Source organism: Corvus moneduloides, chromosome 13 (assembly GCF_009650955.1).
Source record: "Corvus moneduloides isolate bCorMon1 chromosome 13, bCorMon1.pri, whole genome shotgun sequence".
NCBI classification, from domain to species: domain Eukaryota; kingdom Metazoa; phylum Chordata; class Aves; order Passeriformes; family Corvidae; genus Corvus; species Corvus moneduloides.
Window position 1 is genome coordinate 4486439 of NC_045488.1, and position 121866 is coordinate 4608304.

General features: G+C 44.2%; 2 protein-coding genes and 1 pseudogene across 2 annotated transcripts in view; 1 reads left to right on the top strand and 2 right to left on the bottom strand.

Moving 5' to 3' along the window:
• MESD (mesoderm development LRP chaperone) overlaps nucleotides 1-5480 on the top strand; it is an 8620-nt gene extending 3140 nt beyond the window's left edge. The window contains exons 2-3 of the mRNA XM_032123479.1: nucleotides 1210-1442; nucleotides 2153-5480. Of these exons, the coding sequence (XP_031979370.1) occupies nucleotides 1210-1442; nucleotides 2153-2417 (498 nt within the window). The 3' untranslated portion in view covers nucleotides 2418-5480. The remainder of the gene's footprint in view (nucleotides 1-1209; nucleotides 1443-2152) is intronic.
• Nucleotides 5481-10344: 4864 nt separating this feature from the next.
• On the bottom strand, nucleotides 10345-115306 carry CEMIP (cell migration inducing hyaluronidase 1). The gene is made up of 29 exons (XM_032122379.1): nucleotides 112175-115306; nucleotides 60490-60597; nucleotides 57568-57720; nucleotides 56758-56896; nucleotides 55742-55978; nucleotides 55183-55362; nucleotides 51094-51164; nucleotides 50244-50339; nucleotides 49491-49612; nucleotides 47182-47323; nucleotides 46167-46358; nucleotides 38195-38370; nucleotides 37403-37612; nucleotides 31918-32123; nucleotides 29986-30055; nucleotides 29082-29210; nucleotides 28289-28374; nucleotides 25441-25572; nucleotides 23494-23529; nucleotides 23250-23405; nucleotides 21582-21762; nucleotides 20104-20319; nucleotides 18990-19201; nucleotides 18351-18536; nucleotides 17453-17657; nucleotides 16617-16703; nucleotides 16144-16301; nucleotides 14603-14703; nucleotides 10345-13970 (listed from the first exon to the last, which is right to left on the bottom strand). Exons 2-29 carry the CDS (start codon nucleotides 60563-60565, stop codon nucleotides 13843-13845), a joined length of 4083 nt encoding a protein of 1360 aa, XP_031978270.1. The 5' UTR covers nucleotides 60566-60597; nucleotides 112175-115306; the 3' UTR covers nucleotides 10345-13842.
• Nucleotides 67493-117182, bottom strand: LOC116450556 (annotated as a pseudogene).
• Nucleotides 117183-121866: the final 4684 nt, after the last annotated feature.

Here is a 121866-nt window from a genome sequence, read left to right on the forward strand (position 1 = left end):
AACTCTTGTCAGAAAGACAACAAACTGCAGGAATGAGATGGGGAAAGAACATGGGTCACCTGTGTGAAACCATAGCCTTTGAGGGGCATGGGATGCTCCGTGGGTGTTGTAGGAGGATGCTGCTGGGTTTGTGTATAAGCAAGCATGTGCAGAGATGTGAGGGTAATGCACTCTGAGCTCTGGAAATCGAGCTCTGCTCCTGATCTTTGAGGCCTCTGAAGGACACTGTGTACTGCTACAGTTCATGTTCTTAGTGGAGTGATGCCTTTTGAAGTCACGACAGCACCTAAAATTTCTGCCTTAATTCTGCTCATTCAGTAGTGCTTGGGTGGATGCCAGTATAAGACTTCTGGGGTTTTTTGTTCTGTTTCTTACTTTTTAATTCTATGATACAAACACTGTTTCAGAAATCAGGTTCTGGCTTAATGTAAGTTGTCACCATATTCACCTCACACTTGTAAGCTGTTTTAAGGGGCAGCAGTTTGAATTGTGCCTTTCCAAATATTTAAATGGCTGTCAGCCTCAGCAGAGGCTTCAAGAGGGTTTTTTTTTTTCTTTTTTGTAGGAGTGATTTTCTCTGGGTGATTATGTTGTCAGACTGAGCTGCATCTGTGCATTAGAAAAGACATGAAACCTTTAATCAAAGTCTTTCTATGGCATAAGCATTGAAAATCTGAATTCTTGTGGGTTACATTGTTTAAAGACACAAAGTAAGGAAACTTAAATTCTCAAGCAATCACATGATTCCCAGAAGTGAGTTTTGACCTCTGAAAGCAAGATCAGATGAATGTTTTTTTAATATATGTGTGTATGAAGCTTTTTATTGCAACTTTCCCATTTCATCTCGCATACATAATAAATTTTTGTGAAACTGTGAAGAAAGTAAAAGTATTATTTTATGAGTTTCCTAGGTGGAATTGTATTGAATTAGCCTTAAGGCTGAAATACTTCTCGGTATGTGATAAAATGAGATTCCACCTGTCAGTATGAAAATGTGCATCATTTTGAGGGGAGGGTTATAAATGGAAAGAGCACTCTTGGTGAAGTATCTTGAAATAATGGTCACTATTTCTTTTGGTTTCACAATCTCCATCATTCAGCTAAAAAATATTTTATCAAAGCACAGTTATTCTCTAAACAAAGAGAAATTTAAAAAAAAAAATTTGAGAAACAGCTGAGTTTAAAGCTTTCGTGTCCTTTTCAAAACAGAAAGATGATGACATTGAAGAGGGAGATCTCCCTGAACACAAGAGGCCTCCAGCACCAATAGATTTCTCAAAAATAGATCCAGGCAAACCTGAAAGCATCCTGAAACTGACAAAGAAGGGGAAGACTTTGATGATGTTTGTCACAGTGTCGGGAAATCCCACAGAAAAGGAGACAGAGGAAATCACCAGCTTGTGGCAGGGCAGTCTCTTCAACGCAAACTACGACGTGCAAAGGTGAGCTGTTGTGCTCGAGGATAAAGTTCTTGGCTTTGCAGAGCCCTTTCTTCCTGAAAACCTTTTCAACTGTTCATCCTCTGCTATTCCCCACCTCCATCATCCATTACTATTTCTCTGTTTCTGTGTCAGTTGTGACAAAACTTGTGGTGTGGTGCAGAAACCTCTTCAGTGTTTATGCACCATGTATGTATGTATAGCCCAGATTCTTTTTATCTCACTGTGGTTCAGCTGTTTATCAGTTCTAGCTGCACTAGTGTGCCTTTATATGCTTGATGGAAAACATCACACTCTGAAGACTTCTCACCACAAAAGGTTTTTTGTTCCCCTGCTAAAAAATGTGGCTCTTTCTCGCTGAGAGAGAGCATAATTTTGAAACAGAGGAATGTTGCACTCTTGTATTGAGGCTGAGAAGGGTTGCAGTAAATGTATAAAGCAAATTTAATGTTCGTTAGTGGATTTTATGTAGTGCCAAATTAGTTCTAAATTTGTTTCCTCGTTCTTACTTCATTGGTTATTTATTTATATACTTCATACATTTTATTCTTAAATGTCCTAGAAGATTGTTCTCTTGTCCCCATTCCCAGGCAACAACAAGACCAACTTCTTGCTTTTAAACATATGCCTCAGTCATGGAGGCTCTCTGAGCAAATGCTGGAGTGTTTGAAAAGCACAGAGTTAACTGAAAAAAATGTGGATTTTTCCTCTAGGTTTATTGTTGGCTCCAATCGGGCCATCTTTATGCTGCGGGATGGTGGCTACGCCTGGGAGATCAAAGACTTCCTGGTAAATCAGGAAAGGTGTGCAGATGTTACTCTGGAAGGTCAGGTTTATCCTGGCAAAGGAGCAGATGGAAATGAGAAAGTGAAAAACAAAACAAAACCTGAAAAATCAAAGAAGAAAAAAGATGCAGAGAAGAAATCTAACGGCGTCAAAGAGGACAACCGAGCAACCAGCCAGCGAGAGGAGCTATGACAGCCACGGCACCCAGACTGAATCCTGCTCTGCTGCTCCTTGAAGGGAATCTCCTGATAGGTCCTGGGCTTTCTGGGGGTGGGGAGGACGGAAACAGAGACTACTGAGGCTTGAATTTGTGTTGAAATTCACCAGTTTACTCATTGCTGTTGGCCATTTGTTTAGTTACAGGAAAGGTAACGCTTCATGCCAGCAATTGACTGCTTTAGTTCGCAATTTTTTTATGCTTTTGTTGTTGTTTAAAACTAGCATACAAACCTGTGTGTCTAACTTCACAAACTTTAGTGGAAAAGAAGAATTACGGTCTCAATACTCTGATATTCATCTGTAGTAGCTGTGTCCATCTTGGGTGTGCAAATCATGGATTCACAGCTGCTGTCAGAGAGCCAAGTGCAGTGTGAAAAGATTCTCTTGGAAGATGGTTTGATAGACACAGTTGGCACAAAATTGCCCAAAGTTGCAAAGAATAGTGGCCAGAGATGCCTGAAATTACAGGGTTTAGGACATGTTTGGTTAGACTGCCTGTTTCTTTAAAATAAACTCAACCCGTTGTGTCCCAGTAAATCTGTGGAAGTGCTTAGGAGCGTGATGGAAGCTAGGTAGGAACTCTGCTAATGCACTCCAGATCTGTATGGGAAGGACACTCTGTGTCCTTCAGAAGGGAATGGAATTATAGCACCTGCATGAGCAGTGTCAGGGTGAAAAGAGGAGTCCAGGGCATTCAGGTTGCTCCTGCTGCTAAAGGACCGTGCCTATGGAAGCAGATGTTCTGTGTGTCCCAGGCAGTGATGTCCCAGTTACCCAGGCAGTGAGCTGGAAGAAATAGCTTTAACTCTGAAGTTAATTTGGTTTACTGATTTAATCGTTTGTTTAAGTATTTGAAAAAGCACCAGTTACAGCACAGAGTTAAACTTTGAGTTAGACATATCACTGATGCTTAATAACCAGATTTTGGTGGGGTTTTCTTTCTTGGTACAGATTCCTGACTGACGTGGTTGATTGTAAATGATCACTTGATCCAAATGCTATGAAGTTGGATGTATGGGAGCCAATACTTTGTATAATTGGGGAGGTTTTATGATTATTCAGATTGTATTTAGTCAAATGCTTTGCTTAGAATTGTTTCCCTTCTGCCTTACTACCAGTTAGGGACTAAAGGCACCAAGTAGCGTGGTCCACATCATTTTGCAGAGGATGAGCACAGTATCAACTGTCTTCATTCAACACTAGTAAGGTGTTACTTTTTCTTTAAGGTGCTAAAATCCAAGTGTTTTGGATAAAAGTTCCTAATTGAACCATAATGGTTGATCTTGTGGAATACTTCAGTATCAAAAATATGAAACTGTGACTGAGTCCTTGTTCTAAAATAAAAGATGTCACTAAACGTACTGTTTTGCAGAGTAGTAAAACCTTTTAAATAGATCTGCATTTGGTTATGTATTCAAGAGGCAGACTAATTCATCTTTGGTTTCTGTATTTAAGGACTATATTTTGTTTGTGAAGGTTCCAGTTGATTCATTCTGTTTAATTTTAATTATATTTGTATGAATTTAGGATTAAAGAAAGCTGCACTTCGTTAAACAGGCCTGTACCTGTTTTGAGTGGAAAATTAAAATTTGTTTCTTCAGGATTAACTATTACTTTTTATGCTCTACTACTAATCCAGATGTGCAGTGGAGTTGAGAAGAGTCTCAGTAGATATTTGGATAGTTGAGATGTGCAGTCCAGTTCTTGTCCGTAACTAATTGATCATTTGGTCACATATTCTGGGTTTGCACCACCCTTTGTAAATAATATTGCTTCTCATCTCAAGGGAAGAACAGAGGTCAGATGAAACTACAAAAATGAAATATTAATGAGTTTTTGCTTTCTGAAGTTACGGTATAGAGATCACAATTCAGATTTTGATGAGAAACACATGGAAGTGCAGTTTTGTACTTCTCCTAATGTTATTATTTCTTTTTTGATCAAATTGGGTTTGAGACTGTTGGAGAAACAATTACTGCATTATAGCTATAGCCCAGCTTTCGAGTATAGCTACATCAGTCATTCATAAATCTACATTTACAGTAGGTTGGGTCTTTCCCCTTTGTAGTTAAAAGGAGTTTTGTTGAAATTCACCGGCCAACTGACCAGGTTTTTATTTGTTTGGTTGTTTCTGAGTCAGTTGGCCGTGTCAGGTGTACATATGGCTTTTGCCATGTCAAATTTCAAAGTGTTTGGGGTTTTTGTTTGTTTCTTTTTAGGTTTTTAATCTGTGTAATGACTTGGCAGTTGTTTTTTGACATAAAACAAAAAATGCTGCTTTCACGTAGGTTTCTTTTATTGTCTTTCATTTCTCTTCTCCCTTTTTCATGCTTTACACTCAACAAATGGTGAAATATACCAGTCAGTGTAATGTGGCAGTCTGGCAGGAGCTGCTTTACCCCAGCCAGTCTTTCTCTGCTGTCACAGTTCATTACTCAAGAATAACCTGAATTGCCTTTTAAAACTGATAAAGTCTTGGAGACAGTTGCACTTGTCCTGGGACAGTGCTACATAACCAAATGGCTGGTGATGATTTAAGAAGCCCAAACCCTATCACACACATAAATATGTGTATATATCAAAGTAAGTATCCTCAAAAATTACCTAAGGTCACTAATGTTCCATGAGCACCTCGGAAGATGGATTCTCCATTGGAGGCTTATCAGGCTTTCAGTAACAGGTTTTGGCTCCACATACAGGACATTCAGATACCTCCTTTAAAACTAATTTCAGCAAGTAGGGTGGTAATTATAGCTCTTACTATTTCCTTTTTTTTTTCAGTTCTATACAGAGGTACGTGGAAAATCGTCTGTTTTCATGACAACAAAACATCTGCTGCCTTTCTCCTCTCAGCATAGTGGTTTCTCTGTTCTAGTGCTATAACTAACTTTTCTGAGCTACTGTTAAATTTTTAACCCAGCTGTCCTACTCAGAAAAAACAGTTTGTCAGTGATACTACACAGGACGTGGTTGCACTTTGTGAAAAATTTCCAATGGACAATCAACTTTTTATGTAATAAAATATTGGAAAAAGTATTCAGGCTTTTGTTGATTTGGGGTTTTCCTTTAAACTGTTCTGACACAAACTACAACAGGATTTCTGATCTTAACTTAGAGTGGTGAAAGCATTTCTCTGAACAATCAGGTCAGCCTTGACTTCCAAGAGAATCTACTTTCCTGTCACTGTTCCTGAACTCTTGCAATTTTGTCCCAAAAATGAAATCATAAATTAAAGCACCATTTCGTAAAGATAAGGAACAACCTATTTTTATCTGATATTTGGCCACTGTTCTCAATGGGTTTATGGTAAGGCTTAGAAATTATTTCCATTCTTTTATCTGTGGCTCATTTCCTTTTTTATTCAAGGAGTAACACTGCTTTTTCCAGAGGTTTTTACTTTTAATTGCATCAGATATTTATAGAAATTCAAAGAACCTGTGCCTGAATAGAGAGCATGCCTCTGTGTTTAAAATGCCTTATTCATTGGTACTGTCATGTTTTTCTTTATTAAGATTGCCATGCTACTAGGTCCATTGATACCCTTCTATTTGATAATTCTTATTCTGGGATAAAATGAACTATTTGTGAACATCACCATTTTCTACTTCTATCACTGTTGAATATCACTGTTTTGTGTTTATGCTGTACCCTTTTAACAGGACAAACCCCACTGAATTCAGGTAGGATAAAATTGCCAGGAATGCTAGAACTGCTCAGATCCAAGAAGGAAAATCACTCCACTAGGATTTTTGGACGATGGTATTTTTTCTCCTGTAGTAGTCAGGTGGTGGAAGGGTTTGGCCACACCGTGGCTCTGGTGCAGAAGAGCTCTGTGCAGAGCAGTTTTTGATTAGCATTTAAAAAGCTGCTGTAACACACAACAATCAGGCATTGCACAGTGCCAGACCTTAGCCAGGGGCAGCTGGGAAATGCTTTGTTCCTTCCCCGTGTGCTGCTACTTAACAGAGCAGTGTTGGTACTGGCTGAGTTGTCAGTGGCATTATATCAATTGTTTCTGTGATAGGAAAACCAGATCTGTTAACCATCGTTTAAGTTAACTAATGATGGTTTTTAAATTGGTGTTATGTATTTTTTTATTATTATTATCTTATACACATTGGTATGTTGGGAGGGGAAAATGGAACAGTTAAAGGAGCTTCAGCCTCTTCCCCATCTTGTTGGCAAAGGCTTCAACTTCTCAGAAACAGAACCTTTTTTTCTTTCTTACTCCAGAATTGCTGTGTCTTTCTTGCTGTGGGACAGAAGACACCCTTGTTTTTTTTTTTTACAGAAGAGAGACTGGAATGCTCTAATTCATGAAGTTTATAACCAAAACGTTTTTTTTTTCCTTAGGTAATTTATTGATACCTCCAAAAAAACTGTGGGCCCATCTTTACTGCTTGTAACATCTGCTGCTTTTAAAGGTAATTATCAGTTGTGTCTAAAACAGAGGCTGGACTTCTGTTTTGGCACCCTGCCCACTAATTCTGTGGGAAGCACTGACCAGAGCATTGAGCACTCATTAAATCATTAATATTTAAATCAGTTCAGCTCCCTTAATTGGTGTCAGCGTTAAATGTCATCAGGGCTCTCTGTGCATTGGAAGGAGGTGAACAGCAAGGCCCTGGATTTGCTTGGAAGGTGCAAGGATTGAACAGCACCATCAAGTGACCTGGATCTTGCTGTAACTTACATAAAGTTTTCTCTGTAGTGAGGAAGACTGAATTATACAGGAATAATTGTAGTGCAAGGGTGTATTGGAAACAAGATCATGGGTGAGCACTTGCTGAGTCAATAAAGAAATAAGCAAAAAGTTTAACAGATGTATTTATGTGGCCATTGTTGTTGTTTCTGAGATTCATGCCTGCAGGCCTGGGGTTTTTTTTAACTTGTCCCTAGTGCAACTCCATTTCATTCAACTTCTTTTTGCAAAAAAATTAGAAACGAGTCAGTTTTCATCCCCTCAACTAAAATAATATTTCAGAAGTGTCCAAAATAGTGCATATTTGAAATTACACGGGACTTTTATATGAGTATTTTATTATTCATCCTGCCAGTTGTATCCACAGCCATACCCTGTGCCTTGCCAACCCGATAGTCAGCTGCTGTCTGTCAGGTGCTGTATAGCATGTTAATCACTGTGTGGACTTTAGATAATTGCACTTATAACAGGATGGAGTTGCCAGAAGCTTAATGGATGCACAGACATGCAAATGCTTTGGCATTTAAGACAGCAGTTGAGCACAAGATTTTGAAAAAACAACTTTCTTGCCTTTAATGTGGGTACCAGGTAGTTTGTTGTGAACTAATGAGCTGTGTAACCTAATGAGGGACAGACCACTTTCCATTTTAACACCGCTCCTCCCAACCTCTGTTCCCACATAACATCACCATTAGAGCCATATTGCTCAGCTCTCAGATAACACAACTAAGGCCTGAAATGTGTTTCAGCCACGTTGTTATTTCTGTTAGTAGTGATGAGCCAGGACAGGCTCGCTTTCTGGGGTGAGAAAATCAGAGTAGACCATGTTCAAGAGATGTAGCTGTACCACTTGAATACTGGAGCTGGTCTACAGGAAAGCAGAAATAAAAGTCAAATGAGCTGCATTAATTTCCTTAAGTGTTGCTATCAACTGTCAGGCCCTTTGCTTTCAGGTGAGGTGTCTGTGCTTTAAGAATCATTATCCTGTACTACTCATCCTACACTAACACAGTAGGAGGGGAGATGGGGTTATGGTGCTGCTGGTAATGTCATCGTGATCTCACATTACACCCTCTGACAAAGGAAGAGAGAGATTTATGTGTAGGGGACTTCCTCCCGAGCAATTTCCTCTTGAGTCCTGTCACTATTCCCTTATCACAGGCCTCTTACCGTGTCCTGACAGTGCTGAGACACCCCAGCTGAGATTTACACTCAGAAATCGCAAACCGATCTGTTTGCAGTGTGCTGGAGCCCTCCCTGGTGCTTTGTTTTTAAGGTTGTACAGCGAGTGTACGTGCCGGGTTCTGTGCCACGGACAGGGGTCACCAGAGGGAGGAGTTTCTGAAGGTGTTTCGTGAGGAAGCCATGCAAGAAGAAGGAAGGGTGTGGCTGCAGCGGTGGTTTGTGCACATCCCTCCCCCATCCTTCGGTCCCAAGGCGGTGTGGCAGAAGAGCCCCTGACACAGGTGCTGGCATCGCCCTTCCAGCGCCATCCAGCCCTTGCAGGCTGAAAGAGCCGGGACCCCTCCCGGCGGTTCAGCTACAGGCGGAGGTGATGGACGGGCTGCTCTGACAGCCTGCGGGGGCTGCATAAAAAGCGCTGCGGTGGGGGACACGGACAAACAGCGTTTCCTGCGGGCCAGAGGATGGGGGAGAGTCAAAGCTCCGTGAAGCAGCGGACGGAGCATCCCTACAGCTCGTAGGTGGGAGAGGAGCTGTCACCGCTCCGTTTGGCGCTTGCTGCCCGGGAGCGGCTGAGCAGGAATGTCCCTGCCGGGAGCGGAGCCCGGGCGCGGCCACGGGAGGGCGCGCGCGGCCAGGGAACGGCCTGGTCCGGATTAATTTAATATATACTGTACTATATTATAATATAATATAATAATTATATATTTTATTAGATATTATATATTATTATATATACATATAATATATATTTTATATATGTTATATATTATATGTGATATATTTTATTAGATATTATATATTATTATATATATTATATATGCATATAATATATATAATTTATATGTTATATGTTATATGTTATATGTTATATATTATATATTATATATTATATATATAAAAATATATATATAAATATATGCTTTGACTTTCAGAGCAACTGATCTAAACCAGTATCTGCCCAGCCTTTGGAATGACACACAGAATCCTTGCTTTTTAGTCTACCTTGCCACTGCAAGGTTGCATTTTTGATACTATGGGGAAAAAAATTACATAAATATATAATATATAATAATATGTAATATATATAATATATGTTATATATTCTATATTATATAGTGTATAATGATATATAATGTATCTAATAATATGTAATATATATTATATTATATTATAATATATGGTATTATATTATTAATATAATATTATATTAATATATCATTAATAATTATATTAACATATAATATATTATTAATATTTAATACTAATATATTATTAATATATTATATTACTATAATATTATTATATTATATTTACTTTATTGTATTATAACCTATTTGTTATATTTATTATATCATAAATATAAAATAAATCATAATATATTATAATGTAGCATTTCTGGACATGGCTTTATTGGTGGACTTGGGATTGCTTGGTTATGACTGTTGGACTCAATGACCTTAGAGGTCTTTTCCAAGAAAAACTATTCCATTCTAGTCTATAACACCCTTTTAAAAAATTGGTATTATCTTTATAATATAAAATATAAATATTAAAATACATTTTATTAAACATATTAGATTATGTTATAGTTTTATGCTTTTCAATCTTAGGTAAGACATCCACTCACCCCCTCTCTGGTCCCAGATACACAGACACACGTGCACACACACACACAGAGCAGCAGTGGCACAGCAGTGATGCCTGCCTGCATGCTGGCAGGACTGAGGTGTGGGGGAGCCCTCTTCACATCCCCCCTGAGCCCCTCAAGTAGGCAGGGTGCATTCCAGTTTCCCGGCCTGTCACCCAATAGTGCCCCACCTGCCCCAAGCACAGGCCTTTCCCATAGCTGTAATATCCCCTTGCCCATTCCCATCTCCTTCCCTTCCCTCTCTCAGATCCTGCAGCTGTGACCAGGCAGTGACATGTGCTGTGGTCTGTGTGGACCAGCCAACAAACTCACACAGGGGCTGCCTGGCCCCTTGGGTTTTGTCTTTTGAAATAAGCAGGGAGACAAAAATAAGAAATTTGCACTGAATATTTATTTTGATAAACATTGTGTACTCCAAACAACTACGTGTTATTTCAGTTGTAAGCCACAATCTTTTGGAAACAACGTCCCAAGAGCTCTTGTCATCGTAAACCCGACAGTCAATGCACCACCACGGTCTGTGGACATAGAGAGCTTTCAAGTGCAAAGCAGATTATCAGAAAAGACACATTGCCGACCTCCTTAACAACCTAGACAATGCTCAACTCCAGTAAAAATGCTTCATATGTCTGCAATTTAGTTGTCTTAGTGCCATTGTAATAAATTAATAGAAAATATATCTTTTTTCATTGGAAAGTCTATAAGAAAATGTACAAACATCTAACTCCGAAAAAGGACCAGCTGTTTCGGCGACAGGTAAAACAAGCATTTGAACAGAGGCAATAAAACCCAAACATCCAAACAAACAAAGAGACAAACAAACAAAATGCAATCAAAAAACCCCCACTCCACCAATGGCAACTGTGTAGGCAAACATGGAAACATCTGCAGTAACAGGACCTTCCAGGGAGGCTCACTGCACCTTGTGCAGGGACTCTACAGGGTGGGCAGAGGACAAGCACTCGGGCAATTCACCAACCACAGTGTGCACGTGCAGGTTCTAGAACAGTCAAAGATTAAACAGGAATCCTGTGGCACAAAGCTCGTGCTGCCTGGCGATGGCACCAGGCTCCATTCTGTCTCCAGAGCACACCCTGATGACTCCAGGCCGTGCAGGTTGGCAGGAGCCCTGGGCATTTCCCTGGCACACGGTGCTCTGCTCTCCCTCGGGCTGCAGTGAGTCCCTGCTCCGTATTCACAGTGGGAGACCCTCCCCAGCTCCAAAACAGGCCCCATGTGACAAGCTCGGCATGACAGGACAAGCTGCTTAGAAGTTTTCGTCTCTTAATAAGGGGAGATTTTTTTTAGGAAAGGAAAAGGAAAAGGTTTTTCCTAGAGCCAAGTCTTATGATTTCACCCTGAGAAGTCCCAAAACAGTAAAATCAGAAGCTGCACTTCAGCACAGAGGCAGCATGCTGCTAGAAGCTGAACAAAGCAGTCTAGGGGATAGACCAGCCTGGTGGGTTGCTCCTGGGAATTTTCACACTTGCAGAGAGCAGGAGAGGGGAAATGGCCGTGGCCAGTGGAGTACTGCAGAGGGCAAGCCCGGCACTGAGGCTTGTACAAAGCCAAATCCCACTCCAGGCACATTCCAAGCCCAGCTTTCCTGCCCACCATCTGCTGAGTGCTTGTGAAGGAAATACTCCTGCTTTGGAGCATCTCCTGGCAGCAAGGGTGTTCCACCAACACTGCTGCAATGGCATCAACAGCACTGGCTCAGGGCAGGGAAAAGGTTCAGACAACCCAAACTGACAGACCCAAGGGAATTCCTGTCACCCCCTAACTTCATGGATCTGGCCCTGTTTTGGCTATCACGGGATATCAGATAAACGTTTTGGATGATCATGGTTGAACCACCAGTGAGACTGACTCTTTCTTGGAATAATTTGTGAAATCCCCAAACTATCATAACAATTTGGGGGGAAAAAAACCCCACCTTACTTGCCTTTTACAAAGGTTGCCCATTCACTCTGTAAATGGCACAAATGCCTAAGGAGCATTCATTAACAGACTCTTGTTGGGAAGCTGGGAGGGAAAGCTTGGCTCTTCTTTTTTTTTTTTAATACAATACACATGACATTCAGTGAATTCAAAACAATTATGTAGTAAGTCTGAAAAGAACATTTCCAGTTTCAAAACCCAGGAGAGGCTTGAGGGGAATGTAACCTACAGTACTATCTCAATTTTGCTCATGCTTGCTTTGACTTTCAGAGCAACTGATCTAAACCAGTATCTGCCCAGCCTTTGGAATGACACACAGAATCCTTGCTTTTCAGTCTACCTTGCCACTGCAAGGTAGCATTTTTGATACTGTGGGGAAAAAAACTTAATTACACAAACAAAGTAGCCATCAGCAATTAGAATAATTTGGCAATGGGGACAGGCAGAGATAAAGTGGGGAAACAAACCCGAGTCCTACTGGCAAGGCTGACATTCCTGGAAAAGCTTGTCATGATGTCTTTCACACTTCCCCCCTGCCCCTAGATTTCTTAGAACAGCCACAGCCTCCAGAAACGCCTTTGTGGTATTTCTGGGCAACAGATAGAAATATCTCTGAATGCTAGAAATGCTTTCAGTGCTTTACGAGATAATGTTTAATTTCCCAGCTCCAAGAGATGCCCCTGTAAAGTCCTGATTCACTCTGGTCTGCCTTCATTACCCAGGTACTGGTTTGCAGCAGGGGGAAAGGAGATACAAGACATCCAACTAGTGCATTGGGATTCCCACTTTAGTTCTTTAGCCACCTGGAAAGACCTCATCCATGTCTCATGTAACTCTTACAGGAGGACTAAGACATAATGTCTTAAGCTTGAGGACAGGATCAGAAAGCAACACACAGCAGAGCAGTCTGATCCTGTTCCCTCTGGTGTCCCGGGAAAGGTGAGGACAGCTCACGCTCTTGGATGCTGAATAAGGTAAGTCCCAGGATTCCTACTTAAAAATTGGAAGCCTTGAATTGGGATGGCTTTAACTGGAAACCATAAAGTGATCCCGAACGTTGCTATACAGAGGGAAAGGCTGTATGGGAAAGGCTGAGAAAATACATGTGCTAATTGACATTGCTCTCCTTCTAGCCTGCAGCTGCTTGTTGAAGGGAAATTTCCTATTTGCACAACCGCCATTAAAAATCCTTGATCCATATGAAAAACACAGTTTTCTGAGAAAGCAGAAATAGGTGGTTTCATCAGTCTCTGCTGGCCTGTTTTGTCCACTCCTTCTGTCATCTCTTCCCCAGCTATGTGCCGTGGGTTGCATGTACAACATACACCCCAAAGAGCTTGATCAAACCTCACAGAAGCTTTAGGAGAAATGCTTACTGTCCAGTTATGCTTCCCAGCATCCAGGTAATCACTGAAACACGCTCTTTCTACCCCAGATTGTCAACCAGTCTTTGAACTGGCATCCCATGTCTATGTGAGCAGCTAGTTACACTATGGAAAAGAAAAATTCTTCAGACAACTTAGAGGCTGGTAAAAGCAATAATCCTCGATGGTCTTCAGACCAAGAACTCCCCTTTAAGAGGCAGCACTAAAGTCAGTCTGTCCCAGGGGTGCTGATAAAACCAGCACCTGGTGAAACAGCTCAGACCTTGCTCAGCACTGCGAGAGTCGGCCTCGGTGCCTGAGCCAGCCTGAGCTGGCGAGCACAGAACACACGCTGGTCACAGAGGAAGGCTTTTCTGTCACATGTGGCCACGCTAGCTACTTACAGTGAGATTTCTTTTCGAACAGCAACAACAACAACAAAATGCTACACTGGCAGCGCAGGCGGGCGAGGCCCACGCAGAGCGGTCAGTAGTCCGTCCGTCCGTCCGTCCGTCCCACAGGGCAGTGCTGGCGGCCAGGAAGCACAGCAGGGTGTCCTCACAACTTCATTTTCTTCACCACAGGAATTGGCAGTGCTTGGTAGATTTTAGCTGACTCCTCGTTAGTGACCAGCTTCACCCAGACGGGGCGGAAGCTGCCTTTGAAGCCGACAAAAGCCATTTTCTCTGCAAATCGGAGCAAATACATTCAGAGTGTGCCAGGACTGCAGCAGAAGCCCACCTGTGTGCGTGGCTACACCCCATGGCTGGAGGGGTGTGGGTGCACAAGAGCCAGTATAACACACACACCCCCAGATGGAACCATGCCCAAAGCTCACGGAGCTGAGGGCAGCGATGTGCACGGGGAGCTGCATTCTAATGCAATGTGTGATGCTCTGAAATCAGTGTTTTGTGCCATCTAATCAGAATGCTTCAAGAGAAAACCAGCTGAAAACAAGTTCAGACAAGTAAAAAATCCTGGTTTAGGGCATTTAGTGGGGGAAAAGGCTCAATGTTCCTATTATTAAAAGGAATAATAGTTAATTGTTTCTAGTTAAAATTAATCTGGAAAATCAAACTCCCTGAATTATTTACTTCTAAGAACAACTGCCAGAGTTCTTTTTCTATTTACAGTTTCAAACTGAGGTTGTTACCCAGAGCTCCAGTGGATACAACCTTCCTGAATAAATAAATTACTGGTCCCGGGATGTTTGAGCACATGCTGATAGAAACAAGCAAGACAAAGTTTAGAAGCAGAAAAAAGGCCCCTTTACTGGAATCATGGGAGGTTAGAACTGAGTTTTTAAAAAAGTGGTTACCTTTTAACCTAAAACCCTCTCCTGCTCCAAGTTTCTCCAGTATTTTAGTCCATGGTCCTCTTGAAATTAATCTTCCTTTAGATGTCACCAGCACTATGGAGCTGAAGGAAACAGAGATGAGTAAATGGATGGAGTCAGAACACATTCCTCATTTGTTTGTCCTGAGCACTGGTAACTCCTGCCTGTCTGTTCAGACACCCATGAACTACAGCAGCTTCAGCTTTAATGGCTTTCAATGCTTTCCAACAGTTTGGTCATAGATTATTTTTCCAGTCATGCAAAACACATTAGAAAGCAGACAGAAGCCACACTTTTTATTTTTAAACATGGTTTTCTAGGATGATTTAAATGTTTCCAACCTGCAGTTCCATCCTGCTTTGCTCAGAAAGACCCATCTTCTCCCTGAGATGCCCTTAGCAACTCTCAAATGATTTCTTGTTCTTTCATTAGCAGGTTAATCCTGAAGTAATTCACTTCTCTGAGACTTCTGTTGGCCTGATGCTTTTCCTTTCAGTGTGCTTCTGTTTAAAAAGTGTATTAATATTGTACCACTATTCCTGACCAGGACTGGATGTAGCCTGGATTGAGATTGGGTTTTTTCTAAAGCAGGATGATGGTCTCTCTGAAAAGACTTCTCATTTTTTGGATGAAAGAAAAGTGAGCAATTACCATGCTTCCCTGAAGTAACTACTGTGGTGTGATTTTTGGAACGTCTAGAATTATTTAAGACAATAGAAACACATCTGACTGCACCTGCATGGCACTCTGCTCAAGCTTCCCCCAAGTCTCTAGAGCAAATGCCAGAACAATATTGATCTGCCCACAGCTATTTCAGATGATTCGTCAACAAAGCACTCATATTTGCATTAAATGTTACATATCAGATTTCAAATCCAAACAGATTTAATAACATTTAAATGTATTCACTGCCCAGGAGCACTCCACAGGCTAATGTGGGAGCAACCCCTTTGGTTAATGGATTTCTGATGTGGTTCCAATTCTTCCAGCAGAAGAAGCCATTGTCCCCCAGGATGCAGGAACATTTTTTGGCTACTTACCACCCATTTCCAAAACTCTGCATTCCTGGCTGCCCATACTTAAAATATAAAAGAATCCAGCCTTTAGGTCTGTGCAGGGGAATGTGCAAAGAGGAATGTATTTTATTAGTGGAATTATCTGCAATTTGAGAGGACATACAGGCAGTAAAAATGTGCAAGCTGTGCACATCTGTATGGATCTGTGCTTTGTGAATTTAAGTCTGCAGTTTGTCTATAACCCACAACATAAATGTAGCTCTGCAGTTTACTAATCACATGCAGCTCTGCAAATTATCTGGGGCTCAATCAGTCTCTAAATCAAAGAGCTTGCATCCTGCTGCTGCCTGCATGTCCTGCTCACATTTGGGCTCTTTTGGAGTCATCAGGCACAAAACCACATTTTTGGGTGTCTGGCCTATGTTGAGTGATAAAATCCAGGAAGAAGATGAGTGTTATGCAGCATTTTGTACATTGCACCTGAGTGACAACAGATTATTTACTCACTGATCTTTGATGTTGTTGACATAATTTTCTATCTGTGCTGGGATTCCTTGTAGAATGGAGTTTTTGAATGTTACTCGATCAACAACTTTTCCATGGTGTCCATCAATCACAACCAGCTGGATACCCTCATCAGTGAGGAAAAACCTGACACCATCAACCTGTGCAGGGGCAAAAATATTCTTCATCTCTCACAGTAACACAGTTGCAAACAACCACCTGTAAGAAGCACTGATAGTCTTGAGTCATGGGACTGCTCTTTCCGTCAAAGGGCAGAGCTCCAGGTCTCTGAGGTCCAGCAGTCCTGCCTAATAGGAGAAGTTACAGACTCTTCTTTTTTTTTTTTCCCCAAAACACAAAGCAGAAATGACCTGAATTTGACTCTCCATGGTAACTTTGTAAAGAAGCTTTCTATGAAGATGAAGCAAGTATCTTAAAATTGCACCCCATTAAGGTGGTTGAGAGGATTTGCTCACCTCAATGTATGCAAAGTCATCCTTCAGGTGGAAATACTGTTTCTTATAAGTTTCTATTTTCACTTCTATTAGGTGGTCCTTGGTCTTCTGTTTGCAAAACGAAAAAAACAGATTTTCTAGTGAGAATGTCCATTACCTGAATGCTGCATTTTCAATGAAAACATTTCAAACCTTGAAATTCAATCAACAAGGAAGCAACCTGATAAGCACTGACTTGCCAAATTAAATTGCTGATGAAACTGGGCACAATGGTAACCTCTCTGCTCATCCTGTCACCAGTTAAATTGTTCCACCAAATGGCAGTGATTCTTACTTTGCAGAACTAACACATAGCTCTCCAAGGCTTTGCTGTGCATTCCTGTTTCAAGGGTGGTGAGTGAAAAAACCCAAATAACAGATTTGCTGCTTTCCCCCCCAAACCAGACTGGATACAGGAGACTGTGTTGTGCATTATACAAATGAGAAAAATTCAACTCAGCTATGCAGTCCCCTGTCTGTCACTGCTGTTCTTGCAGCCTGGAGGAGCTGGAGGCTCCAGAGTCACATTCCCTGGACCGACTTGTCTTCCAGATCATCAGTTTTCACCCTGTGCTTTCAAGCACAGCACATCACATCAGAGCCCCAAAAGACCAAGTATCCAGCTTCAACCCAAGCCTCATGTGCCTCTCTGCACATTGCAAGAATCTGTTTCATATTATTTCACATGCCTGAACCATTTCAGAAAATCAGGCACAGCATATACTGACCCTGGCCCAAAGTTTTTCTATGTCTGTGGGCACAATATGTGCCAGATTTACACGAGCAATGATTCTGTGATAAGAAATCAGCTGCTTTACCAGTTGTGCACTAGAGAGCTTCTTCGGCATTGGCACTTCCACTATTGGTGTCTCAATGTACTTGGGATAGGCTGTGGCTTCACAGTCGCTGACACCAGCTGTCTTTGGGATCACTGCTTTGATTCTTATTCGTTCACAGCCCTTTACAGAGCAGAAAGCAAATTTCTCCTTCTCATTCTGAGCTTTGAGCTTCAGAAACAGCAGCCTGCAGGCAGGAGAAAAAACCAAACAGCATGCTTCAAACCTTTTGTGCAAAAGAATACTGACCCCCAGTTTTGGTGGACTCCCTCCTACGCTTTGCAGTAATTTTCATTGCAGCCCTTGGCACCATGTTTTACAGTGCCCAACATCCCACATGCAAATAAAAGGGAACACTCATCTCAGAAATGCTTTAGGGAGCTCAGGGAAAGTAAAACAGAGAAATCAGATAGCACCTGAACACCCTGGGAGCTCTATTCTATAGTGATACGTATATGTAGAAATACATGCATTGTGTTTTAGGTCTTTCTTTCTTTCCCATTATTTTAATCCTTTAAAGTAACAGGTTTTACACTTAGTTCCTGTGCATCCCCCTCATGGTGTTTATAATAGTTGCTGTTCAAAACAACGAGGGCTGTGCATGTCTTCAGTTAAGTTTCATGGTCTGCACTTTGCTTTTGTCTTTCTTTTTTTCTTTTCTAATTTGTATTCACTTGGCAAAGCATTTCCCAGAGTAATTGGCAGTGCAGCAGAGGCTGTGAATGACTGGCAGCCATGGGAGTCCCAGGAAAATTAAACACTGGTCACATTCCCAGAAAACCTTTCTGGTTTTGTTGCGATCCCTGCATCAGCCAAGTGGCTCACAATTCCAGCAGCATTCCCAAAGCATTGTCCAAATCAGCAAGGCCTGCTAGCTTACCCAGTGTCCTCATCCCAGTAGTAGTATCCTTTGGTGGGATATCTGTGCTCCAATTTCTCCATTTGGGAGGTTCTGTAGAAAGTTCCAGTTTTGTATGTTTTCTTCAAGAGACGGTTGTGGATGTCTGAGAGAATGGAAAACGTCGTCCCTTTAGGATAGCAAAACCCTACTTGGATCCAGTCATTCCTAAAAATAGCAAAGACCTGCAATGTAACAAGCTATAACATAACTATTATTTTCCCGGGCGTGCTGGAAGCCAAACTAAATAATTCACAATAAGTTTTTTTCCTGTCCAGTTAAAATTTTCATGGTTTAGAATGGATCAACATAAATTAGACATAACAACCATGGGTTAGTTAAGCAATGCAGGGCAGATCTGCTCCTGACTTCTACACCTGTGACTTCCATGTCACCAGGAATGAATCAGCTCTGAACTTCCAAAAATGAACTGTGTTATCTTACAGGGCTTCCCAGGGGAGGAAACAGGAATCTGAGATGTCTCCTGAAAAGATGGTGAACTCAATGGACTTCCTGTAACAAGAATGTTCATTCTGGAAGAGCTCATGAGGTGATGACCTCACCCATTAAAAATGTGCAGTTACATTACTGGGCTGGAATGCTGGAACTCAGATCACTCACTTGTTGAAGTTGATGAGCCATATGGCCAGCTCTTCAGGGGCTGTCTTGTCCCAGTGGATGGTGTAGCCTTTCCTCAGAGTTATAACTGGCTGATACTGCTGGTAATGAGTGCTTTTGCTCAAAGCCCCTTCCAAGTAGAGTGGGTGATTGTGGTAGTCATTTTTTATTATTTTCATTTTCAGGTTGGCTGGCTTGTAGGCTTGGATGTATATCTAGATGGAAAAAAAAAAGAAAAGATCACCAAGGGTTTGATGAACTACACCGAAAGGTTCAGATACTCAATAGATGTGAGCTGGTGCAAGCCCTGCGTGCTGGGCAGGGACTTGTGTGCTGTGAACTTATGTTCAATTCCTTAGGCTTCTGTTTCAACAAAGCAAACTGTTTTCAGAAAAAAAAAAGGCTCATTTCCTCATCCACTGAGTTCAAGTGCATGTGCCAGAGGCTGCAGCAGGGCTGAGATATTCCACAGCATCCTGCAGCCCTCAGCAGCAGGACAGTATCTACCTCAGACATCTGACTTGTGCTGAACAAGGACCCTTCTGTCTGGATTTCAGAAGCCTGAAACCCAGCTCAGTGGTTAGAAATTGGCTGCAGTGGCACTACACAGAAAAACCCCAACTGTTGCAACACCCAAGACAAAACCAGGCACTCTCAGCAGAGGAAAGTGAGGGCTCTCATGGCAGTGGCACTCAGCACTCCTGTGGTGGGAGGAATGGTTTGGTGGTCACGCACGGGATGAAAGACCAGGAAAGCTGAAGTTTAATTTTGACTGATCAGCACATTTCCCATAACACTGTGGGCAACACTTCCCTCCATAAATCAGGGAAAAATAACTAGCTGACAGCCCATGGATTTATGAATATTAATCTGTGAATGGCCATGGAGCTCTCAGGAGGCTTCAGGCAGAAGCTGTTGGAGCTGTCGGCAGCCAAGGCCAAAGTTTCTGAAAATATACCACAGTATTTCTCATGTTCAAAGCCACCTGTGCAGACATGCTGATAAATAAACACTGAGCACCGTAAAGAAAGTCCATTTCTAAAGGTCCAGCTTTAAAGTGCCAAGAAATTTAAAATAAGCCAAAGTGATAATGATACTGCAAGGTAAGCAGCCTTACCTGAGCAAAGTGCCCACTGCAGATGGAACCTCTCCAGTCAGGCACATCAATGCAGTCAGGGTGCTTGATCAACCAGTTATCTTCTTTGATCAGGTATGAGCCTGGATATTCTGACACAGAACCATCTACATCATGAAAAACTGATGTTTTGTCACCATCCATATCCAGATCATTGAACCAGGGGCCAGGTTCTCCAAAGAAGACTCTTGAGGTAATCTAAACAAAGCAGTGAAACACATTTACATCTCCAGAAAGGAATCCATCACTTAGAGTACAAGCAAAGGATGCTTTTGGCCACTACAGCGGCTCAAATCACCGTTTTCTGACTTAAAAGGTGTGTTTGACTTGTCAGGCAGAGCAGACACACATTTCCCTGCTGACCATGGGGGAAAGGCTAAAATAACCAGAATTTCAGCCTCGGCAGTGGGAAGGTTTGTTTTAAAATTCTGGAGGAGGGTTCAAGAGACGGGACGATTTCACGAGAGCCACTTCACTCATTGTTGGCTAACACAGTTCTAAGGTTCCAAAGCCACATGAAGTCACACCAATGTGGGGAATAGTCAGCGACCTCCTCTGGGAAATGGCTGCTCAGGCAACTTCTGACTGATATTTTTATCCAGCATAAATAAATATCATGTCACCAGCCTGCCTCGTGCAATGTGAGAGTGACCAACCAACACTTTTAGGGGAATTTTGCCTTTCCCATCATGTTTGGCACCTAGTCAGCACTTTTCCTGACCTGTGAGCAAGCCTGCTAGTTTTTTTGAAAATTAGGCAACACACATAATTTCAGCCCAACCACTTTATTTATTTATTTGTTTGTAGTGTTTGGCAGTTGGATTCAACAGCTGCTAAAGGTGAACCTCAGCAAAGCAGTTAGCATGTATTTGTGCAGGCAAATACAAAAATAACTCAAAAGAACAGGCCCTAGGATGGGTTCAGACCAGCACCCAGAGGTTCATACTGTAATTCAAAGTTTGGCAAACCCTTTTTGGCTGGACTTTGCTCTCATTTACGTCTGCAGAACTGGAGTCTGGAATTACCCTGGTGTGCAGGGCTGCAGAATTACCCTGCATCAGCTCAGTTTCACTGGCTGTTCCCCAAAATCAGTATTTTCTGCTTCTAGGTCAGTCAGGCCTTTCAGAACAGACTTCCTTCTGCTGTTGCTTTTATATTATACCACTGTTGAAAATAAAGGGGGGCTGATTCTTCAGTTTCTGAGTTGTACAGAAAAGGAAATTATTCACTCCATTGTCACTATTTTTGGTTTGTTTTTTATTTTTACTGACACCTGCACCTCTTTTGCTGCAAACCTGACAGAGAATTGCATTTTCTTGCTATCGCACCCACCCAATTCCCTTTTTCCTGTTGTTGTTAAACTTCTGGCAAAGACAAACGCCAAGATCTTACGTTTTTCCCCATTTTGCCCACAACCCCATTTCCAAGGCTGAAAGGGCTTTCTGGGAAGGGTGACTCACGGGGACATCTTCGAAGTGGATGCCGGTGACGTTGTTGTTGGGGCAGCTCTGCCAGGCGTTGTTGAGGCGGAAGGCCAGGGCGCTCGTGTGCCGCCCGTCCAGCGCCGCGAACTTGCGGAACGTGCAGTTCTGGACGTTGATGGGTCCGTCGTAGAACTGAATGCCCCGGATGGGAAAATCCCTAAAATACATTTGGAGGAGACAGAGAGACTTGGTCATGACACGTTAGCATCAGCAGGAGGTGTATTCTAGACACGCACAGTCCCACAGCGCTTGTTTCTCAGCTGCATTCATTTCTTGCAGCCCATAGGATGCCTCCCAAGTTCCTGCTTTGGAAGAGAAGGGATTTCCCTCCTTTTCAGCTCTGTGAAGTCCTCTTATCCTTGCAAGTTCAGCTCACGTTCTCTTGTGTTGAACAGATCATCTTTATTTAGTCTGTGCTCCTCCAGGGAAGGAACTTACAGCAATGCCAAAGCACTGACCTAAAGATGAATAAATTCGTGTTTGCCATCAGAAATGAGTTCTGCAGCAGTGAAACCCGAAACTCAGCAGAGCTGTGCAGACTCCTTGGGCTGAGTAATTGCTGGGCTAAAAGAAGGCCCACCACATCTTTCAAAGGGATTTGGAGAGAAGCATTGCAAATCAACTGCAATAAAAAAAGTGGTTTTGAAAACAAGGAAAGGTCCTACAGTCTATAAAGCTAAGAAGAGTTGAAGGGGCAGATTAATTATTCTTTATCAGCCTTTTCTGATAGCATCTACAAGGTAAAGACGACACCAATTAAATGATCAAGATGCTTAAGCTCTTTAAGAGGCTAAGAAAAGACATTTCAAATTTCACTTATGATAAATAAATTTGATCCCTTCCTCATATGATCCCTTAGAGAATTCCTGCCTGCTCCAGTGCATTTGCTCTGAGTTTCTGCATACAACATCCAAGATGAGGTATGTCTATATATATGTGTGTGTGTGTAAAGGATGTTAGGAGAGTCATAGCAGATTGGGTTTTCATGATTGCTATGGTTTATAATAAGCCCCCAGCATCACTGCTGACAGCAAAATTGAGGCCTGCAATATGGCAGAAAAGCATCAGCTGAGCTGTTTGCTCACTGTGGGGCTACTGCTAGGATAACTGTGTTTTTAGGAAGCTAAAGCACTGCACTTCCAAACCAATCTGTAGGACTAAGGTCTAGGAAGAGGCCACACATGAAGTTCACTGGCCATTTCAAAACTACTTAACAAAGGCATCAAAGTCCTTTGCAGGAGCAACTGTAACAGCAGCACTGAGCACATCCATGACCACAGTCCAAGCCTAGGAAGGGGCTTCTAGGAGCCTTCCTGGCAGCTGATGGAGATTGTCGCATTGCTCAGCACTGCTGATCACACATACAGAGGTGCCCTGCTAGCACAGAGTCCTCTTGCTGTCCTCTCAAATCCTCTTGCAAAGGGGAGGGGGAAGGAAAGAGGAGCTTGATGTGTCTTGGCAGCCTGCAAGGATGTACCTGCCAGCAGCAGCTGCACAGTGAGGGCTCTGGGATTGGGAGACATGAAATGAACTCCTTTCTGTGAATGGTTATTAAACTGAGCAGCGCTGAGGAAACCACATTGGGCTGGAGTTTGTGCTGGGAGCAGGAACAGTGAGTGCTTTGATGTGCTGAGCTCAACTTACGGGCCGATGGGCAGGGTCCTTCCCCGGCGATCCAGACCTCCAGGCCCCCAGATCTCATTGTCTATTGTCTCCGTGCCCAGGTTTCCACTCTCACCAACAAACAGGCTGTTCTTGATTTCTTGCTTTGAGCCATCATCGTGAGGGAAGGTCCCACCACTAAGAAGAAAGGGCTGGAGGTGAAAGGGCTGCTCACACCCAGCCCCACCACTGTGCCCAGCTGCCACACAGCCTGTGCCACACTCACCTCGCCAAGGTCAGGCCAATGCCGTTGTCAGCAAACCTGCAACGAAAAGAGAGATGCTTCAGAAGAGATCGGGTTTGCTTTGGTTTATCATGTCAAACTACAACAAGCAAGCCAGTGGAGGACAGCAGGGATTAATTACTATAAGGGCTCAGAGGGAACTTGGGTTTTTCCAGACTTGCTCCCTGTTCAGTTTTAGAAGATCTCTTTCGGCCCATCTTGCAGTGTATGCAGATCACATGAAGCAGCAGACACGCACCTGATTGCTCCAGCTGGGGTTAAGATGGTGATTATTAGCCACAGTTTACTATGATAAACTTTATCAGTTGCCTGATAAAGCTTTATCCCTTTGTCTATGATCACACACTTTTCTCTGTTAGACAAAAAAATCATGCTTATTTCCCTCTCCAACTAGCTTTTATTATTTAATGGTGCTTTGCCTTACACGCTGTGCTTCCCTTTCTTCATGTTTCAAAAGGTGCTTCCATAAAAGAGCTTTGCAAGGAGATAAAAAGAGAGAAGCTTGGCTCCTCTTTCATCAACAGGAATACAGAGATCAGAGCTTCCTCATTAAAAATAAAAGCAAAAATTAGAATATCATTCCATTTTGTTGAAATTTCAAGATAAGATAAACCAAAGTTGTTGTTCCATGACTCCTGCTTAGAGAAAGGCTACAGAGAATTGATAGTTTGAGTCAGTCTTGATGGTGTCTTCACACCGGAGTCACTTCCCACGTCTGTCACTGATCCTGGCAGTGGTTTGGGAGCAGATCCCCTCACTGTGCTGCTGTCTGTAGGTGGCAGCCCTTCCCATCCTATCACCTCCTTGCTTCCCTTCAGGCCACATTAACGCTGGCCTCGTTAATGGGATACATAAGTCTTTTTGTGGCAATAGAAATGGAAATGACTCTGGCTATAAAGACAATTACAGTTTGATGGCTGCTTCCTCCAATTCACACACACTCGGAGATTTGCTGCTGGAAACTCATAAAGCACTCGGTGTTTTAGCACCCTCCACACGCTGCCTTTGCTCCATCAGCAATGCAAATGTCCCAGTGACCTGAGTGGGATCTGTGAGGACAACACTTGCTGGCCACAGAGCGGGCTGGATACTTGTGAGTCATAAGAAACACAAAATGTATTGCCCAATAAAACATTTCTGACTGTCCTGCTACAGACCCATTCTCACCAGGTCCCTATTGCCAGCTTATCCCACTGGTTGCTTTAAGAGGTTTGGGTCACATGAAGGTAAGGCAGCTCTGGGTGGGAATTGGACACCAGATATCAGCATGGCAGCCATTCCCACCAGGATTATCACAATATGCCTCCTAAAGGGCCTTTTTCCTTTTTCTCCTCCTCGCTGGGATTGATATCACAAGCCTGGCTCAGAAACAGAAACTGCAGCAGATCATCTGTTTTCAAGTGCAAAACAAATATCTGCTCTGGCCAGCACAGGAAATGGCCTTCAAAGAGCACAACACACACTTGCCCAGACTCTCTCCCGTGCTGCTGTGATGCATAGTTTTATGTCTGCTTCATCAGTACCTGCTTATTCAGCATAACACTGAACCACATAAAACTGATCTGTGACCAGGCTGAGCCAGGAAAGGTGGTGCATTTCGCTGTTTTCTTTGCAAAGCACCTCATTTTTCAAGTTAAAAAAAACAGGTTTTTTTTTTTAGTTTTTTGCATCTGTGTGTCTGTGTCTGTGTATTGTGACCATTTCTGAATGCTGGTCAGCATCACACAGAGAAACAATCTGAGGGATCCTCAGCTCAGACAAAGCAGGTTTTGTTTGTGTAAAATAATGCCTGTGCTGGCTTAACATTTCACCTTTATTCCAATCTTGGCCATATGAAAGGTGCAAAGCGATATAAATAGTCTGAACCACAGCTATGCTTGCCATAAACACCAGGCTGAACTCTGAGAGTTGAAATAAGGCAAAACTCACTGGCAGTTGTCCAGCCACACATCTCCACCTCGCAGCCAGGCCCCGTGATCCTGATTCTTGTAGGCAATAAAGCGCTCGATTATTGCAGGTTCCCTGGGCTTCAAAGGATCAGCGTCCTTGTGTGGGCTGTACCTGCAAGCAGAAGGAGAGAGGAAAGGTTGGTGAGGGAAGGTGGCCTTGCTCGCTGCATGGCCCTGCTAAACATCTGGTTTATGGTAACTCAGGAACAGCTTTGGGACCACAGTCCATCCACGTAGCATGTCTACTCAAGCTGTGATGGCCAGACCCAGCTGCCAAGGGAAGGAAGGTCCAGGCAAGGCAGTTGTAAAGACCTGCTCCAAGTTTCCTTTCACCTTTCCGGTATTGTATTGCTGATATATTGCTGAAAGCATGGAAAGTTTATTATTGCTCCCAAAAGTTTGTGATTTTTTTTTTTTTTAATCCCTTACTGCTATCCTTTAGCACATTCCTATTATTTAGATAAATATCCTTTTGTTTTCCCTTTTGAGCATTCTTATCTCCTAACTCTGGCTATACTGTGGCCATGAGTACCACTGCCAAATTTTTCTTGCTGTGGAAAGAAATTTAAAAATCTTGGAGAGGGGCTGAGAGTATGTCCTTCACTACTCCCACTACACAGGACACACGTACAAGATTTATTAACCCTGAAGTTCTCAGTGTGATGAAATATTGGCCTGATGTAGCAAAAAAAGCAGAAGTAGAAACTGCAGCGATGTGTGCCCTCAGCTGCTCCCTGACAGCCACTGCTTGGGCCACAGGATCAGAGCAGGGTGATGCTGAGCTTGGCTGTCATTTACCCCATCCCAAGGCACCACTCTCCTTTCTGCTGTTGGAGGAGCATCCTCCATCACACTACACAGCTTAGAAAACCTGACAGATGAGTATCCAACTCTGTGCCAGCAACGGATGGTCCAGAGATTAAAATTCATTCCTCACCAATGGATAGCGAGGCCAAGCTGTCAAATTGCTAACAGATATTCAATAGCACTTTGCTTTGCTTAATAAGCTATCATATCAATCTAAAACTGAGCATCAGGCTGATAGGGTTCCAGTAAATGAATATTGCTTTGGCAGTTTCATCACTGTGAATTTACGTTCAGAGAGAGATTTAGTATCAGCTCTTGTGAATTCCCCAGGCATTGTTAAGTACAGATATCTTGAGATGGATTCCAATTTCATTCACATCCATGATAACTGGAGGAACACTACAGGGTCCAGAATTTGACTTGGACATTTCATGCTCTAACTGAAGGCAGAATAATCTCTCCAACTCTGTCACTGTCCATCCCAGCTCACAGTTTGCCGCAGCCAGCCCAACTTTAGTCATTTATTCAGCGGCTCAGTCTTGACAGGTGAAAAGTGGAAAATGGAATAAATAACCTGAGCTGCAGCCTATGCTGGTGGGTAATCCCTGAGCACAACCATGACTTCATTATGAATTGTTTGGCTTCCAGGGGCCATTCCTGCCCTTGTATGGCAAGGGAGAAATTGCCTTTTGTAACCACTAACTGCGCCTGCGGCAGCAGGCAGTTCCCCAAGGCACGTGTGCATGGAAAAGCAGCATCAGGCTCCCAAGAGCAGGCTGCTCTTAAGTTATTTTTTTAGCAGCTACTTTTACCATTGAATTAATCAATTAAATTAAGTGAACATTAAAATAATGTAAATAACATTCACTTTTGAACATCTTGTTAGCACCAGCTGCTAGCCAGGGCACCGGGGTGGTGTGGATAACTGATATCTGAGCTCCTGGCTGGGCTCCCCTGGGGAGGAAGACTGATCTCACCCCTGTCATGCTTGCCCAGTGCATGACTACAGTAGTCTGGGTAACCCACACACCAGAGATGGGAAGGAGAAAAGGATAAAGTTGTCATTCTCCCCTGCTGAGCAGAGGCTTTCAGAAGGTTTCTCTTCCTTACATGGTTTCTTCTGTCAAGAAACGCATTCGTGGGGGAATGTAGGTTAGGGTGCAACTGGAGGCAATTGGTCTGTCAGGAAAGAAAACTATGAAATTTGAGAATATTTAAGTCCTTTTACATGTCTGGGGGTTGGTAACTAAGTTAAGAGCCAGACTCAACCTCTAATGAGATAGAAGGGTGCAAGTGCAGTCCTTTCATCAGCCTCCTCTGGGGCCACCTCTGGGGAAAAGAGTGGGAATTCTCAGAAGCCACCAGACCACCAGCCACCAGCAGTAGGTCTGCTGATATGATACAGTCTATAGAGAGGTTTCCAGTATTTCTAAATTACTCCATTACACCACACAGGGGCTGTGCACAGCAGCAGAAAGAAAGGATTGCTCTGCATGTTTAATTGTGAATATTATTGCAGGGTCAGACCTGGAACTAGACCGAAATCTGAAATCAAAGTGTGAGCCTATGCCATAAGCCCTTCCTGTTCAAGTGGGTTCTAAAAGAATGAACAAAAGCAATAGCATTCCCAAGAAATATTAATTTCTTATTCCTAAGAAACTCTTGCAGGAGGTTCTGCCCAGAGGGACTGCTGACCAGGCAGTGAATTTTCTTGCTTATCTAAAAAATTCAAAAGTCAATGGAACACCCTAGAGCAGATGTAACATCGACACCAGCTCAGCTCAGAGCTAAAGAACAAGCATGACTCCAGAGGGGTGTGGGTGTTGAGGGTCCCTTATAAAGGAGAATGGAGAGATGAAGTTAGAAATGGCAAAATGTATCTAAGTGAAGACCTTTCCTCAAAAAGAGCCACCCCAAAGGCATTGCAATGATTATTGTGAGCTTCCTTGGGGCAATATCATAGCTTTCAGTCAGTGTTTTAGAGAAGTCTTTTCCAAACCAAACCATGCAAAACACTTTACCTCCCAGAAATCAGCGTCAGGATAGGTCTTTTGTCCTTGGCAGAGGCTGGGGTGGTTTTAACGCCATTATCGATGATCATTCCAGCCTAAAGGGAAACAAATGCAATTATCTCAGTATATTTATAAATTTTACAGCTCTTTCCATCTCCAGACTCTACCTCCAATTGTTCTAAGCCAAAGTCACTCACATGATGCTAAGAACAGCTTCTGTTAATAGCATCTGAAACAGAGGGCTGCCAGGACTATCCAGACCTGCATATACCCCCCAAACTTGTGGCACATTTCAAAAGCTGCACTTTTCTCATAATTGCATGTATTCCCATACACATGAACCCTCTGCTGCAGTCTAAAGCCCTGAGCAACACACAGCCCCACACCATGGCACGCCAAGGGAGCAAATACGCAGAGAAGGCGATTAGACACAGCGGCCGTATTTATCCCTCTAGAAGCTGTTCAGTTAATTGCCAGCGTTGGCAGGGCAGGTGTATAATTAGACAAGCTGCCAACAGATGCTCCTGGAGGCAGTATTTTGGGAGCACAGAGGCAGGGAAGCAGCCTGAGCAGAGGGGAGAGCCGCTCTGGATGCCCAAGAGGCAAAGCGGAGCCGGTGCTGGTGGGCTCCGAGCGCTCCCACGCCAGCCCGCGAGCTGCCTTATCTGCAGACCCAAACAAGCGTGCAGGAGCTCTGAGAGAAACAGAAGGCACAGGCACTGACAGCTTGCAGGCCCCGGGAGCTGGAGCGAGGGGAGGGTGATTGTTCCGAGGGCAGCGTTCCCGTTGCGCGCAGACTCACCCGGTAGTTGGAATGCGCGCGGTTGTTGGAGAACGTCCCCATCGGCATGTGCTCGGAGTAGCCGGGGGAATACATGCCTGCCGAGGGGCCTGTCGGCACGTGGTGCAGGACAAACCAAAAGCCTGTTTCCTGAGAGAGAGAAGGGACATCTGAGACTTCGCTGGTCTGCACTAGCCCCAGGAGAGCTCAGCAAAGCCACAAGGCGTAAGCCAGAAGATTTCAGGGGAAATCACAGCTTTTGACCCATGTAACGCTCTGCAGCAAAGAGTTTAATGCACATGAACACTGACATTCACCCTTCTGATCTTCAGGGTGCCTTAGGTTAAGTTTTGGCATCCATATTGAAGCATAAGTGAGACTTTTGAAACTTAAAAATCAAATAATTTTTATTTAGTTACCTAAAGATTTATCAAGGAGTCCTAATCTAGGTACTCGAGATTTGGAAGCTTTGGAAAGACCACATCTCTCTGGTTTAGGCTTGGTTATCTTGTTTTTATGTCTTGTCAGGACAATAAGGGCTCCTGATGTGACCAAAAATGCCTGTGGAATTAGCATTAGGGCTGCCTGAAATTTCAGAGCACCATTATTGTACTGCAATCAACAATATCATTGCCAAAGGCTTCTCTGTGTCTCCACAGTCACATTTATTTAATTTATTCAGGCTGCACACTGTGAAATTTTGTTAAATCCAGCTCTAGAAATGGCAAGTGACAAGAAGTGTGGAATGAAAGGGAAAACATTATTTTTATTGGTGGCACCAGCCACATTAATGCATGTCTCGATCAAGAAGCTTCAAAGATATCTGTGTCACAAAAGCAGGTTTTATCCCAGTGAGAGCCTCCCTCAGCCTTGCAGGGCTGTCGCTGGCCTGAGCTGTTACCAAGTAAGAAACTTGTGCACTCACTTCAGATCCAGCAGCTGCACAGTTTATAAGGTTGTTGTGTGGGTTGGCTATCCAGAAGGTGGATACGGCACTGCAGGTCAGGAAAACAAAGAATAACGTGAAAATGACACTTCTGAGCACACACCAGAGTCACCATCAACTGCCCCAGCACGGGCAGGGCCGGTACCTCCCCAGATAAGGGGTCCTGCCTAGGGGCAAAAGGAATGTGTTTTTTCTTTATTTTCTCATACCTTGTGTCCTCTGTGGTTTGACAGAGAATATGGCCTTATCTTTTAAAACACCAAGTATTAAATGAGGAATTTCGACTGCAATTCCAAGCCTGCTATGAAGCTGTCAGATGTCAGTCATGTTTTATGATAAGGTAAATATGTTGTTGCACAAGTCACAGAAAAGAACTTTGCCCCCACATAAGCCCTCAGGTTCATTAGAGACTTGTTTAATCAAGGGACCCAATGAATTGCCTCTTAAGGGCTTTCCAAGTGTACCCCAGTGCCTTTCCCAAGAGCTGCTGTGATTCATTAACTTTATTTGCTCCCACCCTCCTGCACATTTCTTTTGGGACAAAAGCATTTCATTTGTCTAATGCACATAAAAGACTCTTAATTGAAAGATTCCCATCAAGGAGGACAGATCAATCCATCACTGTCCATCCTGTGACATACAGCATTCATTAACCAACAGGCAAGGGAAGCAAGCAGCACTCAGCCAGCAGACTGACCCCTAAATTTGCTGGGTGAGATATGCCCTTCTGCAGCATATGAATCTATGGGACCCTTATTTTAATCTTGCCATGAGGGACTTCGCAGCGGCTTTAGGCCAACAGATTTTGCTGATGCATTTCCGTTTGTCTGACTTTATCATGAAAACATAGCAAAATTTTACTATCTTGGGCGTGGGACTGGCCTAGAAATAAACAAATTTGGATTATTTATAGACCACCTCCTGCTGCGTAGGCAAGGGCAAGGACAGTGTATCTCCACAGTGACCTGTCTTCCAGCCTAATCCCATTCCTCAGAGCCACATGGATTGGGCAGGTTATGGTGTCATTTGGCACAATCCTATTGTTTTCATTCCTAGCAGCAACTCCCTGCCTGTCTCTCCCAAGCTGATGGAGCCACAGCTGGTGCTCATCCCCTGTCCCTGCACTGGCACTAGTGTTGGTGTACCCGTGCACTTCCAGGCTGGACGAGCCCAGTGCAAAACAAGCTGTTTTACTGATCAGACCTTGAATTCTTTTATAAAGGAAGACAGGGCAGATCAGAGTACCAAAACACCTTTCCATCAGAAAACACTCATTCATGTAACAGTCTTCAAAATGACACACAAAACATGTCCCTATGACTATTAAATGAATTATCAGTGGAAAATGAGCACAATGGCTGATTAACTCTTATTTTAAGAATGGGGACATTAGGTGTATTTTATAATACAGATGTGAAAAACAGCCTTGCATGAATCCCTCTCTTTCCCTTGCCAAACTAAAGAGTTAAAAATACCTTTGTTTGAACAAAACTGCAGTTTATTCTGAGGACAAAATGGATGATACTGAAATCTTTTCAAAATCAGCTGCCAGCTGAAATAAGCACGAATGTAAGAACACAGCCCATTCTGAACTCAGCAACTTTTTGCTGAGCCACTGGGTTCAAGACTCCACGAGGCACAAGGCAGGGCTGCACACTTTGAAAGAAAGGTCTCCAATATTTTGGGTGGGAACCACCTCAGTGGACTTTATGCAAAAAATTTAAAGTACACCCTAGGTCCGTAGGCATCTGAACAGCACAGGGATAAAGACCCCAAGGAAACTGCTCCCCCAGCTTTGGGGCAAACAGCCCAGACCCCTACAGACGACTACATAATCACATACACAGAATGGTGTCTGCTATGGCTAAGTGCTGCAAGGAGAAGGAAGAGAAAAGGAAGGCTCCCACTCACCTGCAGTCCTGCCTGGGCTTAGGGATGTACCCCGGGTAAGCTCCCTCTGTGATCAGCTTGCACATCCTGCTGTCGCGGTCGGAGGGGAGCAGAGTGCTGGGTTTAACCAGCAGCCCGAGGCAGTGGTCAAACGTGTTGCGCTCTTCTGGTCCATCCTCCGTAAAAAAGCAATGGCCCAGAGCATCGTACCCCACCACGTCCTTCACCTGCATGCACACAACAAAGGTCAGTGCTCAGGTTTTGTGCTTCAGCCACTGCATAATTAGAACAAGCTTTGCAGCGATGGCACATAGGAGCCTCAGTACCCTTTTGAACTCAGGGTCTATAACCAAAGCCAAGAGCAAGATCCCTCTCAGCCCTTAAGAGCTTATAGTCTAAGCAATAACTCTAACACTTAATTAGAATTTGTCATCACCTAGGAAATGCTCATTCCATTCTTTTGTTTGCCTGTGAAATCAGAGACTTTCTTAGCATGAGGCTGGAAAAAACACAGGGTGGGGGATGAAGAGAGGAATTAGATGTTCAAATCACATCCGGGCTCATTCATCTTCATGTGGAGTTACATGAGCAGCTACATAAAATGCAACTCAAAAATGCAGCTGAGATGAAAAAATATTTTTCCAGGCTATCAGAGAGGCAGAAAGTTGTTTTCCAGACAGGCTGGCTTGTTTTAAGTTTGACCTGATCTTTTTTTTTCAAGTTGTTGACAGAAGCTTTATGTGACCCTGAGACAAATCAGCTGGTGCTAATCAATGCTGCTCTGGTTTTGGTTTGGATGTTGTTAACATCAGGACACTGCTGGTTGGACACAACCACACCCCTCACACCACTGGAAGATCTGAGACCAGGAATGTGAGTTTGAAGCCTAAAAATACGGCTGGGTGGGAAGCAACAGCCCTTAGACACACAGCAAGTGTGTCCAGAAAGTCAGTTGTCAGTGGATGTATCTGGGATATGGAAACTTATTTCGGGCCTCCATTGAAGGTCTGGATCTCCTGGGCTCTTTCCTTGCTGCTCCCATCAGCCATCATCCATCAATCACCTTGGACTCAGGAAACATCCCTAGTGAAGGTTAACCTGCCACTGATGTGTTCTTCTAAATGCTTCTGATGAAACAGGAATTGTCTGGGCACAAAGGACTCTATTGACCTGGACAGAAGACCTGCTCATCTCACTGTCACTGAGACACCTGGGCATTCAAGTGCTTGAAGCATCTTTGTCACCTCAATGCCTCATTCCCAAGGCAAGGAGCACCAATTTCAAATAAAATCCCAGGATTAGTGTTGAAATGATTACAAATATGTTTTCACATGAGAAAAAACACTTTGCTTGCCAAATCTATTGCCAGCTTACAACCACACAGGCTTCCCTTACGTAGCATCTGTGCTCCAGTGTAAACACTCAAATCTCTGAGCACAACTCATCACAGTAAATTAAACACTGCTAAAACGACCTGAAAAATGCATTCCTTTAAGCTACCTCACTGAAATTTACTGCTGACTTCCCTGGTCTAATAAAATGATAGATTTTGCAGGTTTAGGCTTCTTTATTTAGTGTAAAACACGTGTACTAAACTGTCCCCCCTTGGAAGCATGAACTATCCCAGCCTTGTTCTGATAAAGGTTTACAGGACAGAACATTTCAGGAGAGGAAGCAACTTTCAGAAGAAGGTTTCCAACAGGTAGAGGAAGTCTTTTAACCACAGAGATGTCAGAATTCCACAGAAACTGCTGCCAAATCCTATTAGCTTTCTCTCACAGGACAGTAATACCAAAAAGACACACAAGCAATGGTGTTGGGACATTTAGATGATGGAAGCAGTTTCCCCAGAGAAATGTTAGCCATTCTGGCCATTTATCTTTCCAGCCAGCACAGCCCTGCTCCAGGACAGGCACATGGAAACCTGCAGTGACCAGACTCAGCTGGGAAAAAGCAGGGGAGTGCCATCCCAGGGGATCCCATCTCCCAGAACAGTGAGAGAGGACAGCAGCAGGGTGAGAGAGGCCTGTGCACTGGCAGAGAGGCTCAGAGCCAGCAAACACCCATTGTTCCCCTAACTCATCCTTGAAAACCCACAGAACAACGAGGAGAAATCAGCCAGGAATCTGGTCCCTAAGGCATTTATCACCCTCTCTTTGATTAATTATTTCCCCATAAGCCATCTGTCAGTCACCTCTGAACTTGTTTCCTGTGTGTGTTTTCATGCACAAGCCCACTACTGAAATGCTTGGATAGCAAATGAGATGCTTGTTCCAAAATCACTTTTCTAACGCATTTAATTTTTTCTTTGATTAAAACCTTGCTAATAGTCCATAATCTTACATTAACCATGAGTAATTTAGAGCCAGATAATGCCCTTCCTGGCAAAACAACTGCTGTGAAGTATAGCTGGATTAGTAAAAGCAGATAGCACTGAAGCTGTTAGACAGCACAACCTCTTATTCCATGAAGTGCAGGTCTCCCCTGGATCCTGCCAGACTATTTACTGACCCCCATTTAATTTCCTTCCCCAGTGGCTGTTTCTATTTTAGCTTGCACACTGGGATCCAAAGGAGAGAGTGGGAATCAGAGCAAAGTTTAATCCCTGGGATTGCAGTGGTGTGACTAGGTGGTTTTTTGGCCAATATAGTACAGAAAACATTGGGTAACTATTGCACTTTAAAACAATATTTGTGGTGAGAAACTAATTTCTACAGATTTGTTTCAGCTAATATGAATTTACAGACAAGAACAGAATAACCCACCAATGAGGTGAACTAATGTTGAGACAGCTACCTCTAACAGACTCTGCAGAGCCACAGAAAAATACCTGTCATCAGAAACAACTGGATACTCTTTTCTCCTAGACTTTTCACCATCTATGATTATCCCTGAAGTGATATGAGAAAAGTGACAGCAAAGCAAGCAGGAGAGCCTGTATGTGAATTACCAGCCTGCTTTAATGGCAGTAAAAAACAACTGATGCCCCTCTCCCATTTACTAAAACATTTGCACAGGTACTCTACAACACTGGTGCAAGAAGCAACTCTGAAATCAACAGCTGAATGTTAAGGACATCCTTAATGCTGTGCAATTTTGAGGTTTAATAGTCCAGCTAGAATTTTTATGGCTATTCTCAAAGTTGGTTTGTGCACACCATTAACGCAAATTTCCCTCAGCTAAGTACACTTCAGATCCAGGTGATGTCAGAGGGAATGAATGCTACCTGGGGAAAGACAGAGCTCACCTCTGTTTGCACAAATGGTGTTCTTGCATGTAGGAACAGGTGATGCTGCCCAAGTAAAAAGATAATAGGCAGCTGGGAAATGTTTATAACAACTACTGGAGTCATCAGAGACCCATGTGGGTGTCTGTGAACGTATCCAGAGAAGGAAGACAAACGGAAGGAAATTAGGGTCAGAAAGCAGATGAGGAGATTGTGGTGGGATCACCTGCTGAATCAAGGCATGGAGCTGCTGACTGCAGATGTGTATCAGAGCCATGAAACAACAACTAAGTGATGCAATGTTTGGAGCACGTTTGCTGTGATGCAACTGAACAAACTTGATTTGATTTCTTTAAGTCACTGGGGCTTTGTTTTCAGCCATCAGCAATAATGATGAGGTTAAAAAAAAAAAAAAAACAACAAGTATAAATAGAATTTTATATTCACACATTTTGATAAACTAAAATCAACAGGGATTATATTGGCTAACTAATGTCCTAAATTACAAGATTTCTCTTGAGTGCTTCGTCATGGAGGCAAAATGTGGTCATTTAGGGAATTGTGGTTGTTAATAACAGCAAGAGAATCAAGTTGCTTTCATCAGCTACATCAGCCTGTCTAAATTTCACCATGCCATCTTGGCTGGAAAATCTTAAACACAAGGATTCCTGTGCCAAGGATCTCCCATGGCACAGCTGTTGCCCAGAGAAAGCACGAGAGACAAAACTATTTCCAAGTTCTCTGCATGAACCCATCCATCCGACTGATAAGAAAAATGCCAGGCTCTGGGTTATTTGGTTTGGCAACAGGGAATGAAGATCTCACATTAGATCCAGAAGCAGCTGCAGCTCCTCAGCAGCTGTGCAGCCTCTGTGCAGCCAGAGGATGTGCTCACGGTGCCACTGGTGCCAGCCCATCACAGTGGGACAAATGAAACCTGCAATGCTGCCCTGCCACCCTGCACGTTGATTGTGTACTAAGCCCCTGTACTGGCAGCTGCAGATTGGGCAGACGCCACATGACCCTGAGTGATTTATATAATTTGTACAGTAGAATGTCTCTTTAACTGAGAAGCCACGTTCATTTGGTAGGTTTTCAAGGTCTTGTCATAAACTTAGAAGGACAGAGGTCAAACCCAAAACCTCAGATTCATAAATAGCAGATAAAAGCTGCTCTGCTTCTGGAACTGCAATTTTAGTGCCTTTTGTTCAACTTCTGTGCATTTTAATTATGCCTGGGACTCTCCCTTTCAACACTAGCACTTCTGGAGGTATGAACTCCTAATGCACAGTGACCATCCAGGTTACAACTGCCAATGATGTGTTTCCACTTAAAACTCTTATATATAGTAGCAGGGCTCTTGACAGTACAAATTCTCCTCTTCAGAGCTTGGATACACTTTTTTCCTTTTGGAATACACTGCCACTTCACTGAATGAGTGAGAGTCCTTTGCCTAGAGAAATCCCGCACCTTTGAGATTTCCTTCTTGAAGATCATCCAGTCCCCCTGGACTCTTCTGCCCTTCAGGAACTGCCTCCCAAGGGACTCTGTCAACCAGGCTCCCAAACAGGCCAAAGTCTGCCCTCTGGAAACCTAGGGCAGCTGTTCTGCTGACCCCACTCCTTACTTCTCCAAGAATAGAAAACTGCTATAATTTTGTGATCTCTATGCCCAAGACAGCCTCTAACCATCACATCACCCACAAGTCCTTCTCTGTTCACAAACAACAGGTCCAGAATCCCTACCTCAAAAACAAAGGCATCCCTAGATATGGGGAGATTCTGAACATGTTCTTGACATCTCTGGTGTGCTGTAACTTGTCTGGTAATCATCAGTCATTCTAGAGATTTATCCTAAAGGATTTCTTGTTATGGAGAGCAGCTCTAGCAAATCACAGCTCTGTGAGTGCTTAATGTTATGACTGGCATTGCAAACCCAAACCTTCATTACAGGAAAGATGAGGCACACTTAAAGCTTCTGATTATCCTCTTTAAATAGCAAGCTCTGTGTCTATAGAAAGATCCAACCACTCATTAGAGATGGGCTGGTCTGCAGACACTGCAGTACCCAGGCAAATGCTCTGTCTGCTCCGAGTCACACACAGCCCCCAGTGCCACCCTGGCAGGTTGAGATACTCCATGTACATTCAGAGTGGGAAGAGTCAGGCATTGGTTTTAACAATAAAACACATAATTCTGCAAAAGTTAAGCTGTATTCATGCTATGAGGAAGATTTTTTGCTGCTGCCTTTATCTCTAAGGCAGGCACTGGGACTTCTTACCAGTAAACCATTGGATCCATGGACAGTGACGCAGCGGGAGAAGGTGTTGTGGATGGAGGTATCCTTCACATACGTTGGAGGGTTGTAGCCTCCTTTCTCATCCACATCTCCAGCCATATGGAAATGAATTGGGTAATGCCCCATTGTCTGCTGGCCCATGTATTTCAGTTCTAGACCTTCAATGTGGGTGGCCTTAAAATCAAGACCAATCTGGAGAACAAAAGAACATCAGTGAAGAAACACAAAAGTCTGTCGAGGGCAAGGAGAGGGAACACAGGCAGAGGAAGGGTTGCACTGTATCTGCTGGAAAGATTTACTGTGTGGAGGGGAGTGTGTGGCTGCAGGGTGAGGGAGAGAGGGGCATGGTGGCTGAGGAGACCAGAGTCGCTCTTTGATTTCTCCACTGCTGCCATAGATACATTTAACTTAATTTTAGAAGGAGAGCAATTTATATTTATTGTTTTCCACGAGTTTCAGCCAGCTGGGTTCAAATCAAACTTCCTGGGCGAAGCACCACCAAAATCTAGGGAAAACTGGGACTGGGATGTGGAGACTGTGTCTCAGGTGTGTTGATCACCAGCCTTATTGGCTGAGCAATGTCTGCAGGGGCATGACAAGCACTTCAAAGCCGAAGGACAGGCAGCAGCAGGGGCATGGGTCTGCTGTTCTGTGGGGAGAGGTTGTTTGCTCAATGGCTGATGAGGAATTTTTCCCTCCCTGCGTCTTGGCTTCCTCGGTATGTGAAGGTGTGGCTGGAAGGAGGAAGGGGCAAGCAAAGGGCTTTGGCCTTACCTTGATGTGTCCCCCAAAGGTGTCGAAATCAAAGAAGGAGCACAGCTTGCTGCTGTACTCGTAGCACTGCTGCTCCATCTCGCCCATCACCACGATGTTGCGGCTCAGCAGCCCCACTTCCGCCCGCATGTCGACGCCGTCGACCACCTCGCCCATGTGCAGGTATGTGGCTTTCCCTAAAGGAACAAGATCCACTTTCAGGATTACCCTGCCAGTGCTGCTGGTCTCCCATGGGCTTCCTGTGGTGGGGTTGGTGTGGTAATGAAAGGAGAAACCAAGTCAGCACAAACTGTTGGCTGACACCTCAGAGGAGGGAAGGCCGGAGCACGGGTGACACCCAAGGTCTTGGTGAGATATTTGCAACAAAGGAAGTGGGATTTTCGGTCTTAGGTTGCTTCATTTAACCAGGGAGTTAAACCAACAGTCTGTTAGACAAAACACATTTCCTACCTTGGAAAGGAACTGCGTACTTTGGATTACAAATGGCTGTGTATGAACATCCGATGCAAAAAAAACCTGATGATGCAGCTACTGAGAAGCCTAATCACCAAGGTTAGCACAGCATTTCCTGTAGTAAGACACTGGGAGCTGCCCAGACCCTACAGCACTACCCCCAGGTGAACAGCAGTCAGATCCTGCTAACACCGTGGCTGTTGATGCGAGCAAGGAGCAGAGTGGGCAGAAAGCCTCGCAGGAATTGTGGCTTGGGACAGTCACAGCCCCTCACCAAGTGGGCTGTAAAACCTCCCACTCCCTGTCCTCTCAAACCTCTTCCTTTTAGATCTACCCTCACATCTCCAATTTGCTCCCAAGGCTTCCTCCTGCCCTGGTGCAGTCAGAGTCACTGGGATCTTCCATCTACCCCATGCCACACCTCCCTTTGCCAAGCCAAGTTAACTCATAACATCTTCCACACACACCCTCCTCCATGGAGGGGTTAAAAGCACAGAAAACTTTCCCTGGCCTGACCAGAAAAGGGGGAAATCCAGGCAGTGGGGATCTCTAGAAAGCAAACCATCTCTTTGTTGTAATTTCATTCAAACGTATTCCTATTACCTCTTTCCTTCCGCAGGTTTTTGCAGAGAAAAGTCAGTAGGGAAAAGGTTCATCTTACTGACTCCATTCTGTATTATTCCAGTAAAAATAAGTAATAAACTCTTTAAGTAAACACTGAACTTTAAGGAATGCTACACTTGCATGTATTTAATTTCCATGGAATCATTCAAATCCTTAAGTAGAAACAAATGGCAAGCCTGAAGCCCGGCTATTGCTGCAAAGCACTTTATGCTTAAGCAGAGGTGCCAAGTCAAGGGGAGGATTTTGAACACTGAAACAATATTATTTTTCACCAAAACATGATGCTTTGAGTGTACAAAAAAGATAAGCAAACACCATTCACTCCCCCTTCTGAAGCTAGAAGCAGTGCAGTTTGGGGGTAACACTGGGATTTGGGAAGGGTGAGTGCTCCGCCTTGCTCTGAGACTGATGTGTTGTGGGACAGGGCTCACGCCACAGCATGTGCCTTCTGCCTTGGCACCTCTGCCTTCAAAATAATCTGATCTTGTGAAAAACACTCTCTGTTAACTAAGGGAGTGGTGATTGCCAAAGAGCTGCATGCTCATCTCAGAAATGAGGGGCTGCAAGGGACCCTAGATTTGCCCCTCACCCACTTTTGCTATTGTCTCCCTACAAAGTCCTGGGCTTATCCATGCCCATGTTGTTGGCCTGCAGCCAGTGAGCCTCATCAGGTGTGTGGCCAAAACCAGACCCAATCCATCCAAAAACCAGCAGCTTTGCTTCCCTTATTCACATGCATGAAAAAAGCCACTGCAGTGGCACGGCTCCACATCAGGATACTCTGTGCTGGAGCCTTGAGTGAGTCTGTAAAGGAGCACAGCTTCTCCTTATGGAATTGTTTTTAAGCTGTTATTTTTCAGTTTTCCCCAGAGCTGACCTCTCCTTGATTTACTGAAATGCAGGAAGAATTTCAGATAATCACAAGAACATCCTATTTGAAGCCACATCTCCAGGATTTGTGGTGGTGAAATTAGATAGGCAGTTTTGTTATTCCTGTGCTGAGCTCTAGAATAATAAATGTCATGCTTGCATGTATTTAATTTAATTTAACACCAGTCCAGACATGCAAAACAGGCTAAACACTGACAGGAATGTTAAATATGGACTAACCAGTTTCTAAATATAACTTCTTGGGTGCATGTTTTTCACTCTATGCTTTTGCTGATTTGACATGTTTGGAGATAAAAGGAGAGACGGAAAGCAATCCCCTTCCAAAGTAAAAGCGGATTTTGAATAATAGCTCCTTTAATAGAGTTTTGAAAAACAAACCACTTCTCAAGGCAGATAGAAATTCAAGCTCCCTGCAAGCAACGAGGCTGAAAGAAGCTTGTGGGAGACAGAGCCTGGCACGGGAGCCCTCGTGTGCTGTAAATGACTGCTGGACACCAGCACTCCAACACCAGCACTTCCCATGGGACCAGGAGCACTGAGAGGGGCATTTACAGACACGTGGCACTGCCAGGGAGATGCCTGGGGCATGTTTAGTGGTGGGCATGAAGAAAACCCACAAGAGTCTGCTCTGTGGCAAGTTCAGGGAGTTCACACAAGGATGGGAGGGTCTCACTCTGAAAGTTTCAAGTTTGGCTGCTGCTCACTGCTGGCACATGGAACCTTCCCAGAGAGCAGCCAGGATATCTGAGACCCTGAGCTCTGACCATGGGTGAACCCCAGCCAGGGGTTTGCAAATGGGCACTGGTTTGATACTAAAAAGGCTGTGCTTTGAAAGTGGGAGGAATTTGTTGCTGCTTCAGCATCAAAGCCAGTGGCTGTGATTTCCCAACCACTAACAAGCCCTGGGGCCACTGATTCACCTTCTCCTCCTTTGGGCTTGGGTTTGCTTCATCCCTTATGGATAGAGACTGCCCTGCCAGTAAGCCAGGCTTGTGCCATGTTATAATCTAAACCAAGCACAGCCTCGCAGTGACGCGGACCACGTCTCCCCACAGCAGACAGATGGACTAGGAAAAGCTCCTGGGCTTTGCTGCTGTGTGTGTCACACCAGTGCCTCCAGTCAGCACAGAGTAAATTCACAGGGAAAACTTCCTTAATATGTGGGCTCGCCTGGTGGAAGCCTTGATTCAGCAAAATACGAGCATATTTCCTTGCTTATTACTCAAGACAGTGAGTATTGAAGTCACCTGTTGTTGGTAAGGACAAGGTAATTATTAAAAGGAAGTATGCATTAAAATAAACATAGATGATCCACTAGTCAAGGGCATGCTTATGTCAACAAAGCAATTCAAAGCAGAATTTCTCCAAATGGTACAAAGCTCCAGGAAAATCTGCCACTTGTGAACCCAGCCATAAAACCTGGGTCTTGGGCCTTATCAAACCTGGGAAGGGTGGGATTTTAAAACTATTTAAGCTGCTGCAGATGTGCTCAGCTCTGGTGACTTAGACAGATCTCTTGGAAAACCCTCCCAGGTACACTCATGCATTCCTAAATCCCTTGGCTCTAAATGGCCCAAACTCCTAAATCTCCCTTTGAGAAGTGGAACAGGCACTGGAAGGTCTGGGTTTGGTGAAGATAAAGTGAAGCTGAGATTCTCCTGAAATATTTTTTTTCTCTAAAGGGTCTTTTCTTCTCCTTTGGGCTCTCTAGGGATAAGACCCAGTGTCTCATGGTCTTCTGATCTTTCCTAATCAAGTTTTTAAGTGAAATGCTAAACACAATTTGTCTGTTCAGCCCACATGACCCAGTGACAGGGAATCCTTCAGGGCATCTTCTTTAAAGTCAGTGCAACTCATTGCAGATGCCAGCCCAGATCTGACAGATTTATCATTTTTGCCAAGCACTTGTCATCACTGGTGGTAATGCCCCTATCACTTACATTTAATAACAAACAAATGTTCACACTGGCATCTTTCAAGTCCTCATTATTCTGAATTATCTTGATGGGCTTTGCTGTTGCATCCCTAAGCCACAGGCCTGTAACACAGCGTGGGCTGGGTGAGCTGGCCAGCTCCTTGAGTCACACAGTACAACCTGATGTCTTAATCAACAAATAATCCACTTTTACATGGAAAATTAAGTTTCTGGCAAATAGACATACAGCAATCAGGCACAAACTCTACCCTTACGAACTTGTGTGTAAACCTGAGTATGATTCTGTCAGCTCAGCTTCCAGGCAATGCCCAAAGGTAGAAGGAGCCCTGAAAGATTGCTAGAAAGGGCCATTTCACAAGTTCTCCTCAAGCACCAGGGTTACCTTAAAAAAAGAACTTTTGGCAAGTTCCAGCCAAAATGATGCCAGCTTCTAAACAGAACACCCTAAACCTCTAAAAATATCTTCATTTTGATAGTGGAGTAAATGCTCCCATCCTTACAGCACCACATGAATGCTAACACAGGCTGTGAATTTGTGAGTCAACTACGTATTTATACTTTTAATTCAAAGTTCTCTGCATGAACAAGGTCACAGTAAACTCCTTATCTCTTCTAATATTCGCAACCCAATAAGCAGGATTTAAGAGATGTGTGCTTGTAATCATAGATTCACCAGTATGTGGGATAATTGGAGCAATTATGGCAGGCACGAATAGTTTTTTCATCCTTTATCAAGAGCATATAGGAGCACAAAGAGCATTTCATCATTTCTGTTCCATGGTGAAACTTATCAGCATCAGTAGAAACTTCATACAGAGCAACCAAGATGCAGATAAGACTTGTTTCCCAGGGGAACTAGACAAAACACTTGATCTTTCCTACTATCCAGTTCTATCATAACAACACAACCCTTCCTTCCTTCCTTCCTCCCTCCCTCCTCCCTCCCTTTGCCCTGCACTGTCGTCCCTCCCTAAACCTTGTGAAGTTGGAAGATCAAACGGTTTTAATCTGTTCCCACAGTGAAAATAATCTAGGCACAAAAATGACAAGCAAGAAAAAGAGCTAAACAAAGAAAGCAAGTGGGGGGAAAAGTTCCATTTAAGTGAGTGACCATTTGACTGGAGCAGGACCTGCAGATCTGGGTCCTCATGCAAACCACACTTACCCATGGGAGCCACAGTTTTTACATTAGTGCAGTAAAGGAGTGCAAAAGATCAGAGCCTGTGTCCTCCCTCACTTTCTACACTGAGATTTGCAGATGTCCATTCCATAGTTAAATAACTAAATCCTCCTAAAACCTGATGGCAATTGAGTATTAACTTCATTAAGTTCTTTTGAAAAGCTCTAATCAACCCATTTCTATCAAGTAAAGAAAGTATGAGTTTCAGCAGGAAGTATCAAATATAAATAGGACATGAGCTAACTAATGAGTTTGACTTATTTGGCACAATATGCTAAACCATGTCTATTAAAATATTATTAAACTATGAGAGCATAAATTATATTAAACCTTGGTATGCCAAGTTGCTGCCACGCCAAACTGGCTGTCCACAAAGCAGAGGTTTTCTGCCTTTTTTATAACAAAGAGACTCTTAAGTAGTTCAGATCTGACATTTAGGTTTCTTTTTAAAAATAAATAGAAAGGAAAAAAAATAAAGATTAAAAGGGAAATAAAGCATCATGGGTAGGAATGGTTTTATCATTTGTCTTTCAAAGGGCAAACTTTTGGAGTTCCCAGCTGCTAAACTAAACCTCTTAGGAAAATTAAGCCTTTTCACTTATTACAAATGACATCCCTCTGAGACCCTGTATATAAATGTGTGTGTGGAAGGCTTTTCTCAGAAGGAGCAAAGCAATCTCACCTATCTCCATAGCAAAAGGCAGGCAGACATTTATGATGAATGTTCTTCTGCACCCAATTACAAGCCTGGCCCAGGCACACAAGGCCAGGCTGTGCCAGGGCTGCTCACCTGTGCTAAGACCAGGGGCCATTAATGATCCTTATTCTGGCTAATTACATGTCATGGCACAGGGCAGTGGATGAAGTTACGCCATGGCCAGGCACAGAGCAGCTCAGGGACCTCCTGGCTCCTAAACACTGGGGACATCTCGGCCTTGCCCAGGTTTCATTTCATCTAGACTGAACTTAGATTCAGGCAGATTATTTTATTTTCTAGTGCAAATGTGGTTTTGTTACAAGAAAGTTGGATGTGATTTTTATAACTGGACTAAAGTTTGCCTTGATTTATATAATCAGTGAAATCCCATTGACGTCAATAGAGTTGCCTGGATATAAGAAAGGAGACACTTTGGCCCTGGTGTTCATGTCATTTGTGGTAATAAAAGGAATGTCCTAATTCTCCTAAACAGCAATCAGAGACCAGGAGCACAATTACTTTAACAAGTGTTTCCACTGCTTCTTTACTTGAAATTCACATGAATTTTTTTATTGCTTTTAACCCATTATTTGTTTCCTTAAACTAACCTAGCTGTCATTGTTGCAGAAAGTGAATGCAACTACATGAATTCCACAGATCCATTTGATTATGGGAAGCCCAAATTCCTACTCCATCTTTATTTTTACTGGCAATCTTCCAAGACCATCTTCAGGATGTGACTTGTATCATACCAGTCTGAGTCCAACAGCTCAAAAGTTGCTCAAGAAAAATATTCAGCTTGGAAATGTGTCTTCTTTGAAAGCACTAGACATTTGAAGTCATAAGACTATGACACGTTCAAACTGTGAAAAACATTTTTTTTGGCCTGATGCACACCTCCAACAATGAATGGCTGCAGCTCTGTGGGGAGGCAGCTGCCAAAGGAAGTATATTGGTACCTTCCAGAAAAAGTTGCATCAGAGATAATGTTGAAGTGGCTCATTTCAGAGAACCGAGAGAGCTCCCTGGTGCATTGGAGGTTCCAAGTGCCCTCATGGTTTCTCAGAAAGAACTTACTGTAAATACAGACAAAACCTCTGCCTAGAGCAACAGCCAGGGTGGAAGCAAAGATAATGTCACATGCATGATTTACCACCAGGCAGATGCTGCCACTGAAATACAGCTTCAGCTTCTACAGACTTCTACACTGTAAAACAATGTTTGCTTTTGTAAATTACAGAAACAAAAAAATCCTCATCTATTCAGATAAGGGGCAGTTCATGTGCTATTTCCATGCTCTGCTTATCAGTGTGCCAAAACAAGGTTCTAGAAGGGAAAGACGACCTCACAGACTCAAGGGAAGATTAAATCTCCCACTCTGGATTTTAGTTTTATGCTCATGCTGGTAATAGTCTGTGCTTCATCACCGTTATGCTACTTAATTGGCCTCGGTGTCCAGGGGCCACTCTACAATCATTGGACTACAAAATCTATTAATCAAAAACAATTTGTTTTGCATTTGAGCTGGTCGCCCACAAGAGAAAAATGCTGGGGCTCTGCAAAGGCTCTCATTCCTCCTTCTCAAACTCACTGTGGCAACATCCTGCCACTCCATCTCCCCAGTGCAGAGGCTCAGGACAGCTCACTGGCCACCAGAAATGTTTGGTTAACATCACCTCTAAGCAATGCCCTCTGGAGACACAGTAAATGGGAAACAGTAGCTTCAGTAGTACAAAAAACAGTATTTCTAAAATGTAAGATTACAGTTCTTGTTAACTAAAACTGAGGAAAACAGCCAGCTGGACATTACTTCACAGCTTTACAGTCTCTCACAGTCTGCTCCTGCCCCAGCTCGCTCTTCACATCAGCTGTGCTCATCTGCTTTCTAGGTAGTGGTTTTGAAAATTTCAAATGCATAACCTGCATCTGTTCCTCTCAAGTAAATATACCCACTCAATAGCATGCTTGGGGACAAAAATGGAGTCAGCTATGAAAAGGGAAGGCAGGAAGGAACCAAAATCAAGCTAGATGGTTTTCAAACACAAAAGTTCTGTATCTCCAAAGCATCTAACAACCAGCCAGCAAATTCAGGAGTCTTTCAACATTTTTCAATTCTTTTTGGAATCACCTCAGTGCAAATTGACAGAATTTGTGAACTGCAACGCTAGAGTGATAAGATGTAGCACCTCACCTGCTACCTTGACCTGGGTGGGTCTGCAGGTTCTGCATGGCAGCACTTGGAACTCCTCTGCCTGGTACATGGAGTAGTCAGTGCTCGCCACCACCAGCCTGTCTCCAGGCTTCCATGAGCTCACATCATCCACCAGATTCAGGATCGTGCTGTTCACATTGGTGTCAATGGTTACTGTGAGCTTTGGTTTCACTGAAAAGCCAAAATGCAAGGGTGGAGAATTCAGTCAATCTTATCAGAAAAAGCTTGCTCCTTCTCTTTTCTTCCCCCCACCCCCGCCTTGGAGAGCCACCAAAAATTACGATTTTCTCATGCTAAAAAGAAAAAAAAGTTAACTCTTCCCAACATGTTTTTTACTGGCTTCGGCTTGGCAAGCAAGAAAACAGGAAAGTGTTTTCCTTTAGCTGCAGGCAGGTGGATTTTCCACTAGCCCCAGGATAAATTTAAACGTAGCTCTTAGTGGCTCATTCTCACCACACCCACTTAGCAGCAGCCCTTGTGGACGCTGGATGCTGTTGTTTACAGCAGCCTAGTGGTCTTTAATTTAATGACTGTTTTTTCCAGCAAAACAACAGTCTTCCACCCTTCTTTTCCTGCCAGCACCAAAAATCTTAATGACCTGTCTAATGAGCAGGTTAGGGGCAGAGGTGTTGGAATTAACAACTGCAAAATGAAGTATTAGTTTCAAACCCTGTTGCCGTCACACGTTCTGATTGACTAATCCTATGTCATTCCAAAATGTTTTTGCAGAAGACAAGGAATTTACAGGAAAGAACTTGCCAAATATTTCCCACAGCCTTACTGGGTGTTTGAAAAACCACCCTGCTTCTTCTGCTAGTGCTCAGGAATTTTTCCTGAGATCAATCTTCAGCCGTTCTATCTGAGTTTGCATCCATAGCCCAGCCAAAGCTTTATCTTGGAGAAATTACTGAAGTTGTTCTGACACCAAGAAAGAGCCAGTCATGGGAGGATTTCTGCTGCTCTCTGTTCCGGCTTTCAAAGATGGGGCACGTACCAGATTTGCCACACAGGAACCTCACTCTGTAGTTGCGGCAGCCCTCGCCTGTCTGGTCCTTGCCGTGGCACAGAAATTGGTAATCGTGGCCGCTCTTGTAGAAAACCTCCGTGGTTAAATTCACTCCATCCAGCGTCATTGCCTGGAATGAGGGTGGAAATACAACGCAGGTGTTGCTGTGAGGTGAAGGGCTTTCACCAAAACGTCTGTGCCATCAGAAGAGGCCTTTGCTTTGTTTTGGGTGATGGCACAACCTCTGCATGATGAACCCCCGTGACTGTGCTCTCCAGCCGGCATTCCCAGCTGGTGCTCACATGCAGCTACTGCTTAGGTGCAAGCCTTTCTCCTGTGTCTCTACTGTGGGCTGTTTTGGGAGGAGTTTGTGAGCTTCACAGACATCTGCCTCGGTGCCCTAGATTTTCTCTTGCCACTGGTTTGAGGGCAGATGGAAACACTGAACACGGATGCTTGCACCCAGATGAACTCATGGCTTCTGCACTGTACTCATTCCATTGCTTGTGGCTAGGCTCTGTCTGAACCTTGCAGAAGGAAGGGGGTGGGGGTTTTATTTCTCCATTACGTGGATAAGTCTCTCAAAAAAACCCCCGAGGCTGCTGCAACACTGCTGTCTGTTCCAAAAGAAACAAGAAATGGCCTTTTCTCACAGGCAAGTACCAGCCTGTAGAGCTGCCTTGAGAAAAAAAGGCTGTATCATGCCAAGAAGCAGTGAGATATGTAACCTCTCTGGTGTTCCTGCTGGGGCAACATCTCAGGGTCATGTCAAATTTCACATTCTGTCTCTATAGCTTGCATTTCTCTCGACCCTTTCACAAAAATGTGGTGCATGGCATTGGGCAATCCAAATACCGTGGGCATTTTGGCAAGGCACCAGGAGAAAAACCATCTTTCAATGAGGGGTCTGATCCTGATTCACTCGTGCAGGCTTCCCTTATTAATGCATCCATCCCGCTGCCGTGTGTGGGATTAGCACTGTCAGCTGGAGGAATGTGCCCCTGGCTGTGCTGTGCTTCTGTTATTATCATCAGATCTTCAATTTTCTCCCATGTACCAGAGCTGGGGCAGGCCAGCTGCTATAAATCAGTGTAGCTTTATGAAAGCAGTGAGCAGCACCAGATTACACTACCTGAGGATTTGCCCTAAGATCTGCAGGATAAACTGAAAAATGTCTTGCTTTTAATATACATGGGAAAAAAGACCCAAAAGTAACTTATTTTGCAGAAGAGGAAAAAAAGCCTTGTTTCTAGGACAGAAGAATATCTTCCTTCTTTCTCTTTTAACACGCGTTCTAGAAGGGGATGTATCATAACAAACATCTGACCCCTGTTTTGAACACAGTTGTCACTTCTAATACACGTATATGGAAGCAGAAATGAATGTGGATTTGGTAAGACCTGGCAGAAAATTATAGGGCAGTTTTTTCCTTTCTGTTCAAGAGAGATTCTTTACAACATCTAGCCCTGGAAACTTTCACTCATACTGTCGGCATTCCCGTTTACTTCAATAGCCACATTCTTGTGAATAAGAACAACTCCACTGGCTCAGAGCATGCAGGAACCTTAGGCTCAGCCTCACACAAATGCGAAGGATTTTATAGTCTTTTTCTAGGCAATGCTTCTGCTGTAGTGTTTTTCCCGGGTAGACATATATACGGTGAATGTATACAAAAAAAAAAAATACCCTTGTTTCTTGCTGGGGACTTTTTGTCCTGAAAAGGTTTTTGCAGTGGAAAGGTATCTGACTGCTCCTCAGCATGCTGGCCTGATGGCATAAATATAATGCTTAGCTCCAAATAGAATTCAAGAATTCAGAATTCTTTCACAGAAATAAAACAATTGACTCCAAGAAATGGCTGAAAGCTCACCAATATTTTTGACAACCTGCTACAGCTGGTAGTTGTACTATCTCATTACATTTTGTGATTAATTTTTTAGGTAGGGTCCATTCCAGGACCATTTAAAACCTTTGAAATTTTCATGTGCTTGCTCCTTTTAATCTTCCAGCAGGGAACCACATATTTCATGATAGCATCTGTGCTGTCCAATGACCCCATCTGTACACCTTTTCATGCCAGGAGCCAGAATTTACTGAAAGGAGCTCAATTCTATCAAATTTGTCTCAGAACAACACGAAGCTGTACACAAGATCTTGTTGGTTATGTATTAGAGTGGTAGAATAATTGGTGTATTTTATTTAGAAGCAAAAATTACTGACAAGCACAATTATTTGGGGGGTTCAGTGTCAGTCCAAAGAAGACTTGCCCCTCTAAGGTGAGTGGTAAACCTGCCTACCTGGATGTCAATGGGCTGCCTGCAGATTTTATCAGGATGAGCAGCTTTGAAGTCAGACAGCTTCTCCATGTCCTTAGATCTCGCTTTGTCAGGCTTCTCAAACCACTCTGTCCATTCTACATCTGGAGACAAGTGCAAACAAGAATAGTCATTTGAAAGTCAAGCTTAATGAGTGCAGCAAAAATGCATGAAGCATAATATGATCTCAGATATCATTCACAAGTTCCTTCACTGATGATCTGATTCCTGCCTCTTCCTGCCAGTCTGTCAGCCACTTTTAATGATGCTGTGAAGTGCAACCAGCCAAGGGAGAGCAGAGTTATTAAAAGCTACATAATTGGCATGTGCACTGTAAGCATTATTAATAGACAGGGATTTTGGATCTGTGGCCGCCTTAGCTGCCTTCTCTGATCCTCAGATCAAGTTGCACCAGTTACTGTGCGTTGTCTGAAACATGGACATGATGACTGTGCAGGGAAAAGAAGTAAGAGGTTGTGTGTGATCTCTGAGACCGCAGGAGATGGAATTTCATACCCAGTGGTATGAAAAAGGAAAAAGGATCCCAGTTATTCAGAGGGTCCTGGAGACAACTGGGGAAAGAATCTGTGAACGTTCATTAATTGGGTTAGTGACGACATAATTAGCAGCTAGCAAGTCCACTCTTCCCAAATGGAAAGCATTGCAGTAAAAGGGATGATTCACCCTATTTGCCAGCTGTCTACCACCAAGTGCCATAGCCCACAGACCTCTTACCTTGAACCCACTCGCTCGTTGAAGAGACGTTAAAATGTTCTCCATTCTCAGCTTTGAATAGTTTGAATACTTTGGCCACAGCTGACCCTTTGTGACCTGTTAAAAAAAGCCCAAACTTTGGTAAAGTCATTGAAATCAACTGGCAAGATCATTGAATGCAATTGATAAGAGTAAGAACTGAAAATGTAATGGTCTGTGAGCTTATTTGCATATTTTGACTGTATTATTCAAAATTAGCCCAGCACAACTTCCACAAAAATTTACTGATCTTGCAATGAGGCTTCAGACACTTTTGTAACTGCATGGATGATCAGGAAGAAAAATCTTCAAAGATCAGAGAGGATAAAGCCCACAATTTTTTGTCATATATTGCTATTTTTATTTAATGTCTTAGCAAGCCATGTTGTTCATGTCATCGGAAGATGGAGACTCTAAAGTGTTCAGCTTGCAAGAAAATGGTTTCACGGGAGGATTTGAGGCTACTAATTCAGGATACACTGATTAAATTTTCAGCTGGTGTGAACTGAGTCTGTTCCACAGATTTGTGTCTCAAGAGAGGCAGTGTCTGAGCTCAGTGAAGTTACAGGGATTTACACTGGTGCAGGATCTCACCTTTTACCTAAAGGTTTGGATAACCTAAGCTATCCCCCCCTCAGCTACTTCAGAGGCATTAGTGGGAAGAAGCAATACATAGAGAGAGCAATTCAATCAAATGTGTCAAACCATAAATTGCTCATAGCTTCGATGCAATGCAGTGGGAAGTAAAAACTCCAATGGCCAAATTAATCTCAGCTATAAGTCCAGTACCTTTCAGAGATCAAGTCAAGACAGCATTTTGTGCATTAAATACCTTGATATTCTATGTGGTCCTCAACAGAAGAGGAGGGATTTCCTTTAATGGTAATAAAACTCCATGGGTGCCTGGAAAATGAAAATGAGAGATGATCACGTTATGTCAAGTACGAGAGGCATATTTCTTATAGCCCAATGTTCTTAAATTTCTCAGAGGCACCACATTCAAAACAGTCTGATTAGTGTCACAGGCAGCTTAGTTAAAATTAAAATTATCTTAACACTCTTTATTTCTTCAGTAAATATATCAGAAGAGAAGGAAGTTTGAAGACAAATCCCCACTTAAAACATGCCTGTAACAAGTGTATTTCTTTTTAAAATGAGTGTTTAAAGAAACTTGTGTATGACAAACCCAAGAGACACTGGCAACTCCTTGGGGAGCCTGAAAATAAATCTTGTGTGTATACACTGAAGAATATGAAAAGAAACCACTTCTGCTTAAATAAATTTCGCTCCTGCTGAAACCTTGTATATGACAATAGTCTTTGGAATGACCCATGAGAATTTCTAATAGACTGGCTAGGAAATGACAATAAAAAATGCTTAGATAGTCTCTTCATATCTAGTTTCCTTCTTTTGAACATTGAACAAGGGTAAAGGTTTATGGCTCTGAATTATCTATTCAAAACTGGTCCCATGTCAGAAGCCAGTTCATTACCGTCTGATGGCTATTGATCAAGTAGGTTCAATAGCTATCAGCCACGCTGGAGAACGACCACATGGATGAGAAATCAGTGGAGACAGGGACTAAAGTACCTCCCAGCCTTGGAGGTGATCAGGTGATTAGTAGGGATCAGGGGGGATTTTTATCTTCAAAGTAGAAGTAGTTCAGCCATATCTGCCCTTAATGACCAAGAGAATAAAAAATATGCTTTCAGGGTGGTAGGGAGGCTGTCCTGAATTACCAAACACTCACAGAGTTTAGATCATGTCTCTATATAGTTATAAATACCTGGTCATTTCAATTGCATCAAGAGTATTGCAGGTCACCTTACATTGGTGTAAGCAAAGTTCCAAACCACTCTGGGACTCCAGAAGGAAACACATACAGACATTGACAGCCACTAAAACACACCCAAATCACAGCTGCTGTGGGCTGGGGTTTTCCTGGGATTTGCTGCTCTGGGGGCAGCAGGGCAGGCTCTGGGTGAGCACTGGTGCAGCCCACACCGTGCCATGGCCCCACAGGACACGGCTGCTCAAGGGGACACTGTCCCAGCAGTGTGTCCTCAGCCCCAGCACTGACCAGGCACAGGGGAAGCTGCCAGCACCACTGCCTCAGGAGCCTGCCAGCGAGCCAGATGCTCCTGCTGGAAAATTTGCCTGCGTGCCAATTGCCAAAGGCACTGACGGGCTGTGATCTCCATCCAGGGAGAGAGGGGGGATGGGAGCAGGAAGGACACTTTGTCACTCAGCAGTCTAGATAGATTTATTATTATTATTGTTGTTATTATTATTGTTGTTATTATTATTATTATTATTATTTTGGTAAACCAATTTGAAACAAATGACAAAGAATTATGATACCTCAAAAATAATTAAAAACTGATTTAAAGAATAAGGAGTTATTCACTTCTGCAACTCAATGTTTGGCCCCATTTCATGTGTTAAAATACTTGTTTCTCCCAGCTATTTTACCACTAAAAATAGCTTTAAAGTAGTTGAACCCTGACACATAAGGGCACATGCAATCTGTTTGGGCTATATGAAATTATGTGACCAGTAAGTCCAGAGCCAAACCGGAGGTATTTGTGCGGAATTCCAAAGAGAACAACTAAGTCATCAAGTGCAAAAAGGCTTTCTCTTCATTTATTAGTAAAAGGGAAAAAAAGAAACGGCTCACACTGAAAGAGTAAACACACTTTTCAAAAGGAAAACAATAGAGGAGGAATGCAAGATTTTCCTTTCATTCCTAATGTTCTGGACTCAGCAAATAGGCAATTAAAAGAAATTCCAGGAGCACAGAAACATTGCTGAATGAATCAGCACTGCTCATTGGTGCTGCTACAGCAAGGGGGAGTTGCACAACTTTACAATCTGGCTGAATATGGAGCACCTGGAGATGGACAGGAGTTCCCTGCCCATATAACCCCTGCCAGCACCCCAGCCAGAAACCAACACAATCTACGACTGAATAGCCTGACTCAAGTGGCACCTCACAAAATGTGAAATAGAAATTTCCTAAGCCTGGAGCTTACACTCTTATCCTCTCAGGGATGGCCACGGCCAGCCCCAGCCATCATCAGGAGCTGAGAAGGTTTGACAGCCAGGATTCAGCAGGACCAGCCAGAAAACCCCAGTGCTGGGCTGTGAGTGGTGACAGGCGTGTTAGAAAGAAAAATCCATCTGCTCTCCTCAGCCAGAGCCTGCCTTGGCCACAGAGGGTAAAATGTGTGTAATTTTCTCATTCTGAACATTTTTTTCTAAGATACTCCAAAGAAATTTCAAAAAGCACCTGTCAAGTGCATACATCCTTTCTCATAGTTATAGCTGTGTCTGAAACGTAAACCACTAGGTCTAAGTCTTGTTACACCGAAGTGGAAGTTCAATTTGCTTAAGAGGAAAAGCTTGGATACACCTAAAGCTGCCTGTGCTCCACTGTGCCATCAAACTGCCTTTCTAAGTCTGGTCCCAGCTGCCATCCAGACAAGGTGGTTTTTGAGAGCAGATGAACTTAAACTCTGAAAACACTCCTAAAAGTACGTTATTTTAAATAATGCACCAGATATTTTTCCACACACCAGTATGCTGGTGGAAGACAGTGTTGGCCAATTACTACCTCGTTATTTATCCGTGTCTCTGTAATTCATGGAATTCAATTTTGTGGTATTTCAGATAACAGCATGGCAAGGATTAGCTTTCTGGCTGCAAACAATAGCAACTCTGAAAGTCACACTTCCATGGATGAATTTCTGTGGTATTTCCATTAAAAACATTGATGGCAAAGTGATGAGAAGCTTGCATTAAAACACCACAGGAGCCTAAAAAAATCAAGTGCCATTTACTTTTATAAACATATGCGAAACCCATCAATTCCTTCTTGTTGCACAACTGGGGAAAAAAAGTATAATGTTCAAAAATCATGTTCTGTTTCCCTAATGCCATCATTTGAAAAAAAAAGAAAACCTCAGCAGGCCACTGGGCTGTAATATGAGGTCTAGATTTGAGAGCAAGAATTGCACTGATGGAGATACCCTGGTTTTGGAGACCGTTCCTTCCCCCCTTGTTGATTCTTTGCAATGTGTTGTCTGGTGCACAGGAGTCCCTGTAACATTTGACACAGCCTCTTCATCAGCTACCCCAGATCTTGCTCCATCTGTGTGTGCCCAGCTGACCCATGTCTCTTTCCACAGACTGCTGTGTTGAATCACTTCTCCCTGTAAGGCAGATTGTGTGTGTGTGTGTTCTGCAGACACCCTCTTAGTGCCTCATAAAAAAAAAGCCTACAAAATAAGAAAAAAAAGCCTACATAAATTCAGATAAACACAAAAAATATAATGGCTACAGTTGGGTAAATAGCAAGTGTTCTCAACAGTGTGTGTGCCAACACAGACACTGTTTTGGCCACAGAAGTATTTACAGTCCACACCATAAATCCATGTTTGCTAAATTTCTGTGCTGCGCAAGTCCCCAGACCTGTACTGGACAGGCTGAGGAATGTGCTGTATGTGTGTCTGTATGGATGCAGCCAGGGCTACACAGCAATTATTGTACCCTCCTTAATGCTCAGCCCATCTAATCCTCTTTGTGTGTATAAATATGCTTCTTAAATCTTGGGGGGATGGCTTGAAAATAAGTTGGAATAAGCAACCTGTGGGAACAATATCTTGGAAAAATATCTTTTTTTTAATGTGAATCATATGCTATTCCTCAATCTGCTAATAAAAATACCCAATATAGACTCTGAGTGCATCTGAAACTATCTAATTAACTGCTAAAACTCCACATTGAGAAGTTTCCCTCTTTTTTAAATTTTTTTTTTCCCATGTGAAAGAACTTTGTGACTTTGAAAGAGTGGAACTATTTGGACATCTCAGGAACATAATAAAGCCTCTGTGCTGGGAGAACTGGCAGGACTGGCACATACCTAAACCCAAGGTGGAGGAAATGCTTGCTGCCCAGTCTGGTCATTGCTTTCCTGGCCAAGTCATCCAAGTTTCTGGATCCTTCATCGTTCACTGCAACTGACAGGATCATGCCATTTGCAACTGTGCCCAAATACTGAGCCAGGCGGATACTTTCCTCTTTTGCTCTGTAGGTATCAAACCTGAAATGATAAAAACACCCATAAACATTTACTGCAGTGATCACCACAACTTTATGAACTGAAAAGCAAGTACTATAAAGAAAGTACTCTTTTGTGCTGTTCACAGTAATATCATCCTGTTGCAAAAGCACTTCTCTAGCAAGGTGTGTTAGGGTGTTGTGTTAAGCCAAATTGATTCAACTCTAGCTGACAGACTGCAAGGTAGTAACGCTGCTCACTCTGTGGTGTTGGAGATTGCTGGTCTAGGAAGAATTGTACAGACATGCAGGAACACCCATTTGAACAAGATGCTAAAAGGTGTGGGTTTGAGCTTGCTGAGATGCTGTCCCCAACCTGTTCCCAAAGATCCTCACCTCTAGACACTCAAAAGGTCACTCACCGATCTGAATGGACAACTGCCCCCGTCTTTGGGTCAATAACATGGACAATGACACCTCGGTGGCCCCAGCTCCTTTCAAAGTAATATCCACCTTCTTCCATGCCACCAGGATGAAGAGTCTTGTTTAAGAAAGTCCAGGACAGCTTTTTCTTTCCGTGGATCTCAAGGGTGCCACCTTTACTCACTCCAAGATACTTCTGTCCAAAGTAAGGGTTTGGCTGGCTGCCGTCATCCGCTCTAAAGCAGGAAGGGAGGAAAGGAACCAGGTTTGGGTTTGTATCTGAGTCAAGGAGCCTCTCTCCTTGTGCTGCTGTGACCCGAGAAGTCTCATGATTCACAGTGCAATTCTTTCAGGCACTCCAAGAATCAGGAGCTTCCCGTGTTGTACAGAAAATAAGTTATTTTAAAGAATAGTAGCAGCTACTGAAGACCAAGAGCAATCTGGAACACAACTTATACATGCTACATTCATTATATCCAGGCCAGAGGAGGCCTGGAGCCCAGACTGAATGCCACATCTGCATTTTTGAATCTTGGAGGCAGGCAAGACCCTAAACCAGAGCTAAGAGGTCTAGCAGTTGCTAAATATGAATTTAGCATCCTTGAAATTTTAAGAGATCCTGTACCCATCTGCAAGACATAAACATATTATCCTTTGGCTCACCACTTCCATACAGAAAGAAAGGATGTTTAGAGAGGAGAACTTTCAGACAAAAAGAGCTCCTCAGGTTTTAAGCCCATTCTGGAAAATCAGCTTGAGCGGTGGGAAGGTGCGTGCTGATTCTCTGGCATGCCCAAACATCCCAGTGTTCATATCCCAGTAGGAGAGAAAAAACCCCAGCCCTGCATCAATTTCTGTGGGCCATTTAAATTGTTTAAAAAGTTACTGAACTTTCCACAGAGCGCTGATGGTAAGTGTACCTGAGAACATGTAATTTTAAGGAACACTTTCATTCCCTGACGTGGAAGAGAGATGCCAGAAGGTTCTGAGGGAGTATTTCATCGTGCATACGTACCGCCCATATAAGATGATAACCACATTGGCTTGGTAAGGGCACAGCTCGCTGCCAATGTGTAACTCTCCATCATTTTCAATGAGTATATGTCTAGTACGCAGAATGATGGGCTGCACATCGTCTTTAATGACCAGTTTTCCTAAACAGAGAATGTTAAGACATTTGCTTTATCACACAGCAGCTCATCAGAGGTTGTGGTGTCATTGTGCTAAACCCAGTGCTGGGTTCTCATCTCAGTTTTTGAAAAATTCTGTTCATACACCCCCAAAACAGCTCTCAATACAAATCCTGAAAACATTGGTTTTTATTCAGTCAAATTCTCGAAAAATGCAATTAAGATTTGCATGGAAGAGGACCCATTCAAAACTGAGACAGAAATTCAGAGTTAAGATGAATAAAAGCTATTCATGCCAGCAACACTATGGCCCTGTCACTGGAGACAAAGGGGCACAGAAGCATCTGCCCTGTCCTGAGGCCCTGGTAACACAACTACTGCAGTAAGATGTTATCAGGCCAATAGTTTAGTAAAAAAAATATTTTTGAAGCAAATGGCAGAAGTAGAACTGATGATTACACTGAGCTACTTGTGTAAATTCTCGAGACAGGGCAGAAAATGGACTGGTTACAATGGTCAAAGAACCTCAGCTCCTCAGCTGCCACCCAGCCCCCAACTGAGGTAAAGCTGTGTTTGCCCAGTAGCCACCCACTTCTCAGTAAGAAGCAGGAAGCTCTCCCAGCATGACCCACAGTGATTTAAACAGTCCCAGTGGAGAGCAGATGCCACCCAGCCTTGCCAGCAACACATTTTACCTCCATCAGTGATGTGGATAGAGTGGACAGTGGCAGAAGAAGAGAGAAGCAGCTTCCTGCCACTGCGGATTTCAACGCGGTTTTCTTTGTTGTGACCTGGGTTCCAGATTTCTAGCTCGGGATCTCTGTCAGGACACGTGACAGCTGCTTCTGCTGGGTAGAGATGGAGAGTGAGGACAATCAGCGTTTGTTCGGTGTGAGACAGAAAGCTCTGCACCTGGGCACCTTTACAGTGTCATTCAGCATCCCCCCTCTTGGCTGACTCCCTGGAACACAGCAATACCTCAGTGCAGCAGAGTACACGTGGGTCACGACCAAAAGAAAACAAACAACAGCTTAAGCTGTTTGGTTTTCTGTTTTCTGGAAGCATGGAAAAACCCAATGCAAAGGGGATTGCAGTTTCTAGAAAACTACATAGAAGGGACTTTAACTGAGCCCTTCCTGCAGTGGTGTTCAGCTCTGTCCATACCATCGAGACACAAAGCCCAGGGAAGGTGTGGATAAAAGGATAAAACTACTGCTACCTTTAAAAATGCCCCCAAAATACCCACTTTGTTTAATATAAAGATGTTAAAATACGTTTGCATTATATATTTTCACTGGAGATAGAAAGAAGAAGAGAAAGTGTGTCTGGTTTTGTGAGCTTTTCCAGGCAGAAGCAATAAGGATTAATTCACTTTGGGATCACACACCTCCAGTTTCCACACACAAATTTGATGATGGGCTGCCATGACGTGTTAGTCTGAACAGCTCTCATACCACATCCAAGAGTCTCATGTTGCAACTATTTATTTAAGATAAAATATTTTCCTGATACAACCTCAGTTGATATGTGAGCCTCATGTTGTACTCTAATCAACAAAACTGTGAGTGAGAGTCTCACGTGTGATGCATATTTTCTGAGGGTAGAACCCTTTCTAATCCTAGGAAGCTGAGGTCAGTGGAAGTTTGAACAATGAGCCCTTTGCCTTCAGAAAGGGCTGGGAGTTCTCACCAGCTTTCCAATTTTTATCCCTTAAAACAAAAACATCATGGAGAAAACTACAGAATCCACAAATCAGTGGCAATGAGCATGGGATAAACACCTTGATCTCAGCAGGGTTATGTCTCTGGACCTTGGTGTAGTAAACTTGGGTGGGTTTTGCCCCACAGATACTAATGCCTCCAGGTAATGGAAAGGACAATGATGTGAATCCATGCAAGGAAACATTTCCTGGTGCTGGTGCAGTTGACAGGCAGTTGTTTTGTGCTGCCACTGTGGAACTTGAAGGATATCTGTAATTCCACAGCAACAGAAACAAAATCCGTCCATCTGCATTCAGTTTCCTCTCACATTCCTCCACCAGCTTCACGTCTTAAGAAAACAATAGAATTGGACCAGCCATGGCCTTAAAGTCTCCAGACTTTAAGAGCCCCAATAAATAGCAGTTTTCAAGGTGAGCAAGGGATGTTCCATGTGGGCTGCAGAGACCTTGTCTCTCTGCAAGCTTTTCCCACATACATGAAGTAAATCAGAGAGGGGCAATAATCTACCAGCCAGCAAGTCAGATACAAAAAACATCCAAGACCTGATTTTGATACCTCTGTGCCAGCTGGAATTGTACTAGTAATGTCAGAGGCACTTTCTCCAATTTACAGTAATTGAGAAAAATAAGGAGGTGTTTCTGGGTTCCTACCAGAAGACACACAGAATTAATAAAAGCTAGAAAAGATAAATATTTCGTACAGGGAATGGGGCTTGCATTGCAAATAGATGTTCAAATATAACTGCAATACACACTGCCAACAATTAAAAAAAAAAAAAAAGAGCTGTTATTTCCCTGAGAATAAGGATAATACAAAAATTTTATCATGATTAGAAGTGATATAAAACCAAAAGAATCAATTCAAATGTAAAGGTATAATTTAGCAACCAGATGAGTTGGGCAGGACAAAAATCCTGTTCATTTTTCCATTTACTTGAATATGCTAGTATGCAAGGAGCTTCCTGCAGTCTTGAAAGATGACTTGTGCCCCCAAATTCATTATTTTGAAACAGAGAGGCAGGCAGTGAAGCCTAAGGGGAAATCAAGAGGAATTTACACTGGTATTTGGGATGACAAACAGCAAAAACCAACAAACCAAAAACAGAGAACCCAAATTCCCAATTTCATTACCCAATTTGTACCGGGAGCTTTGCACATCACCAGCATCTGCTGTGCCAATCACACCATCAGGCTGAGCATCTTCTGCCAGCTGGTCCAGTTACCTTGACAGCTTGATTATTACTTTCATTGTCATCTTTTAAATAAAAGTGCAAATTCTACCCAGCACAAAGAATTAACTGAATGTTTGCTTCTTGACCAAAGGGGCCTGAGCATGACAATGGGAGGTTGCTTCATGCAGCTGCAGTGTTTGGGGCAGGACATATGGTGTCTTTGTTTCAAACACATACAAACCTCCAAATTGGCTGTATATAGAATATGTAAATCAAGCTCCCCTTTCCCCCTTCCCAAAACTGCTCAGTAAGAGAGCTGCTTGGAAGAGACAAAACCCAAGGGACAGGGCTGTCCCAGCCCAGAGCTTTTTTGCTCTCCACATCTGGGCTTGAGGAATGCAGGAAAATGCTCGCCTTCACCTCCCTCAGCCACAGCTATTAGGACCTGAGGTTTCTTTTGCTATTTCTTTGTGGCAGTCTGTTGGGTTTGTGTTTGGTTTAAGAGCATGTGGCAGAGTCTGAGGGATTGCTGAGGGTACTTTCACCTGCTCAGAAATTTCAGTCTTTGCCACTCCAGCTGCCCCTGACTGGGAATATTGGCACACCAGAAAACTGCTTTTCTCCTGTTTTTTCACTCTATCCTTGACTCTTTTATACAAGAGTGAAAAGCTGGTCAATTTAAACCTATTAAAAATAGCATTACAAACCATGGCAAGAAAACTTACCTGTGCTTACTGAAGAGACTACAAACAGAAAAAACCCCAAACTTCCAGCCAGGTACTTGGAGGTAGGTAGAGCCATTCTTCAGGATTTTCAATTCTCTGTATGGATAGCTGTGAAAAAAGAGTATCAAGAAAATGTCACTATTTGTTTTTTCTCCAGCTCATTCACTGCACCAAAAAAAAAAAAAGAAAGAGGTTAAATCCTGCTTTATGCCAGACCACTTCCACTCCCATTCAGCTGGATGGCTGAAAACACCTTTGCACTGATTCAGGACCAGCCTGAACAGAGCGAGGAGCCATGGGCAGCTCCTCACCCTTTGTTTGGTTTAGGATAAACCCACTCGGGAATCCAAATAGACACTCAGCAAGCAGCCACCAGCTGTAACCAAAAACGCCTTAGGAATGTGGCATAAACACATCCAGTGTCAGGGCTCTCTAGGGCTGCATATTCACATGTGCTAGAAAGTAATGAAACACAACAGAGAAGGCGTTTGCAGAGTGACAAATTTTCACGGAGTAACCTCTCGGTGGCACCTCTCTCCCCCCGAAATACCCACGCATTTTTGGCAATGGTGTTTTGTGTAACCCCCAGATAAACCATGCTCACACTTCCATCCTGAAGCATGCAGTTTCTTAGATTTCAGATCTAAGAAAATACTGTCTATTTAGTGTGCCAGCTCAGAATTTTCTCGCAAAGCCAAAAGCTGCTTTTGAAACCAGTCTACCTAATGGTGTTTTTGTTTCTTCCGTGGCCAACCCCCAGCAAAAACAAACAAGCAGTGTCATGAAAGTCAAAGTTAGAATTAATGTGATTCTCTCTGGTCTCCAGTGATTGATTCTGCAGCTCTGCCCCGGGCTCACGGCAATTTATTGACATGTGTATTCACAGGGAGGCAAGGACACCCACTTCTGTATTCATAAGGCACTGTTTAAAATTCACATGTAGTCCTTGGTGTCTTTAGGTTTTATCATATAAGCCAGTGTCTGAGGAATATCGAAGACATTTATTTGTAGCTGTCATGTCACATCCCACTGATGAAACAGGATAAATGTATGGATCACACATCTTAGTTCAACACAAAACAAAAAGCATTGAAAAAGAATTCCAGGGTGCCCCAATTTCTCTAGGGCAAAAACACACGTTATTTTTCATGTCACTTGTTAATATAAGCTAAAAAAAAAAAAAAAAAAAAGAAAAATAGAATGAAAGGAGCCAGGATTTAGTCTGGAGCACATTTTGCAGTGTATACATGCAAAATACATCTGTACTGTTCATAAAGGTGATACAGCGATACAGCTCAAAGTAAAATGATAGGTTCCAAACACATGTAATCCAATGATTGCATTTAAAATAGCATTAGGACCAGATTTTACAGGAAACATTTTGTCAGGGAAATGTTTGTTTGCTTTGGTACAGTGTATTTGACAGCCCTGAGCTCTGGAAAGAGCAGAGACTCAGGGCTTGGTAGAGTCTATCAGGTGCTGAAATGCTGTTACAGAGCAGTGGGAGAGAGGAATGCACTTAGCAACGCTATAACTTTGAATGATATACATTATCAGAGAGCAGTGCCGTCGCCATGGAATTTGTGCCAGAACCAGGCTGCACATGTCTGACATTTTAACAGCATTAACCATCAACTTTGGACAAGCCAGAGCTCTTTTAAAGAAACATTATTAGAGGTACCCCCGAAGCACAGCAGTCACCATTAAAATGCCAAGATATATTAGTGATTATTACACAGCCTGATCTGCAGACCCAGTCATTAGGCTCTGCTTTAACGATCGAGGAAGAACTAAACAAGAGGTAGTACCACAGGATGGTCATTGCAGATAAATCTTAGAGCGTGGGCACAATCGTGTGTTAGTGCTGCATAAAGCCAGATTCCAACTGGAGAGGTTTTGGTCATGAAATACATTCAGATGATATAAGAGTTCACAAGAATAAAGAGAAGGGAATTGTTTCTTGGCAGTGATGGCATGCATTTTCTCTCCTATTGCTGAGTAGGTAGCAAAGGAATGTCTTTGTTCTGGCCCATTAAAAGCCCAGAGGATCATCTGTTCTGTCCAGCTCATGACCTTACCTCTGACACAAACCTGACAGCAAAGTGGTAGGAAACTACATCAAGAAATTTCTCAGCCTTTGCTTTCTTTAGAGCCAAGAACTGCACAGTACTTACCATCAGGTGGTGCAAAATGGCTTCTGGTTTTATATCCCCACTTACTCACCGGGGACAGCTTCCCTGATTGCATCCATCCATCTTCATCAGCAGAGATCAAAACAAGCAATCAGACACTGGGAAGACATGTCATTCTCAGAGGCATCAGCTGTGTGCCAGGGCTCCGATGTTTTCGCAGTGTCTGATCTGCCACAGTCCAAAGAATATCCTGCTTATTTTGTGACTGAGGTAGGGTGTTTGAGCCCGAGTTCATTGCAGTGTTAGTATTAACTGGCACTTGGGTTGGAAAGGCTGGGAGCCAAGAGGGCCAAGAGGATCCGACTCCTCTGATTCAGCTCTGACTAACACAGGTCTGGAAAAATGCTGCTTGGAGGATAATCTCAGGAATTTTCCTTCAAAACCTCTCAATTAAGCATCTTTCCCAAATACTGGGTGTAAGCAGTGGCATGCCTGATTTTACCATTCAATATAAGAGGAGGAAGAGACTCTCCTGGTCCCTGTGTGCTGCTGGAGCGGGCTCAGGAGCAGTTATCTCCTGCCAGGCAGCGCTTCCTCGGCTCAGCGCTGGGAGCCGCGTGGGGATACAGCCGCACGCTGCATCCTTGAACGGGCGCCACGTGGCTGACTCCAGCTCTGATGGAACCACCAGTGTCAACAAATCTCCCTGCAGATTCGGGCACTCAGAGAGCACAAGGGCCATGCAAGCGGCCGCCTAAGCCTATCATCTCCAGCCTTCCTCAAATACCATCTGGGACTGCTCTCTTGGGCGAGAAAAGCTTTTATATCTAGCCATTAAAAGCTGCCTGGCAATGGCAAGTGGGACTCATATCCTCGGATCTGGCAAGGCAGACTCTCTGAAATGATTCCCAGCTGCTGGACCTTTCCAAAAAGTGAACAATAGCAGCAGACAATGCTAAAAGTAGATGCAGGAAACCATTAGTCCTCAGCTGGCTGCTACCGCAGGTGTCAGCGGCGATGCTGTACTAGAAAGCAGACTGCAGAGAGGAATCCCTGACCACTGCCCTTCCCACGGCTTTAATCCTGGAGGCAACACACTGCAGACAATTCTGAGAACAAAACGGTGAAGAAATGCTCTGAGGAAGCTGGATTGTCACAGGCATCGTGGTGAGGTCACACAGACACCCTGAATCTGAAAGGTCAGAGAGGAGCTTTCTGGGGAGGTGCTACCAGAAAAACACAGAAAAACACACCTTGACTCACCCCCTTGCACAGCTCTGGGCCAACCACCCAAACCTGGCAACAAATTTTTTAAAAGTTACTCCCAATATTGAGCATTTAAAAGTGCTTTTTAAGACTGGCTTGACTCTCTTTGGAGGATGTACCTTCAGCATCTGCTGGAGACAGCTCCTTTCAGTATGTCAAGCAGGGCATAATGGGATCATTCACAATCCATTAAAAATGAGGCAAGGACTGGAAAAAAGCAGCAACTACCTGATCTCTCCTGAGAAAGATATCAAACAGGGGCAAGAAACCATGTGGCTTCTGTTGCTGCTACCTCCCAGAGAAAGAGACCACCAACCTGCATGGGAGCAAAGCGGGGATCCAGCAGCATCCCCAGAGAGCAGGGAAAGCTCACAGGGAAGAGGCACCTTTTAGCCTGATGGGGAGTGAACTCTCAGCAGACACTAAATTGCCCGGGTGCTTGGGATGACCTGTGGGTAGCATGTCTGTTCCCAGGGGCCCACCTCTGCCAAGGAGATGCTCTCAGAGACCCCAATGGGTCAGTGCCAGGGCCGTGGTGCACCTAGCCCAGACCCTCCCACAGCCACCGCTGATGCTGAGGTTGCAGCAGTTTGGTAGCGAGCTCTGAAGCCTTGCTGCATGTTTCCTCATGCATATGCAGGAAAGCCAACATCGATTTGGAAGCTGATCCTGAGAGAGGGAGGAGCTGTTAAATTAACGCCTCTGCTCCCTTCTTGCTGACATTGCATGGCAGCCAGTCCCCTCACCCTGCTCATGGAATTCGGTATTTTAGCCCCAGCTGGGGAGATGGATTTGAGGTGCACATTTGCTTTTCTGACCTGAGAACATGCCAGCCTTTGCTACAGTGACATTCCTGTGCAGAGGGGGTTTTCACACACCCAGCCGCAGGCACAGCTAAAGCCTTTAGAAAATAAACACACGAATTTCTGGGGATTGCTAATGGAAATGCTGTTCAGTCCCAGCTCATGGCAGCAGCGTAGCTGCCTCTGCTCCACATCATTTTCTTGTGCTTGCCACCCACACATCAGCTGCTCATTTTTACTAGCAAGAAGAGGAGGATTAAACTCAGGAACAGACTTTAATTCTCAATGAATCAATACTGGATTCAAAAGCAACACTCTGACTGTTTTCCCAGTCAGCCTTGGTTTCTTATAAATTTATCTAATAACTTTCCCAACAAGAAGGTTATGCTCACATATTCTGTATAAACATCACTACAAGTTCCTTGGTTCCTGATGTCCATAAAAATAGATTCTGAATGAGGACCAGGAGTTAGAGGAAATTTTTACAAAGAATAAATTAAAGAAAATGAAGGTGTTTTCTAATTTGTTGTAATGTTGGCAAACTATTTTGAGACACAAATAAAAGGGGGGGGGGAGAGAGCTTTTTTAAAGCTGTACTTTTTTCAGAATTTACTTTTTTTTTTTTTTTTTTTTTTTTTTTTTTTGTAGCGGCTGACAGACCTTGAAGAGGAAAGGAAGCAATTTTTGGCTCCGTTAAAACAAAATCATTTGCAATTCCCATCACTCCACCCATCCGAGGCTGACTGACTCCCAGTTTCACATGCTTTCGAAGTGCTCAGCATTTCACTGGATTAAACCCTCCTCCACAGCATGAAGTAGTGGGAAGCTGAGCCCCATTTGCTGAGCCTCAGGGTGCACTGACTCTGCTGTGCCTGCTGCCAGCCAAGCTCATGCTTCCAGGGAATGCTAGAGCCACTGCAGAAATGCTCTGGGGATGACCAGAGTGGCTGTACACCCTGAATGCATGAGATGTGCTGGACACACCTGGATTAGCTGCAAGTCCACGAGGACACACACAGTCCCTGTGGACTCCAGCATGCGGGTGGATATCCTCAGGAAATCCCCAGGAGGAATAGGAATAGGGCAGCTTCCTTCAAACACAGCGTCCACGCAGCACTTACCCCACAGCGTCACACACACAGGCTCCTGGTGCATGCCAAGTTAGCAGCAGCCTTTGAAAACATCCCCTTGAATGTCCCAGCAGTCCCTGGAGGAACTGTATCCTCTGCAGACCATCCCTGGTTTGAGGGCTCTTTTCCCTCCCAAGGTAAGGAAAGTGAGTGCTGTGGCTGAAGAGGAACACAGCATCCTGAATCCTCTTCAAACCACTGCTTTTAACTACCCAAATAACTCCATCAGGATGTAAATATTTTTATTTTTGCTTTTGTGGTACTTCACTGTTTGCATCTGGCTCGCCACAACTCCACACCTTCCTCTCCAGGACATTTGCCATTTGCTCTCCTTCTGGGGCAGGAGGAGGAATAGAGGTTTTTTCAGAGGTTTAGGCACATTCCTCTCCTTCCTTCACCAGGCTCTTCCCTTGCCAATTGTTTAGTCTCAGCCTGGGATTAGAGCTCTGCAAAGCTTTATTGTGGCCCAGGGTCTGGACATGTCACAGATTGTCTGAAAGAAGCTAAAAGCTTGCTCTGTAAGTACTTGTTCCAATGTTGAGCTTATGCTACGAGCCAAAAACATCTTGCTTTTTTCCCCCTGTACAGCATCAGAAATCATAACAATTAGGTATCAATAGGAGTTCATAAGGACTTCAGGGATCTCCCTAGAGGGTCAGTTCCAGCTGCTCAGGCTGTTGTACCAATTCTCATCCCCATGATGTCCCGTGCATCACAATTTACCTTACCTTTACTGAGCAGCATCAGTGATTTCTTCACACTTTCTGGCAAGCCAGAACCTCTTCCCCAGCCAAACCCAACTCACACCTCTCCCACCTGGTATGGGGATGGAGCCACGGTCTCCTTCTCTGCCTGTAAACCTTCCAGGTGTCCTCTCACCCCACATCCAAGGACCATGGGCAGAATGCATCTAGTGGAGGAAGTGTCCCATCCAAGGCGTTCAGTCCCCACTCAGAGGCACAATGTCAGCTGGCTGGCGCGTGGATGCCAGAGCAACTCACTCACCAGGGAGCAAAAGTCTGGCCAACAAAACACTAACCTTTCCCTGTAGCAACTTGTTTGGCCATTTCTGAGAATTCCAAAGAAACAACGGGACATTAGTTACAAAACCTTCACCCACCTGTTTGAACAGCCCATGTTGTTCAAGGACAGGGATAATCTGAAATCATCTGTCCTTTCACTGTAGCCACCAAGTAACATCATGTCAAACCAAAGTGACTTTTTCATCAGTTCAGGGTCACTTTGTGCTTAACTGCAGGCAGTGAGGTCACCAGTTGTTTCTCACTTTGCATGCAAAGCTCTATTTTTGTCTTTACTTCAAACAACTGGAGCATAAACATAAAGCAAAGAGAATTAGCCACTAATACTGACAATATTTCAGTCCTCAAAGGCAGCTGAAAGTCGATATGAGCATTGAAAGGAACACAAAACTTCACCCTAAGCAGCACATACTTTAGCCTGGGTTTTATTCCTGTATGTCTTTAATTAAATGTTCACATCACTTAGACAAACACCATTTGACTAGTCATTAGCTTCAGACAGAAACACATTTATAACTCCTTGTTGTGCCCTGTGCTCAGTTCAATTACAAGACACTGTCACCAGATCACTGCACACTGACAGATGTTGTTGAGTTCACCTAAGATGCCACAGCAGATGGACACTTTTTTTAAAAAAGCAGACATTAAGGGATAAAAAACAGGACTGAAGGGAGAATTCCCTACCTCTGCTTAAGTTCATATTTCCCTGGAATTGCTAAATTTCCACGCCAAATTTCATTTGCAGTCCCACGGTTACCAGAGAACAGCTCTTGCCTTTAAAACTTACCTTCAATGCCAAATCACAGATATATTGAAACATTTCCCCTGGGGTAGGGCAGCCCACAGGCTGCTCCTGTTCTGCTCTGTAAGGCACTGGTTGAAAAATAAAGCTCTGCCACAGAGGATAAGATGAGAATATATTTATTGGTTATAAAATATACAAGTGAACACCATCAGTTTGGTACAATCTCGTAAGAACAGCAGGTTTGGTGGTGGTGCTGGGCTCTGCCTGGCTGGCACTCCCCAGCAGTGCTAACCCCGGGGTGCCCCAGCCTTTGCAGGGATGTGCTCCAAGCAGGTCTGAGAAAATGCAAATTTTAGTGGCTCAACAGCATTAGCTGGATATTGATATTCTTTCAGCTTCAAGAGAAGCAGCTTTCTGGTAACTAGCATGATTAAGGACTTTAATCCAGGATGGGTTGGCTTGTCAGCCAAGCATGGCAAAATTCCCTGAAAAACAGACACAAGGAGAGAAGTGACCCTCTGGGTGTGGTAGTTCACTTACCAGCAGCACAGCACGGGTCCCTCTGCACATCATGGACATTTCTTAGCTCTTCTTTTCTTCCCTGAATTAAAATAACAGAACATATAGGAGAGAGACAGGGTGATGGAAGTGGGAATGAGCCTTGCTGAAGCCATAAACTTGCTGCATCACGGACCTGCTGGTATTTCAACAAGCTAAGCCAGGTACCCAGATGTCAGTTAGCAGGAACATTGTTTTACTCTATTTTTAAATAAGACTGGTACTTTTTCATATTTGACTACCTGAAAATGGTTAGACACTTTGAATCCTTCTTTTATTACTTTACATATGTTTCTTCCTGTTATGCCTAAACTATCCCCCGTGTCAACTCTGCTCTGGTCCTCTGCTGTCCCAAAGTACAAAGGCATTATATATTCTTCCATTTTAATAATAATGGCTTGTGTTTATATTATGCTTTTCATTGCAAAGACTCCCAAGGCTATTTGCAGCTGGTTGGATCGAGACTATTCCTGTAAACACTTCTAATTTAAATAAGGTTTTACAAAACCAGGAAACAAGACCCTAAATCCTGATCCCGCTGGGGTCAAGAGGATTGGGGTTTTTTTGCATTATCCCTGGCAGAAGCAGCGTGTGCTTGGCAGAAATGCTCCAGCCTGCCCTGAAACGCAGCCCCCCCAGCACGGAGCAGTCCTGGAGCTCTGAAGTCAAATAATCCAAATACCTGAACCAGCAGGAGGAAGCTCATGGAGCAGAACATAATTACCCAGACTGGAAATCAGGGCAGACACATGGGTGAGCACCCTTGCCCTCAGGAAAAGCAAAACAGGGGCAGCCTGTGATCAGCCAGCAGCAGCTGAGTGCCACTGCCAGTCTCCAGCATCCCACCGAAGTGGCAGGGTGAGGACAGGACCCTCAGCCAGCGTGTCCCTAGGAGAGTGCTGGCCCTGCCTGCTGCTTTTTGTGCCCCTGGAGCAGTCAGGGCAGGAGGCTGAGCCAAGCTCCCAAAACAGCCAAGAGGATGGTACAGGTGTTGCAGGGAACAAAGTTTGGCAAAACAAACAAAAAAAAGAAAAAGATTCCTTTTTAATCAAAAAATTCCTTTCAAAAGTATTCCAGGCTTTGATGAAAGAATGAAACAATGAAATTTCAGGACAAAAACAGAAAAGAAAACCTTAAACTTTTGCTTTTCAAAGGATGAAAGGAGAAGCAGCTTCTCAGGAATCAAACACGCACAGAAATGGAATCACTGCCTCTGCTGTAAAGACTGTGTTGTCCTCCCCTGGAATGGTCACAGCAATGAGCTTTGAAACTTCAACCCGAAATTGATAAGAATTTCAGAAAAGCAGTAGGCAAAAAGTCCCCAATGCCCTGAAACCTGCTCCCCCTCCTTCCCCCCCAAAAATAAGAAACTGGAAATACAGCCAATTTTCCATCTGATCTCTGCTTGTGGGCCTGAAATCTGAATATTTTCTTGATTTCCTTATCACTCACATTACTCATCCAAACCTGGACTCAATAGCCCCTAGCTTTCCAGTAGGAAACATGGATCCAGCATGGATTTTCTGGACCAGTGATACCAATGGATTTCTTGCAGCAATACCAGGTAAAATTGTAATAAGGACTCTCCCAAACTGTTGCTTTCACTGTCCTGCTATCCAAAAAAATAAACAGTTCCTATTTCATTGCAGACTGTTTTCCTTTTCATCAACTTTTCAGGCTATGATTGTTTTTCCTCACAAAGCAGTGGAACTTTAGAGATGGAATCTTTATCAAATGATTCTCTTTTTTTTTGTTTGTTTTTTTTTTTGGTGTTTTTTTTTTTTTTTTGTTAGAAAAAACAAGCTTCCTCTAGGATGAAATGTTTGCAGCATGCAACTTCTCACTGTCAAACTGGGGTCAAAATCCTGAAATAACTCTACTATTTCTCAGCATCCCTAAGCCAAGAGGTTTTCACACTGGCATTTGCAGCAGGAAATATATTGATAAGCAGTGTATAAGTGAATGTGGATTTTTGCTTTGGAGACACACCAGTAATTCTGCTGCATTTTCCAACCTAATAAAAAGCCAAAGAAACATGAAAAACCATAAAAAGCCAAAGAAACATGATAGAATAAATATATTTACCTCCCTTGTGGAAGATAATAGGCTTTACCTGGCAAAAACAGACATTTCAGAGCTGCCCATCAAGTCTGTGGTATTTCTAGAGCACACAAGAACAAGTGATCTGAAAAGGAGAACAGTAATTACTGCATGATTGCAAAATGCTTCATTAAGAATCTTCAAAACCTTTAAGTTCCAATTCAGAAAAGTATGCATGAGCTTGCCTGACTTTAAGAACGTGTTTAAATCCCCTAGTAATAATTCCAGAGTGTTCAAATCTTTGTCGTGAGCTGCTCAGAAATATCTTGGACTGAAAGTCTTTTCTGGTTACTTGACCTGCTTCTACCAGCAGCCAAGAATATATCTATCCATCTCTGTTGTTCCAAGTTTATATGGCAACACATAAAACCACAAAGAACGTGGGACAGACACAAACAGAGATGGTCCAGACCATTGCCAGGACCCACACAAGGTAGGAGAGCCAGCAGGCAGGCAGGACGAGTCATTGGCTCACCCGAAAAAAGTCCCACTGGAAAATCTGGCACACCTATGGTTTTCATCTGTCACAAGAGGCAAAAACAATCGGTAAGAATAAACAGAAATGGACTTGTTTCCATTTTGGAAAACTGAATCACTGGCTGCCAGGAAGTGGCTGGACACTGGCACGGGTGCATAGGATTGCGAGTGTCATTGCAGGGACCTTATCTACTCCATGCTGGGAAACCACTGGTTTGTTTAGAAGAAATTGTTAGTTTTCTAGAAAACCTCTTTCTGTCTGCCCTAATCTGTACAATCCTGGGGGAGAGATGCTACTTCTCTTGTCTGGCTGATGCTTGGGATTTGTACATGTTTAATCTGTGTCAGATTTCTTCAGAGCACAGGAATGGTTATGAAATGAATTAATTTTACTTTCTTTGTCTATCAGCCGCAGGTTACTACACTAAGTGGAGTCTCAGCAGTTTTCTTACCTCTCCTTTATGGATGTTTGAACACACTCAGTTTTTGCATGGGCAGTGTTTTCACTGCTAACTGTGCCAAAGTTCTGCCTACCTACAACTGCTCCTGAACAAGCATCCAGCACCACAAAGAATATCCCAGTGCTGGTGAACAGGAAAACACTTTTATCTGCAACAAAAAAAACAGACATAGGTTGTATGGAGGCAGGCTGAGGAGCCTTAGACTATGATCCTGCTCCTCCAGAAGGGAGTTACAAGCAAGGCAAACATCTACATTTTTAAATGGCTGTAATTTTAAGTCTATCATTAGTACAAGATGAAGTGACATCATCGATTGTTGGTCAGTGGAAGGAGGAAGCAAAACCCCTTCTCAAAGGGGTACAAAACCATGAGCAATGAGGTCATGAGCATCTTCTGTGGATTAGTAAGACACATTTAGGAAGCCAGGAATCCTGAGAGCAAAATGCTTAGTTCAGCCTTAATACAGTTTCCTTTCATGTGGGGAAATGACCGTCACTGGGCAAAGCGGATTTGACCATGGAGCAAGGGAGAGGTGCTGAGACAGCACATGGGGGAATAGAGGTGACATGTGCACTTTTTTTGTTTTCCCTGCAAACCTAGACATTCAAACCAACTATTCCTTCTCGGAAGGCCTCTCCCAGTGCCTCAAAGAAGTTGTAGCAGAAGTGCCTCCTGCTCTTCTCCTTTCCTACAGCAAGAAGTCCTTCCCCAGGTTACACATCTCAAGATGTGCCACAGTATTTACTTTCAGAAAGCCAAAAGCTCTCTGAGGAACCTGCCACTGATGTCTTCTCCCAGAATCCTGGGGGACAGCCCATCCTGAGAGAACAGAACCCGCACCAAGGAGAGCAATGGCATAGCAAGGTCAAGCTGTCAGAACACCGAACCCAGGATACACAAGACTGCAATATATGTGGTTTTCCAAAGCCTATACACACCAGGAAGTTCACATCCCATCAGTCTGAGACATGTATGTCTCCAGGGAATATAAGACCAGACTGGATGCGGGAGCCAAGTGTTAAAAAGTGGCTTCTGCAAGATGTCAGAGGATGCTGAATGCAATATGGGGTCAAGGGTAAGGGAAACATGAATGTCCAGGCCATGGGCGGGCAAAGGGGAGTGAGGAGAAGCAAAGACAGACAAAATCTTTTGCCTGTCCTGGCTGTCTCACACTCCTAAATGTGGGAAGTGTGTGAAAGTCTGGATGCAAGCACAGCAGGGAGCAACCACCCCTGCAAACAGACCTACATGTGAGCCACTGCAGTTCTGATGTGTGTCCTGTCCTGTTCTGTCCCATACACAGGCTGCACACCCCTCGAGGAGCCAGCACACAGCCCTATGGGACCTGGGGCAGGACACACCACTACCAGCTCACTCAGCCCTTGGGGAAGCTTGGATCAGAAATTTAAAACATCTCTGACTCTGGCATTTCGTTCAGCAAAACAAGAACAAAACATGTCCTTCTTCATTTTCCAAAGTTTCTGCGCCTTTTAATATTTGGGGTAAGAATCCTCCTTTAGGCCTTAACCTTTATCATTTGCCTAGCCCAGCCTTTTCCACAGCTAGGAGTACGTGTTGAAATTAAAACTTCCTTAGAAAAACAACGCTTTGCTTTAAAGCTTTAGAAAAGACAAAGAAGCTTTGAGGATACTCCACCTGTGCCATGAGTGCTGCAGACACAGGTGGCTGTGCTTCACCTCGGGGAGGATGCTGCCTCCACTAACACCTGCTTGCTAATGGCTTTGGATAAATTTTTGGCGATGCAGCCAGTGTCCTAGCAAGAAATCTTGGCTGCTCCTATTCCTTAAGGATGCTGTACCAGCTTTGCTTGGCATTTGTTGGCATTAATTGTAATTCAGTAGCACGCAGGCATGTAAGCCTGGGCAGCGTCCTTGCAAGATGATTTCAGCCACCCTTCTCTGTCTAGACAGACATAAGGCATGCCCAGGGACAATCTGACAGTTCCAAACCTCTTCAGTAGTGAAATATAGGGGTTTTTTTATCTTTTAGTGCAATGCCAGCAGAGAAAATCAGAAAAACAAACTTTTTTTTTCCCCCCACATCCTTTGTAAACAATGGCTTCTGGTTTGCTTTTTCCTCCTCTTCCTCTACATTAGAGTGATGGTGTTAATTCTTCTTCTGAGGTGATAAAAGGCCTTTTTTTTCCACTAAGAGCTCAAATCCTCATCTGAATAGAATACAAACTCTCAGTGACTTTAATTGAGTTAATTTTAAGGGAGAACAATGCACTTGCCCTCTTCCAAGGGAACCTCCCATTTCCTTCTGCCAGGGCTCAGCAAGATTCTGCAGTAACTTTCCTTGGAGATAAAGTTTCCCCTGTTTAACCACTACTTCAAATGCAGTAAAACACAAAATACCTTAATGAACACAGATATCAAGTGGTTTTGTATGGCTGCCCTACCAAGAGACTGGATCCAGATCCTTATGTACTCGACTGAGGCTGTGCTCGTGACAGCAACCTGCAATTACACCAGAGACAACCTTAAAAATTCACTTGTTAACTGGTTTTCATCAGCAAAATGACACTGGGTAACATGCTCAATACAGACAAGATCCCAAAAGTAAGAATCCTTTGCTCCATTTATGACCCTGATTCACATTTAGGTGTTCATTGTTATGACAGTATTTATAAAAGCATCATTGTAATGCAGCTTGAAGGACCCTCTGATAAACCCTCTGGCTCAAAGTAAGTTGAATATGGATTTCATATATTTTGCCTGGCTATAAAATCAAGTGCAGATCTGTACGAGCCTGAAACAGCTCTGCAGGATTTAGAGTGGGGTGAATTTACAGTAAATGAGGGGAAAAGCTGGCTCTAGCTTTTCAGTTATTCCTGTTAACCAGAATTACTTCCCGCTTTGAAACACAGCAGCAATGTTGTACTTTGGAATTCAAAGCTAATCCAAAATAAGTCCTCCCAAGAGTCCTTTTGTTCTGGTTTAAAAGAAAGAAATGGAGGGGAGATGTGCCATGAACGGGCACCCACATGCTTCTAGCTGAGCATTATCTTTGAGGCAATATTTGAAGCACATCACAAAAGGCTGCAGAAAATCAGAGCAAAACCCTTCAGTCTACACAGATTATGTGATGCTGGGCAGATTCACCTGAGGGAATTCCCTGCACCTCCTCCTTACATGGCTGCATGTTCATTGTGTAACACAAGAGGCTGTTTCACCCATCAGGGTCGGTACCTGTGGAGCCCCACACGCCCGGCAGTGGCACACGGGGTGCTGGACCATGGATGTGGGGTGCTGGCAGCCACTGGCCTCTCTGGGAAGGGGTTGGGGCCACAACACCCCACCAGAGAAGGAACAGCAGCTGTGCTCAGGCTGTTGTGCAGAGGAACACAGGTTTGCTTGGAGTTACCAGCACCAGCTCACTTCATTGCAGAGCTCAGCCCAAAGCATGCATGACAGAAGCTCCAATGCAGCCAGGTCTTCTGGCCTTTAGAGTTCGTTTTTATTTCTAACTGTTCCAAGTATGTTTTCAATCCTGTCCATGCTGCAATTCAGGCTGAGGAAATTATATAAACAGCTCAGTTCAGCTCCAGGGTCAAAAAGATACATGAGTTTTACAGGGATTCTTCATTCTATTTCTTTTAAAACTAAATATTTGTTTCTATTTGTCTGGAAGAAAGAATGAGTAAGCTTGGTTCCTTTCCAAGGACCCAGCATGTGGGGTTAAAAAAAGAAGGGGAAACATCCCACTCATTATGAAATAGCCTAAAAAACAACAACAGGAAAAGAAAAAAGCTAATCCAAAAACTTCTGTACTCTGAAAGGCTAAAAAAATAACTGCTGAACTAAACAGAGAACCAGAACGCTGATACTGCCAGAATTCAGTTAGGTTAGAGCCCAGTCTGTATGTGCCAGGTCCACATGGCTGCTGGCAGCTCATGGGTCTTCCCCCCCAGACCCACACGTGTGACCATTTTTCCTGCTATTTAGTAGTAAACAACCTGTTTACAGGATTTGGGCAATCTTTTTTTTATTATCTCTTCTTTTTAAAAAAGGAGGATTCATTACCAAATTGATGTTTCACAATTCCTGTGATGAGAGAGACCTGGCCATCTTCAAGGAGCCTGGTTAGCAGGGAAGGCATTCCGGGATTCGATTGCTCATGTGTTATGGTTGAATGAATAAATATATCCCATCTTATTTTCAAATCTGGCATTTGTGGATTGATTCCTGAAGTAGCTACTTAGTCAGGTGAAGCGTCATGGGACTCATGGTTAAACCACAAAACACTTTTTTCCTGCCTAACTATTTTAGCTGACTGAGAAACATGGTTTCGTAACATGTTTTTTTAACCAAAGGTGTCCTAAAGTCTCACAAAGACAGTGCAAGAGTTTTTGGACAGTCTTCATGCCTTCAGAATAAAAGATGTGCTGTGGTGCTCTCCTTTTTTCACAAAATCTGATTTTTAGAATGTGATTATTTTAGAAATCTCTTCTCATGGGAATATGAAGAGGTTGAAGCTTCACAAACTGTCTCAGTGTTGGTCACGAGAGGGTTCTTTTTCATGGCCCCTTGGGGTACAATGGGTTTAAACAAATATTTACACCATGCCCACACCTGCAGCAACCTGAGCAGCAGGGATGCACAAGGAACTCAGTCCAGCTGAGAAATCAGCCCTTTTCTGAGCAGCACTGCAAATCCCTGCTCGGATACAGACACAGACCTACCCCAGGTACTCCAGCCTGGAAACCCATTTTGATCTGAAATCAGTGAAGAGAGCGTGCAAGGTAGACAGACCTGGATTTTAACTATGAGAAAGAGAAAGGAGGTGCTGGGGTAAGAGAAAGACCCCCAGGGCTTGCTGCCCACCCAGGGCACAGCGGGGCTCACCCCGAAGCTCTGTTGAGGTGGAAGAGATGCTCGGGTTCCACAGAGAGCACGGGCCCAGGAGGGAACAGTGAGGTTGTGCTGGACACTGTGCACTGTCTCTGTCCCTCACTGGGATATCTGCCACCACCTGGAAAAAGGCTTCCCTGGGATAGCAGAGGCGACAGGCAGCCAGTCTCCTCTGTCAGCAAAAAGGGCAGGCAGGGCCAAAGGGAAAAAATGCACTTAAGGGCTTGAGTATGAGAGAGATGGTCTGCAGCCAAGAGTACAGTCTTCAGAGGAAAGCAAAGAAATGCCCTTTGAGGTTCTCTTTCTGCTTTAAAAAAACACAACAAATCCTCAAAGCCAAAGAAAAACAGATTTTTTTTCTTTGTCTGCTTATTACAAAGGTCTGATCCAGGCACCCCGGCTGACCTCCGAGGACTTTGAGTCAGGTGCCAGGATGGCTTAAAACCAGGGATTTTCTCTTCCTTGCGCCATAAGGCTGAGGTACAACCAGTCACATACCCACTCGTGTCTCCTGAGGCAACCAGTTCATCCAGAGCTGCTGCAGGAGAGGGAACCAGCATCCAGCAGACATTTCACCAGGGGCACTGATTCAGGAATTAGAAAGTAATCTCCGATTTGAACCAGAGCCACAGCCTAAAGAGACCTGCTTCCTCCACTTTACAGCAAGGTTTATTATGATGGTTTCCATTAAAACTCCCTTTCCCTGGCTGTTTCTTCAATGTCAGTTTAGAATAACCAAGGATAAAGTTAAATCATCTTTTAACTCCTGTTTACCCAAATTTTGGCGTACACATTTACAAAAAAAAATGGTCCCTATGGCTTTCCTTCATCCTGTGATTCCCATTGCCAGCCTCTTTCAGAGAAAAAAAAACCTCCAAACTAAAAACCTTTGGTACAAGCCTTAGAGCCAAAGCTGCAGTTATAATACAATTCTTATACTGATGGAAAGGATCTCCCACCAAAGACCCCAGCATCCGTTCCTGTCTGTGAGATGCACTTGTGCTATGCAAAGCAGAAAGCCACAAGAAGTTTACACTTGAAAAGAAAAACTGAACACCAAGATAATTAGCTTTTTGGGGTTTTTCTCCTTCCTCCCCTCTTAAGTGGCTCAGTGTGTAACACCAAGATGCCTGAACCAGTACTATGGTTTACTTTCCTTGTGTTACCAAAACCATCCAGGATTTAAATGTATTCTTTGAAATACATCTGGATTCCTGGTTAAAATGGAAAATACAAATTTGGCTTACAGAAAGAAAGCATCACCTTCATCATCTGTCTCTCTTCATTCTAAAAAGCTCAGGAAGTCAAAGTTTCTCCAAAGGATTCCCTGAGGTGACCCACCACCCATGCCTGCTTGCAGAGTGGTAAATGAGGGGAAACCACTTCATTTTGGTGAAATCAGGGGATCTGCATGCCTGGACCTTTACTTTCCTTTACACATGGAGAGCAATAAAGCAAAGCTATTTCAGCTTTGTTCTGGTTTTTTCATTAAAACAAAACAAAGCTATCTACAGGATGGAAGAGGGGACAGGCTGTTCTAAAATAATAAATCAAAGCTACACAAAGACCCATCAGCTTAAGCCAGCCAGATACTGCCCTCTAGATTTTAACCAACTCCAGCTGTGTCATAACACAGGACAGCTCAAAAACGGATGTATTTTCAGATGATCTGGCCTCTGACTAGAGGAAATGAAAGAAATGCACCAGAGCCATATTCATGGAATATTTTAAGGACGGAGTCCCAAGACATTTGGCTGTTTCATAAGGGTGATTTGCATTGCATTAGCAGATTTCATCCCCTGAAGTCACCATCACACAAGGAGCTTGTCACTCCCCCAGATGCTGGGAACCAGCTTTGGTGCTGTACTATGCTGACTGCCACCTCCCTGAGGAATGAGAAAGGCATTAGAAAAGGAAACTAGAGGGTGAAAGAATAAAAAAAACATGATAAAACCCCAGCTGTGACCATCTTAAGTTGCCGGGTCATTTGGGAATAGGAGTGCTGCAGTCTGGTGTGCACGTGAGCAGGCTGAGTCAAGTAATGAAATAAATTACACCAGAACTGAAAAGATCAAATGAAAAGCACCTCCTTTGGAGTTTGTAGAGGAAGAGATGGAAATAAGTACTTTCTCACAACAAAGGGCTTGGGAAGAGTTGTGAGAAAGGAGGGTATTAGAAATTATCCTCTGCGTAAATATTGGAAAGATTAAGGGAGTTGTTTTCTCTTTTAATTAGTGGTATTTAACAGCTTCCTGTTTAGTTCTGTGTTTCAGTTCTGTTTCTTCAGCTTGTACAAAACCCACTGTAAACCCTCCAAAATACCTGTCTGTGTGGCTGAGCTGGGCTCCAGCACCTCCAGGAAAAGCAGAGACGTCAGCACGGCTGCAGGATGGTTCCTGTGACCCTGCCTTGCAGCTGGGCAGAGGATGGGGGTTAGATGCCATTGCCAAAACTGAGGGAGAGGTGCAGCCTCGGGCAACAAGCAGTAATTAGGCATGGGATGTCTGGGACATGGAGTTCAAAGTAAAACAGATGTGTGTGCATCTTCCTCAGCCACTGCGCTGGCCAGTGAGGACCTCCTGGCTGGTCCCGAGTGCAGGAAGCCTTCCTCTCTTTCAGGGTGGTGAATAAACCATGGGTCCTGCTTCATTTCTCTGCTTAAACCTCTCAATTCTGTATTATTTAGCAGCTGCTAGTCTGAAAAAGAAAAATCTGAACCAGCCTAAGCATCTTGTAGGTGATTCCTGCTTTTGCCACTCTCAGTACTGGCTCATCAGGAGCACCACAGGTGTCCGGAGGCTTGTGGACACACACAGCACTGGCAAGAAATGAAAACACTGAATTCATGGTAGATCCCAAATTACACATTCAAAGTAAGTTCAGGGCCCTACCTGAAGGCTGGGGCAACATATATAGCTTTAGATGCTCTTGTGCTTAAAGACCAGCACAAACAAAGGAGACAAACTCACTTAAAACACAAGGAGTGGAAGTCAGACTTGATAAATAAAAATCCAGTGGAGAAATACACATTTTTTTGTCTTCTACTTTCATTCATAGGAGTTTCTTGCAAGAGAAATGAATGAAAATATTTTTAGGTAGAAAGTCTAACTTTCCAGTTTAAATAAAAGTATGTGTGTAGAAAACTAACTTGAGCTGTTTAAGGTATTTGCACCCCAAAACTAAGTAACTGCGTTCACAACCTTTTCTTGTGAAAAAGTCAATTTCATTTTATATATAAGGAACATTGTTCTTACTTTTTTTCATTCTTGTTCTTAATCAGGCCAACATTTTATGTGTTTTTACCAAAAAAATTTGGTCTTTGAAGGAGGAAAGCTAACTATATGCTAGCAAAAAAGTCAGTGTTTAGTGGGTCCTAACAGTTTTAAACATTACTTTGAATTTTTTTGTGAATCTGCTGACACCAGAATGTATAAAACCTGACACTTCTGCCCCTCTGGTACTGTCATTCAACAATCCCCACTGTGCACTTCATGCATTTTTACCATTGTGCTTAGCCTGCTTGTTTTCTTTGGGAAATGGCTGGATGAAACAAACCCAAGAAGTCTTTTGGGTTTTTTTCACTAGGATATTGGCATTTGCTGTTCTGGCTCTTTCAGGTGAAGCGAAGTCATCAGACAAAGTGTTAAAAAAATGTTGTTCTGTTTTGGCAATGAGCAGGCTTCCCGGGATAAGCAGAAGCATAAAAAGGACAGGGGAAAGGCAAGAAAGCAGGCAAGAGGTTTCCTGTTCTCAGACATGTGGTAGATAGAGATCTGCACGTACACACATCCATACCTCTTTTACAACCCTCAGAACACCCCCTCCAGTTCAACTCTGAACTCTCAGAAGCAAAGACACTCAGAGATATGTGATCAAGCAGGCAAAGGAGGGGAGTCTTCTGTGAGTGGTGGGATGCAAAGCGAGTCACGTAACTTGGAGATGAGATTTGGCTGGAATAAACACAGAAAAAGTGCATGTCTAGGGCTCTGACTGCCTGGGAGAGGATGAATAACACTTGTTCTGAATTGTGAGCAATACACAATATTGGTTACATCAGGTGGAGTATGAGTCCTGGGCAAATGGGTATCACCTAGTGCTGGGGCTTCTGGTTGTCCTGGATGTCAGTCCTGGCTGTATTTTAGTAAAGGGAACCTCTAAGCTGATGAATGTTTTTCTAGAAAACAGCCCTACCATGTTTATTGACATGGTGTGTCACACAGCTGATGAACATGGAAGTGCACAGTCCAAATCCTGACTTCACTGATGAAAATCTGGGGTAAACTAACGAGGGAATGCCATAGAGTACAACTAAAAATTACATATTTTTTCCTTGGGCTTGAACAAACAAGAGAGTTCCATCCAGTGAGTCAGTCTCCCCCAACTGTTATTACTCCTATTTAAAAACAACCCCTCTGACATTTTGTTCAACATCTACGTGAGCTGAACTTTCAAAGGGAGTGAGAGGACTGGGAATTTAAAACTTTCCTGTTCGTAATATGGGAACCAAGCAGAAATCCCCACATGCTGCTTTGCTAAGTTTGTCTCTCACAGACTGAATTTTATACTTCAAAGGACAAAAAGAAGCATAGCCCCCATTTAGCCTCCAACCCATCCCAAGAATAAATCACAGGAGTTCAGTGCTTCTTGCTCTCAGTGAGGATACAGCTGTTTTTTCTCTCAAAAAATTTCTCCCAACCTCCCAACAACTTGCCCAACACTTGGCTGAATCTCCTCTGGCACAAAACCTGCTTTCAGGACAGCTCACCTCATTTTCTGCCAGCATCACTGGTGGGGAAAGAGGAATGAGAAATACCCACACATCTCACTGGTACTGAGAAGATCAGAGAAGGGGCTGCAAAGGATCTGGCCATGTCTCTGCCACTTTCTCCCAGTTCCAGCTGTTTTCCTTGAGCCCTCATTCCTTCCCAGCTCCCTGCAGCTGTCACTCGCTCCTCTTTTGTTAGATTTTGGCTTTTTTAAAGGTTTCCTGCCGTCAGCTCAGGTCCAGCAAACACACCCAACCCCCCCACAATGACAAACACGGCTACTGGGTGAACATCCAGCCGATTTTTTCCAGGGCCTTGTTATTGAGGATAGACTCTTCTGGAGGACTGCTTGTTGCAGGGATTGTAACAAATGAGGTGTGTGTTTACCTAACTAGAGCCAGGTGTATTGGGATTTAAAGGCCTTTCCTAAATAGTGCTGTTTAGGAAATGCCATTAAAAATTCAAAAGCATAGGCCATAAATTAATATAAATTAAAATTTTTATCCACATCTCCTTAGGCAAAAAGAATGATTCTTGGTTTTGTGAAGCTCAACAAATTACAGGAGGGATCCTGCCCTGAGGTACAGATCTGCTGATCTTCATGAAACCACAGTCTGACTCAGACAGCATTTGGCTTGCAGACAAATGTATTCAAGCAAAAGTAAGAACTTCCTGCATTTAAGCACACTACATCATCTTATCATCTCATTTCCCACCCTACATGTTTTCAAGGGGGAGTTACATGCCAATTCAATTGCTATCTTTTTAATGTCTTCCTAAGTTCTCTATCACAGACTTACTGTGTATTTTGTATTTTCCTGCTGCTGTGCCTTGGATGCACATCAGGTCAGGAGATGCTCCCTTAAGACCACCAAGCCCCAGTCCCTGGGCCAGGAGAAGGAAAAAAGCAGGGAAACCCCCTCAGGTTTCATATGCCAGGCTGCAAAGTGACAAGCAGCCTGGTTTGTCACGGCCATCTGGGTCTGATGCTCAGATTGTTCTAATTCCTGCTGTAATGTGATCATCTCAGGAAGGATGTGTCTCCTCAGAGCCATCTTGTTAATCCCAGCTGCAGAGGACAGAGAGCAGCAAGGGAGCAGGCAAGGAGGCAAAGACTTCAGGGCTTTAGGATCACTCAGACGTGGCAATGCCAGCACTGGCTTCACCCAACTGTACTGAGTGGTGCAATCTGCAACCTGGTGTCATGGCAAATGTTTTAGCTTCCTTCCAATTATAAAATATATATATATATATATATATCTTGTGGTTTTCCTCCATGGGTTGATCTGTGGGTGATTTAAGGGATTTAAATAGACAGAAGGGAATTCAAATATATCTTCTGACTTCTGTGTTGTGTGGATGATTAACTCTGAATCACAGATGTTGTCAGGAGGGGCAGGCTATGAAACCCAAGTAGCATTTTACTTATTGTTATTGGAAATCGTGGTGGTGTTCCTTGTATTGCATCCAGATCTAGGAGATGGAGGGGTCAGGACATGCACATATAACATATGCACATATAACAACAAGAAAGCATTCCCAGCCCTAAACTGTGAGCTCCACTACGCCTTCCTGAGCATTTATCAATCTGGGAAGCAAGAGGAAAAGCTCACTTGCAACCAATCTGAAAAAGAAACAATTTAGGAAATATCTCTAAACTGGGCAAGACTGCAACAAGCACATTCTAGCCTTGTCTTGTTATCTTTGTTTTTCTCCAGACCTTATCACCGCCAAGGAATTTAATCGCAAAAATGACAAGTAGCTGAAAGTATGAATCAGACTGGCATTGAATAATAAGCCATAGGAAAAAATCTACCTACACAACCTTGGCAAATACAAATATAAGGAGTCCCCCAGAGTCTCAGTGCAGACTTGGGCTGTGTAAGTTTCCCCGCACTGAAATCTCCACATCTGGATAGGTTGCAGCTTCCTGGAGGCTTTGTGTCACCCAAGGTCAAAAGGGTCTGGGATTTTTAAAGAAAAGTTTAGACATAAGCTCATGTTGGGCTCTTGAATTTTCAGATAATTAAGATTATTCACTGGTGAACATGATAACAAGCCCCAGCACAGGTCTTCAGCCCATGAAATAGAGGAGTTGAGCAGTGAACTTGTGCCCATCCCTGCGCAAACACCACAGCAGGGGAAAGGCTGAACCCATGCCTGAGCACTCACATGGGCACCTGCCCTTTTGTTTGCTGTTGACAAGAAATTTGGCCCTCTCCCCCTAATTTTTTTTTATAGGACTCTCATAAGGATCCATCTCCTTCATCAAGGCACCGAAGAACACCAATATGATGAGCCTCACTGTACCCCTCCAGGCACATTTCCCTGAATTCTCCTTGTCAAACCATGGCAGAGAGCCCTAACAAGGGGAAACCCTTCCCTCTGAGCCTTAGCAGACACATATAGAGGTATTTCCCTGTTCTCATTAAAAGCAAAGAATGCTTAATCTAACTGCCACTGCTTTCAGGCTGCTTCAACAACATGACTTATTACACTATACTTCAGATACGTGCTTTGAGGAGATAGAATTCTTATCTTTAGATGTGCTGATAGCACAAAGAAGCCTGGCTGACTTACTGAACAGCCCTATGCCTTTGATAATAGTATTTGCCTTTGCTGCTTTTGTGATTAGAAAATTTGCACAGGCACAAGGCCTGGGTCATTAAATTGAAGGATTAAATTTCTGACTCTGATTACGCTATGAAGTGCCAATCTTTGTACTGCAAAAGAAAGCACTTACTCGCAACCAAATAATATTTTCAATCCTCTCCTTCAGGCTTACCAGCCTCTCTTCCATCTTGTAACAAGCCTGATGTTCTCTGTAGACCTTTTGTGCTTCAGGACAATAATTTTGAGGAAAGCCCTTAACCAAGTCTTACAGATAATTCTCAAACTTCTATGAAGCGGAAAAAAAAAATACCAACACACACACCCCCCCAAAAAAAACAACCCCAAAAGCCCCACAGCCACTCCAACGAAGAGACAAAACCCATGGAGAAGGGGTCTGAGGGTTCATAAAGGTTTTGCACACACTTTTTCTGCCCTGAAAGAAACCCTCAGCAGATCTGGACTGACTCTGGAGCACACTTCATTCCTATAGCCATTAAAATTCCAGCCTGTGCTCTCCTCTGCCAAAACATTCAGAAGTTACTTGCCCTGCACTACCCCTTTCCAGAAGCATCAATACCTGTCCTCCTGCTCATCCTCGCAGGGAAACTCCCAGGCATTAGACAGACAACTCTTAGCTATAGCTTAATCAGGCATTTCTGCTGAGCCTGCAGTGCTCCCCAGCAGGCTGAAAACACAACCTGCGGGTCTCCACCACGCCTTTATGTTTGCCCATCAGTCAGTGAGAGACACAGATCCCCTGACAAACGCGAGCCAGTCCATCTCTCCCAGGGAGCGATGCTGGCGGGTGCGGGACAGCCCGTCTGCAGCACATGGCAGCATGTGGAGACACAGGAATTCTGTTTGGTTCAGCCACGTAGTTTGATGGAAACAAAGAAGCTGAAGGATTACTCTAAACGTGGTTTGAATCAGTGGGAGGAAGGCACAAGTACTGCAGCAAGAAAGAAAGAAAGAAAGAGCACAACAGAAAGATAAAGATCTGCTGGGTGCCTGTGCTGTAACTGGTGTCCTCCTCCACTGAGCAAATCCACCCGAGCAGTGCCTCTGAACTCACTGGACAAGATTCACAGCTCACAGAGCTGCCAATTTCAGTTGAGTCATGTGAATTCATCCCCACCAGCTCCTGCCCACCCCAGGAATCTGGGCGTTCCAGCCTTCTAACAGATGTCTGGACTGGCACAGGTTCTACTGGGTCTTTCTACAGTGCCTCAGAGGCAGGGAAAGTGTTAATCATGCAAGTATTGAACATTAATGCTATGCCTGACTTCCACAGAAATCCAAATCCTGGTACATATCTCCCATGTCAAATTCTTTATGTCTCCTCTGACCTTCCTTTAGCCAGCACAGAGCAGATGACTCTGGAAGCGTGAGGGCAGCCTGCAAAGGCAGCATCCTGGATATAGCCATCCATCAGCTTACAAGCACAGGACTGAAAACACTTTAACTGTTCATTCAGGCTATTTCTGAAATTATTAATCCTAGAAGATCACTATTAAAGTTCATCCAAACATGATTTGGTTTGCATCGCATGTTTGGCACGGATATTACTATATTAAGAGATCATTTTTTGGCGATTATACAGTATTTTGAATTTTAGAAGAACAAATAAAACATAATGCCACTTGAGACAGGTAAAAGTCTGGTTTTCTGTCTCTGACTACTCTGGGCTCCACAATGTGAGATTTCTTTCATTCCAGAAATCATTGGAATACAATGCTTAGTAGAGGTCATACATGAAATTGCTTACGCAGGCACTTACTTTCCTTCAAACTCCTAAAACCCCTTTTTGTCCTCAGTTCCTTCACCCTTCCATAGGAATCTCATTTCTCCATGTTTTTCCATGCAGTCTGGGGATTTCACTATTGCATCAGCCCTAAGTCTCACCCTAGTGAGCATCCAGCATACTTGAGGTGTAGACGGAGCAGCCACAAAATTCATTCCCAATTATTTCTTAGCAAGATGCTCTAAACAAAATGAAGTAAAATTGTGGTTTTCCTTTGTTGCATTATATTTCTTGCTTATGATTCTTCAGAACAGATACCTTGCCAACTGTTTCTGGATCAGAAAACTCTACAAACCTTTGCCCAGTTCAAATAGCTGGTTTCATAAAAGACAAAGGGAAACACAACCACATTGTGGTTTTCAATAGTAAAATGTAGTTAAATTGATGCTTGAACGAGAGTTAAACTTCAAGCTGAGCTTTACCACAGTCTTGGTGCTGCCTTCAAATTTATATCCATGCTTGAAGATTGTGGGCCAAAGCTTTGGCAAGTGTGAATTGGCCATCAGTGACTTGGCAGAAGATTTAGCTCTGCAGCTGCAAGGAGAGACCTCACCATTTTAAGACAGATAATAATTGCAAAGCTCACATTGTCCATGAGCAACTAGAACTCCTCTTCCTTAAAGTACACAAAGATATACTCATATAGAAAATAGTGATTTAATTCTGATAACTCCCCTGTGACAGGAGTGTCCAAACACTGATGATGTAGCAACTCAGTCAGGGCCCTACAACTACTGCATCTTAAAATCAAGAGGCCAAGTGTGTGTCACTCCCTGGAATGGGCACATATAAAGAGGAAACACTGCCCTTCTCAGGTGCATTCCCATGGGCCTTCATAATGGGAACAAAGGACAGTACTTTTAGACTTTTTCAGCTCCAAAGTTCAGGGGAACTAAAGGGAGCTCAACCATCTTACCCTAAACGCACAGCAGGGACACTCTGCTGCAGGAGCAGCGGATGGGTGTGGGATTTGGTGGTTAATACTGGAGGGACTTGGGAGCCCTCCAGGTTTACCAGCAGGACATGCTGCTTCTTGTCCCAGCGCCTTTGCCTTCTTTCATGCCAGCTATCTCAAACCTGTTTTGGAAACCTGAGCCTCTGTTGTGCGTAATCAGGTCAGGTTTCACTTGCAAACCTCTGTTCTTTCACCACAGTGTGTTTTTAACAACAGCTGAAGACTCAGGCAAACTGCAGAAGCCAAGGTGAGGGCCAGGCTTTCTTGGGGTGCTCATCCCCTGCAGCATCTCTGTGCAAGCCGTGGCAATGCCCACCCCTGCTAAGATGACTGGGCTTCAGTTTTCTCCTAACAGAGGAACCAGCACAAAGCACAAGTAATTCCACTAAAATAAGAACAGCACTAAAGACCATAAATGAAATAATGCAAAATTAAGAAGATTGCAAGGGAAAAAAGCAGCATCTAAAATGGACATACCCTGTCTTTATACAATGCTAAGAAAACTTGTGAAATAAATAGAGCACAGCCTGCAATTTGGCTGTCCTGAGACCTACCATTTTAAAGCTTTAGTTAGAAAGAAGCAATGATTCCAGTGCTGTTTGGATTACAGAAGATGCAAAGTTTTGTGCACATTCTGACGTATTTCTGCACTTTATATATATGGGAGATAAATTATGTGTGCAGCAACTAGTACAAATAAATGAACCAGAGCCAGAGCTCTTCTGGAGGGATTTCAGGGACAGCAGGCCAGGACTTACTTGGATTCTATTTCAAAACTTCCTGGAAAGAGAAGCCTCTCTGCACATCAAAAAAGCTGGAATAGAGTGAAAGCAGAAGCATCTCTTTGCATCAGTTAGCGTCAACCTTTAAAACCTTGCTTCCACACTCCCAGAAATTGCTGAGACCTTCGAAAGGTCACTGATGAATATTTTGGGAAAATGAAAGAGCTCCAGACCTTGGGGGGGAAAACAAAAAGAAAGCAGTACCTGTTGAAGTTGATGTGGTCCAGCATGACATCCTCAGGTGCTCTGCCATCTCACTGGATGATATAATCCTGCTCAAGCAGGAGGACAGGCTGGTGCTGCTGGAACACAGCTCCCTGTTCACGCCTTGCAGCTGCACGGGATGGGAAGGGAATGCTGCTCTGGCAATGCACAAGGTCAGGTTCTCAGGGCATCTGGCCTCGATATAAAGCTGAGGGTGAAAGGAAAATGGCAAACATATCCATTAAACCAGCCAGGGCAGCCATAACATGTGCATTTGATCATCGTTGCCTGTAAAGGATTTTTGCCAATGAAGAGTTCAGAACATTTGGAAAGTCACTGAAACATTTCCAGTTCAAATAAAAAGGTAAACCAGAAATAGCATCTGCAGCCATCCATGGAGACACCATGAAGTGAGATATGAGTTGTACAGTGCCGTAAAAACGTTCACTATTCAAAGTCTTTAGGGAGAAGGGTAATCAAGGAAGCATCACAAAGTAACTCTTTTTTTATGAATTCAAATAAGTCTGCTTTAAAAACAGGCTTATTCCATTGAAAATACAGAAAACTGAAGTTATTTCAGTGGGCTTTGGATTAGGTCCAGTTATCTAATAGAATCCACATCTTTGCTCTCAGATAGCAGACTAGGCTGAAATTCTGGGGGCTGAAACTCGATGTCCTGACTACATGACCTTATAGACTAAATACCAAGGTCCAAGGCTTCAGCAAAGCTCTTCATGCAGGGACTGAGAGATGCCTCTGACCTGTAGTTCAACTCTACAGACCAGCTACAAAACCACACTCCAGCTGAGTGCGTTTTCTGCCCTGCCATCAGTCAAGCAAAGCCAAATTCATGTGGCAAGCATTAGTTTTAAGGCATGACGCTCTGCTGCTTTCCAACATGTGAAATTCCAGTGCAGAAGGAGAATGCACAGCTAGTCATACAATTCCATCTCTGCACGCAGAGCTGTTGCAGGCAGCCTGTCATGTTCACTGAAGGGTTTCAGATGCACAAAGGACAGATGAGGACATCTATAATCCTGCTGCCTTCATTCTCCTACAGTGTAGAATAACACTCTTTGCATCAAGAACTTAAAACCTCCAACATAAAAATCCATGGTAGCTCAGAAATGTCTAAGCTTCTACATGAGCATCCATCCATCAAAATTATTTTTAAACTCAATTTGTGTCTTTGAGGTAGATCTAAATGGAAGCAGTAGTTTCTTATCAGATTTTAATTTCTTAAGGATACAAGTGTGGCCAAGACAAGCAGAGAGGTTGAGACTCCATCTATCAGGACATCTGCCTGCTAATGCAGGGCTCTCACATCTCCAGATCTGCTTATCTTCCTCTCATCTACACAAACAGAAAGCTCTGCAAAACCAGATTGTCTCTCACTGGTTTGTATGTGGGCTTATTTTAGTTAGGGATTCTAGCAAGTTCAGCCCCTAGTTCCAGTTTCATGCTCAGAAGGATCCCACAGTTGTGCCTGCTCCTGGGGTTGAGTTTGAGCTCCTAAGGATCTCCAGCAGATAGGCCATCTTTGCCTACCCCTCCCCTCACCCCTGGACCCAGCAGCCTCAATGCTGAATGCTTAAGTTAAACATTTGGGTCTCGTGCCAAAGGAACAGTCCAAAAGTGGTTGTGAATGTCTCTCAGATATTTAGTCCACTCCTCCTTTCACACCATTGCACTTCAATGATGAGAAGCTATTCTGAGTGGTGTCTGCAGGTACTAGAAGATTAAAGTGGATCCCAGAATGACATTAACATAAATTTTTCCTGATGGCTGATACTGTTGATCAAATAATTCACTCCAAACAATCTCTGAGCAGCAGCCTGTTTGCTCATTCTTGACGGATCAAGGAAGAATAAATTATTTGTACAGTCTGATTAAAAAGCCTTTTATATCTATGAAACCAAGAAGAAAAACTTATTTTGCATTCACATTCAAACCGTGATTGGAAAGCCAATAACACATAGTTCAATAAACCTCATTTCAATCTCACTTGGCCCCATCAGCATGGGGTAATGCTGAGGTCAGAGCAGGGGATCAGTCAGGTACATTCAGACCTGAAATCCCATCAGTGTATTAATTGTTCTCAATCCAAACAGCATTTTCTAAAAAAAACCAGTTGGAATGAACACTTATACTGCACTTACTACAAAATGAAATGCACCAATGAAAAGCCAAGGAAGGAAGGAGATGCTGTCAATGAGTCCCAAAGCTTCCTGTATTACAGACTACCAAAAACAAAAGATTCCTATGTACCTTAAGCTACTTGTGTAAAGACTGAAAAAACCAAAGCACACAGTGAGAGAGCTGTGCATGGCCAATACTGCTTGCTACTCTTATTAAAGAGTCCAAGGAAGTGCTGGCGGAATTTACAGAATGCTTCAATAAGATGATGAGGAAAGGAGATTTGTTGGTAGCATTTTCCTCCAGGTGTGTAGGGACTAAGCCACAAGTCTGACATTAAGGATAATGATCACAGCTGTTTGGAGAACGAAATGGGGATAAGTAGAACAAGGAAAAATGCCACATGTGCATTATAGAAATGTTGGTAAAAATACTTGTAAATTACTTGTAAAGTGTCATTTGGTCTCCTGCAATGATAAACAATGGCCACTGAGTGAATGCTCTCCAGAACTGCAGGACACCAAGAGTGTGATTTTCAGTCCCATGCAAATACAATAGTGTATCTGACAGATCTTTAAACATGTTTCTTACTAAAGGAGGTTACAGCCCTGACCAAAAAAACCAGATCCTATATGAAGAGACTGTTTTGCCCATGTGGAGCGTCACTAGATCAACAGGAATGAAAAATCCATCTTCCTTAGAACCACCATCTTAATTTTTGGTTACTTCTATCAAAATCTTTTAAAGAAAATGAGTCACAAAGAGATTTTAAAATAAGAGAAGTGGTGACAGCTTAATGTGGTTGGAGAAGAAGAGCTGGTTAAAACATTATAAATGTGAGCCTTCTAATTGCTTGGGTGGTTTAATGGACACAGATGTCATTTTAGCTGCTTGACACTTCACGCTGAAGAGATGTGTCAGATTTCCCCATGCTTACATGGCAATTTTCCCAAGTAGATTGTGAAACTGAGAAGATAAGTTCTTTACAATTCAGGGGGATCTGCTATTGAACTGGAGAGTGAGTATGAAGATGAGCAACATGCCAAGTATTGGAAATTACAATCTTGATTTCTGAGAAAAGGTTTTCTTGCTTTCTTGTTTCATTCCTGCTGCTTTTGTCCTGCAGTGCTGTCAGCTGTCAAGTTGGGGCAGAAAACCTTTAAAATGAGAAGATCAAAACATACCTTCTCCCTTTCTGGTTGAGTGACTGTTCAAAAAATGTCAGTGTTTTGGGGAAAACATTTTCTTGATGAAATTTCCAAGTAAAGACTTTAAAATTCTTGCAGAAAGAAAAATAAGTAGCCTTCTTTCTCTAGGACATGCTGGGATGGCACTGGCATCAGGAAAGCTACTGTGATTTTCGACTGGTGTACATCAGCGATCCAAACTGAAACTCTTTATCCAAATACAGACACCATGAACTGAAAAACATCTCACAGGCTTTTCCTTCTTCCCAGTCTGTGAGGTGCTGGTAATCCTCAAGCACCACAGACATCCTGAGACTGTATGGTTTTCCTGTGGCTAGAAAAGCACTGCTCACTCCCCCCTGCATCTCTTGCTTGCTTTACATTTAAGAGCATCACTACCAACACCAGCCACAGAGGCACCGAGTCCACAGAACCCACTGAAGAGGTGAAACCCAGAGATGCAGGACCAGCACAATTGCAAACATTCCCTGCAAGAACAGAGTTAACAAAAATGGACTAATTTCTGTTTCAGCCAACGGGGGTGAGGTAGTGACAAAGTGAACTGGTGTAAAATCAACAGCATTTCCTAGAGTATTTTAGAATTGCAAGGCATCAAATTTTTTAGTTCAAAACCAACACTAGTTTGGCTATGTGGCAGTCTCTTATGACTGTCTAACACCTTTTTAAGCTTATTAAAGAAAACAGCACACACTGCCAAAAACTCTGCTTATTTTAATAAAGACTAATACCAAAAAAGAGAAGTTTCACAGCCTCCCCTGATGAGTTGCTGTGAAGTCTGCAGGCAAACAGTAAATGCACAGCTTCAACTGCCCAGTGGAAACCAAGGCACTTGTCTTAAAATTCATATAAAAATCAGAAAAGGTTTAGGAATCCCATTTACATTTTAACAAGTATTGCAGGTGTCAGGGAGCCTCCAGTTCAGTGCCACTGGAAATCTCACACGCCTACATGGAGAGAACTATGAAGCCTCTCCCTACATTTTTCTTCCTTTATTGGCCTTTGCAGCAGATGCAAGTCAGGCTGATGGGACACCAAGGACCTCGGTGCCCTGATGATGAAGTCTGAGTGACTCAGAGACTGCCAGAAGATGTGGTGCTGACAGCTCTTGTGATTTCCCTGTGCCTTTCCCTCTATTTAGTGCTCCTCCTCAAAGCCTTGCTTTATTTACGTTACAACATGAGAGTTTCAGCCGTCATTAAAGAGCAAGGGGTTGGTCCTGTTTGGCCAACAACCCTACAGACTCCAGAATCGAGAAGGGAGGGCTAAAAGACCTGCTAGTTCTTGCCTAGAGAATTTCATCATTTTAAGGTGGTCCCAGAACCACAAGGCATTATTTAGTGCTCCCTGCTGAAGGAAGCCCTTGGACACCACAGGGGGAACGAGACATGGTGCTCCTGGAAGACACTGAGGAGGAAGGGCCATGAACCAACCACAGAGGGTGGGAATGTCAGCCTGAGCTGCCAGATTAAAACACCCTCAGGAAAGCCCATCCCCAGGATTTTTGGATCTAGAAACACTGCCAGAGGAATTGCTTTTCCCCAGGCGTTTCCTTTCTTGGGCAAATTGCATCCAGGAGAAGAGGAGCATGAAATGGGAATGAAAGAAACCAAGCAGAAAGGAATTAACTGTACTCTAGGCACTTAGCTCAGAAAGGATTTGCCTGCAATGTTAGCTGAAGGACTTGGATCTCAGTTTTCCATGCCAAGTAGCCCATCCCTAGACTGACTATCTTGGGCTCCACTCAGCAGTAACATAGGAGTCACTATTTCCTTCAGCTGAAAGGATATTTTCACCTGCTTGCACTCGGGAAGAATAAAAGTTCTTGTCTACCAGAGCTACACGAAAAGGAACAGAAAAACAGATTTTGTAATAAAGTTGTTAAGATCAAAGCAAACCACCCTTCTCCATAATCGGATTCACTCTTTTGGGCTTTTGATCTGAAGTATGACACTCAGAATTTAGCAGACAAACAAGTTACCAGCACCCAGGGTGCTGAGAATCAGAGTGAGGCTGAAATTCTCTAACAGTTATCCTCTTCAATTTAATCAAACCCTGCTGCACGAGACCAATTTCTTCTGCCCTGCACATACATATATTTCCCTCCCCAAAACCCATAAAGTGAAGCATTTAATATGACCTTTACTCATCCTGCTGGATGCTGATTAGTTGAAAAATGCTGGTAAGTAATGGATCCCAGAGAAGTAAATGTTTATGCTTGCCTAAACCTAGCCAAGGAAATCTTCTATGGTGGAAAAACTGTCTCACCATGTAGAGTGCCATAACCAGGAGGATATTAATAGAAATAAAAATATAAATGCCTACTTGTTTGCAACTCTGAATTTAACTGTTAGGTTGCCAGAGCAGGGATGATCATTTCTCTAGACACACAGAGCCAAACTAAGTGCCAAGGACAAAACCCTGTGTCAAAGGGACTGTTTCATAGGAGCCCAGTCCTGTTTCTGCCCAGCCAAAATACACCAGGGTTTTTAATTCTAGTGTTTAGATATTTAAATAGCAACTCCTGCTCTCTGCTGTGCAACTAAAGCAAATGCATCCAGGTTTTTTTAGCTTAAGGAGACATGCATACTCTATGTTTGACTGTGACATTCACTGCTGGGAAGGTTTAAGGCCATCCCTCAGCCAGTGATTTCTACGTGGGGAACAAGAAACAGATGTGAGTTTGCATCTCAACCACCCATTTCACCATCCTGAACACAAGTAGGATGTACCAGAATGTAGCATCTCCCATTGCTGAAACATAATCCACCAGAGCAATCCACCAGAGCCCCGTGATAGAGCGGACAAACGCCCGGAACAAGGAAACACCAAACTTCCCCTCAACTGAATTTCCCCTTGCGGCAAAATTTTACCAAATTAATTATTCACCCTTTGTGTGAGCAGTGCTGAGCAGCTTCACTGCACCCCCCTCTCACCGACAATCCGGGCTGGGCTGCCCCGCCCCGTTACCTGTGCGAGTTTCCCGGGACACATCGCCCCATCCCAGCGGGGGCCAGCGAGGCAGCCGGGATGCCACAGCAGGGCGTTGTCTGCTCTGCCTCTGAGGTGTCTGGACACCCTGACACTGAGCCATCCACACCATGGGAGATGGACATTTTGTCACCATCATTGTCGTTGTTTCCAAACCACTGGCCCGGCCTGCCAAAAAAAACTTTCAGTCCAAGCTAGTGGAGAAAATAAGGTGAAAAATCAGTGCTCAGCTCTACATAAGGACTTGGCTTTGCAGCATTTTGACAGTGATACAGATGGAACTAGGAAGCTCCATTGTCTGAGCAAAGAGTTTTGTTTTGGCTCTTCTGTTTAGAAAAAATGCCAGCTGTGTTGGTCCTCCCTCTCATTTCTTAATCCCAGGGGATATTTTCACAAAAATTAGACTTTTGGTTCTTTGGTTCTTTGAAGTGCACCCACACCACCATGTGTTGCTTGAAATCACACAGCAATAAACTGAATGGTGGCAAAAGAAGAGGATGACTGAAAGTGTAGGAAAGTACTGGATGATTATGAAATTTACTGAGGAATGTTAAAAAAGAAAAAAAAAGAAAGACTGGATATTTGGGTCATTTTCTCGTATCTTTTCAATGCCCATTTTAAGTGGTTCAGTGCCATTTTTTTCTAATTGTTTCTCCTACACCCCCATAAAACTTAGAGAAGTTTAAAATTCTCAGAATTGGCTCTCATGCATATTCCAATATATCTCATGAAGAATTTTTTTTTTTTAAGAAGGAGAAATAACAGGAAGAAGCATTATCCTCATTGTGCACAGCTCTGCTCTCAAGATTTTTCAGTAGCTAAGTAAAAATATCTGTCCTGATATGAGAATCCAGCAAAACAAGGAAACTGCAGATGTTCAGCAAAAAAAAAAGGATGGAATATTTTAATCTCTGCAGATGAAATTATTACAGGGTGTGAAGATGAAGTTCTGAAGTAATCAAGAAAATAATTACTCCAGGTCAAGCCCTCTGAATGAATCCAGCAGCAGCGTGCATAAAAGCAGACAGCATAAATAACAACTGGATCGTGCCGACCCAAAGGACTGTAATTTGTTCCATTTAGCCCAACTAATTTTAATTGGGCTGTGCACATGAGTAAGAATTAGGGTCAGCAGGATTAGGCTGCAAGTTTACTAAGGGCTTTAAAAGCTTTATTTTAACAATAATAAACAGAAGGGCTTAGGAGAATAGAAGGGTTATTGTGATTCTGAGTTAGATGGGAAGTCCATTGCCTCAAAAAAGAAAAAAAAACACCAAACCCTGCAGCAACCACTACTTGCAGAATAAAAGTCTTTATTCTTTTAAAATGAAATTAAAGCCTAGAACCATCTTTCTGCCACTTTCTTCTCTAAGTATGAATCTCATAAACAAATACTTGAAGAAATTTCCTTTAAAGGAGGCTCAAACATTTGGAAATTTAAGATGAATTTTTGAGCTTTTTTAAACCTTTTCTTGCTTCACCACACAAAGTTTTCCCCCAAAAGCCTACTTGGACTTGGCCTAGGAGGATCCAAAAAATTGGAGTTTTTTCCCTAGTTTTAATTGATAAAAGAGGAGATATTTAAAAATGTAAACACTGTGCTGCAGCTAAAAACTGCATTAGAAATAGTGTGTGATGGCACTTCTGGAGCTGCGTATGAAAACAGGCACTTCGCTGGGGAGGAGAACAAAGTCAGCTGCACTTCAAACCAAATGAAGGCACAGCCAGTACATCTTACATTTGATCAACACCCTCAGTGTTCCATCCAACAGCAGACAGTTTTGGTGCTAATTTTATTCTTATCTCTAGCATTCTCCTCTAAAAAGTCTGAAAGTCAGAATTAAAGTGGCACTGTTAATGAGCAGTGTCACTTCTCGTGTAAGCCTCAAGGTTACCTTACTTTGGTACACTGTGGGATAGGAGTGCAATTACAAAACAACAAAGAAGTTTGCAATTACAGCCATGGCAGTGTGTATTTTTTTCTAAGTGAACACACAGGAACAAAGACTCAGCTCCTCAGGTTTGTTCACGTGGAGCTAGGAATGGGCTAGAAGAGGGTGCAGAGACAGGTCATGTCTGGATACCACACTGCTATTCAGACACCTAATTTTCACTAAGTGTGGACTACCTCCAAGTGCTATGGTATAAAGGTTACTTGAGTTACCTGTCTGAAGCCTGACAGCATTCTGTACGTAACCCCTTAAGAATGTGCTAACTCAACCTATCCAAAGGCAGCACACCTAACACACCTGCAGGGAACCCTGACAACTGCAGTTTCTATTGTAAAAGATAATAAGGTACTGGAAATCATTGTAATAACTTGTAACTTTTTGTAAAATTCAAGTTCTGGGCACAAACTGGCAATAAAAGACATCTCACTGTACCACTGATATCATTTTAAGAAAACCGTTTTCATCCAGAGGGAATCTTTCTCTGTTTCACCACCCAAGGTCTCTGTTCCTCAGAGGCTTTTCCTCTGCTGGAGTGATGCAAACCCTCACCCTGCCAAGTTCCCTTTGGTCAGGAGTCTCTTTAAGGTTGGGACTGGTTTTTTTCTGCTCTCTATTTCAGGAAATAACAGACTTCAACTCAGTGTCTGCTTTTCTTTTTCCCATCATGAACTGTGTGTAAATGCGTGCTTTGATGCAGAAACCCAGCGCTAAAACAACACAGGCTAAACATAGCAAAGTCAACATCAGGAAGCGCCCATCTCTTAGCTAGGCTGGACTGCAATCCCATGGGAGCTGCTAGTCCATAGCCAGGAGTCAGTACTGGTCTGTGAGCTCTTCTGGGGATCACAAACCCACCCAACACAGACCACTGGGATTTCTTTGGCAGAAGCAATTCCTGAGATGCCCTAGAGCTAGAACAGGTAGGAGTGGCATAGGCTGGAATCCACCCTAAACTCCTGTCTGCAGGGACAAAAGAACCAGAGGGACTTTTAGTGGACACAGAGACACAGTGGATGTGAGCCAGGACAGTCTGGGAGGCTTCTGCACCTGCTGCAGGTGGCCTTGCCCATGCTCCTCACCTCACTCTGTCCCTCAGAGGGACAGAGGGGTGAATGAGTGGCTGTTTTATGACTAAAAAAAGATATGTCAGGTCTTAAGAAGCGATGCACCAGCGTGTAGACATGGCTTGGCTCTGGGCTGGGGCATCTTTGAGGTCTCCAAGTCCTCCTGGCTGACAGAACTACAGGAGACCACAACCATCAGTCATCCCTCAGCTGGGTTACAGCTTTGAAATGACTTTTCAGAAGTACTCTTTTCAAAACAAACAAACAAGCCCAGCAGTACTATTGCAATGGATAAATGCATAGATAACACGTGAGATTCAGCTTTGTCCGTGGATAGACAAGTAGAATCCTTTGTATGGAGTGCAATGTTTAGGTCTTCTTTCTGCTTCACTGTTATTTTTATGCTGGAATTAAACAAGACCTGACTGGCTTTGTTATTTTGTTGCCTAACCAATCTGCTGATTAGTCTGATTAATTACACAATTATCCTTCAGCATGACTAATAGTTTTGTCATCATTGTACAACTTGCAGTAATGTTTAATTTCTTCTTAAAGAACAACAGTAAAATGATTGTACTTTAGGGAATTAGTACTTAGCCATCCTTTAAAAACTAATAAAATGAAGCCTGGAGATGGAAAATTAATTAAAATGGTTGACAGGCTCTATCTTAACTAGGCAAAGATAAATTATCACACATAGCAATGAGCAAAAACAATAAAAAAATAAACTGTCTGTGGTCCTACAAGTCTGAAATCAGATGTAGCACATCTGGGTTCAACCCAGATAAAATAGAATCAAAGTGAAAATTGCTGGGATGCAGGTGCTTACAAATATACATGGTTTTTAAGCTGGTAAATACCAGCTGCAGAAGTTGGTATTTTCTTGGAAATATACAAATAATAAATAATTATTGGGATTGTGTCATTAGGGTTTGGTTGGGTTTGGGGATTTTTTTGTAATAGGCTTACACTCCAGTGGCAAAATTTGCTTTGCAGAATTATTTAGGAAATATTCTGACCATTTTTACTTTGAAAACCTTAGCTCTTAAAGGTGTTGCAGTAAAACTGCCTCTCAAACAGAAAATGCTGCAGATTTAACAGGCTCATTGGCATCAAATGTTGTGACTGTATTAAAGAGCTGCATTTTCAGCCATTCAGGGTATAATCATCCTTTTGCTAATGTGCACAGATATCACCTGTCTGAAACCATTCTGGAGGACAGTCCTACATTACTTGAGGAAATTTTCCACTCTTCCACTCCACTGATGAAACTTTCTTTTCTCTAAGCTCCCCTCCCCAGTTCCAGGTTGATTTTCTTGTTAATGTTCCCCATGACGATCTTACAGCCATTTCCCCAAGGGAACACATGAAGAAGGTACAGCAAATTACCCCTTATTCTTGTTCCAGAGGTCCATAACACATCTAAGGTAACTAAGATCTCCTCACCAAATGCACAGAGACTGTGTTTTCCTTAGAGGAGCAGTCAAGTGACTGCAATCAACGTCATCCTTTCATGAAACACCTCCTGGTTGTTGGTCTAAAGTGTACCAGAGGGGACAGATAAACTCTCTGCTTGCCAGAGGGAGTGACATTGGTCAATCTCAGAGCAATGGAAATTTTCCTCAAGATAAAACCAAACCTCAAGCCAAAGTTACTACAGTTCACGGACATCCTAACAACTACAGACCTTGTTTGAAAAAAGCTAAGGAGAGGTCATGAGTGCTGGGAGAGAGCCAGGTGGAATCCATCATTTTCCAAGCCAAGTGTCCAGAGTCATGATCCCTGCAGGAACCCAGGACAAGGACTGGAATTGCTCAGCATCCTACAGCTTCTGCCAAGGCAGAGATACAGAGGCCCATTCTGTTGTCACAGCTCAAGGGAAGTCCCTGTTGTGCTCAACAGGAATTTCACAGCTGATCTCAGAAACTGGGTCATGGCTTTGCTTCTCAGTGCATTTGCTATTTCTGTAGGATTGTTTTGCAGCTTGCTGGCTCCTGATATCCTCTGTGTGACCCTCTCAGCCTCTGAGGCCAGGTCCTCAGCAGGCCCTCAACAGCTGGCAATGCTGTACCACCTAAAGTTGTGTTCTGGGTCTTCTGGTTACAAAGTGAAACTTTTCTCCAATGCAGATTTCTTTGTGTATGTCTGCCCAGGCATAAGATATCATCCCATTTGATATAAAAACCCTTCATTACTAAGAAGAAAAGTGTTTCAAAACGAATTGATGGCATGCACCAATGTAATACACACCACTGCTTGGAAATCCTGCTCTAGGATAGATCACTGCTAAAAACTTCAAAACCTTTCACATCTAACAGCAAACATTTCTGCTTCTCTCACTTACACTTTTCTCCATCAGGGTCGGTGACACATTGTTCTGGGGGCTGGTCTGCCAGGAGTTTTTCATGAAGAACCCAATGACACTTGAGTATCTGTCAACAGGTGGGGTGAACTTCTTGAAAGTGCACCTTCCCATCCCGACAGGCCCATCATAAATCTGCAATCCATGGATAGGGAATGTCCTAGGAGATTTAAACACAAACAGTCCTGTGTAAAAAGCTTGGGCAAACTCCATGTCTTCTGACAGCATAGAAAGATATTAACAAGTAGCTAAACCACCTTTTCTTTCCCAACACTGGGATCTGACAACTCATCATATGTGAAGGATGAAATTCTGCTGAACATCCTCTGCAGGATGAGGCTCAAAAGCCAAAAAAATTTCTCATAATTTTGCCTAAATCTTGTAAGCTGGGGTAGAGCAGCTCAAGGCCCTTCTCTTCAGCCACGCAGGAATTCATTTCCACAAGACCCAAAGGGCTGTGTGGGGCAGCACTGCCATCAGGTTCCTTGTTCCAGGGCAGATGGGTTTCTCAGGAAAACATCAGCATGACTGAAAAAATGAGAGCAGGCAGACTTCCTGGAGGCAAGTGTCTCCTCAGAAGCAAGTACCAAAAGGACAGGTATCAGCTGTTTCGTCATACTCCTCCCCAAGTGTTCATTGATTAACAACATGATTAGAGCTTGTCTGAACTGCAAAGGAGTTTTGTTGCAGTTTCAATTTAAATAACAACACCAATAATAACTGAGGATAGCTCTGATTATTCTTCCTGTCCTACAGAGATCCCATTCCTGTTGTCACTTTTGGTTGAGTCATTTATAGCCAGGGCTGCATGCGTGACATATCTAATTACTACTGCTTATTACTTAATTTTAAGCACCTCATAGAAGGCTTAGGAATTGGTAAGCATCACCAAAAACATACATTGAAGTAGAATTTAGGCTTAGGGTGGCACAATTTACTGTGAGGATGTGGGTAGGCACTGTGGTTGCTTGAGAGGAGGCTGTGCTGCTGAAAACAGAAAATAACACAGCTATCAAAAAAGAAAAAAGATGCTATAATGAAAAATGATTTCTCCTTTTTCAAACTGGCCGTGTTTGCCCAGCTATGCCCACAGGAGGGAGGGTGTCATGGTGTGTGGGAGCTGCACCCTCACCCTGATGCTGTGCCACTGAAGCACTACACAAGAGACATTCGGCATATGTCGGATTCTCTAATCCATTCTCCATTGACTAATACACTAAGGAGAAAACTAAATCAAACACATTCAGTCAAGAATGCTCTCAAGCTGTTGGCCTGAAGAGTGAGTTTATTTGGATGCTTATTATTTCTGGCCTGAACAATAATTTAAGCACCTGGTACAAATTACTCATTGGTAGCCACATTAATTCCTGGGGCTTTTCTTCTACCTTAAGCTAACGCCAAGAAGAAATGGCAGAAGAATAACTCACTTGTTTCTGGGCAGTGTTCTGTATTCTCCATTTGCCTCTTTTCCCCAGTAGCTGTTTTGGCCTCCCTGGGAGCCAAAGTTGCTGCTTTCTCCACCAAAAATGGAGCCTGTGACCTCCGGGCTGGAGCCGTCTGTCGGGAAAGTCCCATCACTGCAAGCAAAGAAACACCACGTAAATATGCAGCACAGCACACCAATTAACACTTTTAATTACACCACAGACACAGTAGAATCTGTGTCCTTAATTTTGAAAAAGGTGCATGCACTGCTGTAACAGCCTGCTCTAAAGTATGTCTAGAAATCAGCAAGTTAGTGCCAAGGTAGCTTTGAGCTGGAGCATCAGGACCTCCCGTTCAGCAGGAAATATTCAGCAATTACAATGTATTCCCCAGGCATGCTGAGGCAAAGAGAATGAAAGGCTAAATTGCCCCTTGTATTTACGGCTGCTCAGGGAAGACTTGGTGTGGTCCAGGAGGGGAAATGTGAGCTTTTCTCCTGTCTTACACTAATTACCAGGGGAGTGTCTCAGTTTCCATTCTTGAGCATGTTGCACTGGGGGGAAAAAATGGGAAGAAGATCAATTTTAAGAAATTACCTTGCCAGAGTGAGTCCAATCCCAATTTCTGAAAACCTGGGACAGAGGAAATACAATGGTGTAAATGATGAGGAATGGCTGCAGTGAATTTGGCCTACAGACCTATTTATATCTGCTGTGGGGGGAATGATAAAACAGTAACCTACCCTGAGCTGTGGAAAATAATGTCACCACCACTGGCCCAGGCCCCGTGGTCATTATTTTTAAGAGCAGTAAGACCATCAATCATGGCAGGAACTCGTGGCTTTTCAGGATCAGCATCTTAATGTGGGGGAAACCTGAAGAAAGAATCTTAGTTAATGCAGCACAAGAGACACAGGAATCAACTTTAGACAGAGGCAGTAATGCCCAGCAGATCTTGTTTGGCTTCCAATTATTGGCATGGTAGGTCTAAAGAGGTGATATGTCCTGAATCAGAGTCAGGCTGTTAGCCTGATTTCACTTTTGAGCTTTGGTGTAAAACAGAAAATAAGAAACATTCATAAGGACAAAATTCTGGCCCAGGTGAAATGAGCAGGTTATTTCTCACTAGACACCAATGGGCCCACAGCTACTCCTTAATTTGATTCAGTGTGATTTAGAGGCATAGGAAACCTTTTTCCCAAGTCACTCGGATCCTCTTGTAGCTGTCCTTACAGGGCCCATTGAGAATCCCTGTGTTGATGCTAGAAAATCAATTAGACACTTTCAAGAATCTCATTCAGCAAAGATAACAGAGTAATTGGAGCTGCTCTCCTTGCATGTACAGACCAAACCCCCACACATGTCTGTGTCTGCTGAAAGAGAAGCTGCTGAGCTGGGTGCATCTCAATTACTCACAGGCTAATTCTTGCCACAGTGGCTGTTAATGGTAAATTTGTGCTGTGCTTGGGAAAAAAATCACCTTTGCTTTTTCTGAGTCTACCCTCACCCCCGACTTCTTCCAGCTGAGGTACCAAGGCTCGTGTCTCCTTGGTGCCCGAGGGGGTCACCCTGGCAGGGAAGTGTCACAAGGGACACCAGTCATCCTTTCCTTTCAGCCTCACAGGAACATCATATTGATAGGGTATGATGGAGGAGGGAAAAAGCCAAGGCTTGACCAGGAGCAGCAGCTGATTTCTCTCAACCTCCTCACACACACCCACAGGACTGCAGTGAGTGAGAAAATGGCCTTAATTATCTGCTTCCACTCTGTGAAAGGAAGCTCAGACATTTCAAAGCAGCTGGCAAAAACCTTTGAGGCTACTTAGTTTCCTCATTAATCCTAGACCAGTCTCAGCAGCCTCTTTCATCACCTTTCAGATATAAGTTCTTCTAAGCAATGAGTAATAAATGTTGGGGTTTACAAACCCGCTAATGCACTAATGGGATCTGGATCCACTTCCACATGCTTCACTGCTTAGTCCTCACAACCCCAAGTGCATGGTGCCCTTCTTGGTCAGCAATAACACAAACGATCCAGTGCATAGCTATGGAATAGTTGCCTCTGCTCATCAGAGAAAGCTCCTGTGTTTTTTCTCAGATGCTCCAGCCATAATGAGGCATTAATGATCTGCTAAATGCAATGCAGAAGCCAAGACGAGGTACAACTATCCAAAACACCGAGCCATGCAGCATATGCTTACCGGGCATTACCAGCAGTGAGATACTCCCTGGGACCTTCAGCGTTGGCTCTCGTTGTCTTTACTCCTTTTCCAATAAACAAACCAGCCTGGAAATGCACACACCTCCAATTACTTTAACAGATCGCTCCAAAGGGACCAAAGACCCCGTTTTTATCAATGAATGTGGGCAGCCCGTGCGTGCAGGCACAGGAGCGGCAGCAGCCGGGGCTCTTTCTTCCCTTTCGGTGTCACTTGGCACCTCTCAGTGTGACATTAGCACAGGATGTGGCACGCTCAATTCAGGACAGAGCCTGCCCTGCCGTATGTTATGCATCAGCATCTTGGGCTCTCTTCTGACCCAAAGCAAGGCTCTGAACTCCCACTCTCTCTCTCTCTCTTCCCCTCGCAGAAAGCAGTAAGGGACCCTGCCAAGCTCTTGATAACTTTTTGGAAAAAGAGTGTTGTTAAGAATTAAGGCTTTAAATAATGAGTGACGAGTCCCCCGACAGTCAGAGGAGAACATGAGCTGCTGTAACCAACGTACAGGCTTTGGGCTGGAGCAGCAGCTGCCGTGGACCAAGATGTAAAATACACAAAGCACAGAGAACAGAACCAATTTCAATCTAGAATGTTGTGAAATGAGTTAAAAATGTTTTTTATATCTTACAGGTTATGTTTTCATGTCAACAGTATATTTGGGGGAAAGTGTTTTTCTTGGAACTACCCTTGAATTTTTGGTCTCATTTTGCAGAGGTGATGAGCAGGCCTTGGCACAAATGACTTTTCCTCATCCCCCTATATCCTGGCATCACTGTGGCCAGCAGCAGTGCTGAGTGTCCTGCCTGTGTCTCTTTCAATCTCACTTAGAAGCAGGTGTACCTATGGCCTGGGCACATTCCCTGTAACACAGCCATCCAGCTGAAGTGCCTGGAATGGGACCTTCATTCTGCTCAGCTCACTCTCTAATATTTAGAACAAACATTGCCTCCAAAAGCTGGTTGTGTCTTGATACAGTGTTGAAAAGACCTTTATCAAAATGTGAGACACCCACAACCGTCACAGAGCAGCACACACAGTCAGTGCCACACTATTATATTGACAGGAACATAAAAACCATCCAAATACCTCGAAACTGGAGCGGACTCTGTTGTAAAACACTCCCAAGGGGGAGTGCTCAGCCTGTCCCTCTGGATATCTTCCATCAGACTCTCCAGCAGGGACCCGGTGGAAGAGGTCCCATATCCCAACATCCTGAAAGACAAAGGGAGGTCTGAGAAACAGGGCACTGCAAATACTGGTACAGGTTACCTTGGGAGTTTAGCTTTTCACACTGTGCTGGCCAGATTTCCAACCTGAGCCTGTCCAAGGTGTGGGTCCTGGGGGACACACAGCAGCCCATAACTCCCACACCTCCCAGCTTATCCTTTGGCATGCACAGTAGTAGGTCCCCGGGGCACACACACAAGTGTTTTAAAAATGCATTTATTGTGGGTGGAGTTCGGGTGGTTTATCAGAAAACAGCCAGGTCTATACAGGTATATAAAACACAAATATGCTTTGGGTAAACATAAGAGATAATAATGAGAGAGCATGTATTCATATATTGAAATATAAAATTTTATTGGGCATTTAACTATTAACTACTAATAAAAATCAACATTTTCTAAGAGACATCACACACCATTTCCAGGCACAATCCTGAGAGAAATCAGTGAAGTGTAGGCAAATACTTGTTCTTAACAGAGAAAAAGGTTGCAGAAAAACATATCCAAATTTTATGTCTTACTAAAAACTTAATGCTCCTGACATCAATAGATAAGTGTAGAATATTTGGGAAGTGGAGGCAAAGCATAGCTCTGCCATTAAATGGTTTTACCTGAGCACCAGCCGCTGCATTCTCCATTAAGTTGTTGTTTGGATTTGCAATCCAGAACGTGCTGACAGCCCTGAAAAATCAAAATCAAAATGATCCTAAGCAGTTACCAAACAGGAAGGGATACATTTTCATAGCACTGCCCTGGACTTGAGCCACAACTCTCCAATTGACTTTAAAACTCCACACAACCTTTTAATGACACTCTTTAAGGAAAATAAACCATCTAGTAATGTCAGACATGGTCATTTATGGAGCCACATGCTGAACCTATTGTAAATTATATGAGAACGTTAACACAAAATCCTTGCTCTGTTCAATGCAGCTGAAGGAAATCCAAGGGTTGTTGGGGTTTTTTTAAGTTAAGCAGCTTTGGAAAATGCCTGAAAAGTGAAACTTCTGGTCTGTTTTTTGAAACTTCAGGGGCGATGGCAGGAGTTAGGGGATTCTCTATAAATTTATGAAGCTTCTACATGAAAAAACAGAACAAATATCTGTGCAAGCCGCAAATGGCCCATTAAGCAGAAGATTAAGGAGACATAATTTTGATGTTTGTCCCAGTAAGGAGTTTTTCTTCAGAGGGAAGATCAGTAGTGGTACACACAGAAGCCAGGTGTAGCTATGAAAACGTTGTCATCTGTTGTCTTACTTCACTGGATAACATCTTTTGCAGGTAGGCAGTAAAGACCACGTATAAAAACACTGCTAACCTTCTATCTATGGTGCCTCCATCAGTCCTGGAGCTGATTTGAACTACAGGCAGTGTGCATAACTGTGGACTGACCTTAAAATTACTCTGAAGAAGATTATATGTGTAATTAAGGGAAAATTGCAAAATACTGGATTTAAAAGTACCCTCAGCTCTCAGAGAGAATATTTGATTCAGTGTCATGAAGTAAATATCTGCGTAAAGATACATAAAGATAAGTGTGTCTTGAATGATGAACCAACAAATCAGCATGGTTAACACAGAAGTTTTTATGACTGCAACATTTCCAAAATTAAATAAGATATTATTTAAAAAGCACCATGCAAAGTAATTTATATTAATGAGATTTCCATTCCTTCTCCTCCATTCTCAGAAGGTGCAGAGCCACTTCTTTCCTGTAATGATCATCTTGGGTAGAGATGATATTTTACTATTTCAGTGTATTTAATATTAATTGACATGCTCAGGGATATTGCATTAAACCCTAATTCGACCAAAAGGACTTAGCACAAGCCTCCTTTGATGTACAGTCTTATGAAGACAAATTCAGAAATCCTTCTTTTAAATGTAAATACTAAATCAGGCTAGTTAAAATACCAGCTATTTGTTACTAAATCTTACAGAAACCTCAACTTTGTACTCAAATGATCCCTGTCAGCATTTATATTCCCTCTTCAGGCACACAAAATTCCTGTTGACGTCAGTTATGTCTGTGCAAGACTGCAAGATTAACTAATATTAACCTACTTGGTTATTTTTGTATACAGAGGGATACTTGAAATAAATCCATTTCATGGAATCATATCCTGTAATTTCCCCTTGATGGGCTGCAACTGTACATAACATCTGGGCTCACAAACACTATAGTCCCCATAGGTATAGCTCTGCTGGATTTCATTGTTTTCCTGGCAGTCACCCCTCAAACTTGTCATCTGCTGCTCTGGTTTCTGCCTCAATGAGGTGTCCAAAAGAGACTTAAGAATGAGGCACAACACAACCAGGTACCCAGTTTCCACAAACAGAGTGCTGGAAATCCACTGGGACCCTGCACATGGGTACAGCACCATGGAGTGAGCCACAGGGAGGGTAACAGAGAACTGGCACTGAGTGTGTCCCTCCTGGCCAGCTGAGTCTTGGAAATACAGATAGGAAATGGATTTAGACAAAAATGCAAGTGTCCCTGCCAGCCTGCTAAGATCAGTAGGCCTGGCTACTTCCACCCTCCCAAAGGATGGGCAGAAGCTGTGCTAAGGAGGCCGTGGAAGACTAGTTTTGGGGAGAGAAATACAACAACAAACTGCTCATTGTTTTAAATGGCATTTCGATTGTAGAGTTTCATTCTTCTGCATTTAGCTGCAGTTTGGCTAATCTGTGCTTCAGACTGGCTGCATGAAAGGCCAGACTTGTATCCAAAAAGCAGATTATAGCTTTAATTAATAAAATTAGTCCCAGCTTCAGACTTGCATGGCAGCCCTGAAAAGTTATGTACACGAAACTGTAGTGATCACTCTCATGACCAGGATTAATGTGGTTTAAAGATCACTTATATTTGCATGGAAAGATAAGGGTCCATGCCATCAGAACAAAACCCCAATAAATGATCAATTCCAGCATATCACTGATCGAAAACCCAAGCCTGGAAAAGCACCCACCCACAGCACTGTCACAGTGGCATTTTACTGTATGTGCCAGCATGAAACACTGTCCCCAACACAGGCTGCAGCCTTGCTGCTGTGGCCAACACCAGATGATTAAGATGCCTCTAAACACTGAATTATATATAGTTCAGCAACACAATGTACGTGACCTTTATGCACTGCACCATCAGACACGAAAGACTCCAGCAGTCTGCACACGCCTGGCATGTGGGCACAGAGCACATCCCAGCCTGCTTCCAGCCCCTGTGAGGAACCCAAGCTGCTGCTGGCTTGCCAAGCAGCACAAGCCTGGCAAGAGCAACAGATGGAGAAGGGGAGTGCAGACAGCTCCGCATGACCTGCACACAGAGGAGCACAAACTGCTCTGGCAAAGTACATCTAAAATTACATCATCTAAAACCTCAGGATGGGAGGGGGGAAACCTCCTCTCTGGTCTACTCCACTTCAAGGGCTGGGATTTCACAATCTGATGCTGGAGCAGGTACCTGTCTGTGTTATTTAACTGCCTTGCTCTGATACACATGCTGTTCTCTGGCACTGCAAATTATTTTAAATTCTTTTAAAGCAAAGCTTTTATTACATTTATATCATCTGACTATATATCAGAGCCACAGGGTTCTGTCAAAGAATCACACATTTAATCTTTACTATAAAATCTACTCACCGATTCATGTGCTCAAAGCCCTCAGAGTCACACAACCAGGGCTGGATCTCACTTGGTTTCTTGTTTGAACTACTGAACCCCACACATCCAGATAAAGCCCTGAGTACCTCCCTTCTGATAATGAGCAACACCATACACCATTCTTCTGAGGACCATTATTAGCATAAGGCTTAATTTTTCGCCCCAAACACGTTACTTCAATTCCAGAGGTTTAATACCCACAGGGAAAGAAAGAAAGTTAAACTACATCCACAAATACTGGACAAGCCTCCTGTCGACCTAGGGAGCTCTGTACACAAAAAAAGGCTCTACAGACAGAGGAAATAATGAATATGAGAAGGCAATCAATAATTGTGACTGATCTGAACAATATAAATCAACTTTAGGACACATGAGGAGTGCTCCAGGTCCTGTATTGCATTTTCATTAATACATTCTTTCAGGGGACCCTTTCACACACAAAGCACATCTATGTCGTGTCTTACACAGCTTTATGTCCAGGACTGAGAAAATACAGTCACGAAAAACACAGGAGGTCAGGGAGTGTCTGCCTGAGCACGCATCGAGTGAATGAGGAAATGCTCACAGTCACCAAAATGTCACTCAGGGTCCTGCAGGGCGGACAGCAACGCGGTGGGACTGGAGCAGGAATCTCTCTTTTCCAGCTGGGACATGTATGGCTTTTGTTGTGACCTTTTTCTTTTAAGTTCCTCTTCACAATGCCCTTGTGAGGATCTAGGTCAAAGCCAAGTTCCTGAGGACTTTCCTGGAACTGAAGCGACCATTTGGGTCTGTCCTGCTCATATTTCATTCCCTTTGTCATGTGAACATTTTGGGATATATTTCACATTGCCCAGACTTGAACAAGCCCTGTCTTTTTTATCTCTATTGCAAATTAAAGGTCCATTGCTTCAGTAAGCTCCATTTAAACTCCATTTCTTTAATTTTAAATGAAAGTTCCCATTATCACAAACTGTCCAGAATTACCATGGAAAAGATTTCACTGTATCTGATCACACTATATCTGATCTGATAATATTAATTAGTCTGTGCTGAGAACCTGACATTTATTTCAAAGAGCATTACCAGAGGACCAGTCTTAACTCCAACAAAGGAGAAGTCAGGACATTTATTGGGGAAAAGGTGCCTTATTTCAATATCCTGATTTCTCTTTGCATCACAAATGGCTCTGGGTCTTTAGCCCTGGATAAGCAAAGAAATGAACTTGTTACTAATAAAATATGTCTCCTACCAGAAGGCCATGAGTTCCATGTATGGCAACACACCTAGAGAAGCAGTGGTGGATAGCCAGGTTATCGAGGCACATTGGGTGTTCATATCCTCCTCTCTCATCCACATCCTCAGCCAGGTGAAAATGCACAGGGTAACTGCCCAGGATTTGTTGCCCCATGTTTTTTAACTCCACTCCTGACATGTGAACAGAGCTAAAATTCCTTAGGGTCTGTTGAGACAAATGTAGATCCAGGTAAAGCGTTACAACAGAAACACGCACAAAAAGAAAAACAGGTTTGGGTTTTTTTTTTTTCTCTCCCATTAGGCAATATTTTTGCAGAGTGAAACACAGTCTGGTCCCAGGAGGAAGTGTGAGCTCCCTGTTTCCACCCACAGCAGCTCAGGACCTGCAGAGCCGTGTGTGCCAGCAGCTGCACACCTACAGGACGGGGCTGCCAAGGAGCAGCTGCCAAACAGCATGTGCGGTGTTTAGCAAAACCAGTGACAGACACAGCGCTCCTGCCAACTGCAGAAAGGGGGAGCATTCGCCACCAGGCTCTATTTCCTGGCAGATTCTACTGGCAAGTGATTTCAGCCCAGACCTGCACAGCTCCCCAGTTTCCACTGCCTGGTACAGGAGCAACTTTACACAAAGCCCCTGCACCAGCAAGGCTGCACCTCCACCCTGAACACGAGACAGCCAAGAGGAGGCAAAGCACAGCAGGGTGAGACCCAGCACTTCTCAGAGCCAGGGAGGGAGCAGGTTTGCTCTGCAGGAACCACAATTTCTTCAGTGACATCTCAGGAACTAACCTCACACGGGCTCTACTCACAGCAATGCTGCTAGAGAATCCCCTCAAAGGGTTTCCCCTAGAAGGGCATGTTTTTGCAGACTTGCTGAAGAAAATGGCACAGTCTCGTTGCAAGTCTAGTTTTGCAAGACAGGCTAACAAACTTCCCCCTTTTTTATAGGCAAATACACCTTTTCCCACACACACAGTGGTAATTTGATGTTTTATATTGCTTGTTTACAAACCAGGAAGGGAACTATCTGAAACCACCTACAAGCAAATGTATTAAAATTACTCACTTTAATGTGTCCTCTGAATGTATCAAAAGAGGAAAACTGGCATCGATTTTGTCCATAACTGGCATCTTCCATTTCTCCTTGAATAAGTATATTTCTGGTCAGAAGACCAACCTCTGCCCTCATATCAGCACCATCTATGACTTCTCCAACGTGAAGACAAAGTGGGCTGCCTGTGGGAACCAGAAACCTTTTTATTCAGGGTGAACACAGCATCTTTATTACTGAATTATTCTGAGCAAGTGCACACCTTTTGTTTAAGCAATCACCAAGTCTGGAGACATGCCCAGTATCTGATCCCAGAAAAGAACAGCACTTGCGCTGGCTGCTACAAAGGACTTCTGCCTCTGGTCAAACTTTCAAGACCCAAAATAATATTGGGGCCTTCAGCTCTCATATGTGCCCTTGTGTTTATGGGACAAAAACTACTTAAACAGACAAGACAATATAAATATTTACCACAAATGACTACCCTAATAAAAATATTTCATACCATCAATTTTCACTTGATTGTTTTTACATTCAGGGCAAGGAAGGAGATTAAACTCCTCAGCCTGATGCATGGAACAATCTGTACTGGCAATGATGAAATGAGGATACGATCACCAGGTAACCAGCTTGTAACCTCATCCACCAGATGAAGAATTACTCCTTTGGACACCTCCAATTTAAATCCATTATGAGGCACCCCTGAAAAATGAAGCAATCAATTATTTTTACAGTTGCACATGGCAGAATCATGCAATTAGATGAAGAGCATACTGATTTAATTTTGATCTAGATAACCCTGTGCACGATAGAAGTGCACGTCCCTTTGTAGAAAGCTAAAACGTTACTTTGAGAGAGTACTGCTGTTAGGTTGGTCAACATCCACGTGAGCCAAAGACTGTGCTACGATTATCATCGCGCTGTTCAGATTCACAGCGTGGCACAACTCCGCACCCTCTGGCACGGGTGCCCCGGTGCATATTCCCCGCCGGGTGACCTCCGCATCCTTCCCGCATCCCCCCGGGTACCCACAGCATCCCCCCCCCGGTACCCGCAGCCCCCCGCCCGCGGGCGCGGCCGAGCCCCGCTCCGCCCCTCGGTCGGGACGAGCCCCCGGCGGCGCGGAGCTGTCCATGGTGGCTCCGCTCCCGCCCCCGCCTCACCTGTAGCGCAGCCGGGCGATGAAGCTGCTGCCCAGGCGGTCCCGCAGCAGCAGCAGCCGCGTCTCCGGCGTGAGGCTGCGGGCGGCCGAGTCCCCCCGGGAGACTGCCGGGCCAGGAAGGCGCTGAGCCGCCGGCCCCCGCCCGGCCGCAGGTGGCTGTGGAAGCGGCCCCGCCAGCAGCCCCGCCGTGCCGCCGCCCGGGACGCGCAGGTCGGGCCCGCGGCTGCCCCAGCCGGGATGCAGCGTCCTGTCCAGGAGGGTCCAGGAGCGGCGCCGCCGGCCGTGCAGCTCCAGGATGCCGCCGCGACCCACGCCCACGAACTTCTGCCCGAAGCCTTCCACGGCCGCCCCCTCGGCGGCTCGCCCCTACAGCGAGATGGTGGCCCGCGAGCCAAAGGGGCAGCGCTCCGAGCCGACGTGCAGCTCCCCGCCGTCGTGGATGAGGATATAGCGGGCCCGCAGGGTGATGGGCGGCCCGTGGGGGCGGTCGGCCAACACCAGCTGCCCTGCGTGGCGAGGAGAGCGGAGGGGCTGGGGGCGCGCACCGCCGGGCCGGGAGGCGCCGGCAGGCACGGCCGGGACATCCCCCGCAGCACCGGCTCCGGGGCGGGCGGCGGCCCCGCTTACCTCCGTCGCGGGTGACGAGGGAGTGTAAGGCGGCGGAGCTCCCGAGGCGTAGGGCCGCCCCACGGCCCGGCAAGGCGGGTGTCGGAGCCGGGTCGCCACGGGGCGAGGTGCGCGGGGACATCCGGGAGGGGCCCTGCAAGAGACGGGCGGCGGCAGCGGCGGCGGGACCGGCGGGACGAGGGGGCGCGGAGGGAGCGGTACCGACCTGATGCTGCCGCCGATCGCTGCTCCACGACGCGTCCCGCGGCGGCACCGGGACCAGGACCGTCTCCAGGTCCGGGTCCGGAGCGAAGGGCAGGAGGAGCCGCGGCTCCCCGGGGCTCCCCGCGGTCGGCGCGTCCCGGGCGGTCCCGCAGCCGCTACCTGCAGCCCGGGGCCGCCCCCGCCCGCAACACGTGCGCCGCGACTTTGCACGGAGCCGGCAAAAGGCACGTTTTGCTTTTGACGTGTTTTGGTTTCGTTGGGTTTTTTACATTTTTCCTTTTTCCCCCTTCACTTAAGGTCGCAACGGCGAAAGCAGAACCCCGCTCCCCGCTCCGCACAGCCCCGGAGGCGGCGAGCACCGCAGCGGCAGCGCGGACAGAGGGAGCCGGCGCGGCGAGAACCCAGCGGCGGCTCGACGAGCGGCACCGGCGAGTTCCAAACTTCGCTGCAGACACTTACCTGTCCCGACAGCGCCGACCGTGGACTCTGCCCGCAGCCTCTCGGAGCTGCCGGCCCGGGCTGCCGGGCACCCGGCGGGGCTGGCAGGGCAGGGGCAGGCAGGGCAGGGACGGGCAGGGGCAGACAGGCGCAGGCAGCTCCCGCTCCGCCGCTCCGGCTGCCTCCCCTCCGCCTCCCTTTTTATATCCATCTCCCAACCGCTGGCGGTGCCCGCACTGTTTACAGCGGCTGAGCCGCTGGCTCCTCCCAGCCGGGGACGTTCCCTCCAGCCTGGACGTATATCTACGACCGGCGCCCTGATGCCCCGCTGCCCGCACGGAAAGGTCTTCCCCGGCTCTGAACCTCCGGGGGCAGCGGGCTCCTTGCCGGGCTCCCCCGGGGTCTGTGCAGAGCCTGCTGAGCACCTGACGGGGCTCAACAGCCCCATGCAAAGCATGCGGCTGGGTGCCAGCTGCCTCTTCAAGGGTGGGGGGCTGAGGCGCCCCAGCCCCCAGCTCCTGATGTCCTAAACCGGGACATGCCTTGGCCCTTCTTAGGAGGCAGCTGACCCCTCCGGCACCTTCCCGTGGCGGTGTTTCACCCTGTACTGTCCTGTACTGGCAGATCTATGGACGACATTGTAACCCAGCAGCTGCAAAAGCTCCCCTGACAGAGGGCGAGCAGAGAGGTATTTGCCACTTCACCCCACATCATCTGCCAAATCAACCCGTACTCAGAGTCTGCAGTGAGAAGAAAAGGCTTAGAAGCTGCTCTGACAAGAGCCCCGTTTGCTGGGACTGCTTTCCCGGCTTGGAAGGTCCCAGTCTCAGGAGACATGGCACTGCCTGTCACACCATCACACCTGGCACACCTGGCACTGACCATCACACACTGGTTTGTTTTCCATGAACCCTAAAATCACACTTTTTCATAGACTCTGAAGTACAGCACAACTGAGCTTCCGGGTGACACATAAACACAGGTACCTGATTTACTGCAGCCACAGCCTCTCTCTCCCAGGGTCATAATCCCTCATCTCCATCCCAGAGCCCAACATCCGGAGAGGACAAGCCAGAAGTGGGTAGGCAATGGTGCCAGGCACTGCTCCTGCCCAGGGCCAAAGCCAAAGAGGTGTAGAGCCACAGGTGCTGTCAGTCCCTGAGACATTTGTGTGCCATCGTCTGGTCAAACTGTTCCAATCTGTCACCTCTGAAATTTATTCTGGTGCAGGATTTCTTCTGACAGAGGGCACAAAGACGCTATAGTCATGTTAATAAGGAGCAAGTGCTGTCAGACAAAATATGGGAACAGACTGGAAGCAGAGGGGGTGGGTGAGGGGCACAGCCATGCCCCATACTCCAGGCTGCAGCTCTGGTGAGGGAGCAACACTCACTTGTGCTAAACAAAACCCATCCACTCTCTTACACCCGGTCCTGGGACCCAGAGAATTGCTGAGTCTGAAGATAAGCATCCAGCCCAGAGAAACAAATCCAGATAACATTCCCTCATTTCAGTACTCCATAAACACAGAGAAACGTTAGAGCTGCCACCTTTGCTACCAGCTGTTCATCTGTCATTTAGTGCTGGCACTTCTATTCCTGTCTCAAATAGCTTTTGTCTTTTTTCCTTCCAAAAAAGCAGCATTAGTCAGCGTTTGTGCCTCCTCCTTATCTGAATATGACACATATGAATGCAGGTCATGGGAACGCAGAGCGGTTAGCAGAAGTATAAGAGGCTTCACTCATTCTTTTGAGAAAAAAATTTATCTACTGGTGGAAGTTTCAGGCAAGACAAGACAAATAAGAGTATTTTGTCCTAAAACACACTAAATTCTCTGAACTCAATGTTTGTAGAAGTGCAAAATTCGAAGAGGACCTGAGCCTTTCTTTTATATCTGCCAGGGCCCTAGAAATCTCATACATTGTTATTTAAAATATTTATTTCACGCAAAAGCTTTTGCGAACTTACAGTCTAAATAAAAGGCATCAGTAATTAATCAAACATAGTAATAGTCAAGGTAAATGTAAAGCACTTTGGTAAGTGCTAAGCTTTGTGCAGGCCTTACAGAACAATCAACAAAGCCAAAGTCACTCCTGCTTACCTGGGACTTTTCCTGAAAAAGCAACCAAAATCTTGAAGGAGTGAGTACTGTTTAAATCCATTAAAGGCATTTTCTTTCGTAGCCAGAAACACGCTGGTTTGATTTTTTTTTTTTTCTTTGAAAGAACTATTCTCAGGTGGAAGATTTCAGTGCCATTTCAACCCATATTAAGTTTTCACTGGCCTGAGGAAGAAGATTTCAGACTAAAAGAGACTGAACATACCACCCTGTTTTCTAAAGATGCTGTCTCTTTTTAAAGTGAACAGAGAAGCCCCCATTGCTATCTGTAGAGGGGCGCTCGGGAGCTAAACTCTTTCACTCTGCAGATTTCATTTTTCCAAGCTGATTTCTGTTTTGCAGCAGCACCGGGATGAAGTTTACACCACAGCACTCTGTTACAGGATGCATCCACAGCGTGAGAACACTCCCGAACAACCTCACACCTGCAAATGAGAAATCATGACTAATGCTCACTGCCTCCAACATATGCCTGGTGTAACTCTTCCTCACAAAAATAACCAACCCAAGCCCTCCTCCGGGTGCTGTTGTGGCTTATAAACCGCAGTTTGCCTTTCTAACAAAAAAAAAAAAGGGTCATTTTCTATAATGGGCTGTCAGGGAGGAGACAACCTCGACCATCCCGAGTCTTCGCACGTTGCAATGACTGTGATGCTTTGCCTACAAACACAGCTGTAGCGTCCAACACCAAATATCGATGGCTGAGATTTTCATGGTAAGGCGAGGGCAGAGAACCAAGTTAATCTGAATGCGGGAATTTGACTCGCAGGGCACAGACGTCCCTGTCCAGGGACTCAGCTCTCGCACACGGGTGCAGGGAGGTTCCTCCTCTGTAAGTGATTTTTTCCCGGGCACACTCCCTCGCTGGGCGGTTTCCTGTTTCCTTCGAGAAAGGAAGGACGAACAGAGGCAGCATCCCCTGAGCAACACCCCGTTCCCACGGAGTACTGGAGGCGCCGCAGGAAAACTCCTGCGCTGGGGGGCCCGGCGGGCTCTCCGCAGGGTCAGAGGCAGCTCAAACCCCAAATCTGAGTGCCCGGAGCCCCCAAGGACACGGACCCGGGGGAAGGAGGGGGCGCGACCTGTCCCTGCAGAGCCGAGGGCGGCCGGGAGGCGGCGCCCTTGCACAGCCGCTGCCCCGCGGCCGGACAGAGCCCGCGCGGCCGGAGCGACCCTGGGCATCCTCCGGCCATCCCGGGCATCCTTCACTGATCCCGGGCATCCTCCAGCGATCCTGGGCATCCTTCACTGATCCTGGGCATCCTTCACTGATCCTGGGCATCCTCCGGCGATCCCGGGCATCCTTCACTGATCCTGGGCATCCTTCACTGATCCTGGGCATCCTCCGGCGATCCCGGGCATCCTTCACTGATCCTGGGCATCCTCCAGCGATCCTGGGCATCTTTCACTGATCCTACCCATCCTCCTGCCATCCTGGGCATCCTTCACTGATCCTGGGCATCCTCTGGCGATCCTGGGCATCCTCCGGCCATCCTGGGCATCCTCCGGCCATCCTGGGCATCCTTCACTGATCCTACCCATCCTCCAGCGATGCCGGGCATCCTCTTGTCATCCTGGGCATCCTCCTGCCATCCTGGGCATCCTTCACTGATCCTGCACATCCTTCATTGATCGTGCCCATCCTTCACTGATCCTGCCCATCCTCCTGCCATCCTGGGCATCCTTCACTGATCCTGGGCATCCTCCAGCGATCCCGGGCATCCTCCAGCGATCCTGGGCATCTTTCACTGATCCTGCCCATCCTCCAGCGATCCTGGACGTCTTCCACTGATCCCACCCATCCTTCACTGATCCTACCCATCCTCCAGTGATCCTGGACGTCTTCCACTGATCCTGGGCATCTTTCACTGATCCTGCCCATCCTCCAGCGATCCTTCCCTTCCTCCAGAGATCCTGGGTATCCTTCACTGATCCTGCCCATCCTTCACTGATCCTACGCTTCCTCCAGCGACCCTGCCCATCCTCTGCCATCCTCCAGCGATCCTGCCCATCCTCCAGCGATCCTGGGCATCTTTCACAGATCCTGCCCATCCTTCAGTGACCCTGCCCATCCTCTGCCCATCCTTCACTGATCCTGTCCATCCTCCAGCAATCCTGGGCATCTTTCATGGATCCTGCCCATTCTTCACTGCTCTTGCCCATCCTCCAGTCGGTCCTGCCCATTCTCCACTGCTCCTGCTGCGGAATGAGCACCCCAAGCCCGGCTGTCTCTCAGCTGTAGCAGTGAGTGCAGCTCCTGGCACAGTGCAGGACCATCCTGTACCAGGCTGCACTCAGCGATACCCACCCCTCACCTGGCCCTGCCGTGCCCATCAGCCAGCACCAGAAAGCATTTGAGATACTAAACCCACATCTCCTCCTTGTGTACCTACCACTTTGTTCCTCTTTGGGCTTTAATGGTGTTTTTCTTGGTTTAATCATTTGCTTCGAGAGCAGAGAGAAGGCCTTGGACTGCTGGGCTTGAGACAGCACACCCATATTCCTGAGGAGCTGGAGCATCTTGTATAGCAAGAATGGCTTCACCTTGTGCTGGACCACCTTGAGGGCACTGATGTGAATTTTGGGCAGGTTGGCTTCTTGATCACAGCTATAAAACCAAGAGAGATTCCAGGCCAAGCTAGGTCCAAGGGTATCCATTAGAACATATCTGGAAAGTTTAAGGAATACTTCACAGGGCAAGTGCTTTTCTTGCGGCTTCTGGCCCAAGTTCTGACTTAGCAAACTTCTTCTGTGATAATTCAAGAAAGAGCTGCTTCTGAATGGGCTGGAGGGTTTGTAGGAGCCCACAGTCCCAGGAAGGGCTTCCTTACTGTGCAGCAGTCTTTCATAATCCATGTCCCACAAAGAACTCTTGGGATATTCTGAAATAATCATAAATACAGTGAAACCTATTAAACACAAGCAGCAAAGAATCCCAGAGAGTTTGTTTCCTCAAAATATACGTATACATAACTACATTTATGGATGTTCTGCTGCAGCCCTGGCTACAGATCACTGCACTACTTCGACAAACACTGAATGTTTCAACAGGCCAGACCAATAGCTGTGTGACAGATTTTTAGGTACTACAGGGTAATAATGATTATCTATAATTTTTCATTTAAACTACTGCTTTCTTTAATGCTCAGGAAAACTACCTTCATTATTAATACAAACCCTCAAAGAGTGCACAGATTTCCCCCAAAAAAATAACCAACCCAATCCCCAACAGAAAATTTACTATTCCATATTAATTTTCTGAAAAAAAAAAATTTAAGCTGTTAAAGTTGTTATTCTTGTAAAAGACTTTATTATACTTGATTAAGGAAGGAAACTTTTACACTCCCGCTGAGCCATTTGCACTTTGGGTCCAGCCCCAGGGTCCAGCACAGACTCTACTTTTCCAACAGATTAAAGTTGGGTTTAAGGCCCCGTTTTGCTTTCTAGCTGCTCCTTGTCTCTGCCTGCTGATTAAAGCCATTAGTCTGGTGTAACCAGGTGAAGCTGTGGCTGCTCAAAGGCCACAGCAACTTCATCCTGCTGATAAAAAGGTGCTGGTAAGGGACAATTTGGACTCTATGGAGCTTAAATTTTCTTCTAAGGCAGTGCACCTATCCAGCTCTCCTTCCTCCAGGCTGAGCACAAAGGTTCAATTCACACTCTGGGAATTGATCAATAAAACAATTACATGCAACATAAGTAGGCTGGGACTTCATGATAAGTAGGGCTGCAAACACTAAAGAAAGCTCTGATAATTAAAAGGGACAAGGAACCCAAAATTCAGTGGCATATTGCCAGAAGTGTTTGAAATGGTGAATGTTTTAATGTAACAGCATACTGCTGAAGGCTGGAGGTCATGTCCTGGGAGCCCTGGAATGTGCCTGAAGCCTTCCCTTTCATTTCTAAGCAGAGAACAAAAAATTTTAGACTGTTTTTCTGTTTCCTAGAGGGGCATCCCAGACCAGCATGTTTGAGAAGCTTTAGGTTTGTTGTTTATTCATTCGATTCAAGATTAAAGTTATCAACTTCAAGTAGTTGTGACTTAGGGTCCAGGGGATTGCTTGCATATTCTAATAGCATTAGTTAATTGTTCTACGATTATGTTGGAATTTCATGTATCAAAATGCCCATTTATGGCTGTAACTGACCCCTGGAGTATAACACTGTATTACTCAGTCCTAGCAGTTATATTTTACAGATGGTCCGCACAGAGGAGGACTTTAGGCACCACTGCCATCCCGTTGGGTCCTGGTTTGAGCCAAAGGGAAAGGGTTTTGGGGCAGATCCAAAGCATTCCTAATGGCACCGCTGCAGCAGGGTGACTAGAAATGAAACCGATGTTAAATCTTCTAGCAGGTCTGCAAGTTCCAAGAATAAACTGCCATGAAAAACATTATTTACAATAAGCAAAACTTTGGACCGATGTCTTCTTAGGTTAAGGCAGCTCTTAAACTAAAAAAGGCCTAGAAACAAAAGGAGAAAACAAACGAAAGACCCTCTGCATGCAGTCACCTCCAAAGGCACAGCAAACCAAGCCACCTATGTTTGCCTTGAAGTCCAAGTGTAATCCAGAGGCGTGTGTTCCTTCCGCTGGTTCTCCTGATAAAGCAAGGCTCAGATCCAGCGGCTCCGCGCCTCCTCCTCCTCTCCCGGACAGCCCCAGCCGGGGCAGCCCGGGCTGGCAGCAGGGCCCCGGTCCCGCGGGGGCTGCGGGAGCCGCTCCCGGCGCCGGGCACGCCCCGAGGGGCTCGGCCCCGGGGCTGCAGCAGCGCCTCCGCCGCTCCGCCTGCCCGGCAGCCCCGGCCCCGCGGCCCCGCTCACCGCAGCGCTCGCCACCATCGCCGCCCTCAGCACCAGCACCAGCCACAGCCCCGCAGAGCCCCCTGCCCGCCCCCGCTGCCCCGGGACAGCCCTGCCCAGCGCAGCGCAGCGCAGCCCGGGGATCCCCCCATGGACACAGCAAGGGCCGGGGCTGCCCCAGCCGCCGCGGGCAGCGGGGATGCTTCGGCCTCTGGAGCGAGGGAAGAGCAGCCCCGTCCCACGCAGGGCGAGCACAGCCCGCAGGGACAGCCGGCATACGATTTTACTCTAGAAAGCGACGTGATGCGCTCCCAGCCCCACAGCCCCGGGCCCTGAGGACACCCAGACCAAAACACCTTCCCCCCTTACAGGAACCAGAAGGCAATTTAAAATTGACCTACTAATGGTGTAGGGGTCTTCTTGGAGTCGGTTTTTTTTTTTAAGACAGCAGGCATGTTACCTTTACACTTTCTGCAAAATTAATTCGATTACTGCAGAAACCCTTTCAAAACTAGACATCGGCAGAGGCAAAGGAGCAGGGCTTGCTCTCCTGCTGCAAGGAGCAGCTCCTGCTTTTTACTGTTGTACCAAAGTTATGAGAACCAAGTACAACCTCCTGCTTTGACATTCACACCCATCTGACCTCAGTGTTACCACCGGACTTGGAAAGCAACACAGACCGAGCAGGGAGTCTCTGTGCCTGACCTCATTCCCAACAGTGGAGCGCCCACCATCAAAGAGCCACCCTACCCTTACCCAGTGCCAGAGTACAAACGACTGCATTTCCAACACGAGAAATTTTAGAGCTAAAATGTTTGGAGAGTTCCACATAGAAGGATATACAGAAATTAATTAAATGGGCTTAACTGAGATCATTAGTTTGCGTTCACAAGAACAGACCTGAGGAAGAGAACATTTTCCGAACGAGAACAATCAAGGTTTACGGCTGAACGAATAACCAGAGGAAGCAAACACATTGGGTCTCTACTTCTATGTTTAGCACCATTTAGAAAAAGCAAATGCAATACAGAGTTTATAGATGTGTACAATGCTAAGCATAAATACAGGTTTGGGTATTTGGAGTTCCAGGGCCAGCACCCTGAGCAGAGCTGGCACAAGTTACAGGAGTGACATGGAAAAACAAGGAACAAAACCGCAGCAGAGGCAACACAGGTAACAGGCCCCCATGTGAGCACAAGTTAAATCTGTAACAGTTACATAAATTTTAAAAGGATACATATCAGACTCCTTGGAAAATGACACCTTTGAAGCTGTAACAAACATTCTTCTCTGGCTTTTTCAAAGTACAAACACTTGACAACTATGGATAGTAAACAGATGTACCACATCTTACCTTCCTGCAAACAAGCCATACATCACCTGTGGCTGTACCACATGAACAAAAACAGTCAGTCACACAGGAAAAATGGACAGAGCATCCCCATCAACAACAAAATGTTAGTGATCACTCACACCTTCGGGAGACCCGTTGCATAATTTATCCAGGCACACAGAGCCATTTTTACAGTGACACCTTGATAGCACTAAAATATGCATTACAAGTTCTTGTAAAGGCCCACATTATACATTTAAATTACAGAATGTTAGCAGTTTGCTGGAACAGACTATTTTTTCAGCCCAAATTTGTTTTTCATAACTTCGCATCATCCCCTTTCCTATAATTTAAAAATTAAAATATTGGGGGAAAAAAATCAAAAAAAATTTTTTCCATTAAAAAAATGAGGACCTGAAATCCACTGTCATGGATGAAACTGCATCTTCACAAATTGGCCACATTTTTTCAACTAACAGTTCGCAGGTTGACCAGCAGTATTTTGAAATGCCTGAAACTTTGACACAAGTTTATAATGCAAAGCAGCTCACTATTAGCATTTATTTTATACAGAGCACACATCAGAAAATCATAAAAATTTCAGAACTCACTTAAGAACTATTGGATGAGAACAGGGCTACAAGGAAAACTATTTAAGGGAACAAACAGGTTAACAAATTACTGAATTAAAAGAGAGGGAAGATGATCCATACCGGTGGATCAATGATAGGTCATTAACGTTTTAATTAAGAGCAAAACACCTGTGTTAGTTTAATGCAGATGAACTTCACAAACCAAACCAGACAATGCAGAAGCCAGAAGAGGGAGGCCCCTCTGAGAATTAGTTAAGCAGGAATTCAGGCAAATAAAAGACAGTACAAGCGGAAATCCATGTTCAGTCAGAACACCATGAACTGGGGCTGCAAGTGCTGAGACCATGGGACATAAATAACAATGCTGAATTTATATTCAGGGTTCTCATTAACAGAGGAATACTGGCAAAAAACAAATCCAAATGCAAAGACAAGTCACAAAATGACTGGAGGACTTGGAAAAGTAGTAATCAAAAAATTGATTTATAGGGAAAAGGTTAGAAGTATCAGTTTGTTAAAGTAAAAGGGTAGCTACAAAGGGTCATGAGGAGAAGAAACTTTCTGAAGTTTCAGAGCAACACAAAGATCAATATGGGTACCAAAAACCAGAGCTCATTAGGCAAAAATCCCCCAAGTCACTCCATGGACAGGCTGACCCTTCCAACATTACCTTGAATACCTGTACCACACACAGCAGCTTGGTTTCCACAGGGCTACAGTCCCAGGGAGAACACAGGTAGGAATGGAAGAAAGCCACTGTGGATTTCCGAAGGTACAATAAATATATACAAAGTCAGACAAGTATCTGCCTATTTATTTAAAATACAGGAGGGAAGTGCTGAGCTTGAGGTCGTGATTAGGCAAAACC

Bases quoted from the DNA above. Each gene is read 5' to 3' on its own strand.
- CEMIP (XM_032122379.1), bottom strand. From the start codon at position 60,565: ATGGCTCTACCTACCTCCAAGTACCTGGCTGGAAGTTTGGGGTTTTTT. The intron at 47,324-49,490 runs GTAGGCAGGTTT...CCCTCATTCCAG, and splicing joins GGCAGCCCATTGACATCCAG to GCAATGACGCTGGATGGAGT. The intron at 16,704-17,452 runs GTAAAGCAGCTG...TTTTGCAAACAG, and splicing joins AGCTCTCTAGTGCACAACTG to AAGACCAAGGACCACCTAAT.